Source organism: Pleurodeles waltl, chromosome 4_2, assembly GCF_031143425.1.
Source record: "Pleurodeles waltl isolate 20211129_DDA chromosome 4_2, aPleWal1.hap1.20221129, whole genome shotgun sequence".
In the NCBI taxonomy this organism is placed as follows: Eukaryota; Metazoa; Chordata; class Amphibia; order Caudata; family Salamandridae; genus Pleurodeles; species Pleurodeles waltl.
The window spans coordinates 533,895,575-534,039,753 of NC_090443.1; the positions used below are offsets into that span (position 1 = coordinate 533,895,575).

Below are 144,179 nucleotides of genomic sequence, written 5' to 3' on the forward strand. Positions count from 1 at the left end.
TTGACAACTCTACCATTAAGGCTTCTCATAGCAGAGACGAAGAAGAGAGAGTGCATGCTGTTAAAATATATTTAAAATAGGTGATTTCAGGGACTCTAGGCTGTTGTTGTGTATATGTCCGTAGTCATGAGTTTCCAGGGAGAAAAGCAAGGCCCAGATGGGACACCCCCCAAATGCATGCTTGTTTTTTTAGTTGGGGCTCTAGGCCCTGAGTCAGGGTTGGTATGTCAGTACTGTTTTTTGCTATCGTTCTCATTTTGATGAGACCTTTCAACTTGTTACTTTTTTGGAGTGAAGACTTAAATGTATACAGGGACTAGTTTACCAAACAAATAGCAAAGGTACATACATAGAAGTACTTCAGCAATGGGTGCTAATTTACTACATTTTGGAATTCACAAACAATGGCAGTAGTAGGCTTGGAAAGCTGCACCAGGCTCAGGTTTCCAGGCAAAGAACTGGCAATCACATATCCAAAAAGTGATGGAACAAATGCTTGCAAAAAGTCTAACCAATGGCAATCACTTAGGGTAGTATTCCAACCATTCATTTTTTGCCCGCAATGTAGCCTCAGTTTGGATCCAGCCATATGCAAAACAGTCTTAACCTTGCTTTAATAAGAAAAGTCCAGCCCACACTGCCAGGAAGGTCTTCCCTGAACCAGAATACAAGCTGCCACTGTGCCACTCTAGACAAAGACCCACCTAATGCAAATCGGTACCAACCCTGTTTCTGAATCTTGGTCGGATGACCCCTCCATTCTGCAGCCCAGTAAGGAAATTTGAGATTCACACACACCCATAATATCATCGATTAAGCTATGCCCCTGTCCCAGCCTTCCCCAAAAAAATATTGCCAGACTGTAAAAAAGTGCAGAATCAAAAATCAAAATAATGTGCCTGCACTTGCAAAAAGTGAAGCCAATACCAGCTGTAGAAGCTCTCACTTGTCTTCCAGTTTAATTCTGGGCTGAATTTAAATGCTATGCATTATGTACAATGCTTATTTCAGCTAAACTCCTGGTTAAATTAAAACATTTTAATGATAGTATGCTCAAGCGAGGTACTTGGGTATCTCCCATCCCATCTGATCTGAAAATGTTTCTTCAAGAGACTAACATTTGGTAGAGTATCCTTGAGGTTTCAGGGACCTAAGCTATGAAGAAACCCTAGCACTTGACTCTGAATGTAAGATAGTTATCCACATTTTGAGGAACTACTGAAAAGCAAACTTTTTAAAGTTCGATTTAACTCATTCCAATTCCAGTAGTGGTTTGATCGAGAATGCCAGATCTAGGACTATCCTGTGCATCGCTTTGGATTCAGGCTGGAAGTTCTCAACACTTGTTTCCTTTTCCCCCTGCAAAGCATCATAAATTTGCATAGGTAACATATAACACTATTAAAAAAACAATACTTAAAAATAACAATAGATATTTGACAAATTCAAAGGAAAAGCATGTATGGGACAATCATGATTTATTGCATCCACATGGGAAGAGGTAAAAGTTAAAACAAAGGTGCCGTAAAATATGCTCACAACAGGCTCACTGCCTTTCCCAGAATTAAACCACAATAGCGATCTCATTTGAGACTTGTTAGAATTCCTAATATAGGATGCTGTACAATTTGGGGAGCTATCAGCAGTGGTCATAACCATGGAAGGCTACAAAAAATGAAAGGAGCGGCATGGTTCCATTCCTGCAGAGAAGCAGCAGTCAGTGTGAGCCGAGGACAGAAATGTTGAAGAAGGGAAGAATTTTTCACCTGGGGTTTATGATTATGAAGGAACATAAAAACTTTATTGACCTTCCAGGAATTATCAACTGGTGCCATGAAGTCAGAGTATTATGGCCTGTGGGTAAAACTGGAAAACCTCTGAAGAAAAGTCTGAATTGTTTTGTGGAACTTCTCCCATTTGGATGGTCAAACTCTGTGGGCTGAGGTATGTCATCAAAAGACCCTTCCACAGTCATTCTTGAGCAATAATTGGCAGCAGGGGAAAAAAACAGAAGAGTCTTGCTCTCCAGGCGGGCTCAGCAGTGGAACTCTCCTGAAAGAGAACAGGATCTTTGAGTGCAGGGACACACAATATTGTAGGAAATCAGTAGTCTATCGATTCTTAGCACTGAGGTGGTTCAGAAGTATGGCAAAATGCACCACCTGGTAGGTTTGTCCTGTCAGGTCACCCCTCAGGCAATGTGGTGCAGCTTTGACAGTCCTAGATACAACAGCAACAGCCCTCTTCAAGTCTTCACATGGAAGAGAACAAAGGTTAACCCTGGCAGTGTGGATTTCCTATACCTACCTCTCACCAGGGATGACACTTAGCAGAAGCAGCTTGTCCCAGAGAATGGCAGATTTCACAATCCATTGTGGATTCAGCAAAACATTTCAGTTCCATCCTTTCTAAAGATTTCAGTGTGAGTTATACACTCCTTAGCTCTGGAGCCCAAACCTGACCAGGCAATCAGTTCTCATTCACTGTCAATGCACAGATTTAGGTTAGAAAAGCTTGTGCTGTGTGAATACTAACGCCCTGAATGAAACCAGGGACTAATAGAGGATTCCTCAACCCCACACTTCAGAACCAGGGTCTCCTCAATGTGTAGTACATACTTGGCTACAATATGTTCTCAAAATGGTTCCCCATACCACACTTTCTTACAATTTAGTCTTTCAGAAAGAACCTTTGATTTAAGAGCAGACATTTTCAAAACTAGATATAGACATTTTCGGTATGAAATATTCATGTTTACCATTCTTAACAATCAAAGAACAAACATTACATCAGCACCCAAAGAATATGCTTCAAGAAATATAAATATCTATATGTTTGCACTATGTGTTCAGCATTCAGTGGCACTTTTTAGTCGCAGAAGAGAAAAAGAGATGTATTCCAGAAAATTAAACCACATTTGAGAAAATTGTGATACACACAGCTAAAAACAAAAGGTGGTTTCTTTGACAATTTTTAATAGTAGTGCCATTATTTCGTAAAATGGCATGATTGCATGTGTAGATGTGGACACACCAAAGTCTACAAGACATCAGTAATGTACTTCAAACAAAAAAACACATAATGTATTCAATATATCAACAAAGGGAGGCTCGACATGCCTATTTACTTATGGTTGCTGGCTCCCCCTAGGGTATGAGATCATTAATTCAGAAATAATAGATGTGATGCATTGTGAGCAAGATCAACCTGGGTCCAATTTGTGAAACTATGAATAAATGTGTACATTATGCGTATTTTGGGACTCTATGGCCCTAATTTCAAGAAGAGGTGCAATTTATCTCACCTGGTCAATAACGATACCATGGATTCGGTTATTTATGAGGTGCGATAAATAGCACCTATTATTGAGTTAATGTGGAATAACATGCAGCTTTTAATGTTTAACACACCAAAAGCTGCATGGGACGGTAAAAAAAGTACACATTACGTCAGGCTGACCTGCCAAACTTTAACAAAGCTTGGGGTATTTAATGCATCCTAAAATTATTGAATTTGTTAAATAACTTCGAATTTTGACCAGTGTGTAAACAGGGCTTTACTTTTGGGTTAGTATACAACGATCAACTCATAATCAGGCCCTAGGTTTCTGTTTGCTTCACATCACTAAAAAAATAATGCTGTTTCCACACATGCAGCAGAACAATGAAAGGCATGACAGGTTTTTCAGCTTTTTCCAGGCCAACAAATTCCTCTCTGTGCCCACCATGACTCCCCTGTCCCTTGTCTTGAGTTCCTACCCTGTCTGTGGCCAAGACCTTGTGTTTCACTTGCAGGCAGGTGGCTACTTGCATTTTCTGGGGCCTCCACATCTGTTCACACCCAGGCCTATAAGAGACCCCAGGCCCCTCCCAGGCCAAGAGTCTCCAGCTCAATTGACTCTGATAGGCAAGTGATTGCAGCTCCTTCAAGGTTACAGTAACTCCCCACTCCTTCTCTGGCCAAGTGACCACTTCCCTCAAGCTAAGTATTACCTGCTCTTCCAAAGTCGATGCAATGGGAAAACCAATCATTTTATGGTTCCACATCACCAGACGCCAGGATTTGGGTGCTAGAATTTCATTTAACTAACCTGTGATTCAGTTCGATTAAGGAAGATGTAGGGGGTCATTATGACCGTGGCAGTCGGTGCAATAGTGGCGGTATTACAGCCGACCGGCTGGCAGTACATACCTCCATATTATGACAATGACGGTTTGGGCAAAGCCAAACTGCAAATGTAACACACTAACTGCCATGGCGGTAACGACCACCGGGCTAGAGACTACAGTCTCCAGCCTAGCGGCCGTCACTAGGCCGCCCATGGCAATATGACCCTACACACCGCCATGGTTTCCGTGGCTTTTTTACTGCCACCAAAACCATGGCGGTAGGCACTATCAGTGCCAGGGAATTCCTTCCCTGGCACTGATAGTGGTCTCCCCTGCCCCCCTCCCCCTCCCAAGAATCCTCCCCACCCTTCCCCTCCTGACCCCCCTGACACACACACACCTACAAGCACATACATACACGCTCATACACACACGCACACCCACATTCACCTACGCATGCATACATTCACACACACACAGCAACACTCATTAACATACATTCTAGCACACACGCAATCACATGACACTACATGCATGTACACTCACACCTATTCATGCACACATGCATTACACTCGCCTCACACCCGCATGCACGCATACAAACACAGTCACACACACCCCAACACACACACACAACACCCCCTCCCCTGTCGGAGCACCCGACTTACGTGCTTGCAGGGGTTCTTCCAGCAGGAGACCGAATGCGGCGCTGCTGCCTGCAGAACAATGCCAGGTCGTATCATGGCTCATGATACGGTCGGTGGCGTTCTACTGGTGTGGCGCTGCTGCTGGCAGCAGCGCCACCTTACCGCCATCCGCCACCAAGACCGTAGCCGGAATTCCTCCAGCCTTCTGGTGGAATTCTGGCTATGGTCATATTTTGGTGGACGGTTGGTAGCCACGGCGACGGTATGTTGGCGGTCGTCGGCGTGGCAGTAGGTGACATTTGGGGCCAATGTTATAATGAGGGCCGTAGTTTGGGCTTACTTCAGAGGTAGCACTGTTCACACAACTGATAATGAGGCCCAGTCCATAATGTCAACTTTTAATATAACTATAAAATAGGGGGAGTAATTTGGAGATTGCAGAAATGGCTAATAGAGTGTTGGATAAAGACTTCAGTGAAACCTGCAAGACATGATTATGTCCTAATAAGGGTGACTCATCATTTCATGCTTCTTTATTCAGTAAAACTGAGTACCACTAATTTCCTCAATACTAACACAATGCTATTAAGCAGCAACAAACTACGGCAGGAAGTGAAGAAAATGACTATTATTATTAAACAGGGTTCAATTCCGATAGGAGACCTATTCTTCCTTAGGCTAAAAAGAGATTGGTTGGTGGCAGTACCCACTACCTTCTAGGAGATATTCACAAATGCGCTGTTTTGTAAAGTGCAGCTCACATCACACAGAAGTGCCTGTTTGCATGCTCTGTGGAAGGTGTTCTTAAGTTAAGCATCAATATATTTGAAGGGGCAGCCACAACACTAAACCATGTGACAACCTGGTCTTGGCACAAGGATAATATCAACTGACGGACAGGAGCTGCGTTGTTATTATGAGGTAGAATTCCACTAATTTGTTGGAGTGTCTGCCTGTAGACTATGGCACAAAGGGGCATATTTACACAGTGTCATAGCGCAGCGCTGTGCCAAAACTGACAGTGCCGCGCTGCGTCACTTCTGAAATGCAGGGATGCGCCGTATTTACAAAAATACGGTGCACCCCTGTGTTTTCCCTGGCACTCAATTTAGCTGCCAGCGCAACACAGGCAACCTTGCACCAAGGTGCAAGGGTGCCTGCATTGAAGGGAATGATTGTTTATGTGCAGGAAGGTGTCCTTCCCTGCACATAAATAATCTACATTGATGATTTGGCTCTTCTATGTGTGCTGCACAATGCGGCACCCATAGAAGTAGCAAATTGAAAATATTGAATGATTGTTTATGTGCCAGAAAGGACACCTTCCTACATACAAATAATCATTCATTGCTCTTTCTATGAGTAATGCAGAATGCAGCACACATAGAAAAAGCAAAAATGAGGAGAAATAAGAGTATTCGTTCTTGTTGCTCCATGCAGGGGTAGCGTTAGTTTTTGGCGGTGACACAGATTTACAAATTCATGTAAATCTGGGGCAGCGGCAAAAGCAATGGGTGTTGCGGTGGAACGCCCACAGCAACACCCATTGCACGTCTCTATGCCGCAGAAAACTGCACCGAAGGGGTCAATATTTACAAACCGGGTTGAGCCACAAAAAGTGGCTTGGAGTTGTCGCCTTGCAAATATGATGCCGTGCACAGCACCACCGGAGCATCACAAAAAGTGATGCACCTTTGGCACCAGGCGCATGTATTTATGCCCCAAAATATTCAATAAAGGAATGTCTTTGGTAAACAAGCTTTTAGCTGCAAACAATTGACATTTATGATGGCTGTGACGTTACTGTTTCATGAGACTTCCTAACATAGTTTCATCATAGTTATAGAATCTTTGTTCTTGCACTGTGCTCTTGCTCCATTAAATTACTAACATGTCAAGCATACTTCTACCTCCTTCGTAGTTGCCTTCTGCTGGAAAACCACCCATAGACTGGCGATGGTCGTGAAGTAATTATTCATTTCCAGTGTGAGATTACATCTCCAAGATGTATCCACAGCATTGCAGTAACATTTGAGATTTAATCCTGTAGGCGACGTAATCGTCTTTAGTCGACACTGCCTTTCATAGTATGAACGTTACAAACGAGTTTAGGGGTACCTGCTCTAAGCATCTTTGTCCTGAAGATAGTCTAATTTACTAATTAATTGAGTGACATACACGCGACGTGGCTCCTCTTTTTGTCACCTCTTAAACAAGCGTTGTCCTAGCTATAACCACTCAAGTTTTGAAATGTAAAACTACATGCAAGAGTAGATCTACGCTTACATGTCCATTTTGAATAAACAATTCAGAGCTCCTTTCTCACATTGGACATTTCTTGTTGTTTTCTATATATACACCCCATGTTGTATAATTTGTAAATATCTAAAATTGTTTTAATGTGTTTTTGCTTTATATTGTGAAGTAAATGTCATTACGAGCGGCATTTTAATTAGAGGTGGCCGTAACTCCTGTAATTCCATGTAGCACAATAATTCGAAATTATCGGAAATATTCCACAAAATCACGCAGAATTTCGCAAGAAGAGTAATTCTGAATTTCGCCCTGTTATTTTAGGACAAAAATGCCCCCTGACATCCAAAATGGACACCAGGTTGTATTCTGCACTGCAGAAAGTCACGCCGATACTTCAGAAGAGCCATAAAGTCTCTATAAGTGAAGCAAAGTCAAAGACTGGACAATCCTCACAGGGACCTGTGGGCCCCCTTCAGAGACCAGGGATATTGATAATTATACTCATGTTGTTCCCTCCCAGCGTGTCTTTGGTATAGTCTAGGGACCCCTCTATGGGTGGGTGCAGCCTATGTTTGCACTCCCTTGTGTGGAGGCCTCGTAGTGATCCTGGGACCCTTTGGGCCACCTCCCACAGGGTGCACTTGGAGGGGCACTAACTCCAAACAGACTTTTGGCTTATGTGTCCACCGCTGTAATTGTCACATGTGCAAAGGCTCTTCCTCATTTGAATGCGACCAATGAGGGAACAGGCAGATTACACTGTGTGGGTGCAAAATGTGTGCCCAAACAATGGATATTACAAAAGGAGCTGCATGTGCGTCTCTGGGTCCTTCTGTAACACGCAAACACCCCTGAAATTATAAAAGTTAAAGTGAGGACAAAAACGAGTCTGCACCCCTGGAGCATACGAGTAATGTGCCCTAAAATGTTCACACTTACAGGCTCAAAGGTTTACTGGATCATTATGGAAGCGCATCAGAGAGGGCCTGAGAAGCAGCGGCGCACGTCACAGGTATAATCACAGAATTTGATGACAAATCATAACCAATCTAATAACAGGCTTAAAACGTATTATCTTGAATAGAAAGAAGAAAGCGTAATTTGCAAACCTTCAAGAGCAGTTTAAGAAGAGATACTTTCTGCTCCATGAATCCGAGCGCCAAGAGATGTAGATCCTGCACTCTGGTTTGATTTGTAACTCCAAAATCAAAAGCTTACTGATATATTAGTTATTTTAAAATGTCAAGCAAAAATGACCTACTGAAGGGAGTTTTGTGGGGTTTCACTAGGTGGTTTTGTGAGCCACTGACAGGGGGATTGATGTTTTGAAGGCCGCAGTGCCCATCAGTTCTGATTCCGCCTTTCATAATGGCAGAAGATCACCTTGTGATCATAAGTGTGTCGCATGAAGAATTATTTAATCTGTCTCGAGTCTTTGCTTAGAGCCTGTGCCAAATGCACTATTTTTGCTCATTTCCTAGGAAAGGTAAAGAACCTGGAACCTTTGGTTAACGTTATTGTCTTGTGGTCTTATTCTGAGTGCCCCAGGATCTGATTGGATGATTATTGCTCTCAATGAAATCTGACATCGCGATCTCGGGAATTTATCAGATGCAACAATAATGAACTGTTCTGGTTTCTGCCATGAAAATGGGGCACGGTGAGGATTTTGATACTGAATGCCCCAGATTTCACGTCCGGGGTCTTGGGTCTTGTTCATTCTTTAAATTCAAGACGTCCTGGGTCTTGATCACTCTTTAAATTCCGGCAGATCTAACATGCAGTAAATTTAATAAGACGGTGGTCTTAATCGCACCCTATAATGACTGCATTCAATAAACAAGCCACCATCCCGACTAAAACAGGTGCCTGCGCAAATCACAATTTACTGGCCATTCATTATCTGGCCCTTGATAAAGACATGTGCCTTCCTTCTAGCAGGTGACTGTATTACCCTCCTTTTCTGTTTTTGATGGCCCACCCCATTATGGAATTGATTCTTGTTTCCTGTCGCCACAACATGCATAGGCTTCGAGCCTCTGTGCAGCCTCAGCAGGCACACTCCCTCGGTCAGACAAGGCAAATTTGTTCAGATGTTTGCTGAATTCCACCTGAACGACGAATGCATTCGAAGACTGACAATTATGCAAGCCGACGGCTCACGCATTGTTTGCCAAGGAGGAGGTGCTGCCACCCAGTCACCACATCTTAAACTCTACTGAATGTACGATCCACAGAGACAACTACTCCACAGAGCCGACGCCTACCCCGCCAGCGAGCCACAAACCGTAGGGGGAGGTCATGTAATTCTAATGTGAATACATCAATCTGTAGATTTGTCATATCAGTCCTATAATTCTGACAACAGAAGCGATGCTGCACGCAAGGAGATGTGGTCTTCCAGCTCGCTGGCCATGGCGGACGCGTGCTAAATGCAGGCTTAGCCAGGCCCTATGTATTCCTAGAGGTTTCATGTTGACACTGTGAGTGTTATGTCTAGTACATTTTTCCCCAATAGATTCTTAAATGTTTCTTACTGAAATAAGAGGGAATCATTATTCCAACAGAAAGGAATGTCTATGCTGGCGTTGCTACACATTGCTCGTATGGGATTATCATAAGAGTGCTGAAAAGAAAAGGCTATGAACTAATGGAATAATAATAAAACAGTCCAAACTGATAGCAACATTAAAGACATTATTAGGGAACCAGTTCATTTAGAAAAATACCATGCACCTATCCCCTGCTCATTTTAAAATAATTCCTCAAAATAGAGGTGACCATATTTTCAAAACCAAAAACTAGTCCAAGTCACAGTCATAGAAGTGGGACTAAAATTATTACTGACTCTTGACAGAGGAGGACTACAGTGGAAACGAATTCGACATAGAAGGGCCACAGCATACATCCATAGACATACAAGCAAATAACAATGGAAGGGACCTGGAGTAATTATCAGTGGCTGAGATGAATTCAAGTATTCAATCCATCACTTCTTTGTGCACTTCAATTTGATGCCCTAACTTAATGGGTATGTGGGACCTATGCACGCTGTGCCACTGGAACCAAGCTAATCTGTGAGCACTAATAAGGGCAAAACCGGTCTTGGGTTGGTTGTGTTCTGGTACAGGGAGGGCCTGCAGTTCGAGCAGGACTATTCGTATTGGAGCAAGGGAGAAGACTGATTTGCATATGTCTGGGTCCAAACTAAGGTGGCATGGTGGACAAAATAATTTCAAGTATTCCATCCATCCCTTTTTTGTATACAAATAGTAAAAAGCAAACCAGGCATAAGAAAAAAATAAAATGGGACTTTTAGAGGCTGTGCCCGTGATTATAGTTCAAAAAGTCTGGAAGTCCTAGGGAAAAAAATAATGGAGACCCCCAACGTCACACGTTTGTCTCTCCTTCAGCATGGTTCTCATTGCATTCTGGGATGTGAAGCCCTTCTTTTCTAATGGTAAAAGCCAAACCTCAAGCCACAGAAATGTTTGTTTCAATTGGAGAAGGTAGTACAAAAATGCACGTGGATTAGTAAAGTAATTTTTTTGCAATCCATGCGCATGGAATCTAACAGAAGCTTGTTATAACTTCAAAACAGTGCCATGCTCTGGTAGAAGCTGGTTGACAAAATTACTGCAAAAAATTATTTTATGAAATAACGCCAGTGCCTCACCCATGCTGTTATGTAGTCCAGAGGAAGGCTGCTGAGCCTGGTGGTTGGCTGATAGTGTAATTAAACAGTGACCATTGCTCTTTACTAACTGCTGTGCTGAAGCAAAGCATTATGTAACTAATTTAAGCGCTCACTTGACTCTCTCTGCCCCTTCCTATCTCTGTCTCTCTCTCACAAAACAAGGACGTGTATTTAGTTTAAATAAACATGTCTGGATGTACGGCTAACCCTAAAAAACAGGATTGTCCATGTAATTTCGGGACGTCTGGTCATTCTACTGTAAAATCTGTACTCCCTCATGGGAAATGCTTCGATTAATTGCATTCTCAGGGCCGGATTTAGTGCTGGTGGCGCCCTGAGCAAGTGTCTTTTTTGGTGCCCTGCCACCCCATGATCACCACCTCAGATTCACCCACTACCACTAGACAAATGTGCCCCTCATCTCTCTATAGCCCCCCATTCACATACATTCATTTGTTTTATAGCGCTGGTAAAGGCTGGCTTTACTAATCCACTCAGCTAGCCACATAAAACATAGTTCTGTCCTTTGCAGCAGGCACATTAACCCTCTACGCTACTCTATTGCGAGTCAAAACTGCCCTAGAAAAAACTCCCATCTCTCTCCCTAGCAGAAACATGAATCACAAGAATTATCTTGACATTTTAATTGATACACAAAAGGAACTTTCCAGCAGGTGCGTTTAAATCGCAAGTTTCTAAGTTATTGCTAACACAGAGCCCCTAATTCATGTCAGCACCCAGTGCGGCGGCACCGCTCGCACAATCCTAAAGCTGGCCCTGTGCATATGGGTAGATTTTTATGCCTAAAGTCTCATTTGACCCTAATAACTCTGTTAGTCTTGTAGGGAGGCTATATGTGGGTTGCTGATTTCGAGTCTAACTAATAGATTGAAACTTTTTGTTCGAAATATTTTTTGTTTGAAGCACCTGATGAGAAAGATTTATTTTGAAAACAAGCAGAAACAAACATTGCAAACCTTTCGTGTTTGCGAAATTCCCCGACTTTCTTCAAGCTAAAACAAATTGACTAAAGGCAAAAAAAATGTATGGTCTCAAACATGCACATATTACCATAGCACTCCCTGGGAGTGAAGGGAAATACTTTGTGATTCTCGTCAAAAGGTTCCATGCCAAAACTCATACTGATGTCAGCTGTGGCTGAAGTGGGTGTAGGAAGCTGGCTCTGTATGTGCTATTTCAAAGTAAGGAATAGCATGCACCGAGTCCAAGGGTTCCCCTTAGAGGTAAAATAGTGGTAAAAATAGATAATACTAATGCTCTATTTTGTGGTAGTGTGGTCGAGCAGTAGGCTTATCCAAGGAGTAGTGTTAAGCATTTGTTGTACATACACATAGACAATAAATGAGGTACACACACTCAGAGACAAATCCAGCCAATAGGTTTTGTTATAGAAAAATATCTTTTCTTAGTTTATTTTAAGAACCACAGGTTCAAATTTAACATGTAATATCTTGTTTGAAAGGTATTGCAGGTAAGTACATTAGGAACTTTGAATCATTTCAATTGCATGTATACTTTTCAAGTTATTCACAAATAGCTACTTTACAAGTGGACACAGTGCAATTTTCACAGTTCCTGGGGGAGGTAAGTTTTTGTTAGTTTTACCAGGTAAGTAAGACACTTACAGGGTTCAGTTCTTGGTCCAAGGTAGCCCACCGTTGGGGGTTCAGAGCAACCCCAAAGTCACCACACCAGCAGCTCAGGGCCGGTCAGGTGCAGAGTTCAAAGTGGTGCCCAAAACGCATAGGCTAGAATGGAGAGAAGGGGGTGCCCCGGTTCCGGTCTGCTTGCAGGTAAGTACCCGCGTCTTCGGAGGGCAGACCAGGGGGGTTTTGTAGGGCACCGGGGGGGACACAAGCCCACACAGAAATTTCACCCTCAGCAGCGCGGGGGCGGCCGGGTGCAGTGTAGAAACAAGCGTCGGGTTTGCAATGTTAGTCAATGAGAGATCAAGGGATCTCTTCAGCGCTGCAGGCAGGCAAGGGGGGGCTTCCTCGGGGAAACCTCCACTTGGACAAGGGAGAGGGACTCCTGGGGGTCACTTCTCCAGTGAAAGTCCGGTCCTTCAGGTCCTGGGGGCTGCGGGTGCAGGGTCTTTTCCAGGCGTCGGGACTTAGGTTTCAGAGAGTCGCGGTCAGGGGAAGCCTCGGGATTCCCTCTGCAGGCGTCGCTGTGGGGGCTCAGGGGGGACAGGTTTTGGTACTCACAGTCGTAGAGTAGTCCGGGGGTCCTCCCTGAGGTGTTGGTTCTCCACCAGCCGAGTCGGGGTCGCCGGGTGCAGTGTTGCAAGTCTCACGCTTCTTGCGGGGAGTTGCAGGGTTCTTTAAAGCTGCTTCGTGAAACAAAGTTGCAGTCTTTTTGGAGCAGGTCCGCTGTCCTCGGGAGTTTCTTGTCTTTTTCGAAGCAGGGCAGTCCTCAGAGGATTCAGAGGTCGCTGGTCCCTTGGAAGGCGTCGCTGGAGCAGAGTTCTTTGGAAGGCAGGAGACAGGCCTGTGAGTTTCTGGAGCCAAGGCAGTTGTCGTCTTCTGGTCTTCCTCTGCAGGGGTTTTCAGCTAGGCAGTCCTTCTTCTTGTAGTTTGCAGGAATCTAATTTTCTAGGGTTCAGGGTAGCCCTTAAATACTAAATTTAAGGGCGTGTTTAGGTCTGGGGGGTTAGTAGCCAATGGCTACTAGCCCTGAGGGTGGGTACACCCTCTTTGTGCCTCCTCCCAAGGGGAGGGGGTCACAATCCTAACCCTATTGGGGGAATCCTCCATCTGCAAGATGGAGGATTTCTAAAAGTCAGAGTCACCTCAGCTCAGGACACCTTAGGGGCTGTCCTGACTGGCCAGTGACTCCTCCTTGTTGCTTTCTTTGTTCCCTCCAGCCTTGCCGCCAAAAGTGGGGGCCGTGGCCGGAGGGGGCGGGCAACTCCACTAAGCTGGAGTGCCCTGCTGGGCTGTGACAAAGGGGTGAGCCTTTGAGGCTCACCGCCAGGTGTCACAGCTCCTGCCTGGGGGAGGTGTTAGCATCTCCACCCAGTGCAGGCTTTGTTACTGGCCTCAGAGTGACAAAGGCACTCTCCCCATGGGGCCAGCAACATGTCTCTAGTGTGGCAGGCTGCTGGAACTAGTCAGCCTACACAGACAGTCGGTTAAGTTTCAGGGGGCACCTCTAAGGTGCCCTCTGGGGTGTATTTTGCAATAAAATGTACACTGGCATCAGTGTGCATTTATTGTGCTGAGAAGTTTGATACCAAACTTCCCATTTTTCAGTGTAGCCATTATGGTGCTGTGGAGTTCGTGTTTGACAAACTCCCAGACCATATACTCTTATGGCTACCCTGCACTTACAATGTCTAAGGTTTTGTTTAGACACTGTAGGGGTACCATGCTCATGCACTGGTACCCTCACCTATGGTATAGTGCACCCTGCCTTAGGGCTGTAAGGCCTGCTAGAGGGGTGTCTTACCTATACTGCATAGGCAGTGAGAGGCTGGCATGGCACCCTGAGGGGAGTGCCATGTCGACTTACTCGTTTTGTCCTCACTAGCACACACAAGCTGGCAAGCAGTGTGTCTGTGCTGAGTGAGAGGTCTCCAGGGTGGCATAAGACATGCTGCAGCCCTTAGAGACCTTCCTTGGCATCAGGGCCCTTGGTACTAGAAGTACCAGTTACAAGGGACTTATCTGGATGCCAGGGTCTGCCAATTGTGGACACAAAAGTACAGGTTAGGGAAAGAACACTGGTGCTGGGGCCTGGTTAGCAGGCCTCAGCACACTTTCAATTGTAAACATAGCATCAGCAAAGGCAAAAAGTCAGGGGGCAACCATGCCAAGGAGGCATTTCCTTACACAACCCCCCCCCAAACGAAAGAGGATGAGACTAACCTTTCCCAAGAGAGTCTTCATTTTCTAAGTGGAAGAACCTGGAAAGGCCATCTGCATTGGCATGGGCAGTCCCAGGTCTGTGTTCCACTATAAAGTCCATTCCCTGTAGGGAGATGGACCACCTCAACAGTTTAGGATTTTCACCTTTCATTTGCATCAGCCATTTGAGAGGTCTGTGGTCAGTTTGAACTAGGAAGTGAGTCCCAAAGAGGTATGGTCTCAGCTTCTTCAGGGACCAAACCACAGCAAAGGCCTCCCTCTCAATGGCACTCCAACGCTGCTCCCTGGGGAGTAACCTCCTGCTAATGAAAGCAACAGGCTGGTCAAGGCCATCATCATTTGTTTGGGACAAAACTGCCCCTATCCCATGTTCAGAGGCATCTGTCTGCACAATGAACTGCTTAGAATAATCTGGAGCTTTTAGAACTGGTGCTGAGCACATTGCTTGTTTCAGGGTGTCAAAGGCCTGTTGGCATTCCACAGTCCAGTTCACTTTCTTGGGCATTTTCTTGGAGGTGAGTTCAGTAAGGGCTGTCACAATGGATCCATATCCCTTCACAAACCTCCTGTAATACCCAGTCAAGCCAAGGAATGCCCTGACTTGAGTCTGGGTTTTTGGAGCTACCCAGTCCAGAATAGTCTGGATCTTGGGTTGGAGTGGCTGAACTTGGCCTCCACCTACAAGGTGTCCCAAGTAAACCACAGTTCCCTGCCCTATCTGGCATTTGGATGCCTTGATAGAGAGGCCTGCAGATTGCAGAGCCTTCAAAACCTTCTTCAGGTGGACCAGGTGATCCTGCCAGGTGGAGCTAAAGACAGCAATATCATCAAGATAAGCTGTGCTAAAGGACTCCAAGCCAGCAAGGACTTGATTCACCAACCTTTGGAAGGTGGCAGGGGCATTCTTTAAACCAAAGGGCATAACAGTAAACTGATAATGCCCATCAGGTGTGGAGAATGCTATTTTCTCTTTTGCTCCAGGTGCCATTTTTATTTGCCAGTACCCTGCTGTCAAGTCAAAGGTACTTAAGAATTTGGCAGCACCTAATTTATCTATGAGCTCATCAGCTCTAGGAATTGGATGAGCATCTGTCTTGGTGACAGAATTGAGCCCTCTGTAGTCCACACAAAACCTCATCTCTTTCTTTCCATCTTTGGTGTGAGGTTTGGGGACTAAGACCACTGGGCTAGCCCAGGGGCTGTCAGAGCGCTCAATTACTCCCAATTCTAGCATCTTGTGGACTTCCACCTTGATGCTTTCCTTAACATGGTCAGACTGTCTAAAGATTTTGTTTTTGACAGGCATGCTGTCTCCTGTGTCCACATCATGGGTACACAGGTGTGTCTGACCAGGGGTTAAGGAGAAGAGTTCAGGAAACTGTTGTAGGACTCTCCTACAATCAGCTTGCTGTTGGCCAGAGAGGGTGTCTGAGTAGATCACTCCATCTACTGTGCCATCTTTTGGGTCTGATGACAGAAGATCAGGGAGAGGTTCACTCTCTGCCTCCTGATCCTCATCTGTTACCATCAACAGATTCACATCAGCCCTGTCATGGAAGAGCTTAAGGCGGTTCACATGGATCACCCTCTTGGGGCTCCTGCTTGTGCCCAGGTCCACCAGGTAGGTGACCTGACTCTTCCTTTCTAGCACTGGGTAAGGGCCACTCCATTTGTCCTGGAGTGCCCTGGGAGCCACAGGCTCCAGAACCCAGACTTTCTGCCCTGGTTGGAACTCAACCAGTGCAGCCTTTTGGTCATACCAAAACTTCTGGAGCTGTTGGCTGGCCTCAAGGTTTTTGGTTGCCTTTTCCATGTACTCTGCCATTCTAGAGCGAAGGCCAAGTACATAGTCCACTATGTCTTGTTTAGGCTCATGAAGAGGTCTCTCCCAGCCTTCTTTAACAAGAGCAAGTGGTCCCCTTACAGGGTGGCCAAACAGAAGTTCAAAGGGTGAGAATCCTACTCCCTTCTGTGGCACCTCTCTGTAAGCAAAAAGCAGACATGGCAAGAGGACATCCCATCTCCTTTTGAGTTTTTCTGGGAGCCCCATGATCATGCCTTTTAATGTCTTGTTGAATCTCTCAACTAAGCCATTAGTTTGTGGATGGTATGGTGTAGTGAATTTGTAAGTCACTCCACACTCATTCCACATGTGTTTTAGGTATGCTGACATGAAGTTGGTACCTCTGTCAGACACCACCTCCTTAGGGAAACCCACTCTGGTAAAGATACCAATGAGGGCCTTGGCTACTGCAGGGGCAGTAGTCGACCTAAGGGGAATAGCTTCAGGATACCTAGTAGCATGATCCACTACTACTAGGATGTACATATTTCCTGAGGCTGTGGGAGGTTCCAGTGGACCAACTATGTCCACACCCACTCTTTCAAAGGGGACCCCCACCACTGCAAGTGGAATGAGGGGGGCCTTTGGGTGCCCACCTGTCTTACCACTGGATTGACAGGTGGGGCAGGAGAGGCAAAACTCCTTAACCTTCTGGGACATATTGGGCCAGTAGAAGTGGTTGACTAACCTCTCCCACGTCTTGGTTTGTCCCAAATGCCCAGCAAGGGGAATATCATGGGCTAAGGTCAGAATAAACTCTCTGAACGACTGAGGCACTACCACTCTCCTAGTGGCACCAGGTTTGGGGTCTCTGGCCTCAGTGTACAGGAGTCCATCTTCCCAATAGACCCTATGCGTTCCATTTTTCTTGCCCTTGGACTCTTCAGCAGCTTGCTGCCTAAGGCCTTCAAGAGAGGGACAGGTTTCTTGTCCCTTACACAGCTCCTCCCTTGAGGGTCCCCCTGGGCCTAAGAGCTCACCCTGATAAGGTTCAAGCTCCAAAGGCTCAGTTCCCTCAGAGGGCAGAACTTCTTCCTGAGAAGAGAGGTTCTCTTTTTCTGACTGTGTTGCAGTTGGTTTCCCAACTGACTTTCCTTTTCTCTTGGTAGGCTGGGCCATTTTTCCAGACTCCAGCTCTACTTTTTCACCCTGTGCCTTGCATTGTGCTCTTGTTTTTACACACACCAGTTCAGGGATACCCAGCATGGCTGCATGGGTTTTTAGCTCTACCTCAGCCCATGCTGAGGACTCCAGGTCATTTCCAAGCAGACAGTCTACTGGGATGTTTGAGGAGACCACCACCTGTTTCAGGCCATTGACCCCTCCCCATTCTAAAGTTACCATTGCCATGGGATGTGCTTTAGTTTGATTGTCAGCATTGGTGACTGTATAAGTTTTTCCAGTCAGGTATTGGCCAGGGGAAACCAGTTTTTCTGTCACCATGGTGACACTGGCACCTGTATCCCTCAGGCCCTCTACACTTGTCCCATTAATAAAGAGCTGCTGCCTGTATTTTTGCATGTTAGGGGGCCAGGCAGCTAGTGTGGCTAAATCCACCCCACCCTCAGAGACTAGAGTAGCTTCAGTGTGGACCCTGATTTGCTCTGGGCACACTGTTGATCCCACTTGGAGACTAGCCATTCCAGTGTTACCTGGATTGGAGTTTGGAGTGGAACTTTTCTTGGGACAGGCCTTGTCTCCAGTTTGGTGTCCAGACTGACTACAGTTTCGACACCAGGCCTTTTTGGGATCAAAGTTTTTACCCTTGTACCCAGGATTGTTTTGTGAAGAGGCTCTGGGCCCACCCTCCTGTGCAGGTTTTTGGGGGCCTTTAGAAGACTCTTGACTATTTTTATTTTTGGCTGTCTCACCACCTTTCCCCTGGGGAGGTTTTGTGACCCCTTTCTTTTGGTCACCCCCTGTGGAAGTTTTGGACACCCTAGTCTTGACCCAATGGTCCGCCTTCTTTCCCAATTCTTGGGGAGAAATTGGTCCTAGGTCTACCAGATGCTGATGCAGTTTATCATTGAAACAATTACTTAACAGGTGTTCTTTCACAAATAAATTGTACAGCCCATCATAATTACTTACACCACTGCCTTGAATCCAACCATCTAGTGTTTTTACTGAGTAGTCTACAAAGTCAACCCAGGTCTGGCTCGAGGATTTTTGAGCCCCCCTGAATCTAATCCTATACTCCTCAGTGGAGAATCCAAAGCCCTCAATCAGGGTACCCTTCATGAGGTCATAAGATTCTGCATCTTTTCCAGAGAGTGTGAGGAGTCTATCCCTACACTTTCCTGTGAACATTTCCCAAAGGAGAGCACCCCAGTGAGATCTGTTCACTTTTCTGGTTACACAAGCCCTCTCAAAAGCTGTGAACCATTTGGTGATGTCATCACCATCTTCATATTTAGTTACAATCCCTTTAGGGATTTTCAACATGTCAGGAGAATCTCTGACCCTATTTATGTTGCTGCCACCATTGATGGGTCCTAGGCCCATCTCTTGTCTTTCCCTCTCTATGGCTAGGATCTGTCTTTCCAAAGCCAATCTTTTGGCCATCCTGGCTAACTGGATGTCCTCTTCACTGGAGTTATCCTCAGTGATTTCAGAGGTGTTGGTCTCTCCTGTGAGGGAACCAGCATCTCTGACTATTATTTTTGGAGTCAGGGTTTGAGAGACCCTGTTCTCCCTAAATAGGACTGGTAGGGGGGAATTTTCCTCCAAGTCACTATCCTCTTCCTCTGAGTTGCCACCCTCAGAGGGATTGGCCTTTTCAAACTCTGCCAAAAGCTCCTGGAGAAGGGGGTGCCCCGGTTCCGGTCTGCTTGCAGGTAAGTACCCGCGTCTTCGGAGGGCAGACCAGGGGGGTTTTGTAGGGCACCGGGGGGGACACAAGCCCACACAGAAATTTCACCCTCAGCAGCGCGGGGGTGGCCGGGTGCAGTGTAGAAACAAGCGTCAGGTTTGCAATGTTAGTCAATGAGAGATCAAGGGATCTCTTCAGCGCTGCAGGCAGGCAAGGGGGGGCTTCCTCGGGGAAACCTCCACTTGGACAAGGGAGAGGGACTCCTGGGGGTCACTTCTCCAGTGAAAGTCCGGTCCTTCAGGTCCTGGGGGCTGCGGGTGCAGGGTCTTTTCCAGGCGTCGGGACTTAGGTTTCAGAGAGTCGCGGTCAGGGGAAGCCTCGGGATTCCCTCTGCAGGCGTCGCTGTGGGGGCTCAGGGGGGACAGGTTTTGGTACTCACAGTCGTAGAGTAGTCCGGGGGTCCTCCCTGAGGTGTTGGTTCTCCACCAGCCGAGTCGGGGTCGCCGGGTGCAGTGTTGCAAGTCTCACGCTTCTTGCGGGGAGTTGCAGGGTTCTTTAAAGCTGCTTCGTGAAACAAAGTTGCAGTCTTTTTGGAGCAGGTCCGCTGTCCTCGGGAGTTTCTTGTCTTTTTCGAAGCAGGGCAGTCCTCAGAGGATTCAGAGGTCGCTGGTCCCTTGGAAGGCGTCGCTGGAGCAGAGTTCTTTGGAAGGCAGGAGACAGGCCGGTGAGTTTCTGGAGCCAAGGCAGTTGTCGTCTTCTGGTCTTCCTCTGCAGGGGTTTTCAGCTAGGCAGTCCTTCTTCTTGTAGTTTGCAGGAATCTAATTTTCTAGGGTTCAGGGTAGCCCTTAAATACTAAATTTAAGGGCGTGTTTAGGTCTGGGGGGTTAGTAGCCAATGGCTACTAGCCCTGAGGGTGGGTACACCCTCTTTGTGCCTCCTCCCAAGGGGAGGGGGTCACAATCCTAACCCTATTGGGGGAATCCTCCATCTGCAAGATGGAGGATTTCTAAAAGTCAGAGTCACCTCAGCTCAGGACACCTTAGGGGCTGTCCTGACTGGCCAGTGACTCCTCCTTGTTGCTTTCTTTGTTCCCTCCAGCCTTGCCGCCAAAAGTGGGGGCCGTGGCCGGAGGGGGCGGGCAACTCCACTAAGCTGGAGTGCCCTGCTGGGCTGTGACAAAGGGGTGAGCCTTTGAGGCTCACCGCCAGGTGTCACAGCTCCTGCCTGGGGGAGGTGTTAGCATCTCCACCCAGTGCAGGCTTTGTTACTGGCCTCAGAGTGACAAAGGCACTCTCCCCATGGGGCCAGCAACATGTCTCTAGTGTGGCAGGCTGCTGGAACTAGTCAGCCTACACAGACAGTCGGTTAAGTTTCAGGGGGCACCTCTAAGGTGCCCTCTGGGGTGTATTTTGCAATAAAATGTACACTGGCATCAGTGTGCATTTATTGTGCTGAGAAGTTTGATACCAAACTTCCCAGTTTTCAGTGTAGCCATTATGGTGCTGTGGAGTTCGTGTTTGACAAACTCCCAGACCATATACTCTTATGGCTACCCTGCACTTACAATGTCTAAGGTTTTGTTTAGACACTGTAGGGGTACCATGCTCATGCACTGGTACCCTCACCTATGGTATAGTGCACCCTGCCTTAGGGCTGTAAGGCCTGCTAGAGGGGTGTCTTACCTATACTGCATAGGCAGTGAGAGGCTGGCATGGCACCCTGAGGGGAGTGCCATGTCGACTTACTCGTTTTGTCCTCACTAGCACACACAAGCTGGCAAGCAGTGTGTCTGTGCTGAGTGAGAGGTCTCCAGGGTGGCATAAGACATGCTGCAGCCCTTAGAGACCTTCCTTGGCATCAGGGCCCTTGGTACTAGAAGTACCAGTTACAAGGGACTTATCTGGATGCCAGGGTCTGCCAATTGTGGACACAAAAGTACAGGTTAGGGAAAGAACACTGGTGCTGGGGCCTGGTTAGCAGGCCTCAGCACACTTTCAATTGTAAACATAGCATCAGCAAAGGCAAAAAGTCAGGGGGCAACCATGCCAAGAAGGCATTTCCTTACAGTGGGCTAATGTGTTGCACCTTGATGCATGCTTAAGTGGGTTGGAGGAAAAGGTGAATGACACAATCACAAACAAATAAGTGTGGCTGTAAACCTTTAGAAGTAACTATGTCATACACATAATTCTAGTAAAATCAAAAAGACCTAGCTAACACAGACATAAAAAAGCCAATCGTACTGCTTGCAGCTGTCAGAAAAGAAGGAAGGAAAGAAAGAAGACCAGAGGGAAAGAAAGAAGGAACAAAAAACACATATCAAAGGAAGACAACAAGGTAATCAAAAAAGGTGTTACAAGTACTACAAGTTGAACAGGATAAAAGCTGTTTTTCTTCTTGGGCAACGTTTATTAAAGAGCCATTGGTAAAATTGAGTCCAGAATAAATGTGTTCTGAAGAATTGTCCCCTTATGAATTCACATGTATAATATTAAAGACACAATATGTTAAGATGTTATATGACAGTATTCAGATTAACAAAGGACACTCCAAAAGGAATTTACAACAACATTGGCAGGGAACAGGAACTGATAACATGTGGAATATGGCCTGTGCTAACATTTGGTGTAAAGCAGTCTGCTTTTACCTCAGGCTCTAAATACAAAGGTGACACTAAAGTAATTATAAAGTAAAAAAAACTGGCCCTGAAGGGAAGTACCTGGTGTGCAGATGGGACTTCTTCAGAGAGAGCAAAATGCAGTCACTTAAAGTTAAGTTAACCTGTATATGCTATAGTGGGTGGAAGCAAAATATGAATGACACAACAACAGACCAATATATGAAGAGAGATTGGTGAAAGTCCCTTTAAGGAAGTATATTAGGCATATCAATTTAGTAAAATCTAAAGGTCTTGCCTAACACCGACCTAAAGAGGTGTCAAACCTGCTTTATTTACAGCTTTGACTAGGGCATAACCTCGACCTTGGCTTTGAGCTTTCTTTTCCATTACCTTGTTTTGCTATCCTTTCAACTGGAAACATATACAAAATTGTAAATCAATAATCGATATTAAATATCACATTGCATTGTTATATTTATCTTAAAAGTTAATCATTGTGTTTATTACACAGTTTTTAAATTTGCCAGGTACATAAATGCATTACATTTTTACATTGTCAGAGTCAAAGCATTGAATTGATCAAATACATACATAAACAATTAGATCTTACTATCTTAACAAGAAATCTCACATGACTGAAACACAAAAATATATGGGCTTGGATGGCTTTTTCTGACGCAAAGTAATACAAGGTGACACACTGGTATGACACACTGGTATTCATCATCATACAAAGCTTTATTTGGTCCCTAAACCATCAAAGCAACCAAGCAAAATACATAGCTAATTACGCTATGAGCATAAGATGACATACAAGAACAGAAAGTCAAAAAATTTCTCATCATTTTGAGCTACCCAGTCACTACAATATCATCCTTATCCATCCTGCTACTGTGTTGTCAATTAAACCCTCCAAAATGGTTCAGGGACAATAAGAGAGGGCCCCCAGCTTCTCTGAAGAAGAACTAGAGATTTTATTTTTGTGAGGGAGTCCTCCAGATGTACCCTCAGCTCTATGAGGTTCTGAAACTCAGCTAAACATCGCAGCAAGGGGCCAGATTTGGAGGAGGGTTGCCATGTGCTGCAGTGCAGCGGATGTTCGAACCCGTGAAAGGGAAGGAGGGCTGCAGGTCTTGGGAGGTACTTTGGTGCTGAGTTTTCATGTTATTCATTCATCACATTGTATATGTTTAAAAGTATTATAATGTTGCCAAAATGTAAATGTTTCCTATCCTGAATATACTGGTTATGCATCTCATCAGTTACCATAATTTGAACATTGACTCATGTTACTTTTCTTTATCGCCAACATATGTGTGTATGTCTGTCTGTATAAATCCGACTTATAACTATTATTTGTTATCCCCCTGCAATGATGTTTATAAGAATATATCTTCATTTGATAAATACAAACAGAGCGCAAAAGACAATTCTACTACTGAATAATTTCCATAGTTGGCAGCATGCTAGGAGGATTGTAGCCTGAAAAGGATTTTCTGCCATAACCCAATCCTACCTATGTGCCGCAGTTCCAGAAAGATGTCCTACCTTGAAGCCCTGTTTTAAAGTTTTTGGAATCGTGGGTGAGCATTTAAAAAAAATAATGCATATTACTAACCACTGTAGTAAATGGAGGGCTTGCCTTACATGCTAGTATTTTAAAAGATAGACAAATTCTTTACAATGTCAATCTTTCTCTTATTTTAATTTGTCGTTTCCATGAGATGTATTTGGAGGTATGTAATGTAATGGATATTTGCACTCATTATTTCTTTTTTTGTCTTCATTGCTTTTTTGTGGGTAGAGCTGGCCAGCCAACACCAGAGCAAGCTGTGTATCAAATTTCTCAGGAGGTGTCTAGTCTTACCACGGTGAGCTACATGTCTGAATGAGAGGAGGCTATCAATGTTTCAGGTGGTTATGACCAAACAGAGGATGATCAGAAACATTTGTCCTAAACTCAGGAACTTTATTCCGATTCCCCTTCTTGGGTGGGGGAGCAAATGATTTTAGTTTAGACTACTCACTTTTATTTGAAAGTTTGACTTTAGTGTAGGACTTTTTAACTCATTAAGACCTGAGGCCAACCATCCCCCACCCCTAGTGCTGAGCCTTGTTTTTGATGTTTGAGGCAGTTTGCACTCAAGCCTTCATAAGTTTTTGCATGCTAAAGGTAACCAGGACAAGTTTTATTACAAACTGGAAAATCTAAAATTATACAAGGTGTGTGGATTTGCCTGGAAGACACGAAGAAGTAAGCCAAAATGCTTATTTTTTAAAGTGGGATCAAGAAAATGTTTGCTGTGCTAAGATCCCATTCTTCCCAGCTTTTAGAAACAGGCTGGGTTGTACAGAAACATTTATTTACAATGGTTTTTGCAATTTTTAAAGTGGTAGTTGCATATGTGTGGAAATAGGTTTTAAACTCATGGGTGAACCAAGAAAGCTTTAAACTTCTAAAAAGTGGGTAAAATTCAGGATTCAGCAAGAGTTCATTGGTTTATATCGCTTATGGTTTTCCCAATTATCGACAACGTCTAAAACCATCTATTCATGAATAACCACAACTTAGTAAAGAGTTAAACAATTTTATTTCCCTATTGGTTACAATACTAAATCATCGTGTTAGACCAAACTTTATTCAATCAGCTCAGAATTAATTCATTAATGGACATCAATAACATGGTCTAATCAAAACCTAAGAAATCATATGCTTGAATGCTTTAACATAAGGCAGTAAATGAATACGCAACATCAATAGCAGAGTTCAGCAATTTGTTCGTCAGTCAATTGTCAATGTCACCCCTAGGAAGCCTACCTAACCAAGATTCGCATTAGCATGTGGGGCTTCTTGGAAAAGCAATTTAGGAAAACATGAATTTGGAAAACTTCTTTCTAAGTGAAAATCTATAATACAGCGCAGTTGGTACCTAGAAGAAAAGGCACAAGTTAGTCAGTCACATTTTCATAGCTAGCTATCCACAGATCAGTGGATCAGTAATACATCATGCCCTCAGAGTATGAGGCCAATGACAGAATCTCGAACAATGTCTCCTGACATCATCAATGTCTCACTCCTATTTCTCCCGCTTCTGGCTAAATTAAAAAATCTTAGCCCCTTGTCATGAATTTTTTTTAGGGTCTCCCAGTCCATCTTCCTAGTTCCCAGTTGGTCAGTCAATCAGCAGACATGACTTTAACTTATAATATTAGTTTACTAAATCTATAAATTTAAAAATGAGTCCTTTCAGAAGATGCTGATTGGTCCAATATACGATGTGCTCATCATCCGGCTCTTCAAGTATTGAAAATGTTGCATGTTCCTCTTCAGTCAGTGCTTCCATTGTTCAAGTCCTGGGAAAGTACATTTAGCCTACTCTACACATAATTGTATCAAATTGTCTTCATCATCTCCTGTCCGCCGATACATTGCAGAAAATTCTAGCTAAGCAACTTTAACATCGGGTGGCTCAAGGACAGGTCATGCATCAGCTTCTCTACAGCGTGTTAGTGATTCAGCCCTTCTCGTGAGGCCTGGAAAAAGGATAGGCCTTGGTCACAGCTAAGTTAACTCTACAAATCAATATAAGACATAGGTTATACATTTTAATATGACATATTACTACAATATTCTTATATATTTTTATTAATTCACACATTTAGTTGTTTTTAGCATAATTTAGTGTAAATGGCTGCCGCTCCCTGTGGTCACAATTTCAAACGTGCATTTTATTTTTTTCTACAATTAATTTCTTTGAGGAGCTTTTCAATCATCAAAACACGTAAACACCATTAATAATTTCTAATTAGCATATTTGCATCAGCAGTCCTTTGCCTGATGACTAAATATGTCATCACACCCTTTCTTTATCAACATTTCATAATTCTGTCTCAGTTGTATTTTGTCTTCTTCTCAAATTTCCCCTATAGAATCTTCCCCTGTTTTGTTCTTCCCGCCTCTGATTATTTTTAGATCTCCTCAATTTTAATTTTTGCCATAATTTGCATATACCCTATAATCCTAATATACAAGCAATCACAATTAATATTCCCTGTTACATTTTTAATAATACTCCAGTCCAAATTTGACTAAACCAGTTGCCCACCGAAGCAAATCCTTTTCCAACCTTCTCCCAAACCCCTGGTTCCTTCAATTCCTTCAAGTCCTTACTTGAATTAGTTAAGTTAGTGAGTAAGTCCCTTATCTCTTTATCATTATTAGGTATGAATGAACAACAATGCCTAGCATTAATCATCCTACAGACTCCGCAGTCTTTTGCTAAAAGTATTTATGAAGCAAGCCTATTTTGAAGCATCGTAGCTCTATCCGCAGCTAGTTTAGTATCTAACAAGAGTATTGCCCCTGTAAAATTTGTCAGCATGTAATCCACAATAGTAGACAACTTCCGTATCTTGATTGCATTCAAAATAACTCCCACAGAAGGAATTACTGCACAACAAATATCTTACACCATTGCAGAAGAGGTTTCCCTCCTTTGTCACTTATGATGTAATTCAGTCATTTTCAGAAACTTCTTTAAGTCATCTATCTGATAAATTTTAGGGAAAACTATCCCCAAATAGCATGCCCCATACCATCCTCTAGGAAGACGGTAATAAGCATTAAGCCCACAAATATAATAGATCCCAGGAATCGCAGGGTCCTGACCATTCAGCATAAAAGTCCATTTACTCTGAAACAAATACACATGCCTACATTTACTAGTTCCCACAAATAACGTGTCAGTGCGTGATTTTGGCCTATACATACAAAGCTTCCCTACATGTAATGCATCTAGAGCTAATTTCCCTTGGGTTTTAATAGCAGTGTAAGCATAATCATTTTTATAAGTTCTTTTCTCCAATCCTTTCTTTAATTTCTCCTTCAATGCCTTTCTCCTATCATCGGGATGCCTTTAAAGCTCTTTCCTAAAGGTGTAAGCAATTATGTTAGATTGTTCTTGTGCGCGTATGCAGCTCCAAAAGTTAATGTTGCCTCAAAGAAACCTCTAACTAGTACTATATCATGCTCCTTAGCTATTTCACTCAGATATCTAATAATAGGAACAAATGAAAACACTAAGGGGGTCATTCTGACCCCGGCCGGCGGCGGAAGCCGCCAGCCTGGCTGGAACCGGCAGAATACCGCTGCGCGGTCAAAAGACCGCCGCGGGTATTCTGAGTTTCCCGCTGGGCGGGCGGGCGACCGCCAGAAGGCCGCCCGCCCGCCCAGCGGGAAACCCCCTTCCATGAGGATGCCGGCTCCGAACAGAGCCGGCGGAGTGGAAGGGGTGCGACGGGTGCAGTTGCACCCGTCGCGATTTTCAGTGTCTGCCACGCAGACACTGAAAATCTATGTGGGGCCCTGTTAGGGGGCCCCTGCAGTGCCCATGCCAGTGGCATGGGCACTGCAGGGGCCCCCAGGTGCCCCACAACACCCGTTCCCGCCAGCCAGGTTCTGGCGGTCAAAACCGCCAGAACCAGGCTGGCGGGAAGGGGGTCGGAATCCCCATGGAGGATTCCCTTGGGCAGGGGTAAACCGGCGGGAAACCGCCGGTTGCCCTTTTCTGACCGCGGCTTTACCGCCGCGGTCAGAATTGCCCATGTAGCACCGCCAGCCTGTTGGCGGTGCTACCCCCGGCCTCCACCCTGGCGGTCATAGACCGCCAGGGTCAGAATGAGGCCCTAAGTCATAGTTCGAATAAAAGTATTGTATATACTCTTGGTTATAGAATCTTTTTATTAGCAAACTACAGCTTATGCCATATGTTAGAGGGAGACTATGGTACGTAACTCCTACCTCTACTGATGAAGGAATTTGGGTACACACAAGACAATTCCTCGCATCCATCGTCTCAACATACTCACTCAACAAGCGATAGAAAACATTAGAAGAAAGCTCTCCTTGAGCATTAGTACTGTATAATCATGCAAGTATTTCTCATCTAGCTTAAACCTCTCTATAGCTATTAGAGTAGTAGTTTCAGGAACAGAAGCAATAGTAGCCTTTTTGATATCATGAATAGACATTCCCACAATCATTACTATAAACATTATTCCACACATAACTGCCACTCCGACACTAAGATATCTACAGTACCTAATATTTCTAACTTGGTTATTTAGCTCAGCCATGATCTGTAAAGAATCAGAAAGCAGAAGTAACTCTTGGATAAGTGCAATAAAAAAAAAATGAAATAAATTATCTTTTCACAGTTCAGTTTCACATCCAGGAACCCCATTTTTCTTTTGTCAAAATCCATTAGCAGCTTGTCACATCCGGGTTTTCAATTGTCATATCAGGTTATCAATGTCTCTTTCAGTTTTATTTCAACGGTCTCTTCTTAAGTTTTTCAGATCAGCTCAACAATTCAATTTTTCAATCACGTTCAGGTGACATCAAAATACTGACTCAGAACTTCTCTATCAAATCAAAAAGACATCAAATTGTGTTGCCATTCATTGGTAGCTGCATATGCCCACTCAGGACCTGCATATCTTCGACTTGCTATTCTCTTTCTTTTCAACGTTCGTTCACCACCCAATTCTCCTTCACTCAGTTCTTCCTTTCTCGTAGTATCCACTTCTTCTTCTATTGTTTTGTTTATGACCATTCCTTTTTCTTCCCAATCTGTGATTCACGCCAATTATCTCCTTTCCTTGTCCCTTCTGTAAATATTCTTCTCAAGATTGGATTATTCTCCTTTTCTTTCTCTATGGTGTTTTCTCTTGATGGACCTGCAACGGTCTCTGGAGGAGTCGAATCACCTTGACTTTGATCCGTCTCAACTCTTTCACCCTCTTGGCACTTGCTCTGTCTGCTTGTCAGCACCGTCTGCTTCTGGGAGAACCTCTGCTGCGCTAAGCTCTCCTGCTATGTCCGTTGAGATAGGTTCTTGCGCATCCTCCTGTAATTCTTCACTTTCATCTCTTACAGGGGTGATAGACCCATCTTCCACAAGCTCAGGTTCAATTTCAGGTTCAGTTGGCTCCTTATTCCAGGTAAAGTGTGGCAACCTGTTTCGTTGTTGTTGGTGCTCTCAACAACACTTCTTCATGCTCTGGTGGACACACCACTCTCTTTGTATGACTTGTGTGTATCCAGTTCGGGAGTCTTGCACACTTCACAGCTGTCGTAGTCGTTAGTAACACCTGTTAGGGACCCTTCTAACGTGGTTCCAAACAGGTCTTGCGGACGTGCTTTTTGATGACAACCCAGTCTCCAGCTCTCAGATTGTGACCTGGGTCATGGATGGGTGGCAGGGTGGTGGCCTGCACCTGCTGAGAGAAAGAGCGAACTGCATCAACCAGACCTTTGCAGTAGTCCAACACCATATCATCTGCAATATTGACAAGTGCATTATCTGGAACTACTGGCAATCTCATTGTTCTACCCATGAGGATTTTGTGGGGTGACAGACCTGTCTTCCTGTCAGGTGTGTTTCTCACTGACATCAACACCAAAGGTAAAAGGTCTGGCCATTTCAGATTTGTAGCGGCACACATCTTGGCAATTCTTGACTTCAAAGTACCATTCATCTGTTCCACTAGTCCTGATGGTTCAGGGCAATAACTACAATGCAACTTTTTCTCAATGTTTAGTGCTGCACATAAGAGTTTAATCACTTCGTTATCGAAGTTATTTCCCCTATCTGATTCTAAAGAGATCGGAAATCCGAAATGTGGTATTGACTCCCTAACAACAGCCTTGCTACTGTGATACTGTCATTTCTTCTTGTGTGGTATGCTACAATCCAGTGACTAAAGACACACACAATCACTAATACGTACTTCAAACCTCCACTCGCGGGCATCTCAATGAAATCCAATTGCATTCAGCTGAATGGATGTCCTGCTCTTCCAATGTGGCTCAGATTCACCACTGCCCCTTTTCCCACGTTGAGTTGCTGACAAACTAAGCATCGATGACATACTGCCTCTGCCGCTTGTCTGAATTTAGGAATAAACCAATCAATCTTGAATAGTCTGACCATGGCATCCCTTCAAATATGTGCCTGGCCATGGTGGTACCTGGCCATATTGGGTAAGACCATCTGACCCTCCTCAGAAATCCAAATTTCATCAGGTCATTTTAATTTAACCCAAAGTCGCTTTTCTTCTTTGTCTGCATTATCTTGCAATGTTTTCAATTCTTGCAAAGTATCAATCACTTTTAATGCAAAACTTGTGCAGGTACTATTTTCTTCAGGCATCAATTCCCACTTGTCTTTAAATGATATACAGTTCAAAGCGCAAAACCTTGCAACTTGATCCACATATCCATTCCCAATGAAATATAATCCTGTGCCTTTTGATGTGCAATGCATTTTACCATTGCAATTTCTTCAGGTAACTGTATTGCGTACAACAACTCTTTTATCTTGTCGCCATTTCTCACTGGTGTACCAGTAGAGGCCAGGAAACCTCTTTGCGACCACAATTGGCCAAAATCATGAACAATTCCAAATCCAAATTGGCTGTCTGTATAGATTGTGACTCTCAGTCTCGCAGAAACATGGCATGCGACAGTAAGAGCTACCAATTCCGCCACTTGTGCAGAATATACACCTCGAAGCCAGGAAGCTTCTAATGTGCCTGTGATTGTGCATGCCGCATATCCTGCTCTCAGTGTCCCTGTACCATCTCTGAGACATGAACCATCAACAAAGACAATTTGGTCATTTTCTTCCAATTTTCTGTCTCTAATATCAGGCCTCGGTGTTGTACACAGTTCAGTTACCTCAAGGCAGTCATGTTCAATGTCTTCCTCCTTGTCAATTTCAACAGTATAACTCAGTAGCATTGTTGCTAGATTCAACACTGTACATCTTTTCAGTGTTACATTTGGAGCACCCAATATGCTCTTCTCATACCTCGTCAGTCTTGCACCAGTCAAATACTGCGTTTTAGTCCTTGACAGTAAGAACTCAACAGATTGTGGTACCATTACTGTGAAAGTGTATCCTATCACTACTCCCTCACATTGAGAAAGACTTTGACCAACTGCGGCTACAGCACGCAGACAACCTGGTAACGCTGCTGCGACTGGGTCCAAGGAAGCTGAAAAAGAGGCTACTTGGCGATAAGCACCTCCATGGACCTGTGTCAGCACAGACAAAGAACAAGCATCACATTCATGACAAAACAGTGTGAATGGCTTAGTGTAATCAGGCATTCCCAACGCTGGAGCTCTGCACAAACTCTCTCTCAAATCAGTGAACGCTTTCATCTGAGCTTCATCTAGGGAAATGGGGTCTGTAACTTCCTTATGTGTCAATTGTTGTAATGGTTTGGCAATTGCAGCAAAAGTTAGAATCCACTGTCAGCAATACCCTACCATTCCCAGAAACATTCTGACATCTCTTTGTGAAGTCGGGGGATTTCTCTGCAAAATCATGGTAATTCTGTCCCTGGAGATTCTCCTTGACCCTTTTTCAATCTGGTGTCCCAGGTATTTTACTAATTTCTGACAATACTGCAATTTCAAAGGTGACACCTTATGTCTGAATTTTGCCAAATGATTTAACGGGGCAATCGAGTCGTACTTACAATCGTCCCTTGTCCTGGATGCAATCAGCAAATCATCAATGTATTGCACTAGAGTTGATTGGTACAGTAACTCCAGTGACTCCAGATTATTTTTCAGGATCTGATTAAATAGTGACGGTGACTCTGTGTATCCTTGTGGAAGCCTGCACTAGCTGTAGACTCTGTCTAGGAATTTGAAACTAAAAAGAAACTGACCATCATCATGAAGAGGCACAGAAAAGAAAGCTTGTGACAAGTCAACCACTGTGAACCACTCTGCATCGCAAGATATCTGAAACAGTATCACTGCTGGATTTGGCACTACCGGACAACACTTGACCACCATGTTGTTCACTTTTCGCAAGTCCTGTACAATGTGAACTTTTCCACACAGCTTCTTTAAGCCCATTATCGGTGAATTACATGGACTGCTCAATACCTCTTTCAGAACTCTTTGTTTTAGAAAATCTCCAATTATCTCCGCCACTTTGATTAGGACATTCTGTGCCATGTTATAGTGTGGTAACTGCAGGAGTACTACGTTTGGCCTTAACGTGATCTTAATCGGTTCTACTCCTTTGATCAAACCCACTTCTTTTCCTGTCAAGTCCCACACAATTTCCTGCACTGTTCCTTGTAGATCGGCATGCAATACTTTCATAGTAAACATTAGGAAAAACTCGATCAATGGGTATTCCTCATTAACAATGTTAATCATGGTCTCAGACACCTGTTCTTCTTCATCATCACTATTAGTTTGTACCTCTATCCCAATGTTCGAACAATTAATGGAGCATTTTGTCTTACACAGTAAGTCCCTTCCCAGTAGGGATACTGGACGTGAGTCACAGACTACAAACCTGTGCAGTCCCTGGCAGTTACCAATCTCAACTTGCCCTGGATCTGTGATTGGATTTGTCAATTGTCTGTTCTTCACTCCCACAACTTGATCCGTTCTGCCTGAAAGAGGTAAATTTGGAACTTCTGCACTTCTCACTGTAGAGCGTGGTGCTCCTGTGTCCACTAAAAATGAAACCCTGTAACCCATCACCTTTTCTTTCACAAAGGGTCCTCTCTGATCTACTTCTAGGGACACTGCAAGCATACACGGTCCTTCATCTGAACTGTCACTCATCCATCCTTTGTTTATTTCATCCTCACTAAGAAATGGGAATTGGTGTACTGTGTCATTACTTTTGTCTTGTCTCTGACCAGTGACCTGCTGAGTAAGCATCATCTGTTGCTGTTCCATCGGGGCTTGAGGTATCTGCATTTGCTGTCTAGGTACCATGGGAACATGCTGCTGTATTGGTTGTAACTGTGTCAGTGTGCATGCAGCACTTGCGCTTGCTGCATGGGTTGACAATTCTGCACTCGGTTCTGAACATTTGGATTAAATCCTCTCATTTTTGGGACTTTCACAGTTTGAAATGTACTGACATCACCACTTTGCTGAACAATACCATCCTGCACCATCAACGGACACACCTGCTTCCAGTGTCCCACATTTCCGCACAAGTGACACAGTAACATCTATTTAATTCCCTGCATGTCATTCTGAACTACCACAGTACCCAAATTCGAACCACATGTCATGTCAATCCCACGACCTCTACCTCTCATCTGAGGCTGGAACATAATAGTTCTCTGCTGCTGCGGCATCGGTTGTACTAAAGCTCCTTGCACTCCTGTCTGAGCTGCCTTTATTTGCATCACCACAGTCATCTTTTTCTGCTTCAGTTCAATCTCATTACTACAGTATTTAGCATACTGCAACACCTCATCAATCAGCGTCACTTGCCAACAAATCAAATTACTTTTAATCATCTGTCCTACCTCTGGTCTCAACCCTTCAACAATTTGGCTCAATTGCTTCCTTACTACTGTAAATGCTTTCAGTAATCTCTCATAATAGGTGTGTATCGACTCCTTAGTTTCTTGCACTGTCCTGTCAATTCTCTGCCAATCAGTATTTTTAGGTGAAATTCTCATCTTCAGGAATTCAATCACCTTATAATAATGTTTCATCTCCTCAGGCAAGGGTGCACCTGTAACTCTTGGTTCACTTGTCGGCCAATCCACTGCCCTTTTGCATTCAACTCATAAATCAGCCAAAACCACTATTTCCAACAATATATTCAAGTCTTCCTACAGTCATTTAGAGAGTTTCACAAACCTGTCCGTCTGCTGATACCACTCAACCGGTTTCTCTCTTAGTTTCGGGTAATCATTTGTGAATGACAGTATATTGCTCCTGTGCCATAGGACATGTACAAACTGCCCTCCTGGAATTTCTCTTATTGGTAACATTTTTACCAGGATAGTTTTCCTTCGGAACACTTTCAGACCCTTCTTGTGAGTCTTGTTTCCATTTATCCTTCTTCTTTGCCCATCTACCTTCCCACTTCTCTAATGCTCCCCAGATCTGAGCACTCTGCAACAATTCTTTTAAGTGAGCCTTCATTCCTGCTGACCTCATGTGCTCAAAATCTTTTGCCTCAAAATCTAGCCTGTAACTTCATTTCAAATGTTTTGTTTTCTCAATCTCAAGATCATGCTTTTCTGCCATCTCTGCCAATTTCTGATGTATCTTACTCACTTCCCTTGTAATCCTTGGACGCAAGTTCCTCAGCTCTTATTCTGTGTAGGATTCTAACTTGTTCACTCCCATCGTTCCATCAACTAACTCTCTTACTTCTGTAGCTAACCTTACACGACTTATCTGCTCCTCACCTTTGGATGCATTTGGAGGTGTATTTAAACTGTCCAACCATTCACTCAATTGCTGAGCTGTCAATCCCTGTAACTAGATGTTACTTGCATTTGGCACTGTTACCTGTTGCATCGCTCCACCTGGAGTTTGCGGGGTCAAAAGTTTCAAACTTTGACTCACACTCGGACCATTTACTGCATCTGGGAGCGCTACAAGTGGACTAAGATCCATTAATGGTCTAGATCCATTAAAGGTCCGACCCATAGATGACATCCTCCTGCACATGATCGCTCACTCCCTTCCTCACGATGCTCTGTTACATTTCACACGGATCTCCTGCACTCGCTTTATTTTGTGCAAATAGAGGTACCACTGGACCAACAGTAATTAGTAGTGATATTGCATCTGGAGCTGCCCTGACACTTGCACCTCGTGGAAAAGGTACCCCCAAGCCTGATTCATCACTGGTGTGTCATCTGACTGTGTCCCTGTTATCAGTGTAAACTTCGGCAAACCCTGTGGCTGTGCCGGAGGCAATAACATTGGAGTCGGCTCAGTCTGAAATAGCATTGGTCTCGGGAGCACTTGCTCCAAAGGCACCACTAAGTTCGAGATTGTCTCAAGAACTGGTACATCTGGATAAATTCTCTGCATTGATGGTGGGTTCATCTGCGCTTGGACCACAGAAGCAATCCCTGCATTAGGAATACTCTGCACTACCCCTTGTACCTGCCCACTGTCTGTCCGCACTGGTCCCACTGTCTCCCATGCTTGTGCTGGAGCAGTTGGGGCAGAACTGGTACTTGGACCCCATGAATGGGTCGCATATGGCGGAGGTCGATCCCTCAACAACTGTGTAGTAAGATCCTTGACATCTGAGTCTTCTTCTTCTACATCTTTTTCCTTTTCTTTGTCCCTGAACTCTCATCACCCTCAGCAGTGTCTTCCTTATCTGACTCATCTTCTTCAGTAATTGCAGGAAATAATTTAATTCCCTGTAGTGTCTCTGTTCTCCACCTTTTCTGCTCCAAATCCCACCTGGCTTCTGCTAAAGGTGTTTCCACCTTCTTTATTCTCCTCTGAAATTTTAACTCTTGTTGCTGTCTGGCTACCAGCTATTAAACCGCAGATGCCTCAAATTGTGATGGTCTCAGTAATGGCTTTGTCTCATATAATGTCATTCGCAATTGATCCAAAATTCCCAAATTACACGTTCCATGCTCTGGAAACGCTAAAGCTTCCTGTTTCTCCGTCAATTTGCACCACTGTTTTAACCAAAGGCATAGCGAGACACCTTGCTCTCCCATTACAATATATGCCGGAGAATTTTCCGGTGTGGTTGGCTCCCCCACTGTCACCTTAAAGTAAGAATCACCCTTCATGGCACTTCTACACGCCTTGAAAAACTTCATTTTCTCTATTGTATTTATTTCAATTCAATAATGAAATGACTTTTACTCCAAAGATTCCTTTCAACCGCTAACTCAACCAATTACCTCTTGCGGACAGCTGCCATTTCGCTTGCGACTCTTCTTACTAACCAACTTATCCCAGCGTGGCACACTCTGACGTCACACTCACTCACTGCGGCTAACAAAGTCTTGCAGCTTGTCCTCCTAGACTTCAACTCACACAAAACTAATGTGAAATATTGTGAGCACTAACCAAAAACCAATAACCAAAATAAATCAGCTGGTTTACTACAGGAAGGTACACAATCGCTTCAGAGACCTTACGGATTTTCACTAATGGCCCTTTAGCTCATATAACTATTCCTCTTTCCCAGTCATCCACATTCGCAAGCATAATTCGACCCGCAAATTTCACTCTCAACTGGTCAATGGGTCTGTCCTTGTGCACATAGGACTCGCCAAATCTCAGTCGAAAAATTCCTCTTACTCCTTTAACTCACACACCGACTTGTTGACCACACCCGATCAACCCACTAAACCAGGCAAATTACAACATATTGACACACTTGTCAATATACTCTGGAGTCCTAGACCACGCAGGGTCCGTACATCACCAACAACCAAGTGGACAATTTTTTAGCACAAAGCGCCACACACATATGACGTTCGACGACTTCCCTACTCTCATACCGTGGAGTTCGCACACTCCTACTAACCTCAACTGAAGCATGCAAACTCCCTACTTTACCTTGCATACATCACAATTCACCTGCGATTTGCTTAAGCCTCTGCAAGCACAACCTACCACTTTCATGCTATCACAAGAACGCCGAGAACATACCCATCTTTACTAGCGGGATCCAGGATCTGGGAAAGTAATTTCTGGGCTTAAGGGGACATCATCTTTGCTACAATTGCCATTTAAGAAAAACAAAATTAGAATCTCATAAAATACGAGCAACTAATCCTAGCTCAAACTACCACCATAACCAGTAATCACCACATAACTAGTTTTCCAAGGAAACTAACCATCAAGCTGCTACGAAAATTGTTAGCGCGCCTGGTCCTTAGTAAGTAAACTTACAAGGGGACATGTATAGGTTGATGAACCTTTTGGATCGCATGGAATATCCTAATCATGTAGTGACCACTAGTATCAATAATAAGCATAACCAACCATTAATATTTATAGACAACGTCTAAAACCATCTATTCATGAATAACCACAACTTGGTAAAGAGTTAATCAATTTTATTTCTCTATTGGTTACAATACTAAATCATCGAGGTAGACCAAACTTTATTCAGTCAGCTCAGAAGTAATTCGTTAATGGACATCATTAACATGGTCCAATCAAAACTTAAGAAATCATATGCTCGAATGCTTTAACATAAGCTAGTCGATTGGTACGGTACGCAACATCAATATCAGAGTTCAGCAATTTGTTCGTCAGTCAATTGTCACTGTCAACGTCACCCCTAGTAAGCCTACCTAAACAAGATTCGCATTAGCATGTGGTGCTTCATGCAAAAACAATTTAGGAAAACATGAATTTGGACAATATATTTCTAAGTGAAAATCTATAAAACAGCGCAGTTGGTACCTAGAAGAAAAGGCACAAGTTAGTCAGTCACATTTTCATAGCTACCTATCCACAGAATGGATGAGCAACAAAGTCAGTCTTCATCTTCAGGTTATCAGTAGGTCAGCAATACATCAGGCCCTCGGAGTATGAGCCCAATGACAGAATCTCGAACAATGTCTCCTGATGTCACCAACGTCTCACTCCTATTTCTCCCTCATCTGCCTTAATTCTGAAATCTTAGCCCCTTGACATGACTTTTTATTAGGGTTTCCCAGTCCATCCCCCTAATTCCCAATTGGTCAGTCAGTCATCAGATATGACTTTAACCTATAATATTAGTTTACTAAATCTATACATTTTAATATTAGTCCTTTCACAAGACGCAGATTGGTCCACTATACGATGTCCTCATCATCCGGCTCTTCAGGTATCGAAAATGTTGCATGTTCCTCTTCAGTCACTACTTCCATTGTTCAAGTCCTGGGAAAGTACATTTGGCCTACTCTACACATAATTATATCAAATTGTCTTCATCATCTCCTGTCCGCCGGTACATTGCAGAAAATTCTAGCTAAGCAACTTTAACATCGGGTGGCTCAAGGACAGGTCATGCATCAGCTTCTCTACAGCGCGTTAGTGATTCAGCCCTTCTTGTGAGGCCTGGAAAAAGGATAGGTCTTGGTCACGGCTAAGTTAACTTTACAAATCAATATAAAACATAGGTTATACATTTCAATATGACATATTACTACAAGATTCTTATATATTTTCATTAATTCGCACATCTTTAGTTGATTTAGCATAATTTTGTTTAAATGGCTGCCACTCCCCATGGTCACAATTTCAAATGTGCACTTTATTTTTTTCTACAATGAATTTCTTTATGAGCTTTTCATTAATCAAAACACATAAACACCATTAATAATTTCTAATTAGCATATTTGCGTCAGCACAAGCATGCACAGCCTGGGGTGTTTGTCCGAATCGCAAGCTATAACAAGAGTTAGCTTCAATGTGTACCGATCATGCATCAACTCATATGGTAAAATCTAATGAACGAAAAAGCGTATGAAAAAAAATCTATGCATTTCTGAAATGTCCTAAAAGAATGACATTAGAAAACATGCTTTTTATCTAGCTCTGAATTTGGAGTTATTCATAAAATCATGTGATTGAGAAGGCGGGGAGATTCAGCAGATTAAGCTAAGAGTTCTAACCGATCTACTAGATATACATCATGGCGGTTGCACTTCAATAATTGCCCTCAGACAAGGTGGAAGCCTAATGATGAAATTAGAATTGCTGTGAAGAAAGGGATCTGACAAGGATGTGTTCTGGCCCCTACTTTTTTTTCTTATTTTTATTAATGGACGCATATTTTTTTTAACTAACTTGTGTGGATGATTCTCCTGGTTTGGCTTGGAAAAGGGTGAAGGCTCGTTTTTTGCTAGTTACACCCTCCTAATTTCCAAGATTGAGAAAGGCCTTCAAACCTTATTACAAAGATTTGTGCTATTATGTTCTATCCATGGGTTAGGAATTAACACACAAAAGATGAAGGTAATGGCATTTAATTTACATAAGAATTTTTGTGGTAGACAGGAAATAGTGAGAGAGTTTGATTACCTTAGGATAAAGAGCTTCTGACTACTGTTTGTAGCTAGAATCAATTGCAAAGAGCACAGCCTTAGTGAAGCACAGGGTGTAATCATTAATTAATTTTGCTAGGAGAGCTATTAACCGTCCTGAATCTCTGAGTCTAGAGATTTATAAAGCTAAAGCAGTTAATGCAGCAAAGCACAGCTCAGAGCAGTGTTGTCATTGTGATGTTGGTAATTTAGAGATCAGAGAGAACATTTTTATACAATCTCTCTTGAGGTTTCCGCAGCGTAAGACTTCACTTTCAATTCGACTGGATTTGGCCTTGAAATCAGCACCTGAGACCCCATAGTTAAATTACAACCTGCTGTATTTCATATTATTAACAAAGGTCACACTTACAACATACCTTTTTACCATATTTAGTGAAGCAGTTACCAAAAACATATAACAGAAGTTGGCATTTGGGGGTAAAGATAGACCATGAATTAGTTCTCTGGATTAGAAAATACGCAGGGATTCACATAAGTGACACCACCCTGGATTCTCCTTGGTCTCTAGATTTAAGAAATGCACAAGCTTGGTAGGGTTCTTCAGATGCCTGCTGATCCAGGGATCAAAAAGGGCAGCCATTGACCCTGGCAAGTGAAAGGAAACTGGAATTTCTTTGGGTTGGCAGACAGGGAGTAAAACCCCCCATTCTTCCTCCCCATGGAGGTAGAAATATTGTTTGGTGCCAGGGAAGGGACCCGATGACAAGATGGTCCTGTACCTCATCCAATTCCTTTTCTTGCCTTTTTCCTTGGTAGTCTGGTAGGCTTTCAGCCTCTCATGGGTGGGTAGATTTGGGCCCATATTTTTACTTTTTGACGCAAAACTGCATTTGTGCAGTTTTGCGTCAAAAAGTATAGTGCCAGCTTGCGCCATTCTAGGACGCCAGCCAGGTGCCAAATTTATGGAATGGCGCAATCCGGCGAAAAGAGTGGACTAACATCATGGAAAATTACGTCAGCCGGGTGGGGGTGGCGTTATGGGGGAAGGGGATCTTGCACCATAAAATTACATTAGGCTGGTTAGAGGCAAAAAAAGAAATACCTCTAACCAGCCTAGTGTCATTTCCTGATGCAAAACCATCCATACCACATGACCGGAGTCATGCCCACCACCCCAATGGCCAGCACCGGGGACAAGGGTACCCTGGGCATGGCCATTGCACCCAGTGGCATTATGGGGACCCATTTTAGGGCCCCCAGTGGTACTTTAAAAAACGTCAAAAAAATACTTACCTGCACTTACCTGGGATGGGGTTCCCCATCCTCTGGTGTCCCTCTGGTGGGAGTATTTCTTGGGGCTTGAGAAATGCATCTCTGGATCCATTCCATGGTGTCTGACCATAGAAATGGCTTCACAGGTCCCCTAACTCCTGCCCTGACCCAGACATAAAATAATGGTGCTAAGCAGGCTTAGAGCCATTATTTAGGCCTGCCTCCCCCGTGCACCATTTTTGCACTGGAGAATAAATAAGGCGCTAGGGCCTTAGAGTCATTTTTTGGATGGGAACGCCCACCTTGCATCTCATTGGTGCAAGGTGGTTTCGCACATCCAAAAAATGACTTTAACTCCAATATTTTGGCGCTAGATGGGTCTAGCCGCAAAATATAAATGTGGAGTTAAGCTTGCGCTGAATTAGCATAAAAACAAGTGACGCTATTTCAGCACAAACTGAGTATAAATTTATTGCTTGAGTGTTTGCCTGATGCTAGGACAGACAGGCCCCAGCTCATTTTTCTTTAAAAAAAAGTCTAGCCCTGGCATCCAGGAGGCTTTCCCTCAAGTTGGACACAAAGAGTGTTTGTGTTTCAGGTGGGGGTGGGTTATGGGCAGGGCAGGCCATCCCCTATCCCATATTTTTAAATTTTTCCCTGGAGTCTAGTGTACTTTCTGTCCCTCCCTCATTGCCCTGAGAGGAAAGATTAGGAAGAATCTGTTCCCAAGTTGTCTGAAAGACCTTTGGGGCCAATAGGGGTAGGAGTATGGCACAACGTCAGGTTGTGTCACCCCGCTCCATTCTTTCTATAAATATGAAATTCCTGGCGTACAGTGGGGTTTCTGCCCCATCCCAAGATTGGGGTTTATCCCCCCAAACTGGCATAGGGAGTCAGAAAAAATGTTAAGGCTTAATGAGTGAAGGCATTGCCCCATGCCAAGACAGGCCGACCCCCACCGCATATTTAAAAAAAAGATTTCCCTGTCATCCAATGGTCTTTCTACACCCGGGGTGGAGCAGAAAGACTTCTGGGGCTTTAGAGGGATAGGCTCTTTTTTATATCTATTCGTAGTGTCTACAATCTGCCTGCTAGAGAAGCCAGAGAGGCTATTAGGGGCGTTAGAGGTAGAGACACAGCCCAATGCCTAGGACGGCATGCTCCCACTCCTTTTTTTCATAAATATAACTAATCCTAGTGTCTAGTGGACTTTCTGCCCCCTGAGGAGTGTAGACTGGGGCCTTCAGGTATGGAGATAAGGTGTGATCTCAGGTTGGACCAACCGCAACCCATTTTTTCTATAACTATAACTATAACTATAACTATAACTATAACTATAACTATAGACACTCTTAGTGACCAGAGGGCTTTTGTCCCCCTCCTGGTAAGGCAGAGACGGGTAACCCCCTCAATATGACCCCCAGAGTACAGACTATTGTTAGGGCCTTTGTTTGGGGGGGCAGAGGTTCAGTCCCATATCTTGGAGGTTGGCCCCACTTCATTTCAGTATCATAAATATAAATAATCCTGGTGTATTGTGCACTTTCTGGCCCTCTAGAGAGGGCACAGTGTTGGGGAGAGAGACAGCTGGTGCATTTAAGAGTGAGGGTAGGGTCTGAAACCAGGGTGGGACAGACTAAAAAAATCCCTTTGTGAAGTGGGCCTTCTTCCTTCTCTGAGGCCTTTCTAGAGGAAGCCTCAGACCCCCAATCATCTCCAAAAATTTAGATTTCTTCAGATGCAAACACCAGAAGGATTTTACACTCTCAGTGCGAGGATGAGACATTCACGTCCTCCACACTGGTGCAGTATTGTGGAGAAAGTGAATGTATTCTTCCCACATGTAGTGCTTTCCTCTTATCTAGTTTCTAAGCACTAACATAACACACTAGAAATGCACTTGTGAGGTCAAAGAAGACTTTTATTGTTGTTAATTCTTCCCCAACCCCAATTTTTATGTATGACGAATTAGTAGCTTTCAAGTCTGCGTTAATCAAACAAAATATATCAGTTTGCAATATACACAGCAGGTTATATTTATAAGATATTGAATGCAAAGCAAAACAAATACTTCACCGTGTGGGAACTATTTACAGCTTCATCTTTCTAAGGTCTGCAAGCTGATGACCCCTGTCAGCCGCGAGAAAGAGATTCATCTACCCACACGGGATTGCTGGCAGCTGGCGCCAAGCTCCAGCACGAGGTCCGGCAGATTCGAATCTAACTCTCTGCAGCCTGTTACATTCGTTACAAAGGTGTGCCCCCTCCTCTCAGACCTGGGAAACTGAGCAAGCCTTTTGGAGACTGGCCAGGTCTCCAAGACTACTCCTGTTCCCAAGCTCAAGCAGAGAGAACAACACCCATGTACTCTCTCTTATCATGTCTAGTCTACTGTGAGAACAAAACATCTTGGTTCATCTTGTGCAAAAACACAGCTTGGAAAAATACAGCTTGGATTCTCAACTGCAATGTCTAACTCCACGTTAAAGGCAATGGGCAGCTAACCTAAATATCAAATGCAATGTCTAGTGTCATGTCAAAGCCAATAAGCATCTAAGCTGAATACAAAATGCAATGTCTTATATCATGTCAAAGCCCATAGGCAGCTGAGCTGAATACAAAATGCAATGTATAATATCATGTCAAAGCCAATAGGCAGCTGAGCTGAATATAAAATGTAATATATGATATCATGTCAAAGTCAATAGGCAGAATATCTAATAGCATGTCAAAGTCAATAGGCAGCTAAACTGAATACATTATGTCAAAGCCAATAGGAATGCAATGTCAAAGCCAATAGGCGGCTAGACTGGATACAGCATGTCAAAGCCAATAGGCAAAATACAGATTGTAATGGCTAATGCAATGTCAAAGCCCATAGGCGGCTAAACTGAATACAGAAAGTAATGGCTAATGCCATGTCAAAGCCAATAGGCAGAATACAGAATGTAATGACTAATGCAATGTCAAAGCCCATAGGCGGCTAAACTGAATACAGAAAGTAATGGCTAATGCCATGTCAAAGCCCATAGGCGGCTCAACTGAACAAAACATACCATGTGCTACTGGTGAACATTGAGCAACTAATATGCGCAGTGGTGAAACACAAAGTCATTGGTCAAAACAAAATTTATCAAATGGCAGTACATTCCGCCCTTTGACCAATGAATTTTTGTTTCACATATCTCTTGTGTCAAACAAAAACAAAAAAAAACATCAGATCAAAGCAATCCCTGTAAAGCAATAGAAGTGGATTAACACATTGATTTCATAACCTTTCACATCAGATACATCTACATAGAAAAGACTGAGCAATTTTTTTTCTCTGAATGAGTCTCTAATTCAACAGTGATAGCAATTTGATGTGGCATGAGTTCTACTCATGTAAAGGGGCACGGTCCACCTGAAAGGTTTTCTGGAAGGTAAGCAAAAGTCAGAGTTCCATACGAGAAGGGAAAAAAAAAAAAAAAAACACAGCTTAGTTCCAGTGGAAGAATGCAATCAAACAAGTTGAACTTGAACTGAAGGCGCAGTTTGCGCAAAATGGATCCATGGTGCTGGCACTTTACTCAGCCAGGTTCAGGTTGGGGGTTCAGTCCCTTCCCCGACCCCACACGCACACACCTGAAGTGGGACCACACAGCACACTCAGGGACAGTGGCGAAACGTGGTAGGATCTGCAAAAGAAACAAGTATGACTTTTCTTGCAAATAACATTTTTCATTTAAACTGCACCCTTCCTCTTCCTTTCCCTGTTTTATAATCAGCAGGACGTTTTTGGGGCCCTTTGTTATATTTTCTGCAGGTTCTGGAGGGTCACTTGGGGCTTCAGCCCACAAATCAGCACTGAGGTTTTTATCTGCTGCACCACAGCTTCCCTTTTCTTGCACTGTCAGAAGGGCTGGGGCAGACTCCTTCTTTACCAAACCTCCATTCACTGCACTTTTGTCAATTTGGGCCATTCTGTCTCCAATTTGTATGAATGAATCAGATTCTTTTCTAGGTATCAGCATAATTTCGATTTTTCCTTGGTAATTTGCAACAATCACTCTCCCTAAAACCTGATCAATTTGCCATTTCTGATCTGGTAACTTTCCTCTCCCCAACTGCTCTGTGACTGCTTGCATGACAGATTGCTTTTGTGCATGCTGCACAGTTTTTATCAAAACTAGGGGAATGTGCATCTCTCTCATCTCTGCCCACCTGTAAGTGGCTTTTTCTCTCAGCTGTTCACATTTCTGGGGCACCCACTTAGCCATCCCCACTAAGGCAGAATTCTGGGTGAACACTTCTCTCTCTGCATTTTTCTCATTAACATCTGCAAGGTAATTGAACCAGTTAGGTACAAGCCATATGTAAAAACAAACAGCTAAAACATTAGCAATAAACCAAAAATCAGCGTAAAAATGACACATCTCACGTAGCTCTTGCTTTAAAATCTGACACACATTATACAACTCCATTCCTTCTCCTGTGCCAGAAAACAACATTTCAGTCAATGAATCATTAGTAAAACAAACATGCTTTTTATCTTCAGTAGACACGAATTCAAATGGTGCACACAATTTCACCGGTAATTCTTTTACCTGTGGTACTCTAGCCCTGTCTTGCAAGTACCAGATCCATTGTATGATTCTAGCTAGGGGCACTATTTTCTTTCCTTGTTCTTGATTTAAATGTACATAAGTATTTCCTTCTTGCACTGCGCAAAAACCTAAAGTCTGCATTATTTCATTTGCCAAATCACAAGCGCGCAGCTGCATATTATTTTTCACAGTGACCATATACAAAAGTGTTAGGATTTCTCTCAAATGAGAGCTATTCTTTTTCCAAAAATCAAACAAGCTAATGAAACTCGGGGTGTCTTGCTCTAAAATCCTTCGTTTTACTTGTGCATTTTGCAACGGTAACTCGTAAATCACCTTCTGGTCTCTCTCATCCGTGTTGTCAGTTAAGGAATGCATTTTGTATGCCAAAAACCCTGGCTCACAGGAGCTGTCTTAACCCCCTCATTACTGGAATGGGACAAGAAAGATTCTTCAAAAACAGCCTTTTTATAACTTTCAGTTGGGCTAATTTGCTCACGTAAATTCCTATTTTCATGTTCCAACTTCCTACATTTCTCCTGCATTTCTCTGTAAGCAGATAAAGGTATCCAGACCTTTCTGTCATCATTACTTCCAAAAGACACTTTTTCTACATATGTACAACAGAAATTATTTCTCAAAACACCATCAGGCATTTTAGCTACACATGCATTTTCTTCTGTAATTCCCCAAACAGAAAACAATTCACAGTTTTTCGTAGCACCATCAGGCAGTTTACCAATACATGCATTCCCAGACATGGTCTGCCGTGCTACTGTGATTCTCCAAAAAAACAATTTCTGTAATTCTCCAAACAACAAAAAAAACAATTACACTTTTAAAGTGTGCACTTAGAAATCTACTAACTCGTCAAACCCCTTCTTAATCACCTCTTAATGACCGACCCCACTCCTGGTACCAATTGTAGTGCTTTCCTCTTATCTAGTTTCTAAGCACTAACATAACACACTAGAAATGCACTTGTGAGGTCAAAGAAGACTTTTATTGTTGTTAATTCTTCCCCAACCCCAATTTTTATGTATGACGAATTAGTAGCTTTCAAGTCCGCGTTAATCAAACAAAATATATCAGTTTGCAATATACACAGCAGGTTATATTTATAAGATATTGAATGCAAAGCAAAACAAATACTTCACCGTGTGGGAACTATTTACAGCTTCATCTTTCTAAGGTCTGCAAGCTGATGACCCCTGTCAGCCGCGAGAAAGAGATTCATCTACCCACACGGGATTGCTGGCAGCTGGCGCCAAGCTCCAGCACGAGGTCCGGCAGATTCGAATCTAACTCTCTGCAGCCTGTTACATTCGTTACAAAGGTGTGCCCCCTCCTCTCAGACCTGGGAAACTGAGCAAGCCTTTTGGAGACTGGCCAGGTCTCCAAGACTACTCCTGTTCCCAAGCTCAAGCAGAGAGAACAACACCCATGTACTCTCTCTTATCATGTCTAGTCTACTGTGAGAACAAAACATCTTGGTTCATCTTGTGCAAAAACACAGCTTGGAAAAATACAGCTTGGATTCTCAACTGCAATGTCTAACTCCACGTTAAAGGCAATGGGCAGCTAACCTAAATATCAAATGCAATGTCTAGTGTCATGTCAAAGCCAATAAGCATCTAAGCTGAATACAAAATGCAATGTCTTATATCATGTCAAAGCCCATAGGCAGCTGAGCTGAATACAAAATGCAATGTATAATATCATGTCAAAGCCAATAGGCAGCTGAGCTGAATATAAAATGTAATATATGATATCATGTCAAAGTTAATAGGCAGAATATCTAATAGCATGTCAAAGTCAATAGGCAGCTAAACTGAATACATTATGTCAAAGCCAATAGGAATGCAATGTCAAAGCCAATAGGCGGCTAGACTGGATACAGCATGTCAAAGCCAATAGGCAGAATACAGAATGTAATGGCTAATGCAATGTCAAAGCCCATAGGCGGCTAAACTGAATACAGAAAGTAATGGCTAATGCCATGTCAAAGCCAATAGGCAGAATACAGAATGTAATGACTAATGCAATGTCAAAGCCCATAGGCGGCTAAACTGAATACAGAAAGTAATGGCTAATGCCATGTCAAAGCCCATAGGCGGCTCAACTGAACAAAACATACCATGTGCTACTGGTGAACATTGAGCAACTAATATGCGCAGTGGTGAAACACAAAGTCATTGGTCAAAACAAAATTTATCAAATGGCAGTACACCACACTAAAGAGTCTAACTATATTTTTGGACTACCTGAGTTGGACTTTCCTTTTTAAATTCTTTTGACATTAAAACCCTATTGTAAAAAGACTTTGTCCTTGACTTTCCCAATCTATCTTTACTATTTGCTCACCCTCTCCAAGTTTATCTTTCTCCTCATAATAAAGCAACTATTTGTTTTCATTTTGCCTAATTTCAAAGGATGTCATCAACATTTTATCTTACATTCTAAAATGTATATTTTGAATAAATATTGTAAAAAATTTAAAAATGAAATCTTGGATGTGTCGTTGATCTTTGTGGAGTAAATGTTGATGAACTTATATGTAAGTACATATTAACAGCATAATCACTTAAAAAGGCAACACACACATAAAAAAAACAGGTTTAGGTTAGACGTTATAAGGTTTTATTTTCAAAGGTCCTCACAGGTTGGAGTTGTGGAAACTCTGATTTCTGATTGGTGCAGATACAAGTAAGTTTAAATCTGTGTTTGAGTGAGTGGGGTGTTAAAGGAAAGGGCAGTGAATTGAAGAATGTTTTTTATTTTCCTCAGTCGATTGGGAAGCCATCTACTTGTCCATCTATCCAGTACCAGTTTGATTCTGGTTGTGATTGCAGTGGTGCTGGTGGTTGTAGTGATGGTGGTGGTGGTTGTGTTAGATGCAGTAGAAGTGATGACTTTGTGAATGGTACAGGAAGCTACACATCAGGGATTTTGTGTTGTGTAGAATTACTAGGTTGGGATGCTTCAATTCATTCCTGTGCATGGCATGATCTGCAGATTGACAGTGACGCTTGACTGTTATTGCCTTTATCATCTGCATTGTCAAGGCATGTTGCCTTACACCCTCTTCTCTCAAAAAACAGACTTTCATTAGAATCTTTGCTATGTCTGAATTACATGTCACTAACTGAGGAAGTCCTTTAAGGTTGTCTGCAATCTCCCCTCTATGTCACCAATATCCCACTGCACAGTGGACTGCTGTTGCAAATTTTGATCCTCTCAGGGGACAGGATATAGCCAAACCACTTTGGCCCCCCCAACGGCCCACCTAACATGGTCAGTAGGTTGTCCACCACAGGGAGGGTTGCGATCTTAGAGGTTGTGGGGTGATGACTGATAAAGTGGGGGAAGTTTCTCCTCATCTGACCAGGACGTTCTCTCTCTGATGATTGAGAGAGTATTGGATATATGCATAGTGGAGTGAAAGAAGGCACCTGCAGGTTGTGAGATGTGTGGAGTTGAGTTTTTGCACAGACAAGATCTGTGGCTTTGCTGGTGGCTGAGGACTAACAGTGCTCAGAAGAGACTTTGGACACAGACTACTGGTCAGCCATGAACTGTCCTTAGCTGTCACTCTCTGGGTGGATCCAACAGTGCCCTCTGCCTCTTCCTCTTCCTTTTCCTTTTCTCAACCACCACTTCCTGCTCTTCCTCTTCTTCTGTGTCTGACGAGGTGACTGCCAGGATAGCTGCTTGAAGGAATACTGGATTTTCTCCTTGGATTCCTTGTTGTCTTGATGCTTGATGGTGAAGCATCATTATCAGGTTTAGAGCCCCCATTATCAACAAGAAGAAGATGAAAAAAGTTGAATACTAAAATAAAGTGTTCTCAATGCGTCAACAGAATTCTTTCACAATAAATAGAAAGAAGTCACACTTTAACTTAGTCACTTGAGAGCATATTTAAGCATATGATGGTGAGGGTTGATTCTTGCATTGAATTACTATGTATATCGTCTGGCAACCACCTGCTCTGGCCATGGATGCTTCCTTTGTAGATAGACCCCTTGACATCATCTCCTGAACCAGTATCCCTGAAGAGGGTGGTGGTGATAAGATAATCCTTGATCCAGCAACTGGTAAGAATATTAATGAGTAATCTGAGTAAAAGAGTTAGAAATAAAAGGATAACACTGTTCATTTGCCAATGGGGAGAAATGTGCAAGAATGATGCATGGAGTGGTTTCCATAAGAGCAAAAGACTAACCTCAATAACTAACATAATCAATAACCACTAACCTGCAACAACGAATAATTACCGGATTCACTACTCACTTAGGGACATTTTTACAAGAAAGTGGTGCATCGGTTCCTATGCGCCACTTTTCTTGCGTCACCCATGCCCCACCTAACAACATCATGGTTGTGCTGTATTTACAATACAGCACACTGTAGCAATCGTTAGGACAACAGCGTCAACATTTTGGACGCTATTGTGGCGCTTTGCTGCACTAGCATCAAAAGTGTTGACACTAGTGCAGCAAAGCACAGGGAGGCCCATTGATTAAAATGTGTGCGTCATTTTAACGCCAGCTGTGAGCAGACGTTAAAAATTATGGAAAAAATGGTTGTAAATTTCACTGCACCATTTTTTCGGGCCTCCCTGCATCGGGACGACCCCTTGCATACATTATGTCGGGCGCAGGCAGAATGTAGCACAGTGGTTTACAAAGTGGTGCAATGCAAGCACTGCGTCACTTTGTAAATATGGTGCAGGATAGAGGCCTACTAAATGCCGCCTTAGCGCAAAAAAAGAAAATGGCACTAAGGCCGCACAAGGTGGCGCTAGGGGTTTGTAAATATGCCCCTAAGTGTTCCAGAGCAGGATGTTTCCCAACAGAAAGTGCTTTATTGCCTAATTGCGGTAGTAAGTGCTATGTTGATGCAATTACAACACAAAAATACAATACAATACAATGCAAAACAATAGTCTACCTCAAATAAATAAAATATAGAAACAGAGATTTTAAATATTGTATAAAAGATGTTGAGAAAATAAAAATGATAAGATATAGTAGAAGTTGTTAGATATTTACACCTGACCAAAGAGCAGTGAAGGGTGGAACTGCTTTTGCCAGGATGTCCTCGGATGTAATCTGTGGAGTTGTTTGCAGTGTGGAAACCAGGGAGTGTTATCTCACTGTTACTGTGTAAGTAGGTGTATAAAATATACAAACATATACACCAGTCCTGATTATGGTACAGTGCTATGAAGAGAAGTGGAGATTGTTGCCACTGGGGCACTGGGCGTCAACCCAGTCCCTTATAGTTTATACGGAACAAAAGCTGGATGAGCATATTTGTGTTGAAACATTACCATATAAATTAAACTTCATTTAGTTTGTTCAGCAAAATAAAACTCCAAAAAATATAGACACTGTTATAATCGAAGAAACAAAGATACACAAATCCCCTATGGTGTTTTAGTGACATTGATAGCATAGTGATGTACAACTGTGTCTTGTAGTACTGCATTTGGGGGTGGGCCCTGTCTTGTCTTTCAAACTAGGAAGAATGCCTGCCTGGGCTGTAGAAACCAAATACATGTAAGGGCGACCATGAGAAGAAAGGAGAGAAAAAGAAATGATTACAGTATAATATTTAAATGGTGATTGTGTTAGAGGCTGAGGGGTATGTGTGTGCTAGCAGTGATGAGTTGCATGAGTAGATGTACCATAACTTGTAGGGCTAGAGAGATGGCTTAGTTCTTACCTGGCCTTATGTTAGGATTCTCTGCTACAGACAGACCATACAGCAGGCCAGGATACTTGGTGGAGAGGGAACACTCCTCAAGAGGTGTGGGTTGGAGACGAGATCCAGGTCAGTCTCCAGAAATAGCCTTTGTCACCTGAATATGGAGAACGCCTCCTTTACTCACCTCATCTCAGCCTACCATTCTTGTGTGCTTCCTCCCCAGTGCATATACAAAATATGTTACCTTGTTCCACATGGCCACCTCCTCCACTCTACTGAGGTGTGGAGGCAGACCATTTAGGAGCTTGAAGTGTTTGACCACAGATTTAGCTATGAGGACTGTCTCCTCCTCCGTGAAGTCCTTCTTGAGGATTGTGGTTATGGTCTTCATCCTGGAGGCTAGATGTGGTTCCTGTTGGCCACAGGGTCATGCAGTCCAAGAGGTAAAGGAGAGAGCTCACGGTATGGGCCTTGTTTATGTGTTTTCTGTGTGCATTGGTGTCAGGTGTGTGTAATTTGGGTCATGTGTATAGTATTTGCCTATTCCCTTCCGATTGGAGATTTCACCCCGGCGACTGAGATATCTGCCCTGGTGATGGAGCTTTCCACCCTGGTGGCGGACTACAATAGGTAGATCATAAAATACACATGTCAAATTCCTGTAGAAGGCCCCACTCTTCCTGATTGAGGGGGTGTAGGCTTGTAAAACTATACCTAGGTGTAAAACGCTACTCGAAAATGAAGAATAGCAGAAAGTGAAAGTTTACACCTGCATGTAGGAGCAGATCTACATATGAATGTATCTACACATGCAAACTTACCTTGGTGAATCAGACCCATAAGCTCTACTTCAAGAAAGGAAACATGTCGACCCTTCGATATTCCTAAATCTTCTAAGGACTAGATCTAGATGCAGTTTCTCCTCTGTAGAGGATGGACGGCTCCTGTCAATCATATAGTTTCACTTGTTTGAAACATGTCCCATTACATTGTTTCTAGAAGGAGAAGGGCCTCCTATCTGAAATAACCATTCTCTTTCATGATTTCCTCATCAGTCCTTACATGTGTTCGGCTCTTACACATTTACTTTTAGCATGTTAATCAGGTAAATGGCTACTTGTTTGTTAATCCCGGGAATTGGTTAATGATAAGAAAGAGTCTATTTCTTTAACTCTGGAGATTTTACTTTTCATTGTTACCCACAAATGTTTTTCTTCCCAGCCACAGGTTTGGCAGAAGACAAGTATGGAGCTTTGATGCAGTCATGCTCATCTAAGCCAGTGAGAAAAAGGGTCACTTAGAGAGTTAATCTGGCGATGAGAAAAGGAGTGTGGGGCTGGTAGATAAAAGAAAGAGAGGCATATTCAGAAAATACAGCACAGTGTGTAACAAAAATGAAGTCTCGTGAAGCAGACATTGGCTGCACATTAGATTAAGTCATAATCACAAATAATAATAAATTACATGTTTATCAATTGCACAGAAATATATTCAGAGTCTACTTTGGGTCTCTCTCTGTTCAATAAGGACTACCTTAGAATTTTAATAAGGTAAACTCTGTGCCTGTGGATCTGAGCTCTGCCTGCCAGACACAAGCCTGAAAGCCACTCCTTTTTCCACAGAGACACCCTAGGGAGAATGAGGCACCGCCCACTGCTCCCATTGGACAGATGTGTTTGAGTTCACATTATTGTGGGAATAAGAGGCAGTATATCACCTGTGGACGTGCAGGTGTGCAGAAAAGGCTCCTCTCCTGCCCCACAGGTATGTTAAACGAACTTATCTTTTCATAAGTAGCACCTGCTCACTTCTGTACTCTTATCTCTGCATTGATCTTAAGTAGCACGATTGCTTTTCTGTTTTATGTGAATGGTGTGGCACCAGCTCACCTCCATTCATTGATGTGTAATCTCAGCTCACCTCCACACATTGATAATTAGCACCGCTCACCTCCATTCATTGATATGTATTCTCAGCTCACCTCCACACATGGAAACGTAGCACAGCTCACCTCCATTCATTGATATGTAATCCCCCAGTTCATCTCCGCACATTGATAAGTAGCACAGCTCAACTTCATTCTTCTAAATGCAGACCCAGCTCACCTCTATGCCTTGATATGTTTCACCAGCTTATGTTTCTGTAGAACACGCCTCACATTTTTGCAGCAGTTCTGGCCATACACTGATATACATAATCAGTTAACTTCTTTATTCTGCTACGTAGCTCCATTTTACCACTATATTTTGATATGTGGCATATGTGGCATTCACTCACTTTTATTTCTTAATTTGCATCATTGAGACACCTTTATGTCTTGTTATTTAATACCAGCTTATCTTGGTACCTTGTATGTTTAAAGGACGCAATAATATCAGGCACTTATGAGGAAAAAGCTGACCTATCAGTGAGTACGAGATTACACAACAAAGGTTTAAATATCAATGGTTCTTTCCGGATTCACAAGATACTTTTGGATTAATAGTTTTTCCATGATATGTCAATGTTTAGGTTTTATTACGTTCACATTTTCAAATGTTGGCTCTTATATATTTTTTGCTATTTTTCGGCCATGTTTGTGTGCATGACAAAACGCTAGACATGGCCCATGAGGCTTACATGGGCCAGAGCTTACGGTAGCCTGGTGTGCTCAGCTGATTGCATCTTGATGTGTCACCCAGACCCAGTCCAAAAATGCTTTCAAAGACCAATGGGTCTCAGAGATATCAGCTTCCCTCCTGAAAGCTTGCATGGCTGAGAATGGCTGTGCGACATCTGTGGAGTGTGCATGGACGTTGTGGACAAGGGTGTTGTGTCCGCGTGCTGCATAGTAGATTATATACATATGAGAATAATGTCCAGTTCCTGGTATATACTACCTGGACTTTCTGTAGCCTTATAAGATTAAAAAGCCCCTTTCTAACTATCCACACTTCTCAGTGAGCAGTAAGACCCCATCCTGCAACCTGACCTATCCTAAAAGCTCGTAGACCCCATTCCCTCCTCATCTAGAACAAATTGTACTTCCTGTTGCCTGCACCACTCACCAAAATAGCCCAGGGGAGATGACTTGACTTCACTCCACTTGGGGACCACTTTACGGAATAGATCCAACAAACAAACATTCCTCCAAAGTCATTTTCTCAACATTTTTACACACTGTAAATACACTCAAGGTTACTTAAGAGAAGACTAGGATTTTTGTTTACTTTTGGTCCTGAAGAAATGCCAACTGATCATTAGGAGACAACATAAGGGTGAAACATGTCGACCAGTAATGAGGGTTAAATGATTAAATTCCCCTTTCCCTCTTACTTTTCCCGGCTGAGTGAGGGAACATTATTTCACTGGTCACTCCCTTTGTTTTTAACCTTGACCTAGACCAGTGATACTCAAAGTACGGCCCGGGGCCGCATGCGGCCCTCCTGACCTTTACATGCAGCCCCCTGCTCAACAGCAGGACTGGGCTACTGTTTACTCAGCTCTGCACAATGATTAAAAATATGTTAAATAAAAGGCAAGCCTTTATATAAATGTTAATCGGAGACAAAGAAAGTACGAAACTCCGTTATCCAGCACCTGAAGGAACACCTTTATTTTTAATGACATGCTACACCAAAATTGTAAAAAATACAATAAGGGCTCTTCAAAAATCAAAAAACTGTTTATCATTAACATGCAGAGTCGTTTCAACATAGTACATCTGATTATATCAGTACATGGAGAAGCATTTTCTTTTTAAGTGATGGATTTCAAACATAAATCCAGAAACATTCATTCTTCCCCCCTCCCCCTTGAAAACAATGCCAACACTGAACTAAGAGGCAAGTTGCACATGAACATTATTATAATTTATTACATCAAACACAGGAGAATGTCTTGTACAGCTCACATCCTGAAGTCATGTATTTTGAGATTCCCTTATATGCACTACTGAAAAAAAAGGAGGGAAAGTGAAATAAAAGAATTGTCTAGGATCACACATTTTGGTAAAGGGGGAAGCCAGGATTCATAGCAGGTTTTCTGATTTCACAATATGCATTTCAGCCACCAGACGTATATGCTTCGCTTCTCCTACACCACCATACTGCACACCCCCCACCACCCTCCTCGCCGACGCCCACCACCCTGCTAGCATCAATGCGGCCCTCGGTCACATCACAAACCAAACTTTGTGGCCCCTGAGAAAATGTTTGCGAGTACCCATGACCTAGACCTTCAAGGACAATAAACTGATTTGCGTTTGGGCCTAGAGTCAATTTTAACACACTACCTCCAGTTCTTCACTTCCCTTTGTAGGTTTGAGTACACTCCTACTATTGACAATGACACCTATCAAAATATCTCTGGCCAACAGCCCCCTTGAGGGGCTTGTTGGGCATTGCAGGCACCATGATGAAGCATGACACTCAATGGGGTGTATGAAGGCTCCTGCTTCTATTTGCAGAAGTGCCTAGTTGACCTGTGGTAATTACCAGGGCGCTATTGAGTTCCCTCGGAAAAGTGTACCTATTTCTTTTGTACCTACTTCTTACATGCCGCCCACAGCTCACATTGTTGGGACTCTGTTGGTGGAACTATTGCAGATAAAAGCACAGGAACAACTCTTACTTATTGAGGCCTGAAAGGCCACTGCTTGGATGGCAATCACTTCAGAACTGAAGGTCGAATTGGGCTCATCTACCGACCGAATAGTAATAGTGGTTTTGGGAAACGGGGACAAATATGCAGATAGTCTCTACTAGACTTAATCACATGTAAATGTATCACATACATATTGATGTTGGATATCCTGAAAACCTGACTAGGTTTTATTATTCAACGAGGCGGAGAGTTCTTGCGTGCAGTGAAGGCTTCTAACCTTTCCCCTGGGCCGTAAGTACTTACAACTTTCCCGAGACACGCACATTTGCCACGTTTGCCAGATTAACATGCATGTGCTAGTTCCGGTGCAAATTACGCACGCGCTAATTGCGGTTTGAGCAGAGTGCGGGAATAAGCGTGTGTTAAACTGCATCAAAATTCTGAGATGGAATGTGAAATAATGCGATAGCTGCTTATATATTTTTTTTACCTTATTTTGAATTACACAAAATAGGGTTACCAGTCCCATTGTTATCAGGGCTCAAGATTCAGCTCTAAAATATATAGCGTAATCAACTGTGATGAAGAAAAGAGGGAGCACATAGGTGACATGCATTCGCTTTGCTTCTGCTAACATTTACTGTTTGATTCGTCCACAGGATGGCGCTGTTGTGTCTACTGATTCTGGTATCACTGCCTCTTGGGCAGGCAGGTGAGTGCGTGGTTATTGTCCCACCAGTGGTTCTTAACTGTAGCAGGAAACTCAACAACACCAAGGGACCAATGAGAGCTCCACCTGCAGGGCCTGCTGCATTTGATTGGCTAGTCTGTACCATACTGATGCTGCTCCTCCATGCAATTGCCCTAATCTGATATGGTGAACCCCGAGACTGTGTGCTACTGTAATTTACTCCAAGTAATACTTACATTGTATGGCAAAGCTCCCCCTTTAAATCAAACTGGGTGATATCTATCGTCGATAATCAAACTTCGTTGAGAAACACTGTACCGCTTTAATCATATCCATGGCAAACCACGGTATCCATGTTTACATGGATGAATGTGATTTATTCATGTATTAGTTTGTGCATTTGCCAAGAGAGGGCCATCGCCATTCTAGACCAGGCCCCCTGTGCAGGACCAGACTGGGGAAGCAAATGCAGCCCTGGAAAAAATGATCAAACCAGCCCTGGCTGACTTCGTCTTCAGTCACTCTTTCCATCCATCCATTTTCTCTTTCTGTCTGTCCTTCGCACCTCTGTGGCTTCTCCCTATTTTATCACATTCTCTCTATCTCATGCCTCCCTCTTCCCTTTCTAAAAGCCTCTCCGGATCTGCTGCCATTTACCTTGAGAGTTGGGAAAAGAGATGGAGCCACATGGTGGGGGATTTAAGATAGAAAAAGAGAGGGAAGGAGGGGTAAGGCAGAGAGAACCCGATGAGACGGAGAAGAGAGAGAGGAAAGATAGAATGGATGGACTGAAAGATAGAGATCAGGGCTGGTTTGAACATTTTTGCTTCGGGTGCTTTTGGTTTCCCAGTCAGGCCCTGCCAGGAGGGCAGGGTACAATGAGGGAGGAGGTCTGAAGGAGGTAATTAAGATCAAAAAGGTAGACAGTGATAAACATAGGTCATGACCTGGGAACCATTGGCAATGGAGGAAAGGCATAGGCCTAGAATAGTGTACACCCAGGAGAAAGGTATTGGTTGATCAACAAAAGGATGTAGCTTCCGGTTAAGTTGCAAAGGATAGGTGTCCACTGCCACAGGACCCCAGAGGCATTCAAAGATGCACAGGTGTTAGGGAACCAGATTATAGTTATAAGGAGCTGGAGGAACCCAGCTTCAAACTGGAGTGCAGCCACATCTGTAAGTTCATGTGTGAGTGCCTGATTGTGTGCATGATAATTTGCATGCTTAGTGAGACAAAGACCACTTCACCTTGTCATAAGTTCTCCAATGTTTGCAAGTGTGCTATTAACGTTGTTGTTTCTCTCCTCTAGTGCCAATCACTCAACAGCTCTGTAGTTGCCTTGAACCAGGTAAAAATTGCTCTCCTTTCTGTCTAACTCTTCATAGAGTTGAGTATGTGTCCTGTATTCCGTATAACACTCAAGATCCTTTTTACCCCCAAATGGCCATGTCCTGCCACAAAATGCCAGCAACGTGACTCAGAATTACGAAGGTTTACTTTTTGACCATGTAATCCCCACATTTATTCTTAAATTGCCTCACGTTTTTCCACAAAAATGAAACACATTTTACCATATCAAGAGTTTAATTGCCCTAATGTGTGAAAGCCAACAAATAATTTCATGGTGAAACATTTTCAGCCATCTGCCCCCACTTGCCTCTCAAGTTGTCACTTAATGAGTCATCATCATCATCATCATCAAACAGACTTTATTCGACTTTCAGCAAGTCATAAAAGGATCAAATAGTAACACACGGTAAATAGATTAAAAAAAATAATAATAATAATAATAATAATATATGAAAGTAATAGTACACATCCTTAATTTATCCAAATACAAATATTTAAAACCTTGATAAATTTAAGCCAATACACCCATGAATTTCCTTACAATTAATTCTAAATAGTAAGGAGTTTGCCAAAAATTCCAGACATTCCAATAAAATTAGGCCAATGCACCCATAGACTTCCTTACCGTCAGTACTATACATACAAAATTTGCCAAGATTCCACACATTTCAATAGAGGATAAAATCTGTAAACTAAAATACACATCACGACACTGACGCAAATTAATCGATCTTAAAAGAGGCAATAAAAGACATTTTCTTTGTTTATAATAGAATTTACAAAAGAGGACCTCGTGCATCATAGATTGGGCTACCTTCACATCACAGGGGCATGCTCTTAGGGTTGTACTCCAGTCATTCATGGTCAGAAAGATTACTAAACGGTGGAAAGCATCTAAACGTAATCTTGTAAGGACAAATCGGTGTCGAGGGTTTATCACACTTGCTAGATAAGTCTGCACCGCGACCGTAAACAAGATTAGTTGATTAGACATGACACTAGTTTTTTTTGATTAAGCTTCCCATCTTGTTCTTCCAGGTGCTTCCATGTCAAGGCCCTCAGTTCTCTCCTGGTTATTTTTTCCAGTGTTTGTGGGTTTAAGTAATAGTCTTTGCAACCCATATTTCCGAAAAAGGTCATAATGTATGTCAACCAGGGGACTCTGAGCGAGTGTGTTAGCCTCATACAATCAGATAAAATGGCCTTGTTTAGTCCAGTATGCTTGGAGGTCCACACTTTGTGCCATAGTAATAATGGCTGTATCTTTATCAAGTCAACTACAAAGGGGACCCCTAATTCCGCATGGCTAATGTATGACGATGTGCTATTTGGTACCATTAGCAAGTATCTGAGGAAATCATTCTCCACTGTCTGGATCAAATTACAATTGGTATACCCCCAAATGCCTGCTCCATACATAGCAGCCGAGATGCACTTAGCTTTACAGATCTTTACCATATTCGGCGGGGTAATCCCCCCTAGTCTTTTAGAAAATATCTTCAAGGCCGCTGTTGTTTTAATGATCTGATCTTTTTTTGTTTTCACACAGTGTGCCCAAGTACCCTGTTTATCAAACATTATACCCAAATATGAGAAAGTACGAGCTATCTCCACCTTGTCCTCATGGATAGTAGTGTAATAGGTCTTACCCAGTTTCCTGCCACAGTTCATTATAAAAGTTTTTGAACGGTTGACTGTAAGTCCCAAATCTGTCATAAAGATTATACAAGTGGTTAGGATTTTTTGAAGGGCTAACGGTGTCCTAGCCATAAGTACTGCATTGTCTGCGTAAAGGAGAGCGGGGACAGCGCGATTACCTATTTGGGGAAGGTCTTTACATTTGCTTGTCAATTCACATTTTAAGTTGTTTATATGTAATGAAAACAAGAGTGGAGCAAGAACACAGCCTTGGCGCACCCGTCTATGTATACCAAAAGGCCTGGTACATTCCCCTCTTGCTCTACACCCTATATACAAGTCCTGTATAAAATGAACTATTGTTGACTCGACCCACATGCTTGTTAAAATGTCCCATAACTTCTCATGTAAAACGCAGTCAAATGCTGAGGATAAATCTATGAAGGCCAGGTACAAATTACCCTCTCTGATCTTTGTATACTTCCCCACTAAAATACTTAAATTCAGGCCCTGTTCCACTGTACCTAGTCCTGTGCGGAAGCCATACTGTACTGGGGATAAGATGTCGTATCCTTCCGCCCATATTTGAAGTCTGTTTAAAATTATTCTGCCCGCTAGTTTAGCTGATGTATCGAGCAGGGAGATTGGCCTATAGCAAGCTGGATTAAGGCGGTCGCCTTTTTTGTATATAGGGATGATAATAGAATCTCGCGACGTTGATGGAGGGCCTTGTATACAAAAGGCCCTCAATACCTGTGTCAATAGAGGGCCCCATAGATGTGTATTTGCTTTGTATAAGTCTATTGGGACGCCATCGGGGCCCGGCGCTTTCCCCGCTTTACTTATATTTATGGCTTCCACTACCTCCTCTAAGCTAAACTGAGGTATTACAGCTAGACGTGGGCCTTCCTGGGAATCTGGAGTCTTTAAAGAGTCCGGGGAATCTCTGTCACTAGGTTGAGAATATATCTTAGAGAAATATGTGATCCAGTCCTCTTCTGAAATTGCAATCTTCATTCTAGGAGTGTCTCTATTGCCTAGAACTGGAGTATTTATTATATTCCAGAAGAGGATGTTATCTTTCACAAGGCTAGCTTTGTGTAGGTTTTCCCATAAGTTTTCTCTCAAGGCAGATTTCTCTTTGTTATGCTTGTCTACAGATACGTATTTCGGTTGGGCATCTTGTAGGGGCACTTAGGGCTTTTTTCAGTCTCGTATGAGCTTTCGTGCAATCATGGTCAAACCAGCCTCTTTCCCTTTTTTTCCCTTCCCTTCCCGACCTAATAGTGAGGGCTTCTTTCACACCTTGCGTTATCTGCAGAAAAGCACTTAAGCATTTTCCTGGAGCCGTGTCCTCAGTAAGGCAGTCTAGGAACGCTTGGTTGTATTCACATAATAGGTGTTTTAGTAAGACCTGTGAATCTATCTGAGACCATCTCAATGTATATCCATTACCCGGGGCTAATACAATATCATTTACCGTCATGGCCTTTCCATCTTTAGCCTGTATGACGGAGGTTAATGAGAGTTCCAGACTCTGAGGGAAGTGATCGCTTATTGCGATATCATGAATTGTATAGTTAATAAAATAATGTGCAAAATGGGTTGACATTAAGACAGAATCGATCACTGTATCAGCGCCCCTTCCGTTAAAAGTTGGTTTAAACAATGGTTCTTTAAAATGTAGTTTGTTTGCAAACGACAGGTTGTGTTTTTGGGCCGCTGAATTCATTGCATCTCCTTGAATAGTATGTGAAAAATGAGGACTTGAGCCAGTATCTTCGGTGTCCCAACCGCACACCTTTCCCGTGAGTTCCTTACAGAGATGAACATTAAAATCACCGCCCCATATAATAAAAGTCTGGCGTCTATTATTTGCACATATTTTCTCTCGGTCCTCTCCCATCTCTGTTAAAATTCTAAAAGCTTCTCTTGGTGATGCTTTGTTATAAAAATTAATAACTACTAGCTGTGTATTCTGGTCCAAATTACTCTCTATCATTTGGTAATGGGGTTTCGTAATTAGCATTTTTAAATTATGTAACCGCAGCTTATTAGAAATATATGTACATAGACCTCCTTTTGGCCTGCCATGTTTGGTCTGTACAGCTGGTGTATGAAATGTCTTATAACTGTTTATGTGAACAGGATTTAATATTTAATAGCCAGGTCTCCTGGAGGCATATCCAAAAGAAATCTTCAATAAAATTCACCCAAAGCTCGTTGTTAATCTTGTTAGTTAGGCCTGCCATGTTACAGTAGAGTATAACTATTTCCATGCACTGGTGGGGTTGGGAACGCACCTTCTCTATGATTGGTGAGAGTTGCCTATCATCTAGTGTATGGATTGTTGACGAAGGGAGGGTTCTCTGATTCGAGTGGGTATCTGCGATATTCCTGCCGAATGCCACTGCGTGCAATATGTCTCCCCTGTTCATGCTAAGCCCTTCTATATTTACGTCCGGGACCATTTCATGCGGGAAATTTTTCTTGTTCATACTAAGTCAATCTAGATCTTCTATCATTGTAAGAGGTTGGGATCTATTACTAGAGAGAATGGGATCTGGACTATTTGGGGCTTGTTTATTTGCAAATTGTAAGTTCCTGGGGTTACGCCCCAGGGGTCTCTGACAGAAAAAGCCCAGGGGTAGTAGGGAGATTCCTTGGTAGGTAGCTTGTCTAGTGCCTAATTCACAAATGATACTGTCCACTAAGTCTGGGGTCTTGAATGAAAGGACCACACAGTCTCCCTCCACTACTTTCTCCCTACTTCCTATCCACTTGACTCTTCTAACCATTTTTATGTCTTCGAAAAGAAACCCCACCCCTCCGGAACCCAAACGTGTACCTATCCAGTTCAGGGCCTTGTTCCTCAATGCCGACCACGTTTCCCGCTGTTGATCACCTATAGGAGGAACGTTTGCCAAGACCACCACATATGGAGTTGCCTCCGGGGGAAGATGTAAAAGGTCGCTTGGTAAATATGTGGGCTTTAAAGGTCTTATTCCACTACATTGGTTCCCTCCTGTATCTAACTGGGGGTGATTTATCCGAGCTAATAATGGGATGTTGGATGCTATTGTAGCTGATTTATAGCTAATATTTGGTGCTGGTGGGGATAGTTGTAATCTGGTCGAAGGTTTTGAGGTCAAGTGTAAAATGACTATTGCTTGATGATATTGGTGGTAGCTGTAATTTGGTCAAGGTCTTTGAAGTCAAATATGAGCCATCATCCCTATCTTGGAAGGTATGTTGGGTATTACGTTAAAAATTTGGGATCGGCAATATTTTGCTAGAGTCTTGTTTCGGATGGTGTAAGGCCTCTGGGAGTAAGGACTTTATAATTCCTACACCTTCCTCGACCTTGCTCTCCACCACTTTTAGGCGCTCCATCAAGGAGTTTAGTGTAGCCCCCAATTGATGATTTCATAATATTTACTAAGTCATAAAGATTGGCAAGGAGGGTTTGAGTCATATCTACTGAGTTGCTTGGGAGTTTCTTTCATAATGATTTCTTTGGGGGCTTTCTATCAGGTATAGGTACGGAGTCCTTCTTAGGAGATTTTTTAGAGGTGTTAACTCCCTTCTCTACCGCCGGTTTCCTTGGGCGTTTAGCTGCAGGTGAAAGGTGGTCTGGTGTAAAGATTAAGTCTGAGGTATTTTGAATGCATCCATTTTTATATATTACATCTCTGTTCACTACATCATTATCACACTGATTAGGATCATCAGATATCACCACATTCTTTTGTGATTGAGTAGTATATTCTTTGGGTGTCAGCATTTTTTCCTCTACGTTGGCAATTTGTTTGTCTATCATCCCCATTGCCCCTGAAATGTATTTGAATATGGATGTACTGTCTTTTAAATTTGGGGGGTGACTCAATTTTGAATGCTTTCATTTTCCCATATTTTGTGATATCACTCTAGTTCCGGTATAAAGGGATGAGGATATATGGGATATGCTATATGGGATAGGCTTAGTTAGTTAATTACCATCACCAAAGTAGCACCACCCCAATTGAATTAGTTGAATAGCTTGGCCAAAAAGCTGAGTGCACAGGCAAAGCCACTTTATCACTAATTAACAATCTGCTCAGAGGTAAAATCAAATGTCATGTAAAAAAACGTTCTCACTCATGTGTACAGGGTGCAGTGGCTCCTAAGATGTTCCTGTAGTTGGTATCCCGCCGGGGACTGGAAACAGGTTCCAAAATATTCCAAGGAACCGCCGTCTGGCCCAGAGTAGCTAAGGTTTCTCTTTCCACACTCCTAATCCAATTGGTGTTTTTCTTTTTTTAAGGCTCTAACCAAGGGCCCTCAAGGGGAAGATGAAAAAGGGAGGGCCCAGCCCAGCCTCTTCCTGACAATGACGGGCGAAGGACGGGCCTGCCCTTGGCCCAGGCTTTGCACGGGCACAGCCCGCGCGCGTCCCGCAAGGCGGGATTGCTCCTTGCAGTTTATAGGAGCCTCCCGTTCAAAGTAGCAGCAGCAGCCAATCGAGCGCGACCCGCGATGCGCGCGCGCGTTACTGAAACAGGAAAGGGCTCCTCCCTGCCCCCGGCAACAGAAATAACAGGTCCCGCAAGGCGGGAGTGCTCCTTGCAGTTTATAAGAGCCTCCCGTTCAAAGTAGCAGCAGCAGCCAATCGAGCGCGACCCGCAATGCGGGGGCGCATTACTGAAACAGGAAGGGGCTCCTCCCTGCCCCCTGCAACAGAAAAAACAGGTCCTGCGAGGCGGGAGTGCTCCTTGCAGTTTATAGGAGCCTCCCGTTCAAAGTAGCAACTGCAGCCAATCAAGCGTGACCCGCGATGCGGGCGCACGTTACTGAAATAAGAAGGGGCTCCTCCCTGCCCCCCGGCAACAGAAATAACAGGTCCCGTAATGAGTCAATTAATTTCCTTCCTCATCCCTAAACATGAGCTTATTTGTCCAGCAGAGCAGCCCACAAGAATGCTATTCACTGGATATATGCATGGTTAACAAATACAATTATGTCTATGCTTCTTACATATCATGTCATTGGTGGAGCGACACTACCATATGCAACTGTGGAGCACGCCGGCTATTCTACCACAGCCTCATATCAAAGCTAGTTTCCTGGTTGGTGTTTTTGATCATAGGGTTTCTTCCGGAACAGCCAACTTCCTATGACTGCCTGCTCATCCCAGGTGTGCCTTTCTCTTTCTGGGGTAGCAGCTAGTTCTGAAATAAGAAATTGGAATTTTAAGAGTTCTACTCCTAGAGACACTAAAACAATGAATATCACAGCTATGAGACTTCTAACAACATACTTTTTTCCCTGTGCTTGTCCGTGTTTAATTAACAGCCTCCTGCCCATTATGAGTGAAATGGTCTAACAACATTATAGAACTTTTATAGGTTGCCAAATGCCCCCTCTCATGCCTTACGCCCTTGAACTGCAACTCGAGCAGACTGGATTTAGAAACTAACTTTGATGGAAGTTAGTCAGATTCAAGAAAGGGATTGGGCCTGGTCAGCGCTTACTGTCGGACTTAGAATAAATTGTGTGACAAGATGTCTGAAAAGGTACAGTTCATCGGGGCAAGGCTGCACGCAGTGTCTGAGGAGGAGCAGCCGTCACCAGGGAGCTTCTGGACAAAGTTACGGTGACAGTTTCTACCTTCGGACTTTGTATCTTTTTTATAAGTAAAAAATCTCCAGCGGGACAAAGCTGTGAGTCATAGCTGACGAGGGCTCTATGAAGACAGATGCCCCTTTTGCGAAGGGCCGCTACCCAGGATTTGCTGCTGCTGAGAAGGACGTAGCGTGAGCTGACAAAAAATCAAGCCGAGCAGCTATGCACCTTAGGTGGATCGATGAGCAGGTTTGACCCAGTTTCCTCTCAGTTCTTAGATCACGCTTTAGCCAAAAATGGTAAAATTCCCATATTTTAGATTTTGGCTTTCTGGGCACCTTTAGCGCACCACTTCAAGGGTCTGGGACGTGAGAGGCACCACTTGGAGGGCCAGGACTCACCCAGGCTGGGACCAGGTGCAGGTTCAAGATGGTTGAAGCCTTTTCTGACCCTGAAGCTGTGATCAGGAATCCAGCCAAGCAGCCTTTGGGCGCACTTTGATAGTCCATGGTTCAAGCAGTGGAAGAGGGTTAAAGCAAAAGGGCTAGCCTCTGAAGGTTAAAGGCAGGTTTCAGGCAGCAGAGAAGTTCTTCCTGGTGCAACTAAGCAGTCTTCTGAAATATGCCACAGCAGCAGGTAGTCCCCTGAGAGTCCTTCTGCAGGTCCAGAAAGTGTACTGAAAAGTGGGTCTGAGGGTCTTATCTTTTTACTTGGTGCTTTCTTTGAAGTAGTGAGACGTTTTTAGAGATTATCTTTAAAGTGCAGGAATTTGCTGCCCCCACCTCCTGGCTTCATACTGACTGCAATGCAGTCACACCAAACTAGTGTGAAGTGTTTTGTGTGAAGGCAGGGCACAGGTTGTTGATTTGAAAGTGGGGCTGTGCCCTGGCCTGCCTCAGCATACTGCCAGTGATGGATCATCCAGGCGCACCTAATCACTCTATTGTGTGGCTGCCTATACAAAATCCAACTGCCATCTGCACCCAATCATAGGACCCAGAAAAAGGCCGCAGATACCAAATAGTTAGAGAAGGAAAATTCCAACTTCCTAAAAGTGGCATTTTCAAAACTGTAAATTGAAATCCGACTTTACAATTAGAGAAGATTTTAAATTACAATTTCTGAGACACCAAACATAAATGCCCTACCTGTTTCCAACCAAACGTTAACACTTATTCACAATGTTATTCTATGGGTGAGGTAGGCCTCACAGTAGTGAAAAAACAAATGTGTGAGTTTTTCACCACTAGGACATGTAAAACTTAAAAGTACATGTCCAACCTTTTTAATTATAATGCACCCTGCCCTATGGGCTGCCTAGGGCCTAGCTTATGGGTGACTTCTATGTAATAAAAGGGGACTTTAAGGCTTGGCAAGGGGGTATTTTGGCAACATGAATTGAAAGTATTAATCTGCATTCAGGCTGCAATAGCAGACCTGGAACATGTTTTAAAAGGCTACTTAAGGGTAAGAGGAGTACAAAAAAGGGGAAATTCAGGATAAATTAAGACCAATTTGAAAGTTACAATGGTTAGCTTCTTTTTCTTATGGGACTGAATGATGAATTTGTGGGCAGCATTATGAAGTGTGAGTTACTTAAGAATATCGGACTGATATGTGATATATGGAGTGTATTGAATGCTAATCCTGATTGTTGTTTTTTTCTGTGTTGGAATATGTTGTGCTCTTATTGAAAAATAATATTTTTTTTAAATAGACTACTTAAGTGGGTGGTACAATACATGCTGCAGGCTCACTAGTAGCATCTAAATTACAGGTCCTGAGTATATGGAATACCATTTTACTAAGGACTTATAAGTAAATGCAATATGCCAATCAGGTGTAAGCCAGTTTGCGAGGATTTTGGTGTACTATATGATATGGCTGGGCTGCCCTACAATGCAATACAGTCACAAATACCATCCTGGGTCCAGTCCGGTACAGTTACTCAACCTTAAGCTCAACCCTGGTTGTCTGTGGCTGTGAGCAGTAAGGCTTAGGAAAGGAACAATGTGTAACACATTTACATGGAACCAAACAACAGAATGAGAGAGTCACACATCACAAAAGAAACAAGACATTGACTTCTAAAAATCGAGCAGAATTTTATCAATTTTTTAAGACCACCATCAGCAAAATGCATAACAGGTAACTGTCTAATATTTTTCATTTAGCCACTGAGGTATTTCTTCTTGTTACACCTCACCTGAGAGATGTAGGTTTGTGGCACATTCCCAGGTCTACCATTTCTGGTAAATCTGAGAATGCGTCAAAATCATAGGATGTTGCATGGGGACACCCACTCAGCACCCATGGGGTGCCTCCCTTGCGTGGAGTAAGGCAACTCAGAAATTTAACAGCTTTGCTTTGCTTGAGCTTTATGAAGCCACTCAGGGCCACACAAGGTGGCCTTGCATGGCTTCATAAATCTCACTTTTGAGTTGCATCGCACATGCATCACACATGCCATAAATATGGCCCTGAGCATGTGGTTTGCAAAGGAAAAGAAGGGTTTGGGTCAAGTACTACAAACTGAAAACATGGTTTAAAGTTTATTATGATGCTGTAAGCGATAGATCTTAATAGTAAGGAAGTGACTAAGGTTATTGCTAGGTTTTTTAAAGGCTTCCTGCTATCTTTGGACTGTCTGCTAAATTCTGCTTTAGTCCCAAGAAATAGTAATTTACACAGATTGTTTTTGAAAACCTTGGAAAGTACACAAAGAATACAGTTGATGAACCTTGTGATCAATTCAGTGACCGGACCATACGTTAGAATTGGACCACATGCCTAATATGCCAGTGTTTTTTTAAACTTATTTCGAATATCGGCACACAGGATATTTCATCACAAACTTGGAGGATGCCCTTCCATCATATTTCAAGTCCATTGTAGACTACAGCACTTGTAGTACAGCGGACATAATATCCATAATCTTTTGACAGAGTGTTGCATCTGCCAAACTCTAACCAAGGCCCTTAGTGGCTATGAATTTCTGTTCTGGCATCTAATTATCCACTGCTAGGATCCCAAGTCTCGTTCACTAATTAGTGGTTTCCTCAAAAGAGTAAAGTCTTTGATTTAAAGATTACACTCACTGCTCACAAAAGCAGATATGATCAACCTAATCGTAGGCATGAATCAGATGGTATCCCTATGAATATACCTGAATACCTGACTAGATATGCAATTTGGAAAATGTGGTATGAATTCTGAAATCAATAGATTAGTTAATTTCCATTGAAAATAAGGGTGTCCACCAAAATTACGTGAAACGTTGTTTGTATACATGCCAGTGTGTGCCTTGGTGGCAAGTCTGAGTGTGATTTGGAAGAATTGGGGGATTTCCAGTTCATCCAGAGGCACCAAAAAACTTGGTTGAGATGTAGCACAGTAGTTATCTCAATCCTCCATTTTCCTACAGCCCGGTTATGTGGCCTCTAAATCCCCTGAGCCGTGGTTGGTCACTCTATTTCACTGATAGACGTTTCATGTATTTTAAAGAGATTTGCTCTCTTTGAGTGGGCAAGATTGGTTGAATAAATTTAGTCCTATGCACCAGCACTATATATGACTTTTATTCTCACCTTCTCCGAGAAAAACAATGCAATGCTGCTGTTAAAATTCTTGCAAAGTTTATCATTCAAGATTAATCTCTGTCTTGCTAAATAGCTTTATCTCAGTTTCTTCTTTTTTGTCAGTTCGCATCCAGTGTCAAACCACAGCGGAAGACCTTTCTGATGAGAGCAATGAGTGAGTACTGCTGTTGAATCCTTACCTAAAGCACTTTCTAGCACTGCTCATAATTCCATCTGAATGCCTGCTGACTCAGAGAACATACTGTTGGTGGGATAATACAACTTATATGAGGAATGTCCTCAAAACCCTAATTTACTTTAACCCAGAATTATGTGATGCCAGATAGTCTTCCCTAACACTTTGACACATGCAAACTCACACGAGGTAGACAGCCTTCCATATATATATCTTGAATCTAAAAACGTATTTTTTGCCCTTCATAGTACTAGAACGCTTCACCCAGATCAATGGACCTTTTGACCCAGTACTGTGGTGAACGATGTTTCAACATTTACATCAATATGGCAATCAGTAATTTAAACACCATGACCAATGTGACCATGGAATGAAAACTCCAGTCAATAAAAGTTCACAGCTTTATTTTGACAACTACAAAACCAAAGTCATACAAATAGTGTGAAGGATAAGACTGCATAAATAAACGTAACCCATTGGCAGCCCAAATCTCCGAAACTAATTTCATCTGCTAAGCATCAACACAATTAGCCTTCAAGAAAAATAACACATCAACAATATCAATATTTGAGCATTAGAAACACAATTCAAATCAGAATTAGGACACATTAGTCAAATTCAAATGCACAAAACATTAATCAGGAATCTTTGTGGACATAGGTTCTGCCTACAACTATCCAAATTAGGACATGCATGTGTGTGAACTTACTACACATGCAGACAAAATAATTTGGAAAAATCAAATAACTCAGGTTAGGTTCTAACTAAGAAAAATAAAAATACACCAGTGTCAACATGCCAACTTCTAACAAAGCAGGACATTGCATTAGAATACCTCTTCTTAGAAACAGCAGGCAATTCAGTTTTCATTGACAAAGCATAATGTCAAGTCCAATCGAATCAGCATCAGGGGAAAGTGCAGGACAGGAGCTGCACAGGGTAATTAGAAAAGTCTGCAGCACAAGTTAACAGCATAAAGTTTGACAAAGCTCTGCCTCAGCTCTGCTGTCAGTCCATTACCTAACTAGAAATCATTCTCAGGGTTTGAATGGTCAGTCCACTAAGACCATCTTGCAAAAGAGGGCAATGTCTAATTATAATCTTAGCTTAACTTCACTTTGCAACATCAGCTTACTCTCCCAGGACTCGGTGAGAAGACATCTCTCTTTTCCATGTGACTCCAGCAATATAACAATTTTGTACATCAATAGTGTTAGAAATGGGGTCTTTGGTTGGCAGTCAGGCTGGCCCCTGTCCAAGCAAGGAGCCTCACTTTAGTCAGGGTAAGTCGCACACAATCCAAATTTTCCTGTGCCCACCCTCTGATAGCTTGGCACTGAGCAGTCAGGCTTAACTTGGAGGGCAATGTGTAAAGTATTTGTGCAATAAATCATGCAAAACACAGTAGAACACCAAAAGATACACCACACAGTGTTTAGAAAAATATATAATATTTATCTGATAAGATGCAGGTCAAAATGATCAAGATTCAATAAGTATACATTGAAATATCACTGTAAAAATGATATAAAGTGCCTGATTACAACTTTGGAGGAGGTGTTAATCCATCCCAAAAGTGACAGTAAAGTGACGGATATACCACCAGCCGTATTACGAGTCCATTATATCCTATGAAACTCGTAATACGGCTGGTGGTATATCTGTCACTTTACCATCACTTTTGGGACGGATTAACACCTCCTCCAAAGTTGTAATCAGGCCCAAAGTGTCTTTAGTCTTTAAAAAGCAACAAATGTCTCTTGCAAGCACAAAGTACCTGGTTTGTGTTCAAATTCCCTGCAAAGGACGAGATGCGTGGAAAACAGGGAGGTGTGCGTCGATTTTTTCCGGTGCACACAGATGATGTGTCGTTGAGTTTTCATGCAGGGCAGGCTTTGCATTGATTTCCGGTGCGTAGACTGGGATCCTCTTCGGGTTGCAGGGTTTTTGGACGCCCCGGGGACAATGCGTTGAAATCCTGGTCATGCAGGACGAAGTCACAGGGGCTGGGTCGATACGGAGAGCGATGCGTGGAAATGTCTGCTGCACCACAGGCGCTGCGTCGATTCCTCTCAGGAAGTCGGGCTGCGTCGATCCAGTTTGGTGTGCGGTGATTTTCTCACCGCAATGCAGGCTGTGCTTCGTTTATTGCAGGCTGTGCATTGATTTTCAATGCCCAAGGAGTTCTTTTGCAGGAATGAAGTCTTTTTGGTCCTGAGACTTCAGGGAACAGGAGGCAAGCTCTATCCAAGCCCTTGAAGAGAACTTCTCAGCACAGCCAGAAGACAGCAAGGCAGCAGGGCATCAGCAGGGCAACAGTCCTTTGCAGAAAAGCAGCCAGGTTAGTCTGTTGGGAAGCCAGGCAGTTCTTCTTGGCAGGTTGCAGGTTCTGGTTCAATGATTCTTCACCAGTGGTATCTTGTCCAAAAGTGTCTGAGTTGGTGGGGTCAGAGACCCTGCTTAAATACCCAAATGTGCCCTTGGAGATGGGGAGACTTCAAAGAGTGGCTTAGAAGTGCACAAGGACCCCTTTGAGTTCCATCCTGTCTGCCAGGGTCCCAGTAGGGGGTGTGGCAGTCCTTTGTGTGAGGGCGGGCTACTGTCCTTTGACATATAAGTGTCAGGCCCTCCACCCTTCCAGCCTAGGAAGACCCATTCAATATGCAGATGTGTGCAAGTGTGACTGAGCATCCTGTGTTTGTGGTTGTCTGAGTGAATGCACAAGGGAGCTGTCAACTAAACCTAGCCAGACATGGATTGTAAGGCACAGAAAGATTTAAGTGTAGAGAAATGCTCACTTTCTAAAAGTGGCATTTCTAGAATAGCAACATTAAATCCAACTTCACCAATAAGCAGGATTTTCTACTACCATTCTGGCCATACTAAATATGACTTGGCTACTCCTTCCAGATCAGAATCTACCACTCAAACAGTGTATGAGGGTAGCCCTAATGCTATCCTATGAAAGGAGCAGGCCTCACAGCAGTGTAAAACGAATTTAGGAGTTTTACACTACCAGGACATATAGAACACACATGTTCATGTCCTGCCTTTTATCTACATAGCACCCTGCCCTATGGGCTACCTAGGGCCTACCTTAGAGGTGACTTATATGTAGAAAAAGGGGAGTTTAAGGCTTGGCAATTGCTTTTCAATGCCAAGTCAAAATGGCAGTGAAACTGCACACACAGGCCCTGCAATGGCAGGCCTGAGACATGGTTAGGGGGCTACCTATGTGGGTGGCAAAACCAGTGCTGCAGCCCACTAGTAGCATTTAATTTCCAGACCCTGGGCACATGTAATTCACTTGACTAGGGACTTACAAGTAAATTAAGTAAGCCAATTGGGTATGAACCAATGTCACCATGTTTTAAAGAGAGAGTATGTGCACTTTAGCACTGATTAGCAGTGGTAAAGTGTGCAGAGTCCTAAAGCCAGCAAATATGAGGTCAGAAAAAGAGGAGGAGGAAGGCAAAAAAGTTTGGGGGTGACCCTGCAGAAAGGCCATTTCCAACAAATAGTAACAATTCATGTTTCTTCTCATGGCTCAGTCCATCTTTCTCATTTCTCATGAGAAATCTATATCAGGATAATGGCATTACTTTACATTCAATCTGCTATCCCCAAAGTATCTATTCCCAAACTGTTTCAAACGAATTTACACATATTACAATAGATCTCTTTATTTTTCATGAGAAACAACCTACTGGAAAAATTGATGTTAGGAAAGAAATGATTCAGCAGCCATATAATTTCAAATACGAAAACTTCAGGCCAAGTTATACTAACACAAAAATATATTACATTCAATGTTACCATTGGTAAAACACACAATATGCAAACTCATAAATTCAGCATACTAATAGTTCATCTAAATAAGCAACCACATTTCATTAATAATTGCAATCCATGTTTAATCATCACTTTAGGTATGACAAAGACCCATTTACTTTTCTGCACACATGTGAATTGAAAATAATAATTCATTAAACATTATAAATCAAATCTTTTTTCTACTAATCATCATTCTAAAATTGGATTATACATCAATATTGAATTAACTCATGTTAGCACATTGTTAGGTATGGTGAGCACAATGTCCACCATTTTCTGAACGAAGACACTTTCAACATACATCTTAATACAATTACTCTTGTGTTAGGCTTTAAAGTGTGAATTCGTATGTTATCAAATGCTGATGTCTGGTGCATTCCAAGCATTACTTAAATGTGCATTCCAACACATTAAAAAATATTACTACAAACGTGGGAGTCCTCCAAATTCAGGCACCCTCATTTAGGTGTTGCTGGTAATAACCAAGGTAATGCCCAGAGGTAGTAGAAAAGGTAACTCTAGTCATTACTGCTGTATTTATATTTTTACTAGTAATGTACGAACTAATAATTTTTAACAAGGTTATCAATAAAAAATTCTGCATCTTGGTAAACATTTTCACAACAGCTTTTAAATGTAAGTAACACTGCTGGCAGTTACCACGATAAATCAATTGTAATCACTATTAATGTTTAAATACAGCAGTATGGTAACCCTCTCAGATGACAATAGAATCCCCTTGTTTAGTTACTGGAAACTCTGATCCTTTTCCACTTGCTTTTTAAATGATATGTAAGTGTGGATCATGAATATCAACTACAGAATGTCATAAGACGCTAAGGGCCCGATTCACAAGGGTAAACTTAGACCAAAAATCTAAGTTTAGACAAAAAGTCTGTTACACCTAAAGTCTAACTTTACTTGTCGTAAAGGTAGACCTTTGGTCTAAACTTACACCAAAAGTCTAATTTTACTGATAGTAAAGTTAGACTTTAGGTCTAAAGGTAGACTTTCGGTTTGAACTTAGACTTTTGGCCTAAGTCTACCTTTGTGAATTGGGCCTTAATACCATAGACAGAAAATCGAGGGATAAAATATTGAAAAGTAAGTAGGTATAGATGTTCCACATCTAATCTACTTCTATGAACTTTGATGATATTTATATCGTCAAGGTACACAGATGTGGAGTTAAGAATAGTAAATCTAAACTTCCCACTATGCCCTTACCTTTCTATATTTTGTCCACTGATATTTTGAGCATGATTTTAGAGTGCCCCTATATCCTTGTATTTGATATTCAAATGCACAAACATATGTCACGATCAAGGGGAGGTTCCCTGATGTGGTTCTTGGAACCAAATATCTGCTCTTTTTCTAGACAGCACAGTACCTGCAAAGCACTTGGGCAAAATATCAATCTGAGGGATCTCCCTGGATCACTAAGACCATTCAAGAGAGTGGACCTTCTTTCAGACATATGGTAGGCAGGCTGATCCCAATATGTAACACCTGAACAAGGCACTCTCAGAAAAGCTTATCCACTCTTCCTGGAGCCAATTATATTGAGGTGAAATTATACTATCTCTGCCAAAAGTATAAATTTAAAGCAGTTTTCATCAAGCAATTACACATCTGTGAGTTTCAAATAAATATACACAGCGTTTCCAAAAATGGCTTTGTAGGTGCTATCAACCAAAAAGTATTTTTCTTGCTCTTTAATGCAAAGTTAAAGGTTCGAGTTGAAATAAATGTGTCCTTACATTCTATTATGTTTCACAACACTGGTGTGTTTAAAATGTGAATAAAAACAAAACAAACCAATGTAGTGGAATTTGTACCCCCTCCAATTTATTTCTCATTTGACATTTAAAAAAAACATCTGGGCCTCTAGAAGAGGTGCAACACAACACAATTACATATATATCGCCTAAATGGTAAGTGCAGATACTCTCAAAAGTGTCCCACTTCTCTTATGTGGATAAAGATTAACATTTAATAGACACGTCAGGCATGTAAGCATGTATATGTCATTGCACGGAAAAAGCCAAGTACAATGGCAGAAATAGTACATTTTGGTAGAGATTAATATTTCTCCTCAACCTACTTTATAAAGAAGTATTATGTTGTGCAAGGGTTTTTTCAAGCAACATTTACTGTGTGCACTAGTGAGGCTCCGTGCACATATCAGCAGACCTCTTTTATTTTCTGTTATGTTTGTTATTTTCAAGTTAAGTCAACTTTATTGTTTAAGCTTACAAATGCAAGCTATACAATATACTACAGGTATTCGAGTTAAGATTTGAGAGGGAAATACATACATCAAGACCCAGTTGCTCCAACTGGGTATATTATCCTAAGGGTACAAGAAAGCAAAAAAATAAGCAAAAAACAGAAAGAAAAAGAAAAAAAAACAAATTTCAACTCAACCGAATCACATTCTACTGCAAAGTAAATTTAGGAAGTTTCATTGCAAGCACTGGGCAGCTTGTGGCATGCATGGTGTTTCACAAGTGCGAGGGTTTGGCTGGTAATCATCTTCAGAGGAGGACACATCACAGATACTGAAGCTCACAGAGTCCTAGATGTTATCATGACATTGCTGCCTACTGTTTGTTCTCTTTTCATGTAGGTGACAAACGTATGTCACGTCTTCTCATGTTTCTCCATGGCATATATGGTCCATACTTTTCCACACCACACATTTAGTGTTGAAGTGTGTGGCTGTTCCACATCCAGGCATTGGACAGTAATTGAGAAAGCAATTTTCCTATTGAGAGTGGTCATGGGATACATTCTATGCTCTCCAGGGTCACCTTGGAGTATGATAAGGTGGTCACAGGGTAGGGTGACATTAGATATAACTCATATTTGTAGAAGAACCTCATTCCAGAAGGACTGGATATGGGGGCATGACCACCAAGTGTGCAGGAGAGTGCCACATTTGACACAGCCTTTCCAATATAAGTCAGATCTGCCAAACATCTTAGGCAATTGTATGGGGGGAAGGTATCATGGTGCCAATATTTTAGATATGTTTTCCTTATGAGGTATGCTCACTGAGGACTTTGCAGCCCTCTTCCAGATAGTCTTCCAAACCTCTTCAAGCCTCTTCTGATATTTCAGTCCTCAAGTCTCTCTCTCTCATTGGTTAATACAGGCATGTTTCGTATGGGGAGTGAGCACACATATTTAGCAGTAAAGCCAGAAGGTGCTCCTCTGTCTGATACGGTTGCTAAAAAGAAATTCTAGAGGTGTCTCATTGCTACAAAGTTTGCCTTGAAAAGTTATCCACCCATCCAAAGTAAACCCTACATAAACATTGCGTTTGCCCAGGCCAAAATGTTTGGTTAAAACTTCCCTATTCGGGAGGTCGCCATCATTAAAAAAGTCCTTTAAGGGATTGGGTCCCTGATTTCAAGTGTGCAACCTTGAATCGGTCATGCACTTGGGAAAATCGGGATTGTTCATCAGCAGAGTCAGAGGGCAGGGTGAAAATGCTTGTTTGGGGAGTAATATTTGCCAGTATTCTAGTGGCTAAGCTCTTGTAGGAAAGAGGGTGTGGAATCTCAGCCTGGCCCTGCGTGGCAGCTATAGCAGATCCTTAAGTGGGATGGCCAAGATTGTTTGTTTGACCTGTATTTGGGATTTGTCCTCTGGATTATTGTTCCAGTCTAAGCATGGGAGAGTCTGGGCCACCAATGTTTAGGATGTGTCATTGGAGAATCCCAAACCTCCCTCATCTATGGGTTTAATAAAGAGTTGAGCATGCTCCTCTTGGGGACTTGCCCTGCCACAGATAATTAAGCTACTCTTGCTGGATTAACAGTGCTGTTTTAGGTATCGTAATGGGAAGCATTTGTAGTGTATAAAATGTGACATGAAACTCATTTTTAGGCTGTTTCACCTGCCCAACAAAGAAATTTAAAGTTTGCCCCACCTATATAAGTCTTTGAATTGGCCACTGATTAGTTGGGGAATATTACTATTGTGCAATGACTGGGTATGAGTGTTGTAGCTTGACACCTACATATCTAATGTCTGTCCCAGTTCATGCAAACCCTCCCTGAGGCAATGGCTCTCGTAAGTGGTTGTGTGGGTCCGCCGCTCCCATGCTTTATGATTTGGAATAACTGATTTAGAAGACAGACACTTGTGCAAAGTGACTCAAATTCGCTTGCTTTGCAGATATCTTCCAGTCTGAGTTTGCCACAAAGCAAAGGACATCATCTACAAACAAGGCCACTTTATGTTCCTTGTCTCCCACCTTTATTCCATGAATGTTAGGGTTGTTCTGAAGGGGTTCCATAGATAATTCAAATATCAAAGAGACAAGAAACACCCTTATCTCATTCTCCTGGAAAGAGGAATCTCAGGTGTGTAATCCCCATTAATCTTAATTTTAGTGGACGGTCTTTGATAGTACCTGAATAAATGTTTTCATTTTGGGGCTAATGTCGATTTTTCAAGTAGCTTCAATAAGTACAGCCAATCCACCCTGTTGAAGGGCTTCTCTGCATCAAATGAGAAAGGGTTCCATCTCTCGGCCATGTCCATAAGTGTTACAGCTAGTCCTATAATATCATTTGCTTGTCTGTTGTTAATAAAGCCCAATTGTTAAACAGACAGAAGGAAATGCAATATATGATGGAGTCTGTGGACTGACATAGACATATATTTTCACATTACAGTTTAGAAGGGTGATCGGACTGCACGATTTGCAAAGGGTCAGATTTTTGTCTGGTTTTAGAAGGAACAACAGGTGGGAACCCATCATAGCATCTGTTATCACCTCTAAGGTTAGAAAGTAATAAAATACTTTCATGTGAGGTTTGACTACTTGGGAGGCATATGCCCTATAGAAGGAGACTATGAAGCTGTCCGGGCCTGGGGATTTCAGAGCGGGTAATAGTTTAATTGCCTCACACACCTCATCAATAGAGAGGTCTTCCCTCAAGAGGCGCATCTCTGCCTCCAACTTCAGGGGCATATAGGGGGTCATTCCTACCCTGGCGGTCATGGACCGGCTGGGCAGGGTACGGAGGAAGCACCGCCAACAGGCTGGCGGTGCTTCCTGGGCCATTCTGACCGCGGCGGTAAAGCCGCGGTCAGAAAAGGGCAACCAGCGGTTTCCCGCCGGTTTACCCCTGGCCCAGGGAATCCTCGGATTCCGTCCCCCTTACCGCCATCCTGTTCCTGGCGGTTTTCACCGCCAGGAACAGGATGGCGGTAACGGCTGTCGTGGGGCCCCTGGGGGCCCCTGCACTGCCCATGCCACTGGCATGGGCAGTGCAGGGGCCCCGTAACAGGGCCCCATAAAGATGTTCAGTGTCTGCTTTGCAGACACTGAAAATCGCGACGGGTGCCACTGCACCCGTCGCACCCCTTCGACTCCGCCGGCTCCATTCGGAGCCGGCATCCTCGTAGAAGGGGGTTTCCCGCTGGGCCGGCGGGTGGCCTTCTGGCGGTCGCCCGCCGGCCCAGCGGGAATGCCAGAATGGCCGCCGCGGTCTTTTGACCGCGGTGCAGTCATTCGGCGGTTCCCGCTTGGCGGGCGGCGACCGCCGCCCGCCAATGTAGGAATGACCCCCTTAGTGTTGAAGATATTCATCTTGCATTTGCTTGTTTAGTTTCTGGCCGAGGAACAGAGTTGAATAGTATATTTGGAAAATTGAGAGCATCTCTGATGTTGTCATAACCATTTGGCCTTCCTCATTTTCCATTGTTTTATGTGAATCTGTGTTGTGGCCAGTCTGAGCGTATGTGCCAGTAACCTCCCTGCCTTATCTCCCTTTTCATAATTAGTTTGGTTAATTTCTTGAGCTCTTCCTTCATTTGTAATCATTCAAGTTCCCCTCTGATTCTGTGCAAGTATCTCATGCTTCTAAAGAATCCTCCTTGTTTATGTTGCACCTTGGCCTCAGATACCTCAAGTTTCAGGTCTGTTTTGTGTTACTTGATTAGGCTTTCAAAATTAGCTGTGTGGAATATCAGTTCGCCCCTAAGAATCTCTTGCACCTCTTGCAAGTCTCTCATCACGTGGCACTTGTCTTTGTCGTTAAAAAGGAGACAGAGGGGAACCCCGCAACAATAAATGATCTTTTCCTTTTGGAGCTGTTGGGTGATTTTTGCAGCAAATTCCTTCATTTCACCAGCATTTGGGCCGAAATGCCTTGGACAAGTAGGACGGCATCTCCTTGAACCCTTATGGGCTCCTGTTTGTGAGCCACCACTCGGAGTTTTTCTTTAACCTGGAAGCAATGAACTCAAGTGAGCACATCTGGGGGGAAATTACATTGCTGTTGGTAAATTGAATAAACCTTGTGACTGTGATCTAGGAGAGCAACAGTGTTGTTGGCTAGCTGAACTGTGTGGGCCTGAACGTTGACTTCCCACTCCCCTGTGATGAGCATCAGTGCCATATCTTGACTCCTGATATTGTTCCACTGGGACTGGTTCTCCTCATCTTGAAGCAGGCTGTGTTGTTGTTCCAATGTGTGTAGGTGAGCAGTTTGGTCAAGATTTTCATTAGGTGGTCTACCACTGTACAAGTCTTTTTGTTGTAGAGAGTGGTCAAGGTTAGACAGAGCTCTAATGAAGTCATAGTGGAAAGACATAGGGCCTGATTACAACTTTGGAGGAGGTGTTAATCCCTCCCAAAAGTGACGGATATACCACCAGCCGTATTACGAGTTCCATAGGATATAATGGACTCGTAACACGGCTTGTGGTATATCCGACACTTTACCGTCACTTTTGGGATGGATTAACTCCTCCTCCAAAGTTGTAATCAGGCCCATAATGTCCTGGCGAAATTGTGTCAGGAGTGTTTGGATATCCACTTTAGTAGCTGGCACATGAAGATCTGGGCTCTCATTTAATTTGGATATCGTGGTTTGAAAGGACCCCTCCTTGTGACTGTGAAGTAGCAGATTTCTAGAGAAAGTCTCTGATGGAGGAGGATCAGGCTTTTTTTCCTGTTGACCATCATGACCCTGGTCTTAAAGCAGCTTGTGAGGCGTGTATTGGCCACCCTGATGTGATGGCCATTAGTTAGGGGTGGCCACTTCAGGGCCCTGGAGCATCCACAGAGGGGCCCTGCTTCAGCTGATAGATGAGGGCGAAGCCATAGTCATGAAGGTCTCTCACCACTCTCCCCAGTTTGCGGCCGGTAATGAGGCCTATGAGGGGTCCTCCCCCATTTTGCCCCGTGTCCAGAGCACTCAGTGGAGCAGTATGCAGGTCAACAAGAACCACAGACTTCTCTCCACACTCAGGCCAGGGCAGAAGCCAATATGGGAGACTCCCAACACAGGTGCAAACAGTTCTCAGATGTCTGTGCGTGGTGCTTCCTCTGTCAGGCCCCACCGGTTCCACAAATCTTGACCTTTGCCTTCTTCTTCTACTGTAGGCTGGGGGCCTACTCTGACTCCTCAGGGCACAGGTTCCTTCTAGGGCTCGCGTGGGTCGAGGACCAAGGGGGGAAGGGCCACGCAATTCTTCTTAATTGAATATCCCATGTCTCTAGGGGCAGGGAGTATGGCAGCAGCTTGGCAAAGATCGTCCACCCCACAGCCCTTCAATCATCCTGGGGAGGGCCTCACACTCTCTTAACAGTGGGGTCAGAGTTAGCAGAGGAGAATGTCTCGAGCCATTCCCTGCTGGTTCTCAGTTAGTTGTGAGGCTTAATTTTGATCAAAGCCTTTGTTAGCAAGTCAGTGCCATCGCTGCTGCCACCTGAAGACTTATGCTTGCAGATCCCGTCATTTATATGCAGGTTAGAATGCCATTTGGGAGTAATAAAGAACTCAGATTAAGGATCTAGGGAAGATACATCTTGGCTGATCTCCTGGCCGGCTACATCCCCAAGATGGAACAACTTCTAATAATGTGCCCTTGGGCATTGCAACTGGCTGATAATGATGGTCTGATGCTTTCCATGTTGCATAAATATAAGCAGAGACCTGGTTGATGAATTGGTCAGAATCAGTGCCAGGGCTTCCTTACAGAATCTAAAATTGTGGCTAATTAACAGGGAACAAATATAATATCTTCATTGAATCCCTTATATAAACCATATCAAGTCAAAACCAGATACAGCATAGTTGCAGTGACAAAATCATTATCTAGTACTTACAATCTACATGTACCTTAGTGATTGCTTGTCAGACAATTAAAAAAAACATAGAGTATTCTCAGGTAACATTCCTCCTTTTTGCATATATTTACATCACCAAATTCCATTCCAATATGCTCAAGCGCTTTACCTCTATTCCTTCCTAAAGGCACATTTTCACCCATCTCAAATATGCCCCAAATCACAGAACCTAAGGTTGTTCAGGTCACTTTGGTAATTTTATTGGAACCCATAGTATTTACATGCTGTTTTACCCCAGTCCAACACTGCTAGCATCAACTGTAATCAACAAAGGTTTTCCAGGTTGATAGGGACAGAGCAGAGGAGTATTGAATAATTCGAAATGTCTTATTTATCTCCTGGAAAGCTGAATCCTGAGCACAGGCGAAGAATTTTTGCATTTTTCTTCAATAAAACATGAAAGAGCAATACTTTGGTCACAAAATTCGGAATAAATATTTTGTAAAATTCACACACGTAAAAAAGCTTAAAGATGTTTCTGATTCCTTGAAGTAGCTTCTTCTTCAATCAATTTATCAAAACCTGGACCAATTTCCCCCTCCCCAGAAATAACATTGCAGAGATACACCACTTCCTGTACCTATAATTCACACTTATCCTTTTTTGGTCTCAATCCTTTCTCTCTTAGGGCACAGAAAAAGGCATCTAATCTCACAATATGTTCATTGTAATCTTTGGTAAATACCAAAAGGCCCTCTTGAAAAAGGATACCATCCAGGCCTTTCAAAACATCACCCATTGGAGAATGGAAGACCCTAAGCCAAAATGCATTCTACAAAACTGAAAAACCCCACATGGATTTACAAAAGCTGTAAAATATCTATATTATTTGTCCATAACAATTTAGTGATGTGCTAATCTCATGTCAAGTTTAAAAAAAACTGTGATCCTGCTAGAGTAACCATTGTTTCTTCTATTTTCGGTAAAGGATGTCCATCAACACAAATTGCATTGTTGAAGCTTCTAAGGTCAATGCACATCCATAATTAATCATTTTCCCATGCAAGCACTATGGGTGGCACCCACAAAGTATAATCTACAAGTTATATCACACTATCATCACGAAGTTGAGTAAGAAGTTATTTCAGACCCTCCCTTACACTCAGTGGCACACCTTAATTTGTGTTTGACAGGCACACAACCTTCTTTGATCACAAGCTAGAATCCAACAAGCATCCCAACTTTGTCTTCAAAAACAACATCAAATCTCTTTAACCTTAGATTCACATCATAAACAACATGGTCAACAGGAACTCCTACCAACTAAAAAATATGTTGAGCACATCCATGCTCAAGAACAATTTCTAAAAATCCCTGATGATGGCAACCCAGTATATGAGGACCCTTCCAAGAAACATACTGTTTACCTTGTATCTCCCCCCTCTTGAAGCTACTAACAGCTATAAAGAAACCTTCCAAGTAAATCCTTTACCATTATATCCATGAGTAGATGTATCGGGGGAAAAAAGTTCATAACAGTAATCTCCCTTACAAAGATGCAAGTGAGACAGCAAAGCTCCTCCTCCTGCTGACGCTGAATGCCGATCACATTCTGTGTCGTCCTGTGTAGCGGATGTAGTGGCGCGCTCTCCAGTAAAATATTATCAGGGGCATGGAATGCTTTAATTGCGCAGCTTGAGCGTTGTGGTGATTTTGAAACCCCACTAAAGAATATAAGTTACACCACAAAGGTGGTAAAGGGGGGGTGGCGGTGGCATGGTAGCAAGCCACAACTGAAGTTCTTAATAGCAGGAGGGGAGGTAAGCATTTTCTGCAATCGTGCAAACTGTTAATGCTTAAGTAGTAGTGGCTTGCTCCGAATTGATCGAGTTTGCCTAAGGTGCCTCATTTAAAAAAGGTGTATAACCTGTGGGAGTAGAGAAAGGGAGAAAGGGAGGAATGCCTGTGGGAGGAGTGAATATGTACTCTTATCAGAGGAGCTTGGGGCTCCCGCCAACATAGAAGAGAATCAAATGGAAGCTGGTGGATCTCAAGTAGTAGGCAAAGGTCATTCTTCAGCAAAATCGCTGGCAGTTTCAATAAAGGATTTTGTGGACAACCATTTTAAACCAACAGTTTTACTAGGCTCTACAAACATGGGGCATGTGATTACTTCAGGAGGAGGATCCCAGGAGTTGATGGAAGTAAAGGAGAAGGCTATTTTGGACTTCTTTGGAACACCAGGTGTGATTCATCCTTGGATTTCCTCCTCTCCATGCATGTTCTGCCCGAAGGCCTGAACTTCCAAGCTCAGGTTAGGGGACTGGGGTTGAAGAAGGCTCTACTCCTAGTAAGAAAAAATCTGTGAAAGGTCAGCGGAAGGGAGTGCAGTGTGGAGAACCAGCTTTATCTGGCTGGGGACACCAGGATGGTAGCCAAGGGACATTGCCTACATCAGCGGCAATTATTGCCTCTCTTTTATCAGGCCCTTCGCTGATTTTGGATGTCCTTCTGTTAATGCAGAAAACTCTACATGGGCTGTTTGAAGCTTCTCTTGCTGCAAATGAGTCACTGAGAAAAGAGGCTGTGGTGTTAAAAGAGATTTTATTAGAATTAAAAGCAATTAATTCTTGTATGTCATCGTTGGTAAGACTGGTACCTTTCCAAACTGTGAGCAATGAGGAACCATTGAGCTAAGGGGAACAGGGTTGGCCGACCGAATATGTATCCAAAAGGACAATGTTGGTGGGGAGACAGAAATTTGGGTGGAGAATGGGCTGGTGGATGGGACAATTAAAGGGGAGAATGGGGAGAAAGGGAAGGAGCTTGAGATTAAGGCTTCCCATCTTAAAGCCCAGACCTGTTCAAGCTCAAGAAATGTAGCTTCCCCTATAAAGAGGCAGCAAATGACAAGATGGGAAGGTGCAAAGAAGAGGGGAGTGATAAAAAGAGTTAGAAGTAAGGGCCGGGTGGATTCTACAAAATCTAAGGAGGGTTTAAGGGCTAAGAGTGGAGGCTGTGCCATCTAAAGCACAAAGGGAGTGAAATGTTCATGCAAGGGTGTAAGGAACTCTAGGAAATCTGAAGGCCAAGTATTTCCACCTTCTTGGCATCCAGATGAAGATTTAGTTCTAGAGCCTTCCCCTAGTGTCCCAAGGGTGAAATATGTGTATCTGGAGGTGACTCAAAAAGGGAAGAAAGCTAATAAATGGAAGCCGCTAAATAGGTCAAGTATCCTGTCTTCTTTTTCCTCTTATAAGGTACTGGAGGAGATTACATCAAGAGATATTGAGTACATAGTCTTTGTCCTGTCCAAAGCAGGTAGAGATGAAATGTAAATACATTTTAGTTCTAGTGTTTTTGTAGATCTGGTACTAGAGGCTAGTGATGTTCTTAATCGACTAAGAGGAGGAATAGTGCAAGCAATTTAGGAAGAACTTCCCCACTCTGAACTTCCCCTGTTGGTAAATCATACAAGTTTAAATAAGGAACAGCTAAATTTGGTGATGGGGGGGACTAAGTTCATCTCGACCCCGGGTGGTGGGGTTTAACCGAGGATCCCTAAAGGTAATTTTTCCGTTCCCACCAAGAGAGAAAGTAATAGATCAGATCCCTCTAAGCTATAGATCTGCACAGCTAAGTGTTGATAGGACGAGTGACCCTTCTTGGGGAGGAGAAGTAGACTAGATAGCTGCCCCAACCGCCAGCTTGGGGGATGTCTCCTGGAACATAGATGAGTTGGGGAATTTAATAAGATTGACAGACCTCACAGATCTATGGGAGGGGAATTAGATAATTTGTTTCCAGAAGACTTGGTTGGTGGGTGATACATTCCATCAAAGTGGTTATATGCAGTTTGTAAAGGGAGGAACCAAGATGGCATCCAGAAGGGTGCGAGGTGGGCTTATGACACTAGTTTCCTCTAAATGTAGCAGAGGGGCAAGTATTATTGAGATTTGTAGTGATTGGTTACTAGCTTGTTTGCTGGATCTTTAGAAGGGTTGTCTGTGGCAGGATACAGTAATAGCAGCAAATGCGTACATAATTCAATAGGTGACCCGGAAGGAGGTGTGAGAGCTTTTCTTGAGGGACCTGGTGGGGTTGACAAAGTTCCCAGGGGGCACCCCAATTCTCCTTCTAGGGGACTTCAAAAACTGTCTTGATCCGGGACAGGTTGATCTGGTGCATCAGATCTACTAGAAAGCTATGGAATCCCTTGTGCAGTTTTCCCAACATGTGTTCAATCTAAGTTTGAAGGAAAAATTTCACAGGTTCTTTTTGAATTAGGGTTTATTTGTTTAAATGGCCATCTTTAGGGGGATTTAACAGCAGCCCAAACTTTTTTGTATGGGAACTAGCAGTGCCCAATTGACTATATATTCATACAGGCATGTTGTTCTTCCCTCCGTATGGAATTTAAGGTGTTAGGATTAAGGGGTAGTGATCACTGGGGGTTAACAATGGCCATGGCAGATGCATTTTTGTCCAGGAAGCGGGTAATAACGATAGTAATAGATTTTCTAAAACGCTTGACAACAAGGATAAGAAAAATATACATGGACCATTTGAGGCAGTGTCAAGTTACCCATGAGATGGACCCTGATATGGCTGTAGGTAAATCATTCCTGATACAGTACTCAAAAAATATTACAAAGATAGTTGACCGTTTGGTACCAGTGGTAAGGCTATGTAATAAGAAAGCAAAAAGGTGTTATTCCATCAGCCTTTTTTTAAGCAGCAGTGGTTTGATGAGGCGAGTGTAACTGCTAGAAAGGAGCTAAGGAAGGGAAGAAGGGTGAGGTGTTTTATGAACTCCTTAAAAGTAAATGAGGTCTATAATTGTAAGAAGAGGGAGTATGAGGTCTTCTTTAGGATAAAGAATCGGGCCTTCTTCCAGTTGAATTGGGACCTTGTGATTAGGACCCTTCAGGAAAATGACATGAGGAAGTTCTGGAAGTTTGTCCAAGCTGATTGTGGTAATGCATCCCCACTGGCAAGATGCATGGTCCAAGAGCCTTCCTAAGTGGCATCTAGCAAGACACTAGCAAGGGAAAGCTGGCCAAACTTGGGGGAGGAAGCGTTGCAGTCCTTTTCCATCCAAACCATAGCCAAGTTGATAACCTCCCTAAATTTACCAAAAGCGTCAGGACCTGATAATCTTCCAGCAATTGTGATTAAGTCAAATCCAATGTGGGAGGCAATGTTTTACTCAAGAGCTTTTATAACTATAACCAAGAGCGGTACATTCCAATTTAGCTGCAAGGAAGCTATAATTAAACCAAAACATAAAAAGGGTGAAATGAATGTACCAGGCAACTATTGTTTGATAAGTTTGCTGGACGTAGGTGCAAAATTATACTCCAAGGTTATACTTAGTTCCCTGAAGAACTAGATAGAGGGCATCCGAATCGTACTAATGGAACAGGGGGCTTTGAAGAACGGGCACTAAACTATAGATCATTGTTTTAGTTGGTAGGCCTTGGGGCAGAAGGCGAAAGCAACAACTGGAAGTTTATGCTGCTGTTTTGTTTATTTTAGCTTGGCTTTTTATTTAGTAGATCAGAGTATTCTCTGGGCTAAATTAAGGAATTAAGGCAGCAGAAAATCCCCTAATGTCTATTGGCGATCCTGCAGGAATTGCACTCAGAAAATTGGGCCCAATTGGAACTTGATTCGGAAGGGGCACTTTCAGGAAGAATTCCTTTATGAAATTAAGGATTAAGGCAGGGTTGTGACTTGGCACCCACGCTGTTCTCATTGTTCCTAGGCAACCTCCTCGGGGTGCTAGGGGCAATCCAATCCTGCTCACCTAAAATAGAGGGTTGTTATGTGCCATGCCTATTCTATGCAGATGATTTGGCAATTCTCGATCTGACCCAAGTAGGCCTAAAGAGAAAGTTGGTTTGATTAGATTCAAAATTATTGTAAGGCCAATAAATTGAAAATGTCAAATCGTATAAATAGCTGCTAGGCAATAGTAGGGTTGTGGTGGTATCATCCTATGAATATCTTGCTATGATGTTTACAAGACTGTTGAGTTAGGCCCTTCAAAAAAAATTGGTGGAGATGCGGGCAGAAGTAACAATTGAGGACTTAATCCATTTTAAGAATGCTTTAGGGGCCCCTTGTGGGCTCCATTTTTTTTTTATGGGGCAGAGGTATTGTCTTTGAGTAAGGAGGGTAGTTGGGAGAGATGTCAGAATGAGCCCTCCCAAAATAATGCAATGAGTCAGACTTGGAAATTCTTAGCTCATAAAGCAATGTGTGATTTTGGGACAAACGTTGGTGTTCGGAGGGACAGAAGATATTAGCTTTGTGTGCTGCTAAGATTGGAAAGAGTGAGTTAAGGTCGGCGGGGCAGGTCAGCAAAAAGTTAGCCGCTAGTGTGAGGGCCCTAAAAATGGAGGAATTTAAGATAACGCCGACCTCCCAGCTGTCAAATGTTGAATTAAAAATGGCCTGTAGACGAGAGTCCAGATTGGCTGATATGGAGTATGTAGAGAATAGACCCTCTGCTAAGTATATGAAAGAATCTTGGGAAAATAGGAGGACATTTCCATACATATCAATACTGCCTGATGCCCAGCTATGTTCTGTCCTATTAAAATTCACGGTAGCTTTGAACTTTCGATATATGCAGGCTGGAAAAAATGAAACCTTTGTAGATGCAGAGAATAACTGTTCATGTGGTTTGCGGTACCAGCAGTTTAATGTTCATCTGGTGATTGATTGTTGTCATTTTAATAGGATTTGTTGTTTTATTTTTAAAGCCATTGTTTATAAAATATGATATAAATTAAAGTAATGAGGCACTCGGACTTTTGTTGAATATGGAAGTTTTAGATGTTGCATGTGCCCTGGCAAAATGTTTAAAAACATGCCTGGACCAGTGATGCAAGAGGTTTGGGGCTAGATGTATCAAGCTTTTTGCACGTTACCGAATCGCAAAACTGGTTTGCGAGTCGCAATTAGGAAGGGGTGTTCCCTTCCTAATTGCGAGTCGCAGTGCAATGTAGGATTGGTTTGTGACCGCGAACGTGGCCGCAAAGCAATCGCATTTTGCACCCTTTTCAAATAGGTGGTAACCCATTTGCAAAAGGGAAGGGGTCCCCGTTGTGAATGGCACTGTAAACATTTTTTCAGAGCAGGCAGTGGTGCTATGGACCACTGCCTGCTCTGAAAAAATGAAACAAAAACGTTTCATTTTTCGTTTTTGTAATGCATCTTGTTTTCCTTTAAGGAAAATGGGCTGCATTACAAAAAAAATAAAAATGCTTTATTAAATTATTAAAAAGCAGTCACAGACATGGTGGTCTGCTGTCAGCAGCAGGCCACCATCCCTGTGAGGGCCGCCATTTACAAGGGGGTCCCAAATTGCGACCCACCTCATGATTATTCATGAGGTGGCCATTTGCGACGCCCCTTGCGAATCGCAGATGGTGTCAGGGACACAATCCAACATTTAGAATTGCGACTCGCAAATTGCGAGTTGTAATTTTGAATGTTGCTACATGTGGCCCTTCATTACGATTGTTAAATATTTTAGGGCCGGGGTGCTGGGGAGGAATATTTCATGCAATAAATGTTGGGCTTCTGGGTTAGGCCCTATATGAGAAGTATGGAAGGGGGGTGTGGAGTGGGGGGTAAATTATGATTTTATTTGTACAAATGTTTTAAAGACAAGTGTCTAAACATCAATAAATTACTACTACTGACTGATTTACATAGGTGTCCCTTGAAATAATGGTGTTCTTGGATCTAGAATCTATTAATAGGCAATGAGTACATCTCCTATAACAAAATACTCAGTAGTTATCCTTGGACTTGAGAATATCATTTTCATAAACCCTGCCACACAAAAGTAAATTATCTATATTAATCAACTTTTCATCTGTGTCATCATTCATCACATACAACATTCACAGTATTTCTCTTAGTATTTATACAACATACTCTTGCAAAATGACCAGTAAGACCACATTTGTTACAATCTCTCCCAAGAGCAGGACACTGTTTGAATGAAGCAATGTTTCAGGCTTGTTTAGAGCGGTCTTGCTCCCCTTCACCACCAGGATGTTTTCATCAGTGTTTCAATTAAGCTACTTAGCCGATAGTTTAGAGTCTTGCATACTATTAGCAACATCCACAGCTTCTTGAAGAGAAGGATTTTTGTAAGTTAGTAATCTCTCCTGAATTTTTTCATCAAAGCATCTGGAAACAGGCAGATTTCTTATAAGCTGATCGGTAAAAACTCCAAATTCACATTTGGCGGCTAACACACATAGCAAGCCATCATACGAAATCCACTAACTCTGGAGAAGGTTGCTCTCTTGAGAAAACCTTGTGTCTCCTAACCAGAAGGGTAGGCAGTTTGCAGAAATGTCTTTCTCACCTTTGAAAGGCCTAATCATATTTATCAATGTATTTTCCTCATCTTCCAGTACAAGATTTCCAAAGTTGGCAAAAGTGATTTTTAGCTATTTTTACATACTCATAAACAGAGTCCCCTGAAAGGCAACCCATTTAAATATCAGTCAGTATAGTCAGCTTGACAGCAATAAATAGCTCTTTGAACAGCTAAGGTGAGCAGCCAGAGACACACTATTTGAAACCTGTTTTACTTATTTATATGTAGGGTGGTAGGGAAACATGGTGGCCTGGGCACCTGAATTGGGAAAGTGCCACTGACATGCTCTGTGTCAAAGATTTATAGATGACCGCTTTTTGAATTGGCATTGGACTGGCAAGCGGCAGCTGACTAATTGCGAGACAAAAATGAAGCTTTCTGTCAACCAAGCCCCTGGAAACTCTGTTGGTGGAAAGCTTCCTCCTATGGCCTGACGGATAAGCTGCTTTCAGAGAAATGGCATTACATCACACAGTGTAATTCCATTTTCTTCTGTCCCTCACCACCCAGAAACCTTTCTGTAGTTTTTTCATTTTCCAGAAACAAACTCCTATCAAAACGTATGGTGGCCATTACCCAAACATTTTGTACCTGAAAGGGAACCATTGTGACAGCGGTTTCATTCAAGGTACAGAAATGACTGCTGAGTGGCCGTCATCTCTGTATTTGAGGGACAATCTGCTAATCAAAACCTAAATCAGTCACTAAGGGGCTCATTATGAACACGGCGGTCGAGACCGCCATGCCGGCAGCAGGGAAAATTACCACTACCGGCATGGGGGTCTCGACCGCCACATAATGGACACAGGGAGGACCGCCACAGGTGGCCCTCCACCACTGCCAGGCTACCGCCGCCAGGCAGCCTGACGATGGCGTAATTCTTCATCCGACAGGGCAGCACTGCTGGATAAAGAACGTGTGTTCCGACAGCAATTCCCTGGTGGTTTCACCTGCCAGAAAAAGGCTGGCGGAAGGGGTGCTCCAGGGCCCCAGTGCACAGCCCCGTTGTGCAGGTCACTGCCCGATTTACGAGCAGTGATTTGCATTACGGGTGCTGCTCCACCCGCCGCACTGAGGCATTGACGACGGCTCCATGTGGAGCCGTTGGCAATGTCCTGGCCCAGCATTCCGCTGGGCCAGCTGGTGGAAACACTGTTTCCACCCGCTGGCCCAGAGGAATGTTGATTAAACGGACGGCGGGGTCCCAAAGGGGATGGCAGTCTATGTTTAGACCGCCAGCATGAACATGACGGGGAATCCTGCCGTGTTCAAAATGAGCCCCTAAGTGCTTAAAGACACAAAACACTTAAGGAAATAAGAAACACCTAATGATTTTTTGAACTGTGCAAGGTGTCATGTGTGTAAGTTGTGGTACAAAGTTTGCGGTTTTTGGATTGATCTGTGTGCATCCTAGCCTATATATTGGAAGAACCACAATGAAACTAAAAGAAATAAGAAAAGGGCATGTGATTTTTGAAATGCCATGAAATCCAATAGTATGTGATTTTCTGTCAGATACCTTATATTTAGCTTTGAAGCACAGAAAAAAATGTGAAGAATTGATTATGCATAGGCAATGGTATCAAATTGGAACATGAAGTCATATACCAAAGAATCCAGCAGATGCTAAAATCCAGCAGATGTTGTCTCTGCCACCTTTCGGGTCACTATCTCCCTTAGAGCTCGGGGTAGCATAGCTTTCCTGTTGACACAGCCTATGCTTACTCTGCCATTGAAAAATCATTGAGTGAACCAGACACTGGGAGTAATGGAATCAGAGGGGCCTGACTAATTTAGGACAATGCCATGTCTTCGAATATCTTTCCTGTCCAGGACTGTCATATAAATCGTGGTAGTTCCAGACAGAAAATGTCCTGCTTTATCCATGACCCCCTCCCATCCATTGACCACTGTGGGTGAAGAGTTCTAGTGTGTGGAAGACACTGACTCTGTGATTTGAAGATGGATTTCCACAATGGGGGTCTCTCTTCAGGGGTCACAGAAGGGCTGGCAGATCCACCATGTGGTATAGCACAGTGAGCCTGTGGTCGGGCTTACTGTTGTCCCCCAAAGATTCTCCTGTCATGGAGACTGGCAAGATCATATTTAGGAGAATAAGAGCTGCCAGTTGGGCAGTCAACCCTAGATTCAGTAGGCCTAGAAACATTTAAATGATGCCTTGAATATTCTAGAGAATGTGCTTATTACTGCAATTATGTTGAATTGTCCATGGGCTTCGTTTCATGGACTTGATGTGCCATCTGCTATTAGCAAGGGAGAATAATAGTCCACCCACTGATCTGATAATTTTGTCATTGCAAAAACCTTGTTATGTTTGACATATCGGAAATGAAAAGAAGGAAATATGATGATAATTAAAATAGATTCATTAAATTGCAACTGGTAAATGACATATTTTCAACTAGCACATTTATCTACATATAAGGTTTGTTAATTTGCCTGTGATTTCTGCTAAACAATTACATGTCTTGAGTAACCTATGTATGAAATAGAATCCAACCCTTTCAGAAGCCATTAAAAAGAGCAGCCGAATAATCATCCATTTGTGACAATATGGGCTAGATGTCCAAATCATTTTTGCATTGGCAAATGGGGCGATTCCGAGAATCGGGCCATTTGCAAAGTCAAAAATGCTTTTTCTGATGTACAAAGCTTAAATTGCGATTCTGTAACTTCTTAAGGGATTCAGTATTTGGAAGGGGTGTGTTCAGGGCATGCCTTCCTAATACCAAATTGGAATGGTATGTGCAAATGTTTTGTGACCGAAATGCAGACGCAAAACATTTGCAATTTACAGCTAATTGAAAGATGGTCATAACTCATTCACAAATGATAAGGGGTCCCCAAGGGGAGCAAGCAGTTGTCCCTTAACTTAAAAGCAACCACAGACATAGAGGTCTGCTGTCCCCAGCATGCCACCATCCCTGTGAGGGCAGAGAATCTCAGGGGGTCACAAATTGTGGCCTACGACATTACTATTGATGAGGTAGGTTTATTTGCGAATCATTTTGAATCGCTAATTAAACTAGAAAGAGTTTGCAATTCGCGAAAAATCACAATTAGGGAATCCCTATTCTTATTTTTGTACATACGCCATTCAGAATACATGTGATCTAGCAGTATAAGATCTGAGTTGTTGGACTGTCCACATCAATGTTGGTATGCTTGGGCAAGTAATTGTATCTCCTTGTACCTGAGTTGCTTGAGCTCTCAAAAATGAAAGACCTTAAGAATAGACAAATTCCTAGTATTTGCATCAAAATGAAAAAAAAGTTGCATACTATGGACTGATGTCCTGGCCAGGCCTCCCTACGCTCTTTTGCACATGCGACATAGTAACCTACAAATACTTAAGCGAGACATGTGCAGGCACAGGTTCTTTAACACCTTGGCTGCACAGTGGGGCCCATAAATATTTATGATTTGTCTATTTCCTAAGATTAAGATACACCTGTAAGGATATCAGAATAGCTCTAAGACATTAACAGTGTTTTTCTTGTTAGAGAGAAGGAGAAGCATGTTTAGTTGATAGGAATGCAACAATAAAACCTAATCAATAGGTCAAAATAGGCAAAGTTGAGGATGCACATAGGTGGATCAACTGTGGTTTCTTTGTTGTCCCACTGTAGAGTCATCTGCCCTGAAGGATGCCAGTCTCATGAATTCAAAGTGTGGGGAGCTGGTATCTACTCGGAGGTAAGCCTACCATTCAATCAATCGTTCAGTATAGATACAAAACTTCATGTTATTTATTGTTAGGGATTAATTTAATGCTCTGAAATGTACAGACAGAGATAGCAAAATCTACACACAAGTCTCTGACTCACAAACCTTATTCCCTCTCCTGTCCTCTCCTTCCAGAACTCTTCAATCTGCCGTGCTGCCATCAATGCCGGGAAGCTTACCGATGCTGGGGGGCATGTGACTGTGGAGAGGAGGCCCGGAACGCATAGTTATGACAAATCCTCAAATAATGGGGTAACCACACTTGCACTCGGGGCAGGACCTCAATCCTTTGTGCTAACTTCAACTTCTGGCCCGAGGCCATTCATGAACATCCCCAGCATTTCAGTGCCTGGCCGGTATCTTACCAGAATTCACCTGCTCGACATTGAGATACCAAACTATCAAGTTACTTCTTCTGTCACAGGTAACTGTACTCAACTGCCATTAGAGTCCCATCTGCATGACTGCCCATTTCATTGATGTCATTTTTGTCATTGTCTTTTGTTTTAACATTAGTGATTGAGTATTGACTTTTTTAAATGTCCCTAGCAGGGAAATATAACATGTCAATTTACTAGTGTGTATTGTCTTCTCTTCCAGTTCTGGCTCAGTGTGATACCACAGCAAAAGAACTTTCTGACATGATCTCACTGTGAGTACCACTACAGGGGTCATTTTATGTTGACAGAGTTTTATGGCATCAAGCATGCCACTGAAATAGGTTTTGTGCACCGGCATCAGAAAACCTTCAGAGCAGATTGTGCCATAAATGATTTGGTAATAAATGATCATCTTTTCCCGTCCTTACAGAACCAGCATTAGGCTGCTAATGGAATGCCCAGTCTTCTGTAATTAACTTCTGGAAATTGTGAACTGGTTAAGAAAGAGAGCTTTCAGATCAAGACTGAGCTTGTTAGCGTGCTTTGGAATTTCCTGCAAAAAAGGGACAATGGTCAATAAAAAGCTTAATTCTGTTTGGGCACTTTGACTATAGACAGGGTGTTGAACGTAAGGACTTGACTGTACAAAGTTTAATTTATACTTGGTGGCTTGATTTTAGAATTAAAGAAAAACAATAGGGTACTTGTCCCTAGAAACTTACATCCACAGTGAGTATTTCACTGTGGAAAGCTTGATGTAAGACTTTACGGTATATTTTGCCAAATACATTCTCGATGAACAGCTAAGGACTTGACCATGAACAACTGATTAGATAGTAAGAAATAATACCATGGAATACTGGGGTAGAATGCAAAGGCCCAGGGCCGCACAGGCTATAGTGGGCATTGGGTGTTTCCCCAACAGGCTGCAAGGTTGAAGGCCGGTTTTGCAGCAGTGGAGGTCGGTTTTATTGCTGGGGGCTGGTTTTGCAGCGTTGGTAACAAAAGTAACAAAAGCAGTAGTTCTTCACTCTTGCACGCCCAGAAACCCACTCCCCCCAAACACCCCGCCTCCCAGGGCGCTGGTCTGACAAGGTTGCCAAAGTGGCTATTGTAAGAAAAATAAAATGAAGCTGAATAAAATATGTCTGGGTTAAAGTGCACAGCGGCAGGCCTAGTATGCTAAAATAACGTGCATAGAGCTATAACTAAAATGGCTACACAACACCCTCCCCTTGTCGGTTGAAGGTGGTTCAAAGCCTAAAGGTTTTCTATTAAGCCCCAGAAAACAACGCAGAAAGCAATTCTTATATGAAGTATATAATGAAATTTGGAAGCTTGCCCAACAGGAAGCTGCTGCCCGGTTAAGGCAAATAGACCAAGAAAACTTACAGAAGACATTAGCTGTTGTAGAAAATGGGATTAATACCCTGTCCGACCGGATATACTCCTTAGTGGTGATAGTATGACAGTTCTGGTGCCGTGTATTCCCAAGACTGGGACTTGTGCACAATAAGAAGGGCCAAACTCCTGTTTTACAGCAACCTTTTCACGTACTAGATCCCCGACTTTAGGAATCCAGCCTGTAGGCGTTACATGTACATCCTTAATTCCTGTGGAGGCAGCACTGGCAGAAGCGTTGTCGTCACAGAACTGTTGCAATTCCTGTAAGACAGTGACATGTTAATTCATGTCAAAGCGTGTTTTTGCCGCCTCAATGCCAGGACCATCAAGATCTGGAACATACATTTGAGTTCTGAACGGGCACTCATATGAAGTATGATCCCCCAGGGCCCTTCTAGGCAGATTGTTAACTGCTCTCTGGACTCCATGCAGGTGATTAAGCCAACTACGACCCACACCTAAGACTCTGGCTGTTAAGTACTGCCTTAAATCACATTTTAGTTGCTCCACAACACTATTTCCCTCGGGATGAAATGGAGACGAGTATTGGAGTTGGACCCCCAATGAAGCCATGGCGTCCCTGAATGCCCTTGAGGCAAAAGCAGGGCCCTGGTCCAAGTGGAAAGCCACAACTGCATATGTACTGATAAAGACTCGCCAATCTTTAATAACAGTCTGAGCGTCAGCTGAGCGTTGTGCCCACACCCATTGAAATCTGGACCAGGAGTCAACAGCGACTAAGATGTATTTGTATGTACTGTCCGGTGTTAGGACACCACAATAGTCCAGGTACACACATTGTAAAGGTTTATTGGAAATTAGGAGGGGTGTCTGCAGTGGGTGCTTAGCAGTGGAAACTTTAATTTGTTGGAAGATGTCACAACAAAGGATATTCTGCTTGGCCTCTTTGTATAGGCCTAGCCACCAATAACGGGCTTGTAACAATGATATTGTAGCCACCACACCAGCAGGGGCAGATGCTACCCCCTCATGCGCTGCTTTAATCAACTCTGGTCTTATATCTTTGTTGGGAATATCTCAAACCCCTATGCCTGGTATCTTACCCTCAGAGTTTAGGCAGCCTCCCATTCGGTAGGAATATTTAGCAGGAAATGCTTTTGGATAGGGCATACCATCAGCCGTAGCTTTCACAGCAGTCCATATGTCTTCGTCCGATTTCACACCTAAGCGCGTTACTGCAGCAACAGTGGCCGTAGTGACTGCTGACTTTGCAGCTTCATCAGCCAGTGTATTCCCAGCAACGTGTATTCCAACGTGCTGATGTCCAAGTGTATGCACAACATGGACATTTGGTAGCGTTTCCTTAAGATCCGCTACTTTCCCCCACAGAAGTCTGTGTTTAATGGTATTTCCTTTAGAATCTCCGAACCAATTCTGGTGCCAGTAATGCAGGTATTCATCGAAGGACTGGCCACAATAGTACGAATCGCAAACAATAAGTGTTAACTGTGCAGGATCCGTATGTTCCAGTGCCATCACCAGAGCTTTTAGCTCTGCTAATTGTGCTGTGCAATCCCCTAGCGTTTGCTTGTACGTATGTTGGGGACAAAATTTATTATCCTCCAAGTAGCCACTTACGACTGCACAAGCAGCAGAGTATTGATGCCTTGTGCCTATTGCAGGTTGCGCTGAGGCATCGGTGTACATGACTCTTTGATACTGATCAATAGGCAGTGTGTTTGATGGAACTAGGTATTCCAGTTCATATTACAAAAATTCTTGAGATTGTAAATTTGGGTCAAAAATGTAGTCCACATCAGTGGCTGTCAAAGACGTGGCCCATTGTATCCAATGTGGATGTAATGCTTTAGCGTTTGGAACGCTGGCTTTGGTGACAGCCTCAAGGGCTGGAATTAGGGAAACAACAATAATGTGTTTGCCCTGAGCTAGAGATTTTCTTTAATGACCGCCATCTGTGCAGCAGTGAGAACTTTCTCAGTGGGAGCAAAGCGTTGTTCTGCTGCTGAGTACAAGTGTGATTTGTATGCAATCGGGACGGTTTTACCCTCGTTAAGGTGACATAGGTAAAACAGGTCTCTGAGAATGCGCGTATGTTTGACTGTCCAGAATTTACTTGAAAAATCAGGACGTATTAAGTCATATAAAGGTTTTATGCATGTTGCATGTAGTCAGGAATGTAAGTTCGGCCAAAATTTAGGAAACCCAATAGAGACTGGAGTTTTTTAATGGTGTTTGGAGGTTGTAATTGTGCGCATTTTTCTAAAAATTTTGGAACTAGGCTCTTTCCTTAACTCAATAGCTCATATCCCAGAAACAAGACACTGAGGGAGGCTATTTGTGTTTTTTTTAAATAGAATTTTTAGCCAAATTCAGCAAATCCCACAACAATGCAGGCTACCCGTCTTAAATGTTGTAGCAATTTATCATCCATGAGATAGATATCATCTACATAGGACAATGCTTCAGGATCAATGTTGTGCAAAATTGAAGTCACACAAGCTGCGAACAGTCCTGTACTGTTCTTGTACCCCTGGGGTAAATTACAGATTTTTTTTCTGGTAGCCTAGTGCCTGAAACTTGAGTCTCTACTCTCAGGCACTATATTTTGGCAAGAAACTATTGGAAATATCCAGTGTTGTTTTGTATTTTTTGTGCACTATGTTGTTCATCAGTGCTGTGCTATGTGAGTTCTGTATAGCATATCTGTGTGTATGACTGTTTAAATGTCTGTAGTATAAGACTATTCTGTATGAATGGTCCGGTTTAGCTACTGGGAATAAAGGATTATTTACTGGTGAGACACAGGGTTCAATTACGCCCTGGTACTCCAGTTGTGTGAGAATTTCTCTCACAGGTGCTTTAGCATCATGTTTTATTGGATATTGAAGTTGAGGTTGGGGTTCATTTTTAATAGGAATTACGTGGTAGGGGGATTCTTTGTCCCCACCTATGTGGTTGCGATATAACACGGGTGCCTGCGCCAATGCCCAATCAATGGCTTAGGATTCTGTGAGCTCTTCAGGAACAAGAGGCAAGAAAGAAGGTTTAATGGCATCTTCTCCATATGGGCAGGTAAGGACAAATTTAGGTGGTCAGTCTTGTTCAGCCAACAAGATATCGTATATATTTACCACGCGTTCCCAAAAGATTGCGTCTATTGTGCATTCAATAAATACGTCTAACTGTAACATTACTTTGCACACCCTATCAGGTGTGGAGACACGCATGCCCACAGTGTCTACTTGTAAAAAGTCATCAGTTGCTTTCACCTCCAGATGCTCTAGAAGATTCTGGTGAACTATTGTGACCTCGCTGTCCAATAGCGCTAGTGTTCACTTCTTGTTCTTCAAGAGAGCCCTCTTCTTGAATGACATGTTGGACTGCAACCGCTGCCACCCTTTTCTTTTTAAATTGGGTTTTTTGTTAGGGAGGTTTCTCTTCCTTTTTAACAGAAACCTCTGTTGAGCGTTGTGATTCCTGTCTCGGTTTCACGTACTCTGTTCTTCGCTCTGACCGCCCACCTCTCTCACTGCGTTTTTCCGATGAGTCCTGAAAGGAACGAGATTGGCGTGTATCAGTATATTGATATCTGTCAGGCATTTTTATATTATCTCTATTTCTGAGATTATATCTATTCTGTGGGGTCTCTATGCATAGAGATTCTCCCCTTTCTTTTTTAGGAGTTTGTTGTTTTTTATCCCAGCGTTTCTTGTTACCCTCAGGAGCTTGCTTGGTAAAATCTTTAGTAGATTGACCCTGGAATTGTGGTTTTGTTGGTCTGGCCCCCAAACTATCTCGACCCATATTAAAGTAGCTCTCTGTGATAATCTTTGGCAGCACTTGTTCTTGATCCTGTTGAGGAACATCCCGGAGCCGCATGCGCACCGCTAATGTGACTGCTTCCCCTTTAAGGCTACTTAAAATAATTGAGGATACTGTGGCAAAGTTAATTGCATCCCCAAATCCAGGGCCAGGGCACCCCCGTATTCGTCTTGAATCTGTTTCAATACTTCCAGTAAATAGGCAAGTGTCGGTGTACTGTGTGCGGTAGTATAGAGCGCTGCAAATACCGTGCCCCATGTATTACAGTTATCTATTGTGGGAACCATCCCAAATGGCAAGCACATCGTTAGTATTCTGTGTTTATCCTGAGGTCCTGTATGGGGAGATACTGCTTCCAGTGCATTTATTTTTTGAGCTAACCAAAACTGAATGTCTTCTTGTTTGGCGGGTGCCTTACCCATAATCGAATGTACAGTTGCACGGTTAAAACCTGGCATCACTGCATGTGGTTGCGCTGGAGCAGCACGTGCTGGGTTTGTATTTAAAGTTTGCATTACAAACTGTACTAATCGTCTGTTTATTGCCATCAGATCAGTATAAAAGCGACTGACTTTAGATACTGCTAGGTTTGCTACTGCAGGGTGCAGTGTATAAGTGGCCAATAAAGGCCAGGTAGGACCATCATTACTTGGAGGACCTAACCTAACTGGTAAAATCCTGTGGGGTAGGGCACCATCAAGCCAATTATTATGTTCTTGATAAGATAAAGGTATTTCTAAATATGCGTACACTCTGAATTGTTCAGGTACGTTTGCAGGTGTATTGTGATGAAATGTGTTTGTGTTGCCATCAATTGCTGGAAATGTGACCCAAGAATAAAAGAGTTCTGTCCCATAAGGTGCATCTGCAACAACAAATGTGACTGGACCCACTGGGGCTTTATGCCATGTGCCAATAAATGTGTAGTAAGTGGTTGTCTCATATTAACTGCAATTGCTACCTGCTGCGGATTTGCCATATTAGATGGTAAATTTGTTCAGAGATAAGTGCACCAAATAGGGATTTTCCTTTTAGAGTTCAAGCTTGAACAACCTCCAGCATCAGATAGGTGTTCCCTACTTTGCTGAGGAGGAAATCCTCAATACCACAGACGTCTCCGTATATAGTACTGAGGTGTCTTTGTATATAGTGAGACAGAGATACTCAGGAGGACCCAAAAATTAGAGCCTGACCAAACGTTGGCAGCGCCATGTTGTATAGGCTCTCATTATTCTAATGAGACTACTGGATTTTGAGCGGCAGAATCGCCTGCGGTGTGGGACACTGAGTCTTACCCACTACAGGTGATACCTGTCGCCCTAATCCGGGTTTTGCTCCGGCTAACTAGCAGTCCCTCATCTCTACACAAGGGCAGGGGTGATTGGGCAGTCGAGCGCATGACATAATTGATTTCTCAGGGAAACCGTGGTCAGTCAGGTCTCATCCGTTTCTCTAAGTTACATTAGTCTCACATACACAATGACAAACAGAGGCACTACATGTTTCAATACGGTTTTAATGAAGCAACTGCATTTTAGATAGCAAAGCATGTACTGCAATAACCAGGATGATACAGCATGATAAGATTAGAATTGTGACAAGGAGAGTGAAGCATAGCAATAACGCTACTGTATTGTCACTAGAGTCAATAGACTAATTCCCACCTAGGCTATAATAGAACACAGCATGTTAAGCTCTAATTCTGCCCCTCAGGATCCCCTGGAAGACATCATCCCCATACCTGAGCAAAAGCCTGAAGTCTGCATAACAGCTGTAGCGAAGCGTTCAGCAATCAGCATACAGTTGTGGTTTTCTGGCTGGAATCTCCCTCTAACGTGCAAGGGACAAGGAAGTGTTTTTATAATAAAACAGCTGATGTTCTGAGAAAATGTCCCTATGTAAGGATGTGTGTTTTCTATGAATACCAGAGAGAAAACGCTTACCACGTTCACCGGCAACCTATCTTACTAAAGCCTTGAACAAAGCACAGAGTGAGCAAGAATGTCTTGTTTGAGAACGTAGTGCTGGCCTAGGCAAAAACAGCTATATAGAGAGAAATAAAAGAAGACCGCAAAAGTGGCTATTGTAAGAAAAATAAAATGAAGCTGAATAAAATATATCTAGGTTAAAGTGCACAGCGGCAGGCCTAGTATGCTAAAATAACGTGCATAGAGCTATAACTAAAATGGCTACACAATAGGCTGCTTTGCGTTCCCAATCCCGCCCTGCAAAGGCCCCTAAAATTTGATTTGTGCTTACTGACAGCCATTTGAGAGATAAGGGATAAAAGGCCATAAAAGCTTGCTTTCTCAAGTAAGTAGCAGGGAGATGAAGAGAGACTAGGGGGGTAATTCTGACCCCGGTGGGCGGCGGTCGCCGCCCGCCTGGCGGGAACCGCCATTTGGCCACTCCGCGGTCAAAAGACCGCTGGGGCCATTCTGACTTTCCCGCTGGGCCGGCGGGCACTCGCCAAGGGAGCGCCCGCCGGCCCAGCGGGAAAGAGGCCTGCAACATTCGGAGCCGGCGGTGTTGCAGGGGTGCGACAGGTGCAGTTGCACCCGTCGCGCTTTTCACTGTCTGCTAGGCAGACAGTGAAAAGCATGCTGGGGCCCTGTTAGGGGGCCCCTGCACTGCCCATGCCAGTGGCATGGGCAGTGCAGGGGCCCCCAGGGGCCCCTAGACACCCATTACCGTCAGCCTCTTCCTGGCGGTGTCAACCGCCAGAAACAGGCTGGCGGTAAGGGGGTCGGAATCCCCATAGCGCCGCCATGGAGGATTTGCCCAGCTGGGGGAAATCCGGCGGGAAACCGCCGGACCCCGTTTTCTGACCGCGGCTTTACTGCCGCAGTCCGAATGGGCAGGGAAGCACCGCCAGCCTGTTGGCGGTGCTTCCGTCATTCGCGGCCCTGGCGGTCTTGGACCGCCAGGGTCGGAATGACCCCCTGAGAGCCTAGTTTAGATCTTGGTGGTATTACAGCCAATTCACCACTGCAGAGGACCCAAAAACACTGTCAAGTAGATGATGTTCACCCGCTGTATTTAGATGCCTTTCGGTTGAGACGCAGACCGCCACAACAGAGTGCTCTTCCTAGCTGTCAGGCTGGCAGGTTCTTGCCGGCCTGATTTAGATGTTACAGTCCTACAGGTGGTGTACTGGCAGCAGATTGCTGACGGAGTGAGCCCGTTGCTGGACCCAATGGACATGGTACTATGGCAGTAGCAATAGAATAGAGGTACGTCTCACACACACACGCACACTGTACTTTAGCCATATGTGCCCCTGCACAACACACTATAAAACACACCACATACAGACGATAATCCATTGCCATTCCAACACCACACAACACGTACATGCAGAAAACACACATTGCCATACATCCATGACACAACACACACACATTATTGACACTGCACCCACACAGGACACAACCACAACAACTGGCACAACTATACACTCATCTACACAAACACACTCACACACAAGCACAACTACACACATCACAACAACGACAACTATACAACACTCACCTGAAAGTTGCACACAGCAACACAACACACTGGCAATCATTCACAACAACATCGAACCCACATGCAGACACATCCACATCACCCACTCCAGCTCCCTCTGCCTCAACCAGCCAAGCAAATTTCACACACACACATAGATGTAATGACTCACATACACAACTGGAAGCACAGCATCACAGGTACATGTCCCCTTGCAATGTGCACACATGGACATAGTCGACGTGTGTGAATGTAATGTCACTGTGGAGCCAGCATTTATTTGGCAATGAATACTGACACCAAAATGTCAGTTATGTATGTGTGTAACATGTCATGTACCAGCGTGTCCCCATCCAGGTCCCACATAAATGTGCTCCTGACATATGCATGTCACAGTAATTCCCAAAAATTACTGTGGCATGTATATGACCTCAGTGGTCCCGAGCTCATGTGCGGTGGCCACACAAAGTACACAGCCAAAGCAGCTTCCCTACCTTTAAGTACAACAACGGGGGTCCTTTTTTCTCCGAGGTCCAGGGGCAGCATTGATGGAAGGTCTTGTCCAGTTGTACCCAGTGAAAAACTGAAGTGGAATGGAGGAAAAGTAGGTTTGTACCCCATTTCCCCGCCAATCTGCCAACTCAGGTGTGGAGGTCACACCACCACAGTTGGCTTGGTGGTAAGGCACATCCAGATCTGCTTGGAAGTAAAGTCCCACCATCAGCCCCTATTCCTAATGCCACCGTCGAGGCGGTTGGTGATTCTTGGCAGAATCGGCCACACTTGGGCGCTCTTTTGCCTATGTTCCCATCAACATCTAAATCGAGTGGGTAGACCGCCAAGGCAGTGGACAGGTTTTCCAACAGAAAACCGGTGGCAGAACGGTTACTGCCAAGATCTAAATCAGGCCCTGTCTCTCTATAAAAAAAGTACTTATAATGGGCCCAGGCAAACTGGAGTTGAGGCTGGTTACAAATCAAATGCTTAATAGATGTCTTTAGTTCCAAGAGAAGAACACACACTTCTGTGCAACCAAAATTTTATCAGCACACACCATGGAAGGGAAGCCTCTGTTGAAGAAAATTACTTGAGATACTTCCAATGGGTAGCTAGAGAAGATATGTTTGAATGCGTTCTATCACCCTCAATCTCTTCTCAATACAGGCATGTCTATGACGAGCGCTTTGTACCCCTAATTCTGGTACCTCTAGCACCCTTGTCACAGCATCAAACACTTCCCTTATAAGCTAGCCATCAACTGCACACTCTTCCAACTACACAGGAAGGCTCCAGTCAGGAACCAGTTTGACCAGGCATGCACATTCTGGAATGCAACCATTTAAACTAGGCAACCAATCATACAAGAAAATGCTAGGCCTCGGTGAAATTTAAATTATGTTGGCTTCATTTGCGTAATTTTGGGAACTTTATGTCACACTTGTTAGATGAATTATTATGAATTATGTACTGTTAGTGTAAAATTTTATTCCACACGCACAGGATTAACACTTGCATTTTGTTTTGTGCAAGTTTGTTTTTACTGCAAAATGCATTCTCACTTGTGGAATGTGTATTCTGTAGTAAAATCACCTTGTCATCTTGGCTTCTACTTGAATATTGTGCTATATGCTTCTGCTGTAGCACAATATCAATACCTCAATCTATCTCACTTACAAAGAGAATTGATCACATTTTTCTAGTGCTGGAGTGAGAGATGGTGAGAGAGACTCAGTCACTCAAGACCAGCCATGTCAGCTCAGGATAAAAGCTACCTAATTAAGGGCATGTGCAATGGGCATGAAATTTGACATGGAGGTTGAAAAGGAAGTATGAACCTGACCAAGGCCATGATAGAGTTTACCAGACAAGGTACTCCTTTTACAAATGTGACAAAGTACCCTATTTGCTATGCCCTCGGTCATCCCACACTATTTAGAAATAGGCTAGACCATCAGCTCCCATCAGGGGTGCCCTATTTGGCTCTATCGACAGAAAGCTTACTCCGAGGGTGTTCTGGTTGCTGGAGTCAAGGCATCATTCCACTAGCCCTATTTAGGGCAGGAGGTGTAATGTTTATTTTTCTGCCTGTTACCGTCAGGAAAAACCTAGCAGTGCCAAACATGAAAATAAAATAATGACCCTCCAAACCAAAGTAAAAACCTCCTTTGATGTGGGTGTCAGTAGTTATTTGGTTTTCAACTTCCACTTTGGGCTTTTGTCTTTGAAAAACAAAATGTTTGGTGGTTGCCATCAAAACAGACGCCGGCTGCCCACCAACCGTTAGGTAGTTTTAGAAGAACCACCGTGATGGTGGTTCCTCTAATGGGACACAGCTCACCACTGGTTTGCAATGATCTCTAAATTTGTCATAATGTCCTCCTCCACCCTGACAAATGGCAACCTGCCCACCAAACCTTTTATAAGGCCCTAAATCTCTAGATCTACAACAAGTAATTATATCAATGTGAAGCATGATAAGTATGATAATAACAATAATATAAATATTTTACATTAAATTAGCTAAACTTAGCATGTTATGATTTCCCCTTCCTTTGGCTGAATATTATAAAAAAATCCTTTCCAGTTTGGTGGACACAGTAATCTGACTCAGGTTTCGGGTACTGGACAGAACACTATAGTCAAGTTTTATGGATGTGATATTGCTTACTTGGACTTTATGTAATGATATTGACTTCCAAAAATATTGTGCTAAACAAATACCCTGGCAAAAATATTAGTTAAATATATTACCTCTATACTTACCAATGTGTCTTTACCATGTGGATATTTTGGTTGACAATATTTTGCCTACGCCATTTGTGTATCACAACATTTAAGACTCAGTATTCTAATACCATACTCAAGCTTAAGCCACAGATGCAGAACATTATATTTGCTATGACTTTAGTCAGTGTAATGATCTAGACTAAAGCTCTAGATACAGAAGATTACAGTTCTTACATTACTGTTATGAGTTTTACTAGGGCAGGGAGTTTACATAAGACCTCTCAGTCAGGCATCATTTTCAGATTTTCTTAAGTGCTTCGGGACAGACTGACCAAATTATGTAAGTAGTAGTAGAGATTTAAGGAGTCTTACATTTGTTTGTAGTCCCACTCTTGGAGCACAAAGATAGTTAATTTGGGAAAAGGCTTGTAAGAAATACGGTTGTTGGTTGACTGGGTGTGAGCTCTGGTGAGGCAACAACCTCAATCCTTGTCAGGGTGAAGCACAAGCAAACCATTAATGAACCTGTCCTCAACCCTCGTATAGCTTGGCACAGAGCAGTCATGCTTAGCTCAGAGGCAATGTATGAAGTATTTGTGCAACACTTCAAAGAGTAACAAAGTGAAAACACATCACAGAAGGATTGCATACCAGTTTAGAAAAATAGAGTAATTTTTAATCAATAAAACAAGACCGAAACAACAAAATCCAATCAGTAAACCAGATATATTTAATTTTAAAGATGTTAGTAAAATAGCACCAAAAAGCACAAGCTATAACTGTGGGTATCTGGTCTTGCCAGGCTGGGACAAAGTCACATGCTCAGTCTGAGCACGATGGAGTGTGAGGTGGCTACAAGGACCCAGTTAGGCCCGCTGAACAAAGAATTTTCGGCCCTGATTTGCGGACCTCTTCAAGGATCTGCATCGAAGATGTGTTGTGCAGCTGAAGCGATGCATCGTTTTGAAGGTGTGGCGAGGCTTCAACGCAACATCCTGTGTTGCCGTTGAGGTTCCCGTTGATGAGGACTTGCGTTACGAAGTCCGGTGTCAAGGGTGTGTTGTGCAGCCGGGGCAATGCATCAGTTCTGAAGAGTTGCAAAGCTGCGATGCAGACTCCGGCATTGTCGTTGAGGCTGTCATAGATGAGGGTTGAGAGGGCCTGTGCAACAGCATTTTCAGAAGAGGCTGCTGAGGCGATGAGGGTCTTTGTGAAGGGTCCTATCCTCACAGCAGCAGCGATGTAGCAGTTCTGCTCAGGGCTGTGCCGTGCAGCAGGGGAGATGCACTGGTTTCACTAGATCCACAGAGGCTGGAAGAGCACCTTAGGTCCATTTCCAAGGTCCAGGACTGTGGTGGCACAATTTGGCAGGGTAGACTCATAGATGGCAGAGTCCAGGTGCTGGGTCCAAGTTTGTTGGAGCCGTGTGCACCTGAGGCTTTAGTCAGGAGGCCAGCCAACTAGCCATTGAAGTCACTGTTTGGTTCCTGGGTTCAATTGATCTAGGTTCAGTCCTTCTCACCCAGACCAGCAGGCGGCAGGTCAGCACAACAGGGCAGCCGTCCTTCAGAGCAGCAGTTGAGCTGAGTGGCAGTCCTTTCAGCTGCACGGCAGTCCTTCGTCCTGGCTGAGTATCTACAAGTCCAGAAGTCAACTGAAGAGTTGATGTCTGAGATCCAGTATTTATACCCATTTCTGCCTTTGAAGTGGGGGAGAAGCTTCTAGAAGTTTGAAGTCACCAAGCATCCTGCTTTCCCTGACCACGCTTCAGGCTAGCTATAGGGGTATGTAGCTCTTTTATGTGGAGGCAGGACACAGCCTATTCAAGTGCAAGTAGGGCTGAGCCCAGCTCCTCCCTGCCATCCTGCCAGTGATGACCCATCCAACATACCTAATCTCTCTATTGTGTTGGCTGTCGAGGAGGATTACAAAAAGCCCAACCGTCAAGCTACAATTAGTCTGTGACTGAGAGGCAGGTTACAGGCACTAAATGGCTAAGGCAGGAAAATGCCAACTTGCTAAAAATGGCATTTTCAATATTGTAATTTACAATCCGACTTTACCAAAAGTTAGGTTCTTTCATTGCAGTTCCAAAGACACCAGACATGATCTGGCTACTTGCTCCCATTTAGAAACTACAGCTTATTAAATGTACTAAGATAACTACAGTGATACCCTAATGGGGAGATAGGCCTTGCAGTACTGAAAAATGAACTTAAGAGATTTTTCCTACCAGGACATATACAACTTAAAAGTATATGTCCTACTTTTTAAATACACTGCACCCTGTCCTCTAGGCTGTCCAGGGCCAACCCTAGGGGTAATTTATGTATATTAAAAAGGAAGGTTTGGGCCTGGTTAAAGGTTTATTTTGCCAGGTCAAATTGGCAATTTAACAACTGCACACACAGGCTGCAATGGCAACCCTGAGACATTTTTAAAGGCTACTTAAGTGGGTGGCACAATATGTACTGCAGGTCCACTTGTAGCATTTAATTTACATGCCCTGGGTACATGTAGTTCCACTTTACTAGGGACGTATAAGTAATTTAAATATGTCAATTGGAAATATGCCATTGTTGCCATGTTTTAAGGAGTGAGCACATACACTTTACCACTGGTTAACATTGGTATAAGTGCAGAGGTCTAAGGTCAACAAAAACAAGATCAGCAAAAATGGGAGGGCAGGCAAAAACTTTGGAGGACGACTACCCTAAGGCTGACAGGTTTATGAAGACTAATTTATTTAATTAATTTTGATACTTGCCATGATTGTATTCTTCCAGGTGATTTGTGTCATGATCTGCCTAGAGTACTGAATTAGCTGGTTATGAACCAGGTTGCATCAACTATGAGTTTTTAAGATTTACTAAAGCTACTTATATCAATTTGATAAAAAGAGATCATGCCTATTAAATTAGTTGAACAGCCATGAGTGACATTTTTTTATGTGTTCCAGAGTTGTTTGCCCAGATGGATGCTTGACACATGATTTCAAAGTGTGGGGAACGGACTTCTACACTGAGGTAAGTCCCATGCATGCTCATATCTTTAATTCAGGATGAAATAAGAAAATACCAAGAGCAGATATTTGCAAAGGAAAAAAAGTGGATTTCAAACTCTATCTCTACTTCCCATCCTTCTAGGATTCTTCAATTTGTCAAGCAGCTATTCATGCAGGAATGCTCTCTAAGAGAGGTGGAAAAGTGAGAGTTGAGAAGAGGCCAGGACACACCACTTACCAAGGATCCAGCAGAAATGACGTTCACAGCCATGAATTTGGGGCTTCCATTGGATCCTTTGTGCTCACTGTACCTACTGATGTTAGCCTGGCAAGAAACATTCCAGGCATGAACATTCCTGGTATACACTTTCCTGGCTTTCAAATCCCAGGCATTGATATCCCTGATATTCCTATCCCTGGTATAGAAGTTGCTGGCAATTATATACCAGGTTTTCATATTCACAATCATGAAATTCCCATCGCTCGTATTCTTAACATGTATAAGCCAGGCATTCACACCAAAGGCAAAGACATCCATGTACAAAAAAGTCCCAACCCCATTGTCACAGCTGTTCATGTTCCCAGCGTTATAGCAACAGACTCTGAACATCCAACTATTAATAGACCTGGTACTTTAAATCATGAAATCCGTATTCATGAAACACACGCTCCTGGGTCTAAGGTCCCTGCAATTCATGTCCCTTCTCATCATGCTCCAGCTGTTAAAATTCCTAATCACCATGGTAAATATGTTTCAGGTGTGGAGATCCATCACATTCCTGTCTCTAGGCACCATGGTCAAGGTGTTGAGATCCACCCCAATTATGTCCCAAGTCACCATGTTCCTGGTGTTGAACTCATTGGTATTCATGTCCCTGGTAAACATGTTCCAAGTGTTGAGGTTAATGATATTCATGCCCATAGTCAACATGCTCAAGGCGTTGCCATCCATGGTAATCATGTCCCTAAAAAACATGTTTCAGGGATTGAGACCCAGACCATTCATGTCAATGGCCACCATGTTCCTAGTGTAGAGATCAGTGGCAAGAAACTCACTAGTCACCATGCACAAGCAGTTGAGACTTCTGGTCTCCATGTCACTGGTAAACATGTCACAGGTGCTGAAGTCAATAGTTTTCATATTCCTGGACACTATGGTCCAAGTGTTGAGATCCATGGTATTCATGTGAACAGTTCACATGTTCCAAATATTGAACGGCATGTTATTCATACCAAAGGTAAACATATTCCAAGTGCTGTGATCCCTGATGTTCATATTCCTAATCACAATGTTCGAGGTGTTGAGATCCACGGTGCTCATATATCTGGAAAACGTATTCCAAATGTTGAGATACATGGTATTCATACTAATGGTGCACATGTTCCAGGTGCTATGATTCCTGGTGTCCACATCCCAGGTCACCAAGTTTCAGGTCTTGACATTCATAGTACTCATATTTCTGGAAAACATATTCCAGGTGTTGAGATACCTAGTATTCATACTGGTGGTTCACATGTTGCAAGTGGTAAAATCCCTGGTGTTCACCCCTCAGGCCACCATGTTCCAGGTCTTGAAATTCATGGCACTCATATGTCTGGAAAACATATCCCAGGTGTTGAGATACATGGTATTCATAATAATGGTGCACATGTTCCAGGGGCAATGATACCTGGTGTCCACATCCCAGGTCACCAAGTTTCAGGTCTTGACATTCATAGTACTCATATTTCTGGAAAACATATTCCAGGTGTTGAGATACCTAGTATTCATACTGGTGGTTCACATGTTGCAAGTGGTAAAATCCCTGGTGTTCACACCTCAGGCCACCATGTTCCAGGTCTTGAAATTCATGGCACTCATATTTCTGGAAAACATATTCCAGGTATTGAGATACATGGTATTCATATTAATGGTTCACATGTTCAAGGCGCTATGATCCCTGGTGTTCACATCTCAGGCCACCATGTTCCAGGAGTTGAAATCCATCGTACTCATATGTCTGGAAAACATATCCCAGGTGTTGAGATACATGGTATTCATAATAATGGTGCACCTGTTCCAGGTGCTATGATCCCTGGTGTCCACATCCCAGGTCACCAAGTTTCAGGTCTTGACATTCATAGAACTCATATTTCTGGAAAACATATTCCAGGTGTTGAGATACCTAGTATCCATACTGGTGGTTCACATGTTGCAAGTGGTAAAATCCCTGGTGTTCACACCTCAGGCCACCATGTTCCAGGTCTTGAAATTCATGGCACTCATATGTCTGGAAAACATATCCCAGGTGTTGAGATACATGGTATTCATAATAATGGTGCACATGTTCCAGGTGCAATGATCCCTGGTGTCCACATCCCAGGTCACCAAGTTTCAGGTCTTAACATTCATAGTACTCATATTTCTGGAAAACATATTCCAGGTGTTGAGATACCTAGTATTCATACTGGTGGTTCACATGTTGCAGGTGGTAAAATCCCTGGTGTTCACACCTCAGGCCACCATGTTCCAGGCCTTGAAATTCATGGCACTCATATTTCTGGAAAACATATTCCAGGTATTGAGATACATGGTATTCATATTAATGGTTCACGTGTTCAAGGCGCTATGATCCCTGGTGTTCACATCTCAGGCCACCATGTTCCAGGAGTTGAAATCCATGGTACTCATATGTCTGGAAAACATATCCCAGGTGTTGAGATACATGGTATTCATAATAATGGTGCACATGTTCCAGGTGCAATGATCCCTGGTGTCCACATCCCAGGTCACCAAGTTTCAGGTCTTGACATTCATAGTACTCATATTTCTGGAAAACATATTCCAGGTGTTGAGATACCTAGTATTCATACTGGTGGTTCACATGTTGCAAGTGGTAAAATCCCTGGTGTTCACACATCAGGCCACCATGTTCCAGGTCTTGAAATTCATGGCACTCATATTTCTGGAAAACATATTCCAGGTATTGAGATACATGGTATTCATATTAATGGTTCACATGTTCAAGGCGCTATGATCCCTGGTGTTCACATCTCAGGCCACCATGTTCCAGGAGTTGAAATCCATCGTACGCATATGTCTGGAAAACATATCCCAGGTGTTGAGATACACGGTATTCATAATAATGGTGCACATGTTCCAGGTGCTATGATCCCTGGTGTCCATATCCCAAGTCACCAAGTTTCAGGTCTTGACATTCATAGTACTCATATTTCTGGAAAACATATTCCAGGTGTTGAGATACCTAGTATTCATACTGGTGGTTCACATGTTGCAAGTGGTAAAGTCCCTGGTGTTCACACCTCAGGCCACCATGTTCCAGGTCTTGAAATTCATGGCACTCATATTTCTGGAAAACATATTCCAGGTATTGAGATACATGGTATTCATAATAATGGTGCACATGTTCAAGGTGCAATGATCCCTGGTGTCCACATCCCAGGTCACCATGTTCCAGGAGTAGAAATCCATGGTGCTCATATGTCTGAAAAACATATCCCAGGTGTTGAGATACATGGTATTCATAATAATGGTGCACATGTTCCAGGTACTATGATCCCTGGTGTCCACATCCCAGGTCACCAAGTTTCAGGTCTTGACATTCATAGAACTCATATTTCTGGAAAACATATTCCAGGTGTTGAGATACCTATTATTCATACTGGTGGTCCACATGTTTCAAGTGGTAAAATCCCTGGTGTTCACACCTCAGGCCACCATGTTCCAGGTCTTGAAATTCATGGCACTCATATTTCTGGAAAACATATTCCAGGTGTTGAGATACATGGTATTCATATTAATGGTTCACATGTTCAAGGTGCAATGAACCCTGGTGTCCACATCCCAGGTCACCATGTTCCAGGAGTTGAAATCCATGGTACTCATATGTCTGGAAAACATATCCCAGGTGTTGAGATACATGGTATTCATAATAATGGTGCACATGTTCCAGGTACTATGATCCCTGGTGTCCACATCCCAGGTCACCAAGTTTCAGGTCTTGACATTCATAGAACTCATATTTCTGGAAAACATATTCCAGGTGTTGAGATACCTATTATTCATACTGGTGGTCCACATGTTTCAAGTGGTAAAATCCCTGGTGTTCACACCTCAGGCCACCATGTTCCAGGTCTTGAAATTCATGGCACTCATATTTCTGGAAAACATATTCCAGGTGTTGAGATACATGGTATTCATATTAATGGTTCACATGTTCAAGGTGCTATGATCCCTGGTGTTCACATCTCAGGCCACCATGTTCCAGGAGTTGGAATCCACGGTACTCATATGTCTGGAAAACATATCCCAGGTGTTGAGATACATGGTATCCATAATAATGGTGCACATGTTTCAGGTGCTATGATCCCTGGTGTCCACATCCCAGGTCACCAAGTTCCAGGTCTTGACATTCATAGTACTCATATTTCTGGAAAACATATTCCAGGTGTTGAGATACCTAGTATTCATACTGGTGGTTCACATGATGCAAGTGGTAAAGTCCCTGGTGTTCACACCTCAGGCCACCATGTTCCAGGTCTTGAAATTCATGGCACTCATATTTCTGAGAAACCTATTCCAGGTATTGAGATACATGGTATTCATAATAATGGTGCACATGTTCAAGGTGCAATGATCCCTGGTGTCCACATCCCAGGTCACCATGTTCCAGGAGTTGAAATCCATGGTACTCATATGTCTGGAAAACATATCCCAGGTGTTGAGATACATGGTATTCATAATAATGGTGCACATGTTCCAGGTGCTATGGTCTCTGGTGTCCACATCCCAGGTCACCAAGTTTCAGGTCTTGACATTCATAGTACTCATATTTCTGGAAAACATATTCCAGGTGTTGAGATACCTAGTATTCATACTGGTGGTTCACATGTTGCAAGTGGTAAAATCCCTGTTGTTCACACCTCAGGCCACCATGTTCCAGGTCTTGAAATTCATGGCACCCATATTTCTGGCAAACATATTCCAGGTGTTGAGATACATGGTATTCATATTAATGGTTCACATGTTCAAGGTGCTATGATCCCTGGTGTTCACATCTCAGGCCACCATGTTCCAGGAGTTGAAATCCATGGTACTCATTTGTCTGGAAAACATATCCCAGGTGTTGAGATACATGGTATTCATAATAATGGTACACATGTTCCAGGTGCTATGATCCCTGGTGTCCACATCCCAGGTCACCAAGTTTCAGGTCTTGACATTCATAGTACTCATATTTCTGGAAAACATATTCCAGGTGTTGAGATACCTAGTATTCATACTGGTGGTTCACATGTTGCAAGTGGTAAAGTCCCTGGTGTTCACACCTCAGGCCACCATGTTCCAGGTCTTGAAATTCATGGCACTCATATTTCTGGAAAACATATTCCAGGTATTGAGATACATGGTATTCATAATAATGGTGCACATGTTCAAGGTGCAGTGATCCCTGGGGTCCACATCCCAGGTCACCATGTTCCAGGAGTTGAAATCCATGGTACTCATATGTCTGGAAAACATATCCCAGGTGTTGAGATACATGGTATTCATAATAATGGTGCACATGTTCCAGGTGCTATGGTCTCTGGTGTCCACATCCCAGGTCACCAAGTTTCAGGTCTTGACATTCATAGTACTCATATTTCTGGAAAACATATTCCAGGTGTTGAGATACCTAGTATTCATACTGGTGGTTCACATGTTGCAAGTGGTAAAATCCCTGTTGATCACACCTCAGGCCACCATGTTCCAGGTCTTGAAATTCATGGCACCCATATTTCTGGCAAACATATTCCAGGTGTTGAGATACATGGTATTCATATTAATGGTTCACATGTTCAAGGTGCTATGATCCCTGGTGTTCACATCTCAGGCCACCATGTTCCAGGAGTTGAAATCCATGGTACTCATATGACTGGAAAACAGATCCCAGGTGTTGAGATACATGGTATTCATATTAATAGTTCAAATGTTCCAGGTGTTGTGATCCCTGGTGTTCACATTGCAGGTCACCAAGTTCCAGGAGTTGAAATCCATGGTACTCATATGTCTGGAAAACATATAAATGGTTCACATATGCCTAGAATTGAAAACAATGAAATCCATGTCCCGGGTAAGCATATTTTGATTGCAGAGATTGCTGGTAACCACATATCTGGTAAATATGTCCCAGGTGTTGAGATCCCTGGTGTTCACATTCTTGGCCACCATGTTCCTGGTGTTGAAATACATGGTATTCATATACCTGGTACACATATTCCGGGTGTTGAGGTACATGGTATTCATTTTAATAGTTCACATACTCCAGGTGCTGAGATCCCTGGTGTTCACATCACAGCTCACCAAGTTCCAGGTCTTAAGATCCATGGTACTCATATTTCTGGAAAACAGATCCCAGGTGTTGAGATACATGGTATTCATATTAATAGTTCAAATGTTCCAGGTGTTGTGATCCCTGGTGTTCACATTGCAGGTCACCAAGTTCCAGGTCTTGAAATCCAAGGTACTCATATTTCCGGAAAACACATTCCAGGTGATGAGATACATGGTATTCATATTAATGGTCCACATAATCCTAGTGCTGAGATCTCTGGTGTTCACATCCAAGGTTACCAAGTTCCAGGTCTTGAAATCCATGGTACTCATATATCTGGGAAACATATTCCAGGTGTTGAGATACCTGGTATTCATATTGATGGTTCACATGCGCCTGGTATTGAGAACAATGATATTAATTTCCCTGGTAAACATATTGCAATTGCAGAGATCCCAGGTAATCACATATCTGGTAAACATGTTCCAGGTGTTGAGATCCCTGGTGTTCGCATACTTGGCCACCATGTTCCAGGTGTTGAGATACATGGCATTCATAATATTAATGGTTCACATGTTCCAAGTGCTGAAATCACCAGTGTTCATGTCCCTGGTCACCAGGATTCAAGTCTTGAAATCCATGGCACTCGTGTATCTGGAAAACATTTTACAGGAGTTGAGATACAAGGTATTCATATTAATGGTTCACATGTTCTAAGCAATGAAATGCCTAGTGGTCCCATCCAAGGTCACCATATTCCAGGTGTTGAAATTCTTGGTACTCACGTATCTGGTACACATGTCCCAGGTGTTGCAATCCCCGGTGTTCATATAACTGATCACCAGGTTCCAAGTCTTGAAATCCATGGAACTCAAGTATCTGGAAAACATATAACTGGTGCAGAGATACGTGGTATTGAATTAAATAATTTGCATGTTTTAGGTGGCGAGATTGTGGGGGTTTCCGCCCATGGTCACCATGTTTCGGGTGTTGAAATTCCTACTATTGAAACACATGTCAACCATGTTCCAGGTGCTGAAATTCATGGTATTCATGTTAATGGAGCTGAGATTCATAGCACACATATCTCTGGTATCCATGTTCCAGGTACAAAAAACCAGGAGATTCATATATCTGGTAAGCAAGTTCCAGGGATATAGATATCCCTGATAGCAATGCACCTGATCATCATCTTCAAGGTATTGATATCCCAGAGATTTATATTTTTGGAAAACGTTTTAGTTGTAGAGATCAATGGTATTTATATTGCTGCTTATCATGTGTCAGGTGGTAATATCCTTGGTATTCATATAAATGAATTGCCTTGTTCCCAGTGCTGGGATCCAAGTATGTATTTCCTTGGATATAATGTTTCAGGTGTTGAAATCCCTTGTAGCAATAATATCTGGTAAGCATGTTTGAGGTTTTAAAACCTCTGGTATTATTAGATGTGGTCACCAGGTTTCAGGTGTTGAGATCCTGGTATTGATATTTTTGGGTCACCATGTCCCTGGACTTGAGGTCCATGCCAATCTTGTCCCTGGTAAACATATCCTGGGTGTTCAAATCCCTGGTATTGTTACTGCTGAGTCACATGTCCCAAGTATTGAGATTCATGGTGCTTCTATCTCTGCTAATCATGTTTCAGTTATAGAGATTTCTGATTTCCATATCGCTTGTCATTCTGTTCCAGGAGTCTATATCCCAGGTCGCCATGCCCCACCTGTTGAGATCCCTCATAATTATGTCACTGGTAATATTGTTGATGGTAGTGAGATGCCTATTGCCCATCTTTTTTCCAAAAGTCCTAAATGGTTAACTCTGTGCTAATAAGATCTCCAACAATGTTGTATCTAGTATTAAAATCCTTGAGCCACCTCCCCCAGGAGCTAAAACTCTTAGTGTTTGTATCCCTGACAGGCATACACTCAAGGGCATATTTCTAAATAAAGGGACTCAGTGCAGCTAGTCACCTTGCTGAGCTGCACCACGCGGAAAGGACAGGAATGTGCTGTATATAAACAAATACAGTGCATTCCTATCTTTGTCCATGCTCCGGTACAACTTTGGCTGCCTAGCGCCAACACAGGCACCGTTGTGCAAGGGTGCCTGTGTTATAAGGAGGATTGTTTTGTGCAGGAAGGTATGTGTGCTACACAATGCAGCACACATAGAAAGAGGGGTTAATGGGAAGAGATAAAGTTATTTCTCCTCGATTACGCCTCACCTGGAAAGGCATAGTATTTAGGTGCATTCCCACGTTAACCACTTTTGGTAAAACTGAAAATGTGTCCAAATCCATGGATGTTGTGTGGGAAAACCCACGCAACACTCATGAAATGCCTGTTTGGGGGAGTAATGCAACACAGTGATTTTCACTGCATTCCTTTACTCCTGATAAATTAAACCACTGAGGGCCACGAAAGGTGGCCTTGCATGGCTTCATCATTCACATTTTGAGCTTGCATTGCATTGCGCATGTACCACGTTGCATGATGCAAAAGCGAAATAACCCCATTTATGAATATATCCCCTAGTTTGTATATCCTGAGTTTCGATCCTTCACATTTACACCTCTGGTATTTCTCTGGTATTCATATCCACCATATGACACCATTGACAATCCCATCTCTAGTACTCTAGGAATGCAAATCTGTACTACAAATATCCCAGAGTGTTGACACTTATATCTCTTGTATTGGGATCTCAGCCATACATATTTCTGATAAATAAAACCTTGGTTCATGTATAAAGGATATTGAAATCACTATGTGCAAAAACTCCCTCTTCTAGTCTGATTTTCCAGACTACTCCAATATAAATCCTGCAAAGTTTGTTGGATCATCCAAAACATCAGAAACACCAAAAGCGTTTAGAAGCACATAATATTGTGTAGCTTGAATAAAGTTTGAGGCCACCAAACATCATAAGTGATACCTGAATCCTTTAATCTTAGAATGCTGCTTAACCACACAAAACATATGTTCATAGATTTTTGGATAAAATATTTATTATCATATTTTGGCTTCACAACATTTAGTTCTTGCAGGCACTGATTTAAAAATAGTTGTGTAAAGTTGCCACATTGTTAGTTCTGAATCTCTCAGGTTTTTTTCTGTGAAAGACAAAAAGGCTGAAAATGAGGGCCCGCTCTGCACCTGGATCTTTCCTGTAGCTGCACAGGTCTGTAAGCAAGAGCCACATTGTTACGGCGAAATTTTTCTCCTCGAGTAATACTTGGGTCACAAGGCAGAATTTCTCGAGTCAGAGAACTGAGATGACGAAATGGCTTCCAATGTGTTCCCACGATGTGAGGAACAGTAGGGAAATCCAAGGGCGCCCCTAGACTACATCATCACCTCTCTTGATTCAGGAAGTCCCCTACTGAGAGTTTCAAGATCTAGCATAAACAAGGAGACTGATGCCACAGAAACAAATTTGTGGAGCTTAATGTCCTAATCTATCCCTTTATGAAAAGAATGTCTGGCTGCAGGGATTGGGCAAATTAGTGACTACACTTTAGCGGGCCAATATTTGAACTTTGTACTTCTACATAAGGTACAAAATTCTCCAAAGTTGCTTGACGTTGCAGTCACCCGTGAGCAGTATGTTGTAGACATTTTTCATTGTACTGTGGGTATTGCAAAAAATACACTTTGGCTTAGTACGTCCACATTTATCATCAGCAAAGGATTTCTGTGAGATGACTGTGCTACCCGACTTGAAAGTAAACACAAAGAAACAATACCACGTCTGTTAATTGAGCGTTTCTACAGATATATTATGAATACAGGGTCACATCATGTTCAAGCTTTTTAAAATGATGAAATATCTGTCGATTTAGAAACCATATATTTTTTGTAACCTTTTTTCTTTGCATGCTTTCAACTTCAAGCGAATATCAGTACTTTTGCAGATGTTTTTAATGCAATGCTCTTATTTTTAGAACTGGTGAATGTGAATCAACAAGATGCTGGCAATAAGGCGCATGAAGATTGATTCAAGTGACCACTGGTTGATTTCAGATATATTAATTTCATGTTACCATGTTAACATTTTACAGTTGATTGTTGTGAAGTGAGATGGCATGTCACCTACCCCATCACTAAAAGTCACGTATCGTGGAAGGGAAGAGGTATAATGCGACTCATAAAGATTTAATTTCAATTGTCTGTTGTTTAACACTGTAAATATGTGTGCCTAGCCATACAGCTTGATAATCTATTTTAGGGATTCCCCTCATAGGTGGGAGGCTCCAATTTCAAACTGACTCTTTTATAGATGAACGCCTCAGTGTGCTTCTGTAAACTGTTATTAAAATCTTTTGAGAACTTCAAGACTTGTGAGCTTTGTTCCTAATTTACGTGAGTACTTCGGATCCTGAAATATTCTGGGCAACTTTCTTCAAAAGGTTTCCGACTGGGGACAATTATTCATTATGTATCGTGAAACTTTTGATTTTCATTTTCTAACACTACTGGGTCTCCCCCATTTGCTTTGTTTACCTTGACTCTATCTGCGTACTCTGTCTTCTTCTCATTCTTGCTCTCAAACTTTGGCTTTAAGCTGTCAGTTGTAGCACATAACGCATAGCGTGTCCTCCTGCTACTTTAATTCCTCATATACAAACATCTTGCTTTCCCAAAAGGTAATGAGAAGTAGTTGCTCTTCTGCATATGAAATGCTAAATCTCTTTCTAGTCTGCTCTTCATGTAACGCCTTTTCAGTATTCTCCCTCTGCTTGCCACAGAGAGTACGGTCTCTACGGAGTCTGAGTGTTGTTGTCACAAAAACATGTCAACACAATGAAACTATTGAAAAACATTTATTCCAGTAAAGTCATCATCAACACTTATCAGATAACTCATGTCCAACTGACAGATCACTCTATCCCAACTGTCATGGACCACTGGACTGTTAGAGAACAATGACAGAAGGTACCAAAAAGAGTGAAGAAAGGAGGGGAAATAGTGAAGAGAACAAGGGAGCAGAGCATTAAAGAAGGTTGGAAAAGGAAAGGGAAAATTAGCAAATAATAGTTGACAATATAGATGACTATTTACAGAATGCAAGGCATCTCCTCCTCTTAGAAGGTCACTCATTTAAACTTCAAATGTCATATTTCCCATGTTATGTTCCATGTTAAATTACATAATCCCCATGCTCCCTTGGCATCTTCCTGATTCTCACAGGCGTTTGCTTGACATCAAAATTAGGTAACAGAGGTTTAAGCTGTACCAAGGCATGGTGCATTGAGCACGGGAACCCTTACTAGTCTGTCCATGCATCACATTTTTCATTATCCTTATCAACCACATTGCACTTCACCCTGAGGCTCCTTAGAGGTTTTGTAACCATGCTATTGTAGCAGCAGTTACTTGTAACCACACCATCAATTGTGGATGCTATGTATATATCAACGAACACAACAAAGTGTGTCAGGTAAGCAGGAGCTGCAGCAGATTACATCTAGTGTATTCACTTGTAAGTTGCATACACATTCTGCAAATTGGAAAGTCAAAATTGGATAACTGTACATACAGTTCTTTTTATTGTGTATGAAGCAAATTGTCTAATCAGTTTCAATCTTGTGTGGTAGTACAATTGTTCAAATTAACAGTCTGCCTAGCCAGTATAGTAATGGGATCCAAACAGAACATCAACAGCACAGGTTGTTAGCAATAGTACTGGTGGTGTTTTTTTATAAAGTAATTAGCAGTAACAATTATCCTCCGATTTGGTTGACTTCAGCTACAGCGTACAGGTATTTCTTCAAAAGCACTTCTTCATGGCTGTAAGGAATAATGCCAAAAATAGACCAAAGAAGGGAGTAGAAAGAAAGACTAGAGTAGATGGTTAGGGGCATAAAGGTTGGCCCTCAAACTGGCGACACTGTAAGTGCCATGTAATTAAATAAGAAACAAAGAAAGTAGTGCCATGGTGCAATCGCAAATGCTATGTGGAGCTGTCAAAAGTTGAAAAAAAGGACAGTGGAACTATGGGTAGGAATAGTAAGAGAAATACATACAACACCACCAAATATTATATCAGTGATGTCACAGTAGAGTATGATAACCAAAATGGTGTCATTAGGCTTGTGGGGCTAAATTTCAAACGTGAAAAGTGGGAGAAGGTAAAACAAGACACAGTCCGTAATAAACAGTGAGGAATGGTTAAAGTCCACTGTGCAATCCCAAAGCTGAGGGTGAGGGAGTGATAGTGTGTCATAAGTGCGAGTAGGAAGGCAATATTAGCATAATGATGTAGCGTATCCATGTATGCCTTTACTCTCAGGTCTAGTGTTTTGGCATGAACTAAATCTCTCACACAAAACACAAGAATGTTCACCCTAAAAATACAAACAGTAATGTTAGGACCTTTCCTATCCCATAATAAGACGGTTATTTCAGGGGGACCACAGGGCTCCTCGCTTAATACTTAGATGCCACTCCTTGATTTTGTTGATCACCTCTTTAGCACTGAAGCTACATCCTTTGCAGATGACACACAGCTGATCTTGTCATTGGATAAAGCTTCCATTGGCTTGGAGAACAATTTTAAAAACTGCGTAATTGAAGTCATTCGGTGCATGCAACTGAAGCACTTAATATGCAACAGCGATAAAACTGAGATTATGCTGCTCGGGAAGTCCCATTCCTTCGATCGTGCCTTATGGTGGCCACATTTAACGCCCCACCACCAGCTACAGTCAAGGTTGTAAAAAACCTTGGAGTAAAATAAAACGCTTCTTTGTCCTTCCGCCCACAAGCGCTTGCAGTGGCGGAAATGTGTTTTAGTCTAATAAGGTCACTAAAAAAGCTCTTTGACTACCTTCCACTAATGGCAAGAAATACAGTGGCCTTTTCTTTATTAGCATCCAGATTAGACAACTGCAATACTTTGTATGCAAGTTCATCAAAACAAACTATTCAGAAACTACAGGTGGTACAACACCCTGCTGCAAGATTGGTATTGAAACTCCCCCGACGATCTTCTCTGACAGCAGCTCTGGAAGCTCTACACTAGCTGATGGTGCATAAAACATTCCTCTTTAAAATTATTTTACTAACTTTCAGAACTTATAGAGCATTAGGGCCAAATTATCTAATTTCCAGATTCACCCACTACACGACGTCATGGACGCTGAGGTCATCATATGTCGCAATCTCCTTAAACCTTCTTTGTTTAGGCTGAAAACATAGAGTAGAAAATCCTTTGCAGCCCTTGGTACAAACGCTTGGAACTATCTACCCAGGCACTTGAGACTCATTGAATCAGAAGCCATTTTTAGAAAGCAGCTAAAGACCTGGGGCCAGATGTAGCAAAATTCTGGATTGCGACTCGCAAATTGCGAGTCAGACCGACCTGCAATTTGCGACTCGCAATCCAGAATGTAGGATGGTGTCCCTGACACCATCTGCGACTCGCAAGGGGGTCGCAAAGGCCCACCTTATTAATGTTAATGAGGTGGGTCGCAATTTGCGACCCCCTTGCGAGTGGCGGCACTCACAGGGATGGTGGCCTGCTGGAGACAGCAGACCACCATGTCTGTGACTGCTTGTAAATAAAGCAGTTTTTTTTTGTAATGCAGCCCGTTTTCCTTAAAGGAAAATGAGATGCATTACAAAATAAAAAAATGAAACGTTTTTGTTTCATTTTTTTGAGAGCAGGCAGTGGTCCATAGAACCACTTCCTGCTCTGAAATTTTTCTTTCCATGACATTCACAAAGGGGAAGGGGTCCCATTGGGACCCCTTCTCTTTTGCAAATGGGTTCCCACCAGTGTGACACTGGTGGTAACTGCGATTGCTTTGTGACCGCATTCCCAAAGCAATACAGCATCGCGCTGCGACTCGCAATTAGGAAGGGGAACACCCCTTCCTAATTGCGACTCGCAGTCCCATTTTGCGAGTCGGTAACCAGGTTACCGACTCGCAAAACGGGGATTGGGCATCGCGATGTGCTTTTTGCACGTCGCAAACAGTGAACTTTGCTGTTTGCGACGTGCTAAAAGTTTGGCACATCTGGCCCCTGGTTCTTTAAGATCCCCAATGCATTGTGTTACTCAATCATTCTCTGACTTACAACCCTCACAGTTCACTGTGTGCTATGTATTCAAACTTACTTCCACTCAGCACCAGGATGCTCCTTTGGGAGTGGCAGTGCGCTTTAGAAGTACATCATTCAATCCCGGAGACCAACTTAAGTTTCAAATGGCTTTATTACAGACTGTTAGAAATAGGGTCTCTAGTTGGCAGTGGTTTGCACCCCATCCAAGTAGGGACCCTTACTCTAGTCAGGTCAAGCGAGTCACACACCTAAGATAACCCCAGCTCACCATCTTGGTAGCTTGGCTTAAGCAGTTAGGCTTATCTCACAGGCAATGTGTGAAGTATTTTTGCACACACACACACACACAGCAACACAGTGAAAACACCACAAAAGTACTCCACTCCAGATAAAATAGCTAAAATGTATCTGAGTAAAGAAAGACCAAAACAACAAAAATCCAACATACACAAGTAAAGATACAAATTTTCAAAGATTAAATCTCAGTATAGCACTTAGAAACACAATAGCTCTAACTGGGGCTATCACAATGTTCTGACGGAGTCTCTTCCAACAGTCTGCCACACTCACGAGGGAGTGCGGGTCGGTTATGGAGGTGCATTGACCCTGGGGATAGTACCTTGAAAAATGATGAGGAAACAAAGACAATGCATGGAGTGCGGCATCAGTTCATTACTGCTAGGCAGGTGGAGGTGAGGTGTCAGTTCCTTACGGTTGCAGAGGAGGTGATACGGCGTCAGTGGTGAGGCGTTGGTTCCTTACAACAAGGCAGGGTAGATGAACCCAGTGGGTCAAGATGCAAGGCGTCGACTTTACGGTGTCCATGTCACACCACTGGGCCAGAGGTGCTGCAGAGGAGTCAGAGTCGTCAGTGACTTGGCACTCGAGACTCACACTGTGGCAGAACTTTGGAGGCGCTGTGACGGCGTCAGACCTCAGTTGCACTCAGTGGGGACCATGGCTCTGGTTCAGGCAGCGGCGAGAAGTCAGACAGCAGCGTGGGTTCCGAAGTCGCTCTGCAGTCGATGTGCGTGGTTTCTTCATGGTAGTGCCAGAGCTCACATCGAAGGGCCCAGGAGCTGGTTTTGGCACCTCTTGGCAAGTCAGGACTTTCAACAAGAGAGCCCAGGCACTGGTAGACAAAGTATTTGATGGCCCTGAGACTTCATAACAGGAGGCGAGCTCAGTGCAAGCCCTTGGAGGACCTTGCAAAGCAGGATGTAGAAATCCAAGTCCATTCCTTTCACTCCCAAGACAGAAGCAGCAAGTAATAGGCCAGCAAAGCAACAAGCAGAGTTGTAGTCCCTCCTACAGCATCCAGCTCTTCTTCGTGGTAGAATGTCCTCAGTCCAGAAGTGTTCTAATTGTGTGGTGTTAGACGTCTAGAAATTATACCCATTTCTGTCTTTGAAGTAGGAAAACTTCAAAAAGAAGACTTTGTAGTGCACAAGACCTTGCCTTTCCCTGCCCTGGCCCTGGACACATTCCAGGGGGCAAGGCATTGCTTTGTGTGAGGACAGGCACAGCCCTATTCAAGTGCAAGTATCAGCTCCTCCCCATCTCTCTAGTTCAGGAAGGCCCATCAGGCTGGTGATGGGCCATCAGGATATGCAGGGAACACCCCAGCTCCCTTTGTGTGACTGTCTTGAGTGAATGCACAAATCACACAACTGTCATCCTGACCCACACATGAGTTCAGCAGACAGGCGGAGGCACAGAATGGTTAAGCAAGAAAATACCAAATTTCTAAAAGTGGCATTTTCAAACTTACAATTCAAAAACCAGCCTCACCAAAAGATGTATTTTAAATTGTGAGTTCAAAGACCCCAAACTCCCTATCTCTATCTGCTCCCAATGAGAAATTACACTTAAAAGATATTTCAAGGTAATTCCCATGTTACCTTACGGTAGAGATAGTTGTGGCAATAATAAAAAAAAAATTAGTAATATTTTACTATCAGGACATGTAAAACACACCAGTACATGTCATACCTTTTAAATATACCCCACCCTGCCCATGGGGCTGCCTTGGGCCTTCTGTAGGGGTGACTTACATGAGGTAAGAGGGAAGGTTTTGGCCTGGCAAGTGGATGTACTGCCAGGTCGAAATTGCAGTTTAAAACTGCACACACAGACACTGCAAGGCAGGACTGAGACATGTTTGCAGGGCTACTCTTGTTGGTGGCACAATCAGTGCTGCAGGCCAAGCAACTTTTGCAAAAATATGCAATCTCTAATCCAAAAGACAATCCTTTTTGTACAATAGGATCACTATGGCAAAGTGGAGGCTCGCGCTGGGCTGTGATGAATTCGTATACCAGTTTGGGACCACAATCATATGTCACAGTCCACTTTCACCAGGCAATAACACTGAGCTTTATGCTCTTCTGCTTTGTTTTTTGGAACCTAGGTTTCTCTTACCAGCACAATGGCACAGCCAAGTTATGCTCAGTCACCCCCCCATGATGGCACATTAAGTCATCACAAACTCTCTTTGTTCTCGCATGAGACTCTAGAACCTTGTTGTTTTCACCAAGTTCCTCCTGATTTCTCACAAACATTTCATATCAAATAATTTACATGGATTGTCTTCCATCTCATTCTCTGCTGTCTTCCTCTGTCTTTCCTTCTGAAATCTTATTCTTTGGAAAATCTTATATCCGACTAAAACTATTGCAAAAACCAACAATGGTCTCAACACAAAATCTACAACTCCACTTCTCAAACCCCAAATCATCTGCCTGTAACAGAAAATCCATCTCCAACAGCTTCCCATGTGCCTGTCACTTCCAACTTCTTCAAATCCTTTGTCAACCCTGAAATATTCTGGATATGCTTCTGCAAATCCTTACTCTTATCCGGACAATAAATACAGCAGTGCTGAACCTTCAGCGTTCAACAGATTTCACCCTCTTTTACAAGCAACAAATCTAGCGCAAGTCAATTTTGTAAAACCATTGATCTTATCACCACCATCACCACAGGCAATCAAACGGAGCTTTATGCTCTTCTGCTTTGGCTTTTTTGAATCTAGGTATCTCTTACCAGCATGGAAGGGTGTGTTTTCAGATCCTAGATGTCGCCTATGTGGCTATGAAATGGAAACACCTCATTTGCACGTGCCCAAAGGTCACGGCTCAAAAGAAGGCAGTAGTCAAGCCAATATTTCTTGATTTAGATGTACAAACTTGCTGACAAGTGGTTATAATCTGTCTGGAGGGCACATCGATCCCATTGGTCTGTAGAGGAGTAAAATTCATGCCCTAGTAAACAAGCTTTTGTCCAATGAGGTTTGATTTTTAATAAGCTTAAGACTTGGAGAGGTCAACCAGAGCTTAAACTAGAGGCTACGCACACCTGGCGTACTGTACTAGGGACTTACTAGTAAATCAAATATGCCAATCATGAAGAAACTAATCACTAATACAGTGTACACGGGGAACACTTGCACTTTAGCTCTGGTCAGGAGTGGTAAAGTGCCCAGAGTCCTAAAGCCAGCAAAAGCAAAATTCAGCACAGGATCAAAACTAGGAGGTCAGAAGCACAAAGACAGGGGAAACTCCATCAAGAGCTGACAGGTCTAACACAGACTCAAAGTCAACCTTACATGAATGAGTCTTGAAACCGTGGCATAAATGTACAAAATCACCAAAGGAGAATTAAAGCGTCTCACAATATTAAATTTAATCAGCATGCAGGACCTATATTTTAACAATGAGAATGCAGAAAATAAGAACAATAGTCTCAATCTTTAAATCCAAGCTCAAGTTCTCTTGCCTAACCATTGATTCTAGATTCTTATCTACTCCAAGTACTAAAGGGATTTCAGAGAAAAACATCAGCACTATAGAATTTCTGTTGAGAAAGGTGAGCAGTGTAAAGTCACTTAGAAAAATAGAGTGTGAGATCTGTACCTAACATGAGTCCGCTTCACTTAGGTGGCAAAGAAATCTGCACCCGTAACTGACTAAACCACACTTAAATCTTGACTCTTCCATGGGCTGACATCACAGTCAAACTTTTCCACTGAAAAACAAAGGTATAAATTGTTTCACCAATTGACATTTTCAACCTTTGAAGCATCTTCAAATTGACCTTGGGTCACCCTCACACTCAGGAATTTCAGATGAGTTACAGCTGTCAAGTCAAGGTACTCCTTTTGTCCTTGACACTTCTTCTCAGGACCCTTATCTTCCTTACACAATGTGGTCCTTATGAACCAAAAACCTATACCATGGTGCCGGCAGATTAAGAAAATATGCAATAAAACAAGCTTCACATTAAAGGTTAGAAACACACACAAAAAACTCAGGCCTCCACTCCAGCCAAGCCAACGTAGATGAATACACATCTTTTAAAATGATTTTCCAGTTGTTTCTCATAAACACAATGAATAAAAATGATTAAGGAAATAACATTTCTAAAATACTATACCATAAACATGTTTGCAAATAATGAATAAATGTAGTTTACACAAAACGTTATATTCATATGTTCACTTTACTTGAATGCGTTTCAGTGCATCACATTTAAATGAAAAGCCATTTTTGCATGTTATATAGGAAACTAATTACTCCTTTACTTCACTTTTTAAAAAGCATAATGGCACAGCCATGTTATGCTCTCTCAACCCCCCATGATGACATATTAAGTCATCACAAGCTCTCTTTGTTCTCGAATGAGACTCTCTAGAACCTTGTTGTTTTCACCAACTTCCTCCTAGTTTCTTACAAACATTTCAGTTCAAATAATTTACATGGATTGTCTTCCATCTCATTCTCTGCTCTCTTCCTCTGTCTTTCCTTTCTGAAATTTCATTCTTTGGAAAATCTTATATCCGATCCACAAAACTTTTGCAAAAACCAATAATGGTCTCAACACAAAATCTACAACTCCACTTCCCAAATCCGAAACCATCTGCCTATAACAGAAAATCCATCTCCAACAGCTTCCCATGCACCTGTTGCTTCCAACTTCCTCAAATTCTTTGTCAACCCTAAAATATTCTGGATATGCTACTGCAAATCCTTACTCTTATCTGGAATATAAATACAGCAGTGCTGAACCTTCAGCATTTAACAGATTTCACCCTCTTTTACAAGCAACAAATCTAGCGCAAGTCGATTTTGTAAAACCATTGATCTTATCACCACCATCTCTGTGTTTATTAACAACAATGAATTTGCTGTGCTAGTAGCTAAGTTATCCACTATTGTAGGCAACTTTCTAATCTTCAGTTCATTTAGAATCACTCCGACAGATGGGATCAATGCATCACTATTTCAGCAGCACCAACACCTTGCTTAGTTCTAGGTTTCATGTTCCACACAGGATCTACAAGATGTTCCCCATGATAGGTCTTTGGAAACACTAGTCCTAAATAACACGTACCATGCCATCCTTTCGTTAGCTTCAAATATGCATACTCTCAACAAACAAAATACACTCCAGGAATCACAGGATCCTCTCCATCCAAAAAGAATTCACTCTTTCCTCTGACATTAAAAACATATTCACAATCACTGTACCCTAGGTACAATGGATCTATTTAGCTCTGATCAACATGTATGCACAGTTTACCCCTGTGTTACCAATCTAGAGTTAAAGCTGGTAAATTCCCTTGCACTTGATGTTATATTTCTTCCTTATTCCATCTGTGTTGTGTTCTGAGATTTGTATCTGTTTTGAATCTGGATTCTAATTCCCTCCTTTGGTCTTCCACCAAATGCAAAACTTTATTTTCTATTTCTATTTCTGTCATAGAACAGGTCAAATCATGTCTGTATGCTTATGCAGTGTCTAAAGGCTTTAATTGAAACAAAACATTTCCCTGCTATTTCTGCCCCTATAAAATAAGGATTCTTGTTCAGATGCTCAAACAAAGGAATGTCTGGAAATACTAGTTCATCATTTAAAAAATAATGTTGAAAATGTCCCTCATTATAAAATAAATTCAATAAAAGACTACAAGAAATACCATTAGTCAATGAAGTTTGATGCTATATAATACTTTCTGACACAGAAGCAGATAACTGCGTACAAACGTAGCAATCCTTAGCATTCATCGTATTGATGTATTCATACAATAGCTTAAAATATACATTTGCATTATAATCTCCTGTAGACTTATCTAAGTGTAATGTTTTCTCATCTAACATATAATGATTATTGTCTTTAGGACTAAGAGTTTGTGGGAAAACAATAAGAGATAACTTTCCCTACAGAAAGTGTACCACAAAATGCTCCTATTAGCAATACTCCATTACATTTTCAGAATCAGATCTATTTTTAAACAAGTGCAGCAGCAACAGCAAGATTTTCTTTGTTGATTTCACCAATGCGAACAACAGAGATCAAATGTTCAAAGTTAGTTTGACAACAATATACAAATCTTAGTGAGACTTTCCTAGTCCTACTCTCTGTTCTTCTACATGACAACCCTTATTCTTCTTTTTCTTGGGCCTAGGTAATCTTCTCAATTCCACATCCATCCCAGTCAATAACTAAGTTGATCGATGGCAATGAAAATTCGAGATACATTTCAACCACAATATTCAGTTTATGGAGGTTCAGCCAAACCAGAATGTTGACTCCAATATTCACAGAACTCTTTATCTGTATCAGTTGCAAAGTAGTAACACTCAGGTGCTGAAGTCAGAGTTCTGAGTCTCTTCAGTAATTGTCGGTGGCAGACGTTCTTTATGCAAACTCACTTTCTCACATTCTTGTCTTCTGGGCCAATGGCCTCCAGCTTCCACTCGCTTTCTTCAAGCACTAGATTCTTCGTCAGGGTCTGATTCTGAGTTTGACTCATCCACCACAGGACAAGACTCAGTTGTTTCTGCTTCAGCTTCAATCGCGGTTTGCGTGAGACCTCTTTCAGACTGATCAAGTGCTGCTTCAGGCTCAGTATGGGCCCGATAGCTTCACTAACCTTCTCCTGTCACCTTTCTCTCACCACTGGTTCTTCTGGAACAGGTGCTGTTGTATCAAGGGGGAATACAGTTCTCTAAGTATAGGAAGTGTGAATCCATTTGGGAAGACCTCCACATTTCACAGAAGTCATTGTGGCCAGGATCACCTGGTATAGCCCATGCCAACGGGCTTCCAGACATGTCTTCCTGATATGTTTTCTCACCAATTCCCAATTGCTGGGCCTGAGGTCATAGCACTATTCTTGATGCAGAGGGGCTGTGAGTGCTCTAACCTGTTGAGAAACAGAACACACTACATCAGTTAGTCTCTTGCAATAGTCTAGGACAACATCATGTGTAATATTCACAATTGCATTTGTAGGAATCACTGGCAGTTTCATCACCCTATCCATAAGTATTTCATGTGGGGACACTCCAGTCTTTGGATCAGGTACACCTCAAATACTCATCAACACAAGCAACAGAGCATCAGGCCATTTAAATGATGTCAAAGTACCAACTTTTGCCAGTCTGGACTTCAGCATGCCATTCACCTGCTCGACAAGACCCAAAGCCTCAGGTCTATAGCTGCAATGTAGTCTCTCTTCCATTTGTAAAACTGAGCACAACAGTCTCAGGACCTCAACAGCAGTTTGGCTATAGTGAGACTATCGTTCATTCTAGTTGGATATGCTGCAACCTAACAGGAAAAGAAGCATACAATGATCAAAACGTACCTTAACTCATTGCACACAGGCATCTCCATAAAGTCTAACTGTATCCTGTAAAAAGGTCCGCCTGACCTTCCTATATGACTCAAGCTAACTGCAATTCTCTTCCCAACATTGTTCTGCTGATACACAAAACACCTGTGACACAACGCTTCAGCCATCAACCTGAATTTAGGATTGAACCAAGTCTGTCTGAACAACCTCACCAAGGCATCCCTACCAATATGAGTTGGACCATGGAAATTTCTAGCCATAGGAGGTAACTGACTATTTGGCAACACTGGTCTTCCATCCATTGAAACCCAAATGTTATCATCTCTTTTGACTCAACCTGCTCTGACCCAACTTTGTTGTTCCTCCTCAGACTCTTCCTTTTGAAGCCTTTTTACTTCATCCCAGTTTTCAGCTGTTGTCAACAATAGGTTAAAGTTAATCTCATCCATTCCCTTATTTGTAAATTCAACAATAATTATGAGCACAGTCTTTTGCTGCCTCATTGGCATATCTATTGCCCAAAGTCGCATCTTAATCTCCAGAACGATGTGCGGGGCACTTGACCACTGCAACTTGCTTAGGCAATTGTATTGCATCAAGGTTTCCCATTTGATCGCCATTACTCAGAGATCCAGAGAATGTCAAACCCCTTTGGAACCACAGTTATCCGAAGTCATAGACGACACCACAGCCATACTGACTATCGGTAAAGATTGGCACTTTCAATTCATCAGAGACACAGCATGCTTTGGTAAGAGCAATCAGTTCAGCCACTTGGGCAGAAAATATTCCTTGAAGCCAGGAAGCTTCAACAACTCCAGAATACAAACTGCATAGGTTGCTTTCAGACCTCCTCCATTGTCTCTCAAACATGAACCATCAACATAAAAGACAAAATCAGATTCAGGTAGTAGTTCATTATGTATATCTGGTCTAAGTTTTGTGCACAGTTCAGTAACATCAAGACAATCATGGTCCCCTTCACAATCATCATTTGTTCCTTGACACACCTGAGTAGAGGGATTTAGAATCCCACAACGTTTGATAGTCACATTCTCTGCAGCCAGCATAATCTGTCAATACTTAGTAAGTCGGTTGCTTGTAAGGTGTTGGGTTCTAGTTCTAGTGAACAACAGCTCATAAGAAGATTGGGTGACCCATAACAATATTCTCACACCTTGATGCTAGTGCTGATCACATGTAACACAGTAAGGCAGCCAGACAATGCAGAAGCTACAGGATCTAACGTAGTGAAGAAATAAGCCACAGGTCTCATGGCATTTCTATGTGCTTGAGTTACCACTGAGAGAGCACAGCCCTCACTCTCACTGCAGAAAAGTGCAAAAGATTTGTTGTAATCAGGCATTCCTAGAACCATGGCACGACAGAGACATTCTCTCGGCTCTAAAAACGCGACGAGACAATCGTTATCCCATGGTACTGTGTCGGACACATCCTTGTGTGTCAGCCTCTGTAAAGGCAAGCCAACATAGAAAACTGGGGTATCCAATGTCTACACTAGCCCACCATTCCCAATAAAATCCTGACTTCTCTCTATATGGTTGACAGACTCATTCTCAGTACAGCTGAGATTCCCTCTTGAGACACTTTTCTCACTCCTTTCTCAGTGTGATGCCCCAGATATTGGACCTCTTTTTGACAGTAATGTAACTTTCCTGCGGCTACTTAATGTCCATTCTCAGCGAGGTGGTTCAGTAACTCATTAGTAGCCTGTTTACAAGCTTTCTGAGTATTTGACGCCACCATTAGGTCATCGATGTACTGGATCAGGACTGAGTTACAAGGCATAACCAAAGATTCCAGATTTTTCTTTAGAATCTGATTAAAAATCGGTGGTCTCTGTGTTTACCTCTGTGAGACTCAGCACCATGCCAAAACCCTATATGAAAGCTGAAACGCAAAGAGGAATTTACTATCATCATTCAACAGTATTGCAAAAAAGGCTTGACACAAATCAGTAATTGTGAACCACTCTGCCTCACGTGGAATCTGAAACACCATCACAGCTGGATTTGGTACCACATGGCAGCAAGGAAAAACAATGTTATTTATATACCTAAGGTCCTGTACAGTTCTATATTCACCAATTGGTTTCTGAAGACCCGTAATTGGAAAGGTACAAGGACTGTCCATTATTTCCTTTAGGATTCCTTACTGTATCATTGACTAAATTACTGGAGTTATTACAGCAATCGTTTGAGGAGTCAAGTTATGATGTGAGGTTCTCTGGAGCTCAGTATTTGGTTTGACTGTTATTTGGACAGGTTCAACGCCTTTTATCAGTCTGATATCCTTTCTCGAAAAATCCCACACTTCATGTTTGAATGTCTCTGTCAAATCTGAAGGTAAATCATCAACTGTTAGCAAGGTCAATTACATGCAGTGTGATTTGTTTTTCATTAACTTAAAGACAGCATCCTGCTCTTGTGTTTATATTCATATTCCAGCTGGAGTACAAAAGGTAACACAATTCATTTTAGAGAGCAAACTCTTCCTAAGAGATTCGCTGGACTAGAATTCCATATTATGAACTTATGTTTATCCTCAAAGGACCCAATTATCACAGTAACTGGAGCAGTTTCTTGAGTTGTCATCTGTTTAGTCTCCACACCAACAACTTGGACTGTTTTTCCAGAGAGGGCTAGGTTTGGGACTTTTTCTGTTGTCAGAGTAGAATGGGTAGCACCAGTGTCCACCAAGAATGTCTCAGGGCGACTATCCACTTTGCTATCTATGAATGGTTCGCTCTGGTCTACCTCCAAGGCTGTGCCAAGTGTGCAGTTTTTCTCCCTCCTCAGGCACCATAAGGCTGACTAAACTGAGCCATTTCTCTTGTTCAATGCAAACAAAGGAAACTTTTGGAAATTATTATTATCTTGTGTCACATTTGCATTTTTCCTCGAACCCTGGTTCATATTTTGTCATAGCAGAACAGCATTCTGCCTGTGGCATCAGAGGTTGTGAGAACTGCATAATTGGAGCTTGGGGAAATGTTGACTCCTAGATCTTTGTACTCCCTGCATCTGATTAAGATTATTATTCTGAGAGGATACAAATCCTGCATTTTGGAACCAATTAGGTGTATTTAAACAACATTCCCGTTTCCTGTGTCCCAGAGTATTGCAGAGGTAAGGAGTTGACCTTTTTAGACTATTTACACCCATTCCTGTACCAGGATCTATGGGAACTCCTCAACCTCTTTCCTGCATCAGATTTGGTGTTTGCTGGTATACACCTAGCATTGTACCTATGTTTCTCACACGTTCCTCACTAGTCAGGTGGTACCTGACTAGTTCTTTGAGCTGTCCTCATTTGAGCAATCATCAACTTCTCCGTCAATGCTTTTCTGCTTCATCTCTATCTTGTCATGGTAGTATTTCACATAAAAATGTGAAATTTCATCAATTGACTTATTCTGCCAACAAATCAATTGTTGCTGTATCATCATGCTGATTTCTGGCCTCAATCCTGTCACAAACCTCAACACAAAATGTCCCATATATATCCTTAGCCTTTAACATCCCCATACCACTGTACTACTTGAATGCCTGTAACAGCCTTTCATAGTGAGCATGAATTGACTCCTTTGACCCTTGAGTCATTCTGTCAATTTTAACCCGATCAACATCTTGAAGATGTACCTTACCTTTCAGGAATGTGATGACCTCCTGATATTTCTCTGTTACCAACGGCGAAGAACCCTTAGTTATGCCATTTCTAGTTCATTCCATCTCAGGCCACCGAACAGCCATCTTACATTGTGTCCACAAATCACTTGGAAAAACGATGTCGAACAACATATTCAAATCAATCCACACACCTGAGATATTTTCACAAATCTTTCAATCTATCTGTACAAATCTACACATTTCTCTCTTTGGAAAATCTTTGGTAAATGATGCAAGATCACTTCTGCTCCATTGCACATGTACATAGCCTCCACCAGGCACTACTGTGAAGGGAAAGGTTGTAACACCCCCTCTGCTCCACTTGGAGACAGTTCACCTGAAGATTTCTTTACCGCTTTCTTTTTCACCCACTTAGTCTTCCACTCATTCCATTTCCTGATAGTATGATTTAGTTCTTTAATCTGAGTTTTCGATCCTAGAGTTCTCATGTTAGTAATGTCTTTTTCACTGAAAAACTCTTGATAACTCTTCCATAAAGCTTTACTTTTATTTAAGTCTACTTCATATTTTTGAACCTTTTCTGCCAATTTATCATGAACTTGGCCCGCTTGCTTGGTGACATCCCTATACATAACTACAAGTTTATCTTCATGATTAGTCTCTTATTGTTCCAGCCCAAGATTTCCAATAATCATTTCATCATATTCTACTGTAAGCTTTGCCACATCCAAAGTTCTATCTTTTCTTGTCGATGGATTGTTCCCTGACTTACCTCTGTAATCACACTCGATCTAGATTGTGTGCTTTCTTTATAAAATTGCACCCAGTTATCTCCTTCGTACTAATGGATAGAGTAACTATGGGAATTTCAGCGATAGAATAATTTCCTTGAGCACCATTTCCCAAATTTAAAGGAGCCTCTCATATAGGAGTTGCATGGGTGGGTACTTTCTGATAATTACCTATTGATGTGCATCCTGACAGGTTCAGAGTTGTATCTGCAGTTGCTCAAATGGAGTGCTAGTATGGGTTGGAATCTGAGGGACAAACTCCCTAACATCTGGATTATTTGGAGAGCTGCTCTGTCCTCCAATATTATTGGATAGAGTCAGATCGTAAGTATTTTTCCTGGAGCCTTCTGATTTATACATAGGAACTATTTGGTCAATAGTAACTGGGACCGTAAGAGCATCAACAGGGTTCACAGTAGGGTCAAATGGGACACATTCTTTCAAACTCTCACTTCTGGGTTCTCATGTTAGCTGAATTAGCTCCCACAGGACTAGGAGTCATCTTAGATGGGTCAGTGGTGAAAATAATCAGGCTATTAACACCAGTACCCTGATTTCCACTCCCATTTCTGGTGTTATTGTATGAGTGAGGACTTTTAGTAACACATTCAGAAGACTATCTCCAGAGTCGTCATCACTGTCTACACTCATGTCATTGGGTTCTTTTTGTTTCTTCTCTTTCTATTTTCTAATCGTTTTACTTTCCCCCTCTCCCTTAACCACATTAGTGGTCAAAGATGGGTACATCTAACTCCTTCTATCAATCATGTCTGTTCTCCATCCCTTCTGTTCAGCATCCCACCTAGCATTAGCATAAGCACATATGGCATTCTTTGTCCTACCTAGTATTTCCCCTTTTGTCTGGCATGAGCAGCACATTCCTAAGCATTAAGTGCTTAATATTGTGTGGGGCTAGGAGGCGGTGTCATCTTGTACAATACCCTCCTCAAATTTTCAAATATTTTGCCAATTAAAGGTGCCATATTGTGGGAATCTCAATAGTCCTTTATTTTCTGTGATCTTGTGCCACTGGCCAATCCAAACACATGAGTTGAGCCCTACATTAATCGCCATATAGTGAGCTGAGGTACCTTCGGGAGAAGCCTCTTCACCCTCTCTGCTGGGGATATGAAAACCACTTCTAAACAATACTCACATTATTTTAAAGCTTTTTATTTTTCTTAATCAATATCAACAATTATTATAAAACTTTGTGTCAGTTCAAAACAATGCCGTATCAGCAATCCCTTGTTCCAAACCAACCACCAATCGCAGTGCAACTTCTTATGACGTTGTCAACCAATAACAGTACAACAGTACATCAACTGAACCATACCAGCGCGGTACACTGTGATGTATATCTCACTCCTCAAAGCTCTTTCCCTCCTTTACAATCTGCACACATACTCTCTCCGCAAAGTCACACACATGTATAAAATACAACACAACAACTATTGAATAGTTTCAAATACACAAGAAACTTTCCAAACACTTTGGTTGAAAATCTCGACCTGAGAGGTATCATATAGATCAGTACAGCTTCACTCTTCGCATTAAGATCCAATATACCAATCACCTTACAATCACACAAAGCTAGTACCTTTCTTACCTGTGCCATTGATGACGTCTCACAATGAACACAACTTCTTAGCAGACAATTTAATACAGTATCTTCTACACCTTTTAAAACTATCCTGGGATCTTAGGCCATGTCAGATTCCATAACCATTTCAACTTCTTAATAAATCACCACACTTGCACAACATACAAAACATCTCTGCAAGACATCATCCACCTTCACAATTACTGCAAACTAAGGGGCATATTTAAGAAACGTGGCGCTGCACTATGTGCAGTGCCACTTTTCTCCAACCCTCTACCGTCACATATGTGCGCCATATTTAAAATATGAGCTCCATGGCGCAAGGTAGGGGGCAATAGCATCATTTTTCATGACGTTATTGATGTACTCTGCAGGAGTAGCGCCAAAATATTGGCACTTTTCCTGCAGAGTACATAGGGGCCCATTATAAATAATGGAAGCCCCCTTTTAACGCCCACTCTGAGCAGACATCAAAAGTGCCCTAATGGGGGAACGCCCCCTTTTCATACATTATACCTGGCGCAGGCATAATGCAGCGCAAAGGGTTACAAAGTGCATGAATTGTGCCACTTTGTAACTGTGGCGTGAGGATTTTGGCCTTGTTGTGCCACATTAGCGTAAAAAATATGACGTTAATGTGGCGCAAGGTGGCACTAGGGGCTTAGAAATATGCCCCTAAATACGAAGTGCTGCAATACACACCCCTGTTAATACTCACACTTCCACCACTAACACAAATCTCTTCCAGTTCTCTGCGATTTCACTAATCCTCCAAATCTGGACATGGACACTAGAGGTTGGAATCTGGTGACTAATTACTCTAGAATATGGTTCCAGTTCTCCTCACTTCGGAAAGAGAACTATCCGTATCTTCTACCATCTGATCCAGCGGTTGACACCTCTCCTGAATTTCTAGAACCAATTAATCATTTCTTTCTCAGTTTGAGGGGTGAGAAGACATAGACCAAATTGTTCAATTTCAATTGCAGTGTAACCCAATGGGCCACACATTCAATCCCAGAGACTGACTTAAGTTTTAAAGGGCTTTATTACAGTCTCAAAGTCAAACTTACATAAATCAGTCTCGAAACCATGGAGTAAATGTACAAAATCACCAAAGGAGAATTAAAGCCTCTTACAATATAATTTTTTTTTAGCATGTACAGAATCAACATTTCAATACCTACAATGCAGATATTAAGAAAAAGCATCTGATGCTTTAAATCCAAGCTCACGTTCTCCTGCATAACAATTGAATCTAGATTCCTATCTATTCTAAATACTAACAAGGTTTCAGAGAAGTGTGTGTCAGCATTACAGAAACCTCTGTAGAGATTCTGTTGAGTGTGAGATCTGTACGTAATATGGGTTCACTTCAACCAGGTGGCAAAGGAAATCTCTGTCTGTAGCTGACTAAACCAGACTACTTACATCTTGAATCTTCCAGTGGCTGACATCACAGCCAAAACTTTCCATGAAAAGAAAAAGGCCCTCATTACAACCCTGGCGGTAAATCCCGCTTACCGCCATGCAGAAGACACCAACATACCGCTGCGGCCGCGGGTTTCCGCTACAGGTATTACGACCCACAGCCCGGAATCCGCCACAATTCAGACACCCACACAAGTCCGCCACACCAAAGGTCAGTGATAAACTGGCGATAACAAAACCGAAACCGTCACGCCAACAGGAATATGCCCACACTATCAGGACCCATGAATCAACGCGGCGGTCGTTCAATTGTATTCCATGGGCGATACACACCGCCGCGCTCAAAATACTCACACATATACAAAACACAACCACATTGGACAATTCGAAATACACACACCTGATACACATACACACACCACACCCACACGCCCAATCCAATATAAAGCACACACACACATCACCCACACACCCTTACTACCAGAATTTTGAAACCACACCAGAGAGATACACTACCAAAAATAACACCAGCATCCACAGACACACAACACCATCACTTACACAACATCCACGCACCTCAAACAACACACACCAACACACCCCCTCACACATCACAACAGACACCACCTCCCACATCACCCACACCACATCATGGCACCTCAACGATACCCCAGGTTCTCTGAGGAGGAGCTCAGGGTCATGGTGGAGGAAATCATCCGGGTAGAGCCACAGCTATTCGGATCGCAAGTGCAGCAGACCTCCATTGCAAGGAAGATGGAGCTATGGCACAGAATCGTCGACAGGGTCAACGCAGTAGGACAGCATCCAAGAACTAGGGTTGACATCAGAAAGAGGTGGAACGGCCTACGGGGGAAGATTCGTTCTGTTGTCTCCAGACACTAGATTGCTGTACAGAGGAATGGCGGTGGACCCCCACCTCCTCCCCCACAACAAACAACATGGGAGGAGCAAGTCTTGGCTATACTGCATCCTGAGGGCCTCGCAGGAGTAGCAGGAGGACTGGACTCTGGTAAGGCAAATCTTTACTACTATATCCCCCCCACCCTACCTGCATGCCATCACATACTCCCACCCTTGCCCTCACACCCATCACCCTAACAACCCACAGATACCCCACCAACACAACCTACACATCCCAAAACTAAGCCATGGACACCCATCAACCAAGCATGTCCACTACAGAGACTCACTCATGCCCCAAAATCACCAATCACACAAGGACCAAGCCAGTAATGCAAGCACTGGAGTACAGGGTCAACCACCCATTGCACACAATGGCACACACACATACAATAATTATGCATTTACACCCCAACAGGACCCCTACCCAACGTCACTGGACAGGAGGTGCCAGACATATCCAGTCCCCCGACAGAAGAGGCCCACAGCCACAGTGGTGACAGCAGCTCTGCACAACTAGATCAAGATGACCAGCCCGGCCCATCTGGGACTTCAGGACAGTTGGTTCCCCTGACACTGTCACAAGCCACCATAGAGCCTCCCCCCTCAGGAAACACCAGCACAGCACCCACCCAGCGGGCCCATCCCTCTGTCCCCAGGACTCGTCAATCAGCAGTGTGTCCACCACTACAGGGAACCCAGGCAAACCCTCCAACCCAAGAAAATCAGGGACCTGGGGGCAGTGGCAGTGGGCACACGGTTCAGGGGACAGAGGCCCAGGATTACAGGGAAACTGGGAGGACTGCTGTGCGACAGGGGGAGGACAGGCCCAGGGAACGCACTCTCCACGAGGCACTCTCCAACATCATGGGAGCTTACCATCATTCCCAGGAGACGATGGCAACGGTACTGGCCAAGTTTCAGGAGACCCAGCGGCTGCAGGAGGCACACTACCCTGGGATCAGGGAGGACTTGAAGTCCATTAACAACACCCTGGTCACCATTGCAGGGGTGCTGGCAGACCTCACCAACACCAGGAGGGACACAGAGGCACAACAAGGGGCCCCTGACACTAGCCTGGATGATGAACAGCCCTCCACCTCCGCCGGTGCTAGTGGACAGGAGGCACCACCAGAGGAACAACAGGACACCAGCACCCCAACCCCTGCAGATGGAGAACCACCCCGCAAATGGTCCCTGAGATCCAGGAACAAGACAGAGAACATTGCCAAGACCCCCGCCAGGAAATTAGACCCCCCTGAATGTCACCCTTCTGTCCCACTATGTCACCCTGTCCATCCTTAAACTGCCATTGCTCCACTTCCTATGCCCCTTTGGACACTGCACCTGTGAAACAAATAGACTGGACTCTGCCATGGACATTCCTTCACCATCACCCCAGCCCATTTTACAACCCCCTCCACTTATCTGCACAGGAATAAACACACTTCAATCGCAAAACAATCTGGAGTGAGTCTGTGCTTTCACAAATGTGTAATTGCAATAACTATGGAAAATAGCAATGTCAATTTACTTGTTCACATACCAATGTAACGCAGTTGTAGGCCAGCAGTAAACATAGCAGAGGGCACAAAGTGGGACCCAAATCTGTGAAATGGAAAGTCAAAGTGAAAAGTCAGGGTCCATACACTAAATGAAAATGACACACTTATGCTAGTTCCAACAATAGAATGAGATGTGGGAAGCAGTGGCATCTTCTTACCTGTGTCTCACTGGAAGTATTACCTGATGACGTTGTTTCGGTTGTCAATATCCTATTCTTCTCCCTCCTCTTCTTCACTGTCCACAGGCTCCACAGCTGCCACAAGACCACCATCTGGCCCATCCTCCTGCAGAAAAGGCACCTGGCGTCGCAAAGCCAGGTTGTGCAGCATACAGCAGGCCACGATTATCTGGCACACCTTCTTCGGTGAGTAGTAGAGGGATCCACCTGTCAGATGGAGGCACCGGAATCTGGCCTTCAGGAGGCCGAAGGTGCATTCGATCACCCTCCTAGTTTGCCCCATGTGCCTCATTGTAGCGTTCCTCTGCCGTTGTCCTGGGATTCCTCACTGGGGTCAGTAGCCATGACAGGTTGGGGTAACCAGAGTCACCTGCAAATGTCGAGGGACAACCCCATACCCAGACACCTATGTCAACTGTATTGGGACCTTGACCTCACCTATTAGCCACACACGGTGCCTCTTGAGTTGGCCCATCACATCCGGGATGCTGCTATTCCTCAAAATGTAAGCGTCATGCACAGAGCCAGGATACTTGGCACTGACATGGGAGATGTACTGGTCTGCCAAACACACCATCTGCACATTCATCGAATGGTAGCTCTTCCCGTTTCTGTACACCTGTCCATTTCTGCAGGAGGTGGGGAAATGCAACATGTGTCCCATCAATGGCACCAATGATGTCGAGGATACGTCCCAGGGCATAGAAGTCACCTTTCACTGTGGGCAAATCCTCCACCTGAGGGAAAACGATGCAGCTCTGCATGTGTTTCAGCAGGGCAGATAACACTCTGAACAACACGTATGAGAACATTGGCTGGGACATCCCTGATGCAATGGCCACTCTTGTTTGAAAAGACCCACTGGCCAGGAAATAGAGTACAGACAGGGCGTGCACTAGAGGGGGGATTCCTGTGGGATGGAGGATAGCTGACTTCAGGGCCGGCTCCAACTGGGCACACAGTTTCTGGATTGTTGCACGATCAAGTCTGTATGTGACTAGGATGTGTCTCTCTTCCATTGTCGACAGGTCCACCAGGGGTCTGTACACTGGAGGGTGCCGCCATCTCATCACCTGCCCCAGCGGACGTGCCCTATGGAGGAGAACAGCGAGCAGAGAGTCATCCAACACTGAGGTATCACAATGTTTTATTTTCAGAAACGTAATTAATCCGCAATGTGCCAGTATCTGTCTATATTCCCGGCCTAGATAGGTGTGACGCAGTTAATATCCATCCCATGTGGCCTCCTGAAATGGCGGCTGCCTGACCTGTAAGGTGGGACAAGGGGATATGAGGTAACTGCGCTGGCGTTCTATACTGTCGCGGTGGGCGGTCGAAGACCCGCGGTGCAATTCAGCATTGGTTAACATTGGGCGCTATGGATCCCAGGAGCCAATAATGATGTACGCCGGCGGTGACGGTAACCACCGCCGCGGACATGACCGCCATTTTCTGTCTGTTCACTCACTTGATACCTGACCTTTAACAGGAGAGGACCTACACTGCAAGTGGTGCTGTGACCTCAGTCTGGAAGCGATGATGGCTCATGTGTCTGGGGAAAGGGCCCCTGCCTTCACTTCAGAGGAGTTGGACAAATTAGTAGATGAGGTCCTTCCCCAGTACACGCAACTGTACGGTCCTCCAGACAAACAGGTGAGTACACTGTGAACATGCTGCATGGGCAATGCCTGTTTTGAGTGGGGTGGATGGAAGATACATGGAAGGGGGGCTGAGGCCTGCATGTGCGGATGTGGAGTGTATGTGCATCAGGGCAAGAGTGGGAACCGGGGGGTAATGAGCATGACGGTCCGGACGGGTAAGTAATTTTCTTTTCCCCCTGTACCATTCCTGTAGGTCACTGCCCACCAGAAGAAGGGTATTTGGCGTGCCATCGACAAGGACGTCCGGACCCTGGGGGGCTACCACAGACAGAGTACCCACTGCCGTAAAAGATGGGATGACCTGCGCCGCTGGAGCAAGAAGATGGCGGAGGCCTAGCTGGGGATGGCCTCCCAACGTGGGAGGGGTGCCTGTCGCACCATGACCCCCTGATGTTCCGGATCCTGGCGGTGGCGTATCTGGAGTTGGATGGGCACTTGAGGGCATCAAAGCAGCCACAAGGGGGTGAGTACACTCTCATTCAGCTGACTCAGCGAGCATTAGGAGGTGTCTGGGTGGGGGAGGTGAGCAGTGGGTTCCCCTAGGCCAGGGCGAAGTTTATAGGCAAGGTGTCAAAGCCCAGCTCACCTGAGTTCTTGTTCAGTTCTGATGGAGGTTGAAGACAATCCGACCCCACCCTGAAACTGCTTGTTCCAGCACACTAGTTTTTAACACAGTGCACTAAGAACAGAAGCTCAAGGGTAGGGGGGAAGTGGATAAAATAAAAAAGAGAGACAACACCGTTCTTGCGTTTCCACTGTTGAAGTGCTGCACAAATCTGCGGCCCTTTCTGACTTCTGTAGAAACTGGTGCCTAATGAAACATAAACAAAGAACAGATAAGTGCAACCTATTCCTAAATGGGTTCCTGACTATCCCTTTATTTATTAGAAATTCTCTTCTAAAAGTACCTCTTGGATCCTGGTCTCGAGTTTCCAGGTTTGGAATGTGTTACTGCTCTGGGATGTGCTTTCTATTACTGTAAAGCTTCTAAAACATTAAACAAATACCGTTATCAGAATTACCAATATCAAACATTCATCTTAATATAACTAAAGCCTAAATTCCCAATAGCAGACTCACTTTTCCCATATCTCCAGAATCTTTTGGAAAACAAATACTGTACTTTTACATCAAAATACAGCATGTAATTTGTGCAAGTCCTTGATTTACTGTTTGCCTTGCTGTTAATGGTTTCCACTGTTCGATTCTTAAAAGTTCCATAAAAAAAAAACAATGTTTGTTTCACAAAGCTCCGCAAGGTATTCTTGCAACAAAGAGCCTGAATCACAATGTTCGTGGAAGGTATCTTGCTTCAAACCGTCCACACACGAATCCAGAAATTGTTGTCAAAGTTCCTTCAGGTAATAAAAAGTTTTGCACTTACTTGTTGCTGGCAAGAGATACTGATCAGTCTAACCTTGTCTTCTTTCTCTTTTGCAGGTTGTTTGTAGGAGAGAGGCTGAGGCAAGGAGGAACCGGAAACCAGAAGAAGGAAGAGCCAGCAGCTGCGCCCATTGAAGCCAATGAAAGTCTGTAGAGAGCAGGAGTGCCAGCGCCGAGGGATCTGTTCTCAGGTAAGCGGGAGGTAGACGAGCACAAGCACTGGGTGAGGCTCGGGGGCTGCCTTTTATAGACAGGGCTGGGTGTGGTTCGAAGAGCTGGGTGTGGTTTGAAGGGCTGGGTGTGGTCCTCACATGCTGCACATGTTCTTGAAAGGTGAGCAGAGCTGGGTGTGGTTTGAAGGGCTGGGTGTGGTCCTCACATGCTGCACATGTTCTTGAAAGGTGTGCAGAGTTTCAGTTATTATGCAAATGAGTTGAATTAACACATGGCCTAGGGAGGAGTGTTTTAAAGAAGCCTTGGTAAAAGTAAGGCCCAATGTGTAAACAAAACAGCACATTAAACAACATACACAGAAGCCTAAGGGGGGGGGGGAGGTGAGATAACAAGAAAGGGTTTGAATAGTAAGTTTAAAAGGGAGCTATTACAGAACCCACTAGTGCAGTGAGAGGGGACATGCTCTTTGCGGTGCACAAACCCTAACAGTTGCCCCCCTCAAAGGCCCTCCTACAGGACGGGGTTTTCCTGGGTTTTTTAAATAAAACCGTCTAATCAGCTGTGGGGCATGTACATATGATGCTGGTTCCCTTGAATTCTCAGATTCATCATATCCTTTCCATTCTACTAAATAAAACAGACGTCCACTAATTCTTTTTGAGTCTTTTATGTTTTTCACTTCATATTCTAGATTTCCCTTAATTGGTATGGGTGGAGGTGGTGGTACAGGTCGGGTTTTTGGGTTGTACGGCTTAAGCAAGGACACATGGAATGTAGTATGTACTGGATATTCTTTTGGTAAATCTAATTTTACTGTTACCGGGTTTACTATGGCAGTTATACTAAAGGGTCCAATGAAACGTGGTTGCAGCTTTCGGGATCCCTCTATGTTTAGGTTCTTTGTGGAGAGCCATACCTTGTCACCAATTTTATACATTGGGGCCTCAGATCTGTGTTTGTCTGCTTGTCTTTTCATGCTTTCCTTGTACTTTAATAAATGTTTCCTGGCTTTGTCTTGTATGTCACCTAACCTCGTTAGTCTATCCGTTACTGTAGGCAACAGGGACTCTTCTAACAAAATGGGTATAGCTCTTGGATGATACCCCTGCAAGAAATAGAATGGTGAGCAAAGTAGAGCTGAATGCTCAGTATTATTATAAACAAACTCCGCTACAGGGAGAGCTTCCAACCATTCACTAGAATAATCAGCCAATAAACAACGTAGCGTTTGAAGTAAGGTTTGGTTCAGTCGTTCAGTCTGTCCATCTGTCTCTGGGTGGAAAGCAGTGGATAATGCCACATCTATTTTCAGTTTTTCACATAATTTTTTCCAAAATCTAGAGTTGAACTGGCTCCCTCGATCTGACACCACTTTGCTTGGCAAACCATGTAAACGCACAATTTCCCTTATAAAAATATCGGCAAATTCTGCCGCCGTGGGTAATTTCCGTAATGGTACAAAATGTGCCATTTTAGATAAAAAATCCACTATAACCAACACTGTTGTGAAGGATTTTACAGGTGGTAAGCCTACAATAAAGTCTACGCTCACAGTGTGCCAAGGTTGCTTGGGTGTTGGCATTGGTATTAACAAGCCGTCAGGGGCCTTATGAGAAGATTTATGTCTTGCACAAATTGGACAGGTAGTGACAACATGCTTAATGTCCTTTCTTATAGTGTCCCACCAAAAGTGTTTTTGCACATTTTCCAGGGTTTTTACCCAACCAGGATGACCTGCCAACGGTGAGGTGTGATGCCAAATTATCACCTGTGTTTGTAATTCAGAGGTGGGCACTAACAGCATGTTGTCGTGATACAATAAACCTCGTTGTATTGTGTTATGGGAATCCTTTAACCAATCCTGAGGTGCTATTTGCATGTGTGCATTATATAGATCTGTGATGAAATCCTTCTGTTGTACTGGTGCCAAAAACTTTTGGGGAGGAATAATGGGTTCTCCTATTTTATCTTG

The 144,179-nt window shown here is 43.0% G+C and overlaps 1 protein-coding gene across 1 annotated transcript; it reads left to right on the forward strand.

The window, feature by feature from the left end:
- The first annotated feature begins 51,993 nt into the window (after positions 1-51,993).
- LOC138293064 (mucin-19-like) lies at positions 51,994-117,478 on the forward strand. Its single transcript, XM_069232060.1, has 9 exons — positions 51,994-52,038; positions 55,518-55,570; positions 56,862-56,900; positions 67,843-67,894; positions 91,902-91,968; positions 92,134-92,422; positions 92,599-92,650; positions 106,783-106,849; positions 106,970-117,478. Exons 2-9 carry the CDS (start codon positions 55,519-55,521, stop codon positions 114,299-114,301), a joined length of 7,950 nt encoding a protein of 2,649 aa, XP_069088161.1. The 5' UTR covers positions 51,994-52,038; position 55,518; the 3' UTR covers positions 114,302-117,478.
- Positions 117,479-144,179: the final 26,701 nt, after the last annotated feature.

Excerpts from the sequence above, each read along its gene's own strand:
- LOC138293064 (XM_069232060.1), top strand. The coding sequence starts at position 55,519 with ATGGCGCTGTTGTGTCTACTGATTCTGGTATCACTGCCTCTTGGGCAG. Across the intron at positions 92,423-92,598 it reads AGTTACTTCTTCTGTCACAG|TTCTGGCTCAGTGTGATACC; the intron begins GTAACTGTACTC and ends CTTCTCTTCCAG. Across the intron at positions 92,651-106,782 it reads CTTTCTGACATGATCTCACT|AGTTGTTTGCCCAGATGGAT; the intron begins GTGAGTACCACT and ends TATGTGTTCCAG.